The sequence below is a fragment of the Polyodon spathula genome, chromosome 1 (genome assembly GCF_017654505.1).
Source record: "Polyodon spathula isolate WHYD16114869_AA chromosome 1, ASM1765450v1, whole genome shotgun sequence".
Lineage (NCBI taxonomy): Eukaryota > Metazoa > Chordata > Actinopteri > Acipenseriformes > Polyodontidae > Polyodon > Polyodon spathula.
This window is the reverse complement of record NC_054534.1, coordinates 97,702,911-97,824,806: the sequence shown is the minus strand read 5'-3', so window position 1 is coordinate 97,824,806 and position 121,896 is coordinate 97,702,911. Positions and strand designations below refer to the sequence as shown.

Here is a 121,896-nt window from a genome sequence, read left to right as displayed (position 1 = left end):
CCTGTGCAGTACCTTACACTTTTCTCTATTAAAAGTTCTGAATCTTGTCTAGATCATTTTGAATGACCTTTGCTGCTACTCCTCCTACTTTTGTGTCGTCTGCAAATTTAACAAGTTTGCTTACTATACCAGAATCTAAATCATTAATGTAGATTAGGAAAAGTGCTCTCGGCTACTCTGGTTTTCATACCTGTTTCTGTGAAACAGTAATAACAGTTTTTTATGTTTAAAAAGCATTTTAATCATGTGCAGAAACGGTACCTTTTGGAAATAAGTATTTCAGGAGCCAGGTGGCTCTTTTTAAAAAGCTTGCTCGTGCCCACATAATCACAAAGAGGTGTTCCACGTGCTACTTGACTTCTGTGACATCAATCCTTTGAAATGGCAGATTTGAGCAGTGTATCGAATCTGTAAGATCACTTCAGTTCAGTAAGCCAGGGAAAAGTTTGCGAAATCGTCTGGAAAGCATTAGTGAGAGAGGTGCTCGTCGTATAAAGTAACCTGAATCCATTTCTGGGAAGAATTGTAAACAGGAGCAAATATTTAACAAAACGGGCAAAAGTCATGAAACAAGAAATTAAAATTCAAATCACGTTTGCATTTTTATGTTGGTCGGTTGTCATTTCCAGTACGGTAAGTTCTTTGCAGTTTAAGTTAAAAGATTTCATAGATGTTGTTGGCTTTGTTTTTGGCATCCTTACGGATTTCTTTTCAGTTTCTGAATACATTTTGATGCATTACACAACATTGGATAAGTAATTCGAGTAGCTTTTTTTGCAGCTGCAAATTATATTAGTAACTCACAGTACTGCAGCGTGTAGTTCATTTCCCAGAAATAACAGAGACGAATTGACCAAGCGTTTGTTCTGTTTCAACTTTTTGAATCAGGGTGCTGCTCAATAATGTTTAATTTTCAGGGAAGATGTAGTAAATCTAATCTAAAACTGGTGTACATATTTCACATACAGTACAAATGTATCTTTATGTGTGGCTCTGCAAATGATAAACCATGTAATATGTGTGCTGTTTCATTTGTTTGGGTACTTTAATATGTTCATCTTGGTTGTATGTGTGGGCGCAGTTTTACACATGTCTTTAAATCTGTTTTCAGGACATGGTTCCTCCGGGCTACAAAGTCACAGTTTTACATGGTAATCATCGAAAGCATTATGCAGGTAGGAAGCAGTTTACATCGAACCTGTTCACCTTTGCATCCTATATTACTTTTTATATATAAAAGGTAATTGGAGTTTTTTTTTTTTGTCTGAAATTGGTGATGTTTACCAGGAAAAGTATTTTGAGTTGCAACATCTAATTTTCAGAAGCCTCCAGGGTGAATATAATGGATTAGCTTCTCAGTGTGGTCACCATCATTTGTTATGCCTTCTCATTACAGCATAGTGGGAAACCGGGTGAAGAGTGTTTCACTAGGCCAGGGCGCCATAGCTCAGTTTTATTTCTCTTTTATACACTTAGTGCTAACAGAAGATGGGAAAGAATGCAAGTTCCCGTTTCGATACGGTGGGAGTGTTTATCACAGCTGCATTTCAAATGTCTTCTCACAGAAACGATGGTAAAACCACTTTTTTTGTTTTGTACAGAGCAAATCTGCACCATAAGTTGCATTGAAAAGCTGAAATGTCCAGAAATATCATAAATGTCATTTTGAAAGTGGCATGGTGAAATAATAATAATAATAATAAGTATAAGTCAGTACAAGTTTGAAAGATTTCAGGCATGCAACTGAATGCAAGAAAAAAAAAATATTCTCAATGAGCACAATAAAATCTAGGGCACACAATGGCTGCATAATGGAATAGTTAACTGATTTATGATCTGTAATGAGGTTTAATTGCTTTAATTTAACAAGGACCTGGTGAGGAAAGACCAGTTGCCAATTCCTGTAGGGCTACCGATGGAAGCCACAGACGCACTAATTTGACACAATGTGTCTCCAATGTGTTCAGATTGTTCTGGATTGGACACAGAAGCATGTGTCAGCCGTGACGTGCAACAGGAAGATGCAGCTGTTAAATAATACAGAACATAAAGGATGCTGGGTAAACTCTGTGTACCAGGCCCCGTGTTTGCAGATAATGTAATAATCTAGTTTTATCAGTCTTCTGTTTATCATTTTTTATTATTTTATTTATTCCTTGTAGGTGTGCTACTACACATAACTTTGACCGAGATCGCCAGTGGGGTTATTGTGGCGCTGTAGCTGAAAACATACATGGTAAAAACTTTTTTTTTTTTTTTTTAAGTACACATTTAGGACATGGCTTCATGTCTTCATAAAGGGAAATTACACAGAGAAGTACATACTGCTTCAATGCTAGCTGTAGTCAGTGTTGGTTTCATATTTATTGACGTATGTCATGTGTCACTGCTGCTGTCTTCCTTGGTCAGTCACATAGACCAGATATTAGTTTTCTTCTGTTATATTTGCCATTCCCTAAAGGCGTCATTGTACCTATAAAACTATAATAAGTAGATACATGTTTTGTCCAATAGTTTCTTAGGTGTTGAAGGCATTGGCCCAAATTTCTATTTGACTTAGAGTAAGTAGTGGGGTTTTGAAAATAGTGTAACACATCCCCATGTGTTGCTACAACTGTTAAAATAATGTACCTGTAATTTTTCTTTTCATTGCTAACATCCTGACAACTTTCTACACTTAGAACTTTAAAGTCTATTCCAAAGCTGTTTTCCAAATGTCCGCTCAAGTGCACTGATAGTGTCAGGATTATTGCCCACATTGTAAAATAGGGAACACAGCAATAACGATCTGTGATTTGGTATGAACAGAAAAGCCAGAGCTCTTGTTTTATATTTATTTTTTTGTTGTTTTTTTGCTCTTCCTTCAGTGGTTTAGAGGACAGATCTCAAACTCCAGTGTATTACAGCGGAGATTTTGAAAATAGCTTTGAAACAGACTTAAAGTTCTAAGTGTAAAAAGTTGTCGATGTTAACAATGAAAAGAAAAATTATTTAAACAGTTGTAGCAACACATAATGTTATATTTTTCAGAACTGCTACTTACTCTTTAAGGCTATTGAACGTTGTTTCTTTAGTCAGTTTTAAAAAACATATACATATCCTGTTCTCCATATTTTAAATCAAGTCTATAATAGTTGTATGATTTTGGAATTCGATTTTATGTGCGTTAATGACAATGACCAATGGTATTCACTTGAGGAGACCCCACACATTCATGCAATATGACCATGGAGTTGTTATCCAAATGCAACATGAGTTTTTTAAAGACTCACATTGGCTGTAGCATTGCATAAAGAATAATATGATCAGTTAGACTGCATGGAAAATATATGTGCTGTGGCACATTTCAAAGCATTTCTTTCAAAACTCTTAAAGAAATAACTTGAAAGTGTTTAACAGACATTGAATTATATTTATTCTAATGCCTGGTGTTTTTCTCCATTCTAAAAATGGTTAATTAAGTTTAATCACTTCTTGAGAATGGATGATGCACAACATCATTTATCTTTTACGTGTGTTCAAATCAATTGCCACTCATTATGTTCCAAGGTCTGAACTTTTATATTCCACCTGTCAAAAAAGGCCTTTGGAAGGTATTCTTTTGCAAGTATTGTCTCATCAAGCAGAAACAATCTTCTCTCTGAAATAAGGGCAAGCACTAGTGAGTTTGAAGTGTGTGTTACTCCAACAAACCTGGGATTGTTTTAAATTGTGCTTTTAAATGCTAACATGTGTTAATAAAGATTGAGGCTTTATTCTGTATTGTTTTATCTCGCAGACATGAAAGCAAAATTAATTATATAGCTTTACACCCTAGATTTCTGTGAAAAGAACCCATGTCGAAATGGTGGCTTCTGCACCAGCATCCCACATTTAAACTCATTTAAATGCATCTGCAAAGAAGAATTTACTGGAAAGACCTGTAACCAGGGTAAGCTGGGATCTTTCGTTCATTCTATTTTTTATTTTTTTTTCAATTGATGTCACGTAACAAACAAAAGTTACAAACCTGCCTTTTCACACTGAGGTGTGTTATTACTATTTGTGTGTGCTCATTATATTCAGGGAAAGATTTATTTTTTAATTCTTCAATTAAAAAATACTTATGTTCTGTTATTTTTCCCCCCCCCATGTCTTTTGGGAAACCGCAGTTATCTAGTAAAAAGGTTTCATTTAGTTGAATAGGCTGATGTCCTACTAAATGATCAGATAGGTAAATTACTAGCATGTGTGCCCTCATTCATGATGTGGACTTTTCTGCAGTGACCACATGGTGAACATTGCAACTGCCTTGAATTTTCATCTTCTCCAAACTTTCATGGACTCCTTAGCCCCTGTAGAACTTTAAGAATGCACTTGTGTATAATCTGATGAACTGTTGAATTATGTACATTTTACAAATCTGTACGTGATTATGAGGAACCTGAAGACAAGCTAGAGATATTTTCCAGGGGTATTTAATTAAACTCATTAAAATTTTGCTCATCTGCTGCCTGTTTCGATTTTAGTGAAATGCTATGACCAGACGCATCTCAGGTACTACAACATTGGAGAAACTTGGGGGAGAATACACACTGGCAAAGTGGAGCAATGCACCTGCACCAACAGCCTGATTGTGTGCCAGGCTGTAAAATATACAGGTACGTTTCAGGAAGGAAAATACATTTTATTGTCGAATTAAACAGTTGGGGGTTTTTTTCCGTTTGTGTTACAGCAGCTTTGCATAAGTGTCTGATTAATGCTCTAGCAAGAACCCCCCCACCACCAAAACCCACCCATTATGTATCCCTTTTAAACAATAAAGCATTCTGTTCTGGAATGCCCAGGAGAAACCCATTTTATAGATTCCCAGAATGCACCATGATTCTTATTATCAAATGGATTTACGCCATATTGAACATTCTACATGTAAAACCACACTTTAGTCTTTAGGATGGTCCATAATTCAAATGGGACATAGTGATGCCTTAGCATCAAATTAAGCGGTCCTGTCTAAAAATGTATACATTTTTTTAAAATTGGTTGTTTTTCAAATTCCCTAGCATGCATCACCAACCCTTGCCAACATGAAGGAACATGCAGACTGATTGTTTCCACCGGCGAGCCGGTCTGTTTCTGTAGACCAGGGTTCGCTGGACCACACTGCAGCCTTAGTAAGTACTCTTTTGTCAAATGAAAATGCCACAGAACACATTTCCAGTCTAATTCAAGTCCTCTAAAGCTCTCTCAAGTTGCTTGTGTCTCATTTTGAGTAGATCAACATGGATTTAATTGTTGACTCAAGTAAATGTTTTGAAAATATGCCCCATTGTGTCTTATTACTAGTTCACTGTTTGAACCCCCCCCCCCCCAAAAAAAAATGCTTACATTTTTTTTTCATATTTTGTAATGTCTCTGTTCTCGCTTAGCCCCGGAGGCAGACTGCTATCAAAACACTGGCACAGATTATAGAGGCGTTGCCCAGATCACTATCTCAGGCAGTACCTGCTTACCCTGGAATTCAGACATCCTGCACGAAGAGCTTCACGTGGAGAGTGTGAAAAAACGCCATATGCTGGGTTTAGGAGCACATGCATTCTGCAGGTTTGAGGACCCATATGGGCTAGTCTCTGAGATTATCAGGAATTAGCCAAAATATCAAATTGACTCTTGATTGACCCAAGTGTTCCCTAATGGGTTCCAGAAAATGGATATTTTTCATAGAACAATTGAAACTGCTAATAAAGCCAGTTGGATAGGATCTGATTTGTGTTACTACTTCAGGAACCCAGATGAAGATGAGATGCCCTGGTGTTACGTAATGAAGGAAACAGAGATTTCCTGGGAGTACTGCGACATTCAACCCTGTGTCAAAAGTCTTCAACGTAAGTACTGTAAGACAAGATTAGCTACGCTGGGTGCAGATCCCTGGTGACCAGGATTTAGTCTACTGTGTCCACTTTATATCAAGAAATAGCTTTACGTTTTTCAGTAGTAATGAGAACAAGTACTAAACTAATACAAAATACAATCACATTTCTTAACGAATTATGCAGTTAAACAACTTGATCTTGGCAGCACATACTCAATACCTCAAAGACTTTGCAAGTATACATAAACACAGTGCAAGCAATACAAAAACAGTAGTAGAGTAGTTTGGGTAACATAATATTTTCATTTTAGATAAATACAGAATAAGGACAATTACAGTTGAATCTTATACAGTAACGTAATGAAAATTAAGATTTTTTTTGAAAGTTTCCCTGCCTGATGATTGGTAGACATCATGGGACCTATGCTGAAGCAAGACCAGACTAAATTCCAGAGATGCATAAAACTATTAAGTGACTAATCATAACAATAATTATTTGGGGTCATGTGACTTTTTGGTTTCCTATTGCCTGGCGAAATACGAAGTGCACACGTGTATTCTCGGCTTCTCTCGGTCAAGTTCGATCATAAAAAAATGTAATCGCTCCTGCCTGGTCATACTAAATGTGATATCATTATATTGAGCAATGACCATTACCAGTTTTGGCTAGTTAAAATTAACCCTTTCACTGCCACATAGCTTTAAACTCTGGCAATATCAATGACACAGACCTAAACCACATGCTTTGACAAAGGGTGTTCATAGTTGATACACAGCTCTAGTCTATGGTTCACACCATTCAGTGTCACTTTGTTTAGAATCTCTGGATGTCAGTGATACAATCTCAAATTCACTTTTTACTTGCTGCTTACAGATCCTTCCATCTGATGACAAAAACTCCCATTTCAAGTTTCACTGGTCCTTCACTGCTAACTTAATATAGTTTCTGGAGGCGAAACATATTTAAGTGACATCATTTATTCATTCAGATGAATGTATGTGTGCATGTATGTATTAATTTGTTACATCCGTTGCAGTTTTCGTTTTACCAGATATGGTAATAGACAGGGATCCAATCATGTCAGCTGTTCCAAAGCCTAAGCCTGCCCGAGCCTGTGGGAAGAGACACAAGAAAAGAATTCCGAGGGGAAGGATCATCGGAGGGAGTTCGGCTTTGCCTGGCTTTCACCCCTGGCTGGCAGCCATATACATTGGCCCCACCTTCTGTTCAGGGACCCTGATCAGGCCTTGTTGGGTGGTCTCCGCAGCCCACTGCTTTGCCAGCAAGTAGGTATAAGGTTAACACAATGGTATTTTCTTACATTAGTAACAGTGGCTGTTGGTTTGCCATAACACTGTTTCTTTGTACAAATGTTTTAAATTTTTTGTTATTATTAGTTTATATAATAGAAATTATATAATTATACAAAGATATGTTGTACATGTCTTTCTCAAGGGAGCATTGTCCCTATAAATATACAGTTGTCTTTAAAATGCCCTTAAAAATTGAAAGAATGTCTCTGAGCATGACTGGGAAGTGTGTGTGTGTGTGTGTGTAACTGCTTGCATATGAAATGTTGTCACTTGTTAAAATACATGACATTTTTCTTGCCGATTCACAATGGAATTTCCTCTGTTATATGTATTGTATTTAGATTGCTTTGTTTAGCTCTTATTAAGTAACCAATAAATAATGAAACAGACGTGTTAACATGTTAGTAAGATAGTTGTTAGCAGTTAAAAAAAGAAGCCCATTAAAAAAACTAAAAAAAACTAAAAACGATTTAATCTCATGTACGTGAGTGTACCATTGACCTGCCCCCCCCTGCAACTTGTGGATGAAAGAGCACACAAAGCTGTTCCGTTGAAGTCCATTTCTAACGATACAGATAATAAATTTTTCAAATAAAATCTACTGGCAATAGTGTGACCAGGCTAATTCTGCATGATAATTAGTTTGAATGATAATAACAACCAGTACACAGAAGCCTCCTTGAATAAACCACAGTATTTATATTTTAAACCCTCAATTTTCTACCCTTTTCTAGCCCTCTGAAGTCCAGTGTTGGAATTGTTTTGGGTCAGCATTACTTCAACGACACAGGCGGGAATGCTATGTCATTTGAAATTGAAAAATATGTCTTTTATGATCAATATTCAGTATTTAATCCCACTCAGCATGATATTGGTAAGTGAATGTAATGGTTGTGCATTTTAAAAAGCAAGCAGATTCAAATGATCCTATTTTCATTTATGGTTTCCATACCTTTTTCATGTCTTCAGTCATTCTGAGTGGATCTTATTGCAATTAGTCTAATATTGTGTGTGTGTGTGTTTTTTTTTTTTTTTTTTTTTTTTTTTTTTTTTTTTAATAATTGTTTGATTGTGTTAATGTGCTTTGACTATCAGGAGCTGCTCTCCAGTTCTGTTTGCCTTCCATAGACATACATGTACAGTAAGTAATGCTTTATCCAAAAGTAGCATATAGGTAGATGATGCTGGCTCTTAGTTTTACTTATGAAGACACTGGTAGCATATTTGTATACAACATTTGTACTTGTGTTTATGTGTTCATTCTTACAGTTTACACATCTTTGTTCCCAATGGTTATCCTATCTATTTACCATAATTTACTGTGCTTTACCATACCTCTCTTTACAATGCTCCCCAATGCTTTTACCATGCTTTAATTATACTTTAATTTTGTTGCCATGGCTTTTACTTAGGGTACATTTGTGCTCATTTCAGAAAGTCCATATTTGATCACTACTGCTCACATGTGTACAAAAACAGGAATTTAAATTAACACACACTCTGTGGCCCTAATGAGGTCCTGATAGTGGGTTATTCGAAACCCTGCCAATGATCTCTGAGCCATTACACACTGCCCGACATTCACCTTTAAAAATGTGTGCTTTCAGTCATTTCTATCATGTTTTCTTTCATTGACAGCAACTAAAGTCATCATAGAACCCACTAAAACCCCACACTAAAGAACAAGATTGTCATAGTAATGTCCACTGGCTTCTTCTCCCCCACACATGCATCATTACAGATTAGTCATCATATTCAATTGATTCAGTTTTGCTTTTGCTTAAGTACATGCAATGACTTTAAAAGCATATGGAAATGGTGAGAGACGTGCTTTTCTGTGTTGGAAGCGTCTCTAGTCAGGAATTTGCAAAGCCAGTTCTGTTGACAGGTGCTGTAGTTGACACAGAAGACTATAACTCATTGTAATGTCTGGTCATATGTTTTAGGTTGTGTCAGTGTTGGCTGTGTTTGTACTGGTCTTCTGGTGTTACAGTACTGTGGTGGTGGTGTTGTTGTGTTGTTTTTTTTTTTTTAATTCTCATTACTTATTGTTGTTTCCTTCAGTGGTTAGGCTGATTGCTCTAATTTTCCCCAGGTGGATGCACATTAAATACACCTCTACGTGTAAAATTAAGGTGTATGTACAATATTGGGAAACTGTTTGAAACATGTTTCATAAACAAAAAATACATTATATGTCTAGAGAACCACTTATCCTACCATAATGACATTTGGTAAGGACATTCTTCAGCCAAAAATAGCGAGAGTATCAGAATCTCTGATTATATATGGAGACAATTGCCTTTTTGTACCTATTTTAAAAGGACACAAAGTGGACCTTTTATGATCTGTATAATACTACTTGATAAGTATTTACCCATGACTGCTGTAGTGCATTTAGCATTACATCAGCAACTCTGCAGTACTAGGTACACATTAGACACATGCATCCATTCAGGAGACACACATTCTCTTAATGGTACCATTACGAGTTCCATCACACTTTACCAATTGGGGGTGGAGCCAACAACACCCAGTGAAATAAGCATGCCAATCAAAACTCATGTCAGCATTGAAGACATCGAAAAAGACTTCTAGTCAAAATGTTTGCCATTTAATCGATCTATTGTTTCCTAATTTACATATACATATGCATTGCTTGCCTTTTTCTTATTTAACAATATATAGAGACGGCTTATCCAGCTGTGATAAAACTTGGCTAGGACATTCTTTAACAAAAGTTTGGAGTTACGGAATCATTTTGAATGTGTCAGTTAGTCTGTCTTCACATACATATGTCACACTGTCATTTTGACCTCTATAGAAAATGATTTTTCTTCCATGTGTATGGCACACTTACATCTTTACACGTACCAGACAACAATAATACTGTATTGTTATTTATTTAACCAGGAGATTTACCCATTGAAACCAAGGCCTCATTTACAACGGTGTCCTGGAAAACAACAAAAACCCAAACAATTTTAATGTACAAACAACCATAGAAACATGCACGGTTCAAACTCAATCATTAGGGGCTAAGAATATAAGTCATATTTATTTGTTAATGTGGACTGAAGGAGACGCATTGGCAAGAGGTTCTAAGCAATTCCCAAATACAAGTTCGAATCCTTGGAACAGTCAAATTACCAGAATCCTGAGAGTGTAAACTCTAGCCAATGCTAGTCGTTTCTACCAGCACACTCAAATAAGGAGGTACCAAACCTTTGAAATTTTTAAACACAAAACCATACCAATGAAAAAGACCAGTTCATACCTAAGAGCCAGCCTAATGTTATGTACACGTGACAGTGTTGTGTCAAAGAGGAAAGTTCTACAACAAATCTGCGAAATGAAAATGTAATCGCTCCTGCCTGGTCATACTAAATGTGATATCATTATATTGAGCAATGACCATTACCAGTTTTGGCTAGTTAAAATTAACCCTTTCACTGCCACATAGCTTTAAACTCTGGCAATATCAATGACACAGACCTAAACCACATGCTTTGACAAAGGGTGTTCATAGTTGATACACAGCTCTAGTCTATGGTTCACACCATTCAGTGTCACTTTGTTTAGAACAAATCTGCGAAATGAATGACACAGTACATGTAATTTATGCAGAGACTGCTTACAAACAAACTGATATATACAGTATAATAACCATAATCTAAAACAAGGAGCAGTCAATAACTTGAACCTGCTAGACAGAGACAAAGCCTTTTTATTTTCCTAAAAAGAAAACCTAATATAGGTCCCAATTTTAAAATCAATTTGTCAATGTGGCAAGATGCGCATCATTCCATATACCTAGATTGTTATAAAAATAAATGTTCTCTAGCAACTGTCTGTGTAGTGTAACAGTAACCCAGGACATATGTCTTGTCTTCCTCCTATAGGAACAGTTTTGCAGTTTTGTTTTGTTTTGCAGTTCTGATTAAGCTGAAGAAGAAAAACAAGGATTGTGCTAGACGGTCCCAATTTATACAACCTTTGTGCTTGCCAGAAAACAACCTTACCTTTCCAGACCATCACTACTGTCACATTGCCGGCTGGGGACACACTGATGAGCAGAAAGGTGATTATAAAGTTGTGAAGCGTTGTATAAGGCTCATTCTAGTAACACTGGCTATTTAACTTGACTTTTAAACAGAACTGGACAGTTAACTATCAAACACCAGAAATGTAACGTTATTTGCATTCAGCCTTGGAAATAATAGATTGATCTTAACTCGCAACTCAGCATCACATTCACGCAGCAGAAAGGTTCATACTGCAGGGTCTGTTCTCAAACCACTCCTGTATGTAATTTACTCCTGTTTTTTAACTGAGAAAATCCATGAGACCATTATAAAAAGTAGAATGAAACCACATATGCATACTGAAGAGAGTTTAAAGGAGGTGCTGACCAAGGTTTTAAAATATATTTCCATACATCAAATTAGTACAGGCCCTATTAGCACGGCGTCTGTTTTATTCAGTAAAAAGCTTTTGTTTCTTTGCTTGTACTTGTATATTTCAGTTTGGAATATGCAGATATTTGAGAGATACACTCATTTTCTACTGTTGTCCTGGTACTACAGTACTTTATATTGGCATTCAAAATGTCTCCAGAGGTCTTGCCCCAAATAACAACATGTGACCAGAGGAAAGACGCCAGGGTCCAGCTTTATCTTAAGCAATATATATGAAATATTTGCATATCCCTTATTGAAATTGAAGAACCAAAAGATTCTTAATAATAATAATAATAACAAGAATAATGTACTACAGAAAGCCACTATACATGCAGTATGTCTGCTGGACACCTTTTTGAAATTAATGACCTGATGTTGACACAAGAACACAAGTGTGATGTGTTTTTTATTTATTTATTTATTATTACACTACAGACAGGCCTTTCCTGATTTGACCACAAAGTGAACAATCTTGGTGTTATGCTATACCTAACCACTGTGCTATAATGACTTTGACGAGAAGTATTATAAATGGAGGAAACATATGTAGTAATACTAATGTGATCTTTGTCCTAATAGGGAGCTATGGAATCTAGTGTTGGGGGTTGGGAAATTTACCATATTTTTTTTTTCTTCTTTTGATTAGGGATAAATTATGAAAATCATTTACAGGAAACAGTAGTTCCCCTCGTGCCTTTTGAACAGTGCAGTAGCCCAGAAGTGTATGGCACAGAAGTCACTTCAACTATGTTGTGTGCAGGATACCTTACAGACTGTAGGAGAGACGCTTGCCAGGTAACGTCTTCATATGGATCAAGTCAAAGGGAAATAATTATTTATTGTAGAAATATCACAATTGTGTATTAGTGGTATTCAGCATCACATTTTTCTTGAAATAAAAATACATAAACAAAGAAATTGTCCTAATGAAAATGTTTTTGGGTTATTACTAGTTATTTACTCATGAATTATGAAGCTTAATGCTGCACAGTAGTCCTACATTATAGCGGGATATTTTACCTGCTATTTAGCTGTGCTATAATTGTACTGTAACTGCAATTTATTATCATTCATACTGTAGAACAGTCTAATTGCTAAGTTACATGTTGCGCATTCAAGCAGGGGTGCCATGGTTACTAAGGAGATGTTAACACACTTTATAAAATGGGTATCTTAAATACTCTATCATGATTGGTCAAAACAGGTCACATGGGGGTTGATATTACAGCATCAGTATCACTGACTATGAGTGAGTGGGCTGCAAGAAATTAGACAAAAAAGGTTGACACACGTTTCAGTTAAACACTGATGTTTACCATGTATTTTTGTTGTTTATGTCATCTAACTAGCAATTTGAGTTAAGTAGGTGACGCAGTTATGTTGTGTATGCAAAAGCAAATGTTTCCCTTTGTTGGACATGCAGGGAGATTCAGGAGGCCCTCTGGCCTGTGAACGGGATGGCATCTCATACCTGTATGGCATCATCAGCTGGGGAGATGGCTGTGGCAGAACAAACAAGCCTGGAGTCTACACAAAGGTTTCCAGCTACGTGGACTGGATCAACAGCATCATAAAACCAAAAGCACAACCCTGAATCACCTTGACCAGGTTTTGCAGTAATTGCTGTGTAAACTTTTGCTACCCATAGCTACAGAAAAGAAAAATAAGGAAAAGTATAGAGAGGTATTCATTGCAGGAGTACTTTATTGCTTTTCCTAAAGGGTAAAGTTGACACATAATAAAGAGAATGCTGAGTGGAATTCACTGGTAAAGAAAAAGCTGCTGTGTTCAGTATCTAAACATGTATGAACAATTTATGCTACATTTTTTGTATTCAATAATAGTGCATTATGAAATTATATGAGTGCATTTTTACTTAACTGTATGTCAATTCATTGTGACTTGATGCTAAATAAAGATTTAAATTGAATAATGTTCAATATGTTTACAACAGAGGGAATTCAATAGACCATGCATTAATACGTTCAAAAGTATATTCGAATACTTAACAATGATTAAAAGTTATTTGCCAGAAAGCATCATTTAATCACAAGGAGTTCCTATATCATAGAACACTACAGTGATCATTGTGTAAGGGTTGTGGTCACAGTTTAAAAAGTTAATATTTCATACTTTCTGTTATGTATTATATGTTGAACTCTCAGTGCTTTATCAATCATTGATGTGCTTTCGTTTACTTTGTCATTAAAGTGGAAAAATGCTTGCATTCCCTAAGATCAACTTTCACCGTGAATAGCCATTATAATTCACTTTGTTGCAATGGCGACTGTCATTGCATCTGCTTATGTGTGACTTTTTCCTTTGTTAAAAAAAAAAAAAAAAAGTTACATCAATATGTAATAGTCTTTGGACATTCTCTTTGAAATGTTACGTGCATTCAGAGGAGGTGTAAGAGAAACTGGAGAGCAGTCCTACACAGAGATTACTTCTCAACGAGATAATCTATCAAGATTATGAATGAGTTTCTTTTACCCCACTGACATTGTAAGGAAAGTAACCTCTACCTGGCACAATATTCCCTTTCATATATAACGTGGTGCTATTAGAGTAGTCCATCAAACACTCTTGTTCTTGACACTGCAATCATTAAATGTCTAACAGTTAAACAGGAGTTCTTCATCCAAGCTTTCCATGGGCACAACATATGCATGTTATTCACTCATTTTTAGCGGATTCTTCATTGTTTACTGTTCATAATATAAAGACCATCGTCCATTCGTAAGCTTATTTAAATGTATACTCTCTATATTTATGAAAATCAAAGTCTCCCTTCTCATTACAGCACCATTATCAATGCCCCCTTGTGACACAGTCTATGTGGGTGTATGTCACACTTCAGAGTTTGCATTTGTATCTACAGAACAGCTCAGCTAATTGTGATGAAACTTGCTAAGGACCTTCTTTAACACAAGATACTGGGTTTATCTTAATGTGGCTCTGACTGTTTGTCACACTTATAAGCGTAGGCAGAGATTTGGGAAAGGGATCACGAGGGCTTGCCCCTCCAATTGATCCCTCCTCCCAAGCTTCAAACCTCAAATAAATTCACCTAGCTGTTGCTGAAACAGTCCGAGTTGCAACTTCATCCTCCACCTCCCAAACCTTGCAGGGGTCCCCTTGATGGTGGGGGTGGCAAAATGTAAGTCAGCAAGTGTGGCAGTATATAAAGTTGCTTTATCATAACAATTTCTGTGACCTCTGGTGAGAGATTACATGGTTTCAAATTAAGTAGGCACCACATTGCATGTTTTTATAGCTAAGTAGGCTGCTAATGTATCACATTACTTTGTTTTATAACTAAGTGGGCAGATGCCTCTACCATGCATAACTATATAAATCATTTTCAAGGATACATCATAGTAAGTTTGTTAAATGCCAGTATAAATTGAAAAGTTCAAATTGTTTTTTAAACATTATTTATAGGACCATTATGTGAACAATTATCTTTTGTATTCCTGTTGAAAATTCTCAGCTTTCATATATTTTGTTTCTGTATAATATGTTTTAAAAAATGTATCCCTTTTGTTTACATGTGCTGTGATCTTCTTAGCCCTATACTGTGATGCAAAGGGACCTAAAATGCATTTAGCAAAGTATGGCCGGCCAACATCTAAATAGAGAATACCTTATGATCTTAAGTTTATATGTAGAATATGTTACTTTGGAATGAGACCTGAAAGTTGCAAGTGTTATAATCAATTGCATTTCAGTGATGCCCAGTTGACCATTGTACTAAAAGTGCAACAAGAAGTAAATTGATTTAACAGCAAACAACATTTTTTTTTTCAAATGATACAATCTAGTTCCTTTATTTTTAATGGTTTACAGAATGGCCTTGAGGGTATAAATCACACACTCACTGTTAAGCTTGAGCTCACTTGAGCTCATTTGTGCTCTTTGGCAGCATCAAGTTTATCTAAAAAACATCACTGAACTAAATCTCATCTCTTGTGTAAAATGATGGTCTGTGTTTCCTAGAAATACCATTAGCTCCACATGTCGGATTGTTAACAAAGGAAAATAACACTGTTGGAATACTCGTGTTTTTGCTTTATTTATTTTTTTATTTTTTTTATAGTGAGCGCTGGGTTATTTCTCTGTTGAAGACTGGGGGGAAATACAATAATATATTAGATGTTAAAAAAGTGACAAAGATATAAGTTGCAATGGAGTAACACTGCCATGACTAAAACTGGTCTGAGTTATAGTAAATGCACAATAACATGTGTGTGTGGGGGGGGGGGGGGTCGTGTCACTTGTTTCAACATCTTAAAAACACTTAAACTGCAACGGTGTAACAACTGTGTAAACACTGTAACACTTCACATTGTGGGGGGTAGACGGGACAGACCCATTTAATTTCGGGGTGTGTGTCTGTCTGGGTGGAAGCCGTGTCACGTTTCCTATGAGTGCTGAAATCTAATAAAGCTATGGCATTTTGAAAGTGACCCTGTAGTCAGGAACAGGACAGAGCCGGGAGAGCAGCTGTTTGGAATCATGACTGAAGATGACGGATTCGGTTGTCGTGGAGGGACAAGTCAAATTGAGAGATGGAAAAAAGGTTAAGAAATATCCATTAATATTGCTACTTTTTTTCATAATTTGGCACTTTATAAATTGGTGCGGCTTAGTGTCAAAGTTTTTTTTTTTTTTTTTTTTTTTTTTAACCGTTTTTCTTTCACTTGCAGTGGAAGAGTAGGTGGGTCGCGCTCAGAAAACCCTCCCCAGTAGCAGGTATGTTATTAACTAGTATGTCACAAGTTAATTCTAGATGTATTATGAATCTAATTAAAGCAAACAGAAATTTGGAAAGCATAAGAAAATACAGCGTGTGCAATCATTTTCATCATGCATTTTTAGTTTTTGCTGTGAATGAAAAATAAATTAGCACCGCAATTTGATGTGGAAAGTCCCTCCTTTTTTATAATATAGTTAGATTTAATTTCTACAATGTTCCTGTGACTCTCAAAACGTAAAAAAATGATTGTTTCATGAGAGGAGAGCTAGTATGCAGGCTACTGTCCATCACTGTACATCTTAAATTTCATCCTAATCCCCATTCAGAACTTTTAATACCGCAAGACGAGTGCATAGTTATAATTAAAGGGGCCCTAAAATGTAACTTGTCGTTTGAAGTTAATTAAAAAAAAAAAAACGAGAATTATGATGACCGGTTCAGTCGGTGAAAACATTCAGTGTCGAATAAGTAAGCTGTTATTGAGGAAGCACAAGACTGTCAACTAGTTAGAGAGTGGATCTATTGGCTAAGATTGTAAACATGATATGATCCATGGTCGTGTAAGAAATTCGAGAAGCAGGATAATTCTCTAGAGAATAGGATGAATCAGCAAAATACCTTGTAAAGTTTGTGTGAAAAAATAGTTTTATTAAATGTGATACATCTATCATCTGGGGGGGGGGTGGGTGGTTCTGAACAACGACATCCTCCAAATTTCACGATTGGGTGAGTGGGGAACCACATATTTTCAAATTTTACCCAAACAGATAGTAATGTTAAACGTGATTATCCTAATTGATTCTTTAACAAAAGACAGTGCTAATAAAACGGTCACTGTCAAGCGTATTTTTGGATACTCTTCTCTGATACTTCATGGCAGCGTGTTTCCAGCTTTACAGAGGACTAAGATCCAGTTTACAATACCGAATAACTGCTAGTCAATTAGGGCATATTTTTTTCTTTTTTTTTTCTTTTCATTTATTTATTTTTTTTTTTTTTTTTTTTAACTTAAAGCACACATTAAGGCATAACTTAAGTAAGCTAATAAATCTAAAAAAAATGCTAATTTATATTTTGATACATTGGTGCGGTAATAAACTTTGGTTTAAAAAGTAAACCGATATTTAAATATGTTATGCTTTTGTTTTACAAAGTAAAACTGGCATGAAAGCTGATGCCCATGTCAAGTTTTCAGAGACGTGCCAGGAGGTTACATAAACCATGCAACAAATACATATACCCTTACATAATCCAATACCAAGTGTTACTGAATTAAAGACAGTAAGGCTAGAATAAATAAGAATGCCTGAAATGCTTTGATGTCAATGTATTTCAGTGTGTAAATATTGGCAAAAAAATGCCTTCATCCCAGTTGCTTCTGACAGTCTTGTTTTTTTTTTTTTTAACAAGGCTTCAGCTGCATGCATGGGCTACACATTACTTGAAAGGTCCTGTTTTTGCAGCTGTTTGGATTCACAGGTCCCTGTTCTGTGAAAGACTAGTGTTTTGTCAGTTGCTCTTTGTGGTGCATTCAAGTTGTCTTTTTCTTTAAACAAAAATATGAGACACCTTGGGCCAACGGTGTTCTTATAACAGCAAAACTTGTCCCTTTAAAGACAGGATAACCAAAAGTATATATAAAACATGTTATAGCTATCTTAAAAGTCTAAAATTAGAACTGTGAAGCCGTAATATAGTTGGACTAGGAAGGTAAGCTTTCAGTCTGAACTTAAAAATTGCCACTGTTTCCCTATTGTCCTTAAGTGACATGAACAGGAAATGTCATGTTTCTGGGAGTATATTGCTGGTAACTGGTGTAAAATTGAGCCAAATTAGAGTTTACTTACTGAAGGACAGGTGTTAACTGCTCTGAGACCATTGTTTTGATCAAAATTCTAAAGGTATTATTATTATTATTATTATTTATTATTATTATTATTATTATTATTATTATTATTATTTATTATTATATTATTATTATTATTAATGTATTCTAACAAACACAACAAATGCAGCATATTCCTGCAAAGGTTACAACTTTATTTTTGAGTGTGATCTAAGGCTGTGTCTGAACGTACATAATCACAAGCTTTTTGAGGGATTAAAACTGTGTACCTGGAGCAGCATAAAGTATGGTTTTAACATGGGATGTTATAATGTAGAAATGTGGGGCGCAATGTTACTGCAGTTTATACAGTGTTTATGAGGTACACCTCAGGTGCTAAAAAGTATTAGGAATGTCTTTACACTAAAAAACAAACAAACAAAAATGTTCAGTGATTGATCAACTTGTAAAAAAATAAATAAATTGAAGATTGTAATGCATTAGAGGGAGCACTCTGGAATAAAGTGACCCACTTAATTAAAATGTTTATTACACTGGTGAAAAAAACTGGGATAGAATAGTGCTTGACTTTGATACAGTGGATTAACTCTACTATAACAAGAGCCTCTTCATAAAGCATAATAAATAGAGACAGCGCTTCCCTGAGTTAGTTCAATATCAACTGTGTTCCTTTCAGATTGTTTGTTATTGCTAGTGTACAAAGACAAGTCAGACAAGACCAAAGGACACAAGGAGAGGAGCAACGTGACTTTAGAGGATATCTGTGGCTTGGACCCTGGACTCTCCTATGAGGGGATGAGTCACACGATGGCAATCATCTGTTTGACACAGGCAGTAATGCTGGGATTCGAAAACAAGGAGGCGATGTACGCCTGGGACATTCGCATCCGATACAGTCTGGGAGAAGGTAACCTTGAGCGGAATTTACATAAATTCTGTGCTTACAAACTTAACGCACAAGGCTTAAAACTGATCAGTCACTGCCTTGTTAATTTTACAAAAGCCATTCGTTACATAGCGTTTATTTTATCCTTAATAAGGGTTTTAATTAACTAATTAACACATTTTCAAAACCAGCAGTAATAAAGTAAATGGTACAAAAACAAATCCTCCATTTGGTTCCTCATGCTCAGAAAAGGTGATTTTTTTTTTTTAAAAATTTTGAATATTAAGTGCAAATTACAGTGTGTGTATTGAAACATTCATTGGTTCTGAATAACTGCTGTTATTAACTCCACTTGCCAATAATTTTGTTGCCAGCCTGCCAAACCTTTTGATTCCTGGTTTCATAAAGTTCATAATGTACACTGTACATCATCCACACATTATTTGATGACAAGTTCACAGCTGGCAGACATTGGTGATTTATTTATTTAATTAAAACACCAGGAGGTTCTGTGTACCTTAGGCACAGTGCTTCTGCAAGTACCAATTAGAGTTAGGTTTTGTAACACTGTCAGCAGAAATGTCATTTCAATTTTACAAATATGTTGCACCTGGGAGCATAAAGCTGTGGCATTTACTTTTGGGTTGATTGATTTTATGTGTGTCTCACTTGTGTTACTGACCATTTTGTCTCTGTTAAGAGGTGATGAATAAAATGCATGGGCTTTTTTTTACAGCACTGTCCCATTCCGTTTAGTTTTGCTTTGTTCAAGCAAGCTCAGGCTTTATTTTTTTTACTTGTTTGTGACTGAACTGGGCCTAATCTGAGCAGGGGACACAGGGGACTGTGTATATGCAGTTTCTACAAGACAACATGCCAGAAACACATGCAGGGCCGGATTAGCCATAGGCAAACTAGGCTTGTGCCTAGGGCCCGAACTCAAGGGGGAAGGGGGGGCCAAAACGCTTATGTTTTTTTTTGTTTTTTTTTTCTTTTTTTTTGTTACATGTACAGATTTGACTGGAAAACTCCGCTCACTGACATTCGAACCGAGGCATGTATCTCAAAATCAAACTGTTCTGACAGGTGTTACGCAGATTTCTGTAACCTTCCCCCACAAAATTCTGTATCCTCACATTTTCCATGCTTGAGCAGATGCAGTTTTTAAAAGATCGCTGGACGTGCACTTGCGATATTACTGTGCCCGAGCCCCGTTGTGTTCTCAAGCACTGCCATTGGGTTCTGCTGCAGCTTGCAACAAATATTGGAAACAAGACAAAACTAATCTAGTGATAAAATAAAATGGCACATTTAACATCACTGATTTTCTAGATATACATATGTTCAGCCTCCTGTGTTGCTCAATACAAGAAACCCTTTATTAAAGTAACCTTATACAAATATATATATATACACACGCATAACTGATTTAATGTCTAGTAGACTAATAGTGTTACTGGGAAGATGAGACTCATCTTTACACCTCATTTAAATGTCCCTTCTGCTTTCTGCTAGTCCACAGATTTCATGTAGCAGTGTTACCTGGCACCAAGCTGGAGAGTGGACCTGCTACGCTGCATTTATGTAATGACCTCTTGGTTCTTGTAAGAGACATCCCTCCAACAATTATTGGACAGTGGAAACTCTCAGACCTCAGGCGATATGGAGCAGTTCCCAATGGATTTGTCTTTGAAGGCGGGACAAGATGTGGCTATTGTAAGTATGAGTATTTCTTTAAAAAAACATCTACTGCGTCCATTGTTTATGTGTCTATGCTGACAACCTTTGAACGAGTTGCTGGTTCTTTTAGACATTTTTTGTTACAACCAGATATATCAATGACAATAATAAATAGATTTAGAAGTCCGATAACACCACATGTTATACTGCAGCCTTAGCAGATGTGTTGCGGTGATGGTGTGTATGAACATAGAAGCATACTGCTGATCAAGTGAAGTCAATTGATAGCGTGCCTTTACTAGATGATTCAAGGTGGGTAACACAAAATGAATCACCAAGGTTACATATGCAGAACTGACCTGTTTTCTGTTTGTTTTATTTGAAAATGAATGATGTTGGTAAGCTGAGCTTTTTTGTGCTTCAACTTCAGCGGTTAACTCTTTAATAGTCTGAACTGCCAAGTAAAACATGTGGCTAATGTTTGTAACGCACATTACAGACAAAGCACCCTTTTTATTTCTGTGGTAAATAGGCTTCTCTATGACAAGAACTGTTAATTTTAATATAAATGTTTGATGAGTTGTTACTTGGTAGATACTTGCTTTTCCATGATAATGAATTCATGAGGAACCGGATAAAAAAAACATATTAATACATTTTATAATTGCTTAGTCAGTTATTTATTATCTGATTATCTGTGCAAAAACAAGACCGTAATTATGTCCATAATTATTTGTGCAGTTAACTGTTTGAGGTGATACAACATGCCGTCTTGGAGTTAACTTTTTGTTGGAATGTCACAGCTTGTGCCTTTAGTAAAGATCCTGCTAGCTCCATGCAGCCTCTGATGTCATTATAGTTCATTTTTTCTTAGTTGATCGAGCAACACATACAAAAAGTTTATAATATGATGAAAATATAAAGCACACAGAGTCACCTCACGCCCGATATGTATGAGGGCATAGCTCAGTGTCCATTAGAGGCTTGTTTAGTTTCACTTCAGATACTTCCTGCAAAGGTTTCCATTATTGTGCCCATTTTAAAGGGGGGGGGGGTTGTGGTAATACCAGGCCACTTGGAACTGGTCTGAGATTATTTCAGATAGCCTCTTAACAGTCTCATGGTCGAAATGACTTGATCCCATTACAAATCAACTGAGACACCAAACCCCAAACTGGTGTGATGTGTGGAGGTGTTTGCAGCTAGAGCTAAAGCTCAGTTAATACAGTTGGTACGGTTACAGAACCACGTAAACAATCACAGAACAGATTCCAGCAGAGATGACACCTATTGCATAATATTCACAAGCACAGTTTCTGTTGTGCTAAAAATAGTACCACATAATACCCAAAGCTATCTTCAAAATGACCGTGTGTGTGTGTGTGTGTGTATATTTGTGTGTGTGTGTGTGTGTGATATATAATTAGTTCCCTTTGAATTCAAAGATGACCGCCAACCAATACTTTTGGGATATGCCTGTCTTAGTAGGTATTCGCGGAGCATTTTATGTCAGAGCTGCCGATAGGCCCCCCTGTGGAGTGACGTCCTCGGTCCCGCCTGCTGAGGAAATAAGTAGTTGCTCTGCGGAGCTCACTTCCTCTCACCTCTGGTAAGGTACGCTTTTGTGTCACTAACCTGAGTGTGTTTTTGAAAGAGCTCCTCTGAGTCAACTGTAGTTCCCTTGCATTCGTGCTGAGAGCTGGCTCCATTTGAGAGCTGAATCAGCGGCTCTATTTGAGTGCCTTTATTCTTTCTCACAGCCTGCTTCGCTTCTGTCACAAGCTGTCTTTTCTTGGCTGTCTGTCATATGAGTGTGACTGCCTGTGCAGTATTGATGTGTGTGTGTGTTGAATTTCAACCTACATCTTTAGGAAGAGCACCATTCCTCCGCCGCTGAGCAGCAACAGCCAGTCAGCCGCATGTCCTCCACCGGAGCTGTGTTCTAACGTGCCCTGCTGTCGATTAGACCTCTTCGGCTGCCTCGACCCACACACTTCCGTGTGTCGGGCTTCAAAAAAAAAAAAAAAAAAGTGTGTTCTCCCTTCTCCTCTTTTTTCTCTTAATTGTGCTCTCACCCGCTGTGGCTTTGGCCTGTGTGTCTCCCCTGGTGCAAGTTGCACACTTACCAGGTGTGTGACCACACGCGGTTGGCACCACTGTATTAGCTGCCCCCCATTGCTTCCGTACCTCGGTGCATGCTCAGCCCTTGGTACTTTGGTGCCTCGGTGCACACAGTGCTCGGTGCACATGCTCCTGCCGTGGGTTCGGCCTGTGTGTCTACCCTGGTGCATGCTGCATGCTGACCATGTGTGTGACCACATGCGGTTAGGTAGGCACAGCTGCATTAGCTGCCCCCCAGTGCTTTGGTGCACGCTCAGCCCTTGGCACTTCGGTGCCTCGATGTGCATGGTGCTCGGTGCACACGCTCCCGCCACTGGTTCGGCCTGTGTGTCTCCCCTGGTGCGGGCTGCACGCTGACCAGGTGGCTGACTACACGCAGTTGGGTAGGCACCGTTGCATTAGCTGCCCCCCGATGCTTTGGTACCTTGGTGCACGCTCAACCCTTGGTACTTCGTTGCCTCGGTTGTCGGTGCACATAGTGCCTCAGAGCACGCGGCACGGGGATCGGTGCCCTCGATGCCCTCTGCCTTTAGAGGTTGCTGCACTCTGCTGTAGGCTACGTGCTGCCCCGGTTGTGTGACTGCACGCAGTCCAAGCTAGACACCCCTGTCCAGTTGCTGTGATTGAGCCTGTGTGAAACAGCTCTCCAGCTTGCCACCATAGATGACCACTGACACCAACAGAAATGGCAGCTGCTGCACATCAAAAGGCAGACATACTCAGTTCGGACTATTTATAAATATTTGGTTAGTTGACACTGAGATATAACCCATTTTGTGCTCTAGCACCAAAAAAACTTGCCATGTCTCCTTCTCTCTCTCTCTCTCTCATTTTCTGGCGTTCCCCTGCAATTTATTGCTGGAAGCCGGCTTGCCACTTCCCTGGAATCAGAAACTCTGCTTCTGTGAACTCAGCTATAAATGCTGAACAACTGCGCTTTGTTTAATCTTTTTCTTTTTAATTGCCTACATCGCTTTGCAATTCTAGTCTGCTTTTCCAACCTTACAGAGCTCGCTGGTTTGTGTTTACCTCTGCTATTGCAGTAAAAGAAAGAAAAAGAGACACTTGATCCTCCACCAGGCCCTGGCTGTGCCATGCCCCGCTTTTGCGTTGACTCCACTGGATTGTTCCGGCCCGTCCTCTTGGTGCGCTTAAAAATTCAGTTTGCCCGCATTGCCGTGGTGACTGTTCTATTTACCCTCACAACTGTTACATGTGTGCTTTTCTTTTACTGCCTTGTAGTTAAAAAAATAAATAAGAGAAGCGTGATTCCTCCACTGGGACCCAGCTCTGCTGCACCCTGCTGTTGACTTGAATCTGACGGCTTGTTTCGGCCCGCCCACTTGGCACGCTAGGTTAAAAAAAAAAAAAAAGAAAGAAAAATCTGTTACCTGCGTTGCCGTGGTGACTGTTCTTTTTACCCTCACAGCTTTGCTGTTTTGTGTGTGTGTGTGTGTAAAAAAAAAAAAAAAAAAACTTGATTCCTCCACCAGATGCCCTGCTGTTGAGTTGAATCCGCTGGCTCGGTAACCACAATAATCATACAATTTTACAGCCCACCCATCTGGCATGGTGACTGTTGTTCTCCCATAGCTCAATTGCTGTGTGTGTGAGCCTCTATTTTTTATATTCCTATTACTGCCTTTGCAGTTAAAAGAAAAAAATAAAAAGCAGTACACTTTTTCTTCCTGTCTAACACACCACAACTCCTTGAGCCTGTGCTCCACTCCGGTATATGCTACAGGCTGCCCCGTTGTGTGACTGCACGCTGTCCAGAACCAGGTTATTGTGGTGCTACACCTTGGTTCAGCACTGTGTGCTTCCCTGTACTGCTCTCCTGATTGCCTACCGTATCCACTCAAGCCTGCGTATCCACCCTAGTGTATGCTGTGCACCCCGCTTTGTGTGTTGGTTAGGTGCCTCTCGTGCCTTGGTGCCTCGGCACCCGCGGTGCTTAGACGCTCCGTGCCTCTGTGCTTAGCTCCCCAGCATGTCAATAACACTTGCACTCGGTGCCCCGATTCCTCGGTCTATCAGTCTGGAAAGGGTTACAAAGCCATCTCTAAGGCTCTGGGGCTCCACCAAACCACAGTCGGAGCCATATTGTCCAAATGGAGAAAGTTTGAGACAGTAGTGAATCGTCCTGCCAAAATCTGTCCAAGAGCAAGGCTTAAATCGTCCAGGAAGTCACAAAGAACCCTAGAATAACGTCCAGGGTTCTGCAGGCCTCTCTTGCCTCAGCCAAGGTCAGTGTTCATGACTCCACCATCAGAAAGACACTGGGCAAAAACGGGATTCATGGCAGAGTAGCAAGGCGGAAACCACTGCTCACTAAGAAGAACATGAATGTTCATCTCAAGTTTGCCAAAAAACACCTGGATGATCCTCAAGAGTGCTGGAACAATGTTCTATGGACAGATGAGTCAGAAGTGGAACTTTTTGGCCAAGATGGGCCCTGTTGTGTCTGGTGAAAACCAAACATTGCATTCCACAGTAAGAACCTCATAGCAACGGTCAAGCATGGTGGTGGTAGTGTCATGATTTGGGGATGCTTTGCTGCATCAGGACCTGGAAGACTTACCATTATTGAAGGAACTATGAATTCTGCTCTGTATCAGAGAATTCTACAGGAGAATGTCAAGCCATCTGTCAGTGAGCTGGAGCTGAAGCGCAGCTGGGTCATGCAGCAAGACAATGATCCGAAACACACAAGCAGCTCTACATCAGAATGGTTGAAGAACAAGAAATTTTAAAGTTTTGGAATGGCCTAGTCAAAGCCCAGACCTAAACCCCATTGAGATGTTGTGGCAGGACCTGAAACGAGCAGTTTATGCTCAAACCGAAAAATGTCACTGAGTTGAAGCAGTTCTGCATGAAAGTGGCACAAAATTCCTCCACGGCGCTGTGAGAGACTGGTAAAAGAAATAAGTATCAACATTTTGTGTTATTTGTTCACTCACGGTCCCTTTTATCTAATATTAGATTTTGGTTGAAGATCTGATAACATTTGGTGTCAAAAATATACAAAATTGCAGAAAATCAGACAGGGGCAAATACTTTTGCACGGTACTTTGTGTGTGCGTGTATGTGTGTATATGTGTGTGGGTATATATAATATGTGTGTGTGTGTGTGTATATGTGTGTGTGTATATATATATATATATATACTATAATATATAAATATTATATATATATCTATATATATATTATATATATAATATTCAATATATATATTAATGAAATACCTACATGCAGTTCTTCAGTAACACATTTCATAATTCTATAAATACTGATTGTGTGCTTCAATAATAACATCTAGTGTTGTTATATTCTTGTGATGTTGCTAATATCAATATGTGCCTGAAGCTAGGCCCATAAACAAACCGAAGTAACACAAGCATTTATTGTGGCAGCACTGCTGTTATGAGTAACATGTTGTTGACCTCACTGTTTATGCACTTAATGAACAAGCCTTGGGCCTCTCATAAGTGAGTATTTTAGTTTGCACAGGCCTTTGTTGTCGGTCAGATGAAAATAAACTATTTCCACCCACCCCCAACAGCCAATAACTGTTCACTGTAGAGCTGGACGTAAATAGAAACATAAATCCTAAGTCTATGGGATGTCTGGGAGTTGCATATGGGAAGCTGTATTCTGTACTTTTAGAAGTTTGATGTCAGGAGTTAAAATCAATGGAAAATGTAAGACTGGCCTTTTTTAAATGTATATGTTTAATACAGTCAAACCGAAACATAGTCACACACATTTGTGGGTTGACAACTTTTATTAAGAATGTATTCATGTTGTAACTTCTCGATGCAATCTGAAAGTGCCAAAATGAACGCATTGTTAAATTGTAATGGTGAGAAGTAAGTCCATCTCAAATATAACCATTGTGCTATTGATGTAAAGCTTGACCAGAGTTTTAATTGTTCTCTGAAGTAAATACAGTTAAACATGCACGTAAATCCTAATTATAATTTTCCAAGTTTCTCTAATGCAAAGTTTGCATGATGACACAAAAAAGCAATGAAGACAGAGGCACATTTCCTAAACAGGGACATCATCAACTGAAGGAACAGGTCACAAAATAAATTGGATTCAACAATGACAGTATTTATTTCACAATTAAAACAGAGATCTAATAAACGAGATTCAATTTGGTTCCAATTTCCTTCACCATGAAAATAACCCTTAAGGGGGAGTATAATGCCATGACATTGAGTGTTTGGCCATATTCAGGTGAGATTAATGTCTGCACACTGCATACCCTGCAGGGGATCGTCACCATGGTTCCCAGATAATTGGCTTTCTTAATACCTATCATTTGTTTTGGGTTACAGTGCGGGAGGGAGGGTGGTGGGGTGGTCCAAACCCCCCCCCCCCCAATAACCCTGGTAAGGCAACAGCAGTGCCCAGTGCAGTTGTTCCTTGTCACCAAAGAAGTGGCCCTATTCATAGATGACTGTACTTCACACTTAGACCTTATGGCAAGCAATACTAAACTCCACCATCATTTCCATTGTCAGCCAGTCAGAATTTTGCACAGCCAGTGGCAGCCAAACATAATATGTTTTTTTTCCAGATGCATGCTCCAAACCTGCAGTTAATGGCTGCTTTGCAAAACCATTGTATGCCTCAAATAGTGACACTATAGCAGACCTGGAATACCTCGTAAAGCTGTCAAGCAATATATCATTATGATTACAAAGTATGCCAGACGTAACATTCTATGCTGGTACCTAAATGTTTACTTCATATGTTAACTACATATTCCCCAATAACATTAATGCCAAGCCCAATAGTTCATATTTAACTATAATGGCAACAGTAATAGTTATATTTATTTAATAAAAAAAAAAAACCAAAAAAAAAAAACAGTTCACCAGGAAAAAAAAAAAAAACCTTGAGATACAAAGATGCAATATCTTGTTCACAATGAAGCCTTTGAGTGTTTTGCTTGTGATCTGTTTGTCTCAGTATCCAAAAGAAAAATCAAATAATAATCTCTATGTGCCAACAGTTGCTAATGAGGGGGATTTATCTCTTCACTCTTGAGTCGGCCAGACCTTTTGCAGATAAGTCTTTTTGGTAAACAGCTGCTTGCTATTGCAGTCTTTCATTCCAAGTGTTCCTCAGCTTCCAGATATTTGTGAGCTGAACTCAGCTGGAAACCAAGGTTATTCACGCGTGTAGCAGGTGGAGTAACAAAAAGAATCAAAAGGCTGCTTGTTTTCCTTGTAACAGTGTTTTACTGTCTGTTCCTTTTTATAAATAAGTTTGGTTAACACATGTACAGGCAACTACAGCAAGAAATGGCATCTGCCACAGGTTCCTAACAGTGTATTAACAAAGTGACTGAAGAAAAGGACTCTGTGCATTTTCCTGAATCTACTTACTCACCATCCATTTAAGTTACTTCAGTATCAAAGCAAAAAAGAAAAAAAAATAGCTGAAGTAAGCAACACTAGAACACTTTAACTGACAAAAGTGCCTTCCTGTTTATTTTTAGTTTTTTTTTTTTTTTTAGGGAACTACCAGACTAAAACTACCAGATAGATACAAGCAGCTAATTTTAGTCTATGTGCATTCGAAAAAGCTTGTCTTATGTGTGAATGAAGGCACTGCTGGAGGTGCATGTTCGAGGTGCTTATTCCTGTGTCCTTGGCATACAAGTGGCTGTTGTTGGCTGTGTCACCCTGACTGCAGCACAGTTCCGTTTTGTTGTGTCTATGTCTATATACATTTGTAGTTAAAAGTTTACATACCCTAATGGAAATGTATAATTTCTAGAAATTTCTTGAAAACAAAGAATTTTAGAAACAATCTTTTTTAGCGTTTTGCTTTTGTGGATGAGGAAAAAAGTTACTAGAAATAGTCTACAATTATTTATTATTTAATTAATTATGATAGAATTGTCTACAAGGTGCTAGAAATTTCAATATGATAATGCAGAACATAATTCTAGAAAAGTCTGGATTGTAGATGAATACTCTTAGAGAGTATAAAAGGGTTAGGCATAGGGTGATTGCTGTTATTGCCAAGTCAATATGGGGAAAAAGTAAAGAGTTTTCTGAATACCTTAGGCAGAACATTATTTATAAGAACAAGTAGAAGAATTGTGAGGAAGGGTAATAACAATCCGAGATTGACTGCCAAAGATATTCAATGTGAAATTGGCTGCCAAGTGGGACTGGGGTTTCCATTTCAACCATAGGTCGAGTATTGTAAAGGTCTCAATGGTCGCAGGCCAAGGAAAAAGCCACTTCAGAATGGTTAAAGAAGGATAAAATCAAGGTTCTGGAATGGCCTAGTCAAAGTCCTCATCTAAATCCAATTGAGAATCTTTGGTATGAGTTGAAGAAAGCTGTGCACAAGAGAAATCCTTTGAATTTGAATGAACTGGAACAATTTTGCATTGAAGAATGGTAAAAAAAAAAAAATCACTAAAGAATCCTGGCAAAAGCTTATTGACAAATATCCTAATTGTTTAAAACAGGTTATTATTGTTAAAGGTTCCTCAACTAGATATTAATTACATTTTCCTTGTCCGGGTATGAATACTTTTGAATTAGAATTTTTGGTGTTTTGCAAAACAATTGCTGAGATAAATAATTGTAGACATCTATTTCTTGTAACTTTTATTCCTCATCCACAAAAGCAAAACTTTTGCTACAGAACAATTTTCCTGTAATTCTTTGTTTTTGAGAAATTTCTAGAAATGATCAATTTCCATTGGGGTATGTAAACTTTTGACTAAATATAAATATCTGTATATTTTTTCAAATGTTTATGTTAGTTATTTACATAGTTTTGGTTTTACAGTTTCTTATATAAATAATATACCTGTATATACACTGATCTGTTTTCAAATGTTTTTTATTACATTTTGTATTGTTTTTTGCAGTTGCGCTTGATATAATATGTCTGTATATAAACCCATTTCTGTTCAAATGTTAATTTATTTGCAGTGTTTCAGTTGTGCAGATGATATCTGATTGTTTGTCCTTTCGTTATAATATTGATGTTGTTTTTAACACTGTGGTCAAATTGACCGCTCATGGTAGTTCTAGGTATGCGTATAACTCTGGTAGGTGTTAAGAGTTAATTTTAGAACAGATTAATGTGATACTAGTTCAATAGAAAATATACTGTTGGATTAAATAATTAAAATATTGTAGTTTAGTGATAAGACGAGTATTTGAACAAACACCGCTTGAAATGTATTGTGGCAAAGTTGACCATTTACATATTTGTTCATATGACAGAAATTTTAAATAACTGCAACATAAAAGATGTTGTGCAAAGGAAATGCATAGTTCATATCTTAAATAAGTAACACCCATTCTTCTGTACAGAAAAGTATATTTCTCCTTTGTTTAATTTTATGGGGTACGGCTCATTTTACTCCTGTACTGTTGAATTATACTTTTGTTTTCCAGTTAATTAAAAATGAAAGATTATTTGAATATTCCTTTACATTTTATGTCAAATCGCTGCTAATTGTTTCAGAGCATTACTTGGCAATATACAGAGCAAATGCATTTGACAGACCACCTCCTCAAAAAATATACTTACATCTATCAAAGAACATATTGGGAGGATAGAAGGTTTCACCATCTGTAGATGACCCCAGCATGCTCTGCTTGCCTGACCAAAACACTGAGAGTTTATTGGTGTGTTATAAAAATGTTTCTTCTGAAATGCATTTCTCATATGACAAAATAAGAGGCTTTATTTCTGTTTTTCTTGCAGGGGCTGGTGTTTTCTTTCTCGCCTGCGCCGAAGGGGAGCAGATCAGCTTTCTGTTTGACTGTATCGTTCGAGGCATCTCCCCAACCAGAGGCCCCTTTGGACTACGGCCAGTCCTGCCAGGTTAATATAGGAAGTATAGAGTAACAGCGCAAAGCAGAAAGTTGCCATGTCAACACTTACTTCTCTGAGCAGAATTCCAGCCTGCCGGCACGAGGTGCAGAGGAAAGTGCAAAGTGGTTTTCATTCTGGGACCTCACTCAGACTATTTCTCAGTTAAATTAATGCAGTTTTCCATTCATAAATCTTGTGCTAGTCCATTCCAGATCGGGGTTGTTTATCTGTGGTGCTGCCTGTCTCATTAATAAACTACCCTCGCGTCCTCAGACAAGTCTTATGGGGCCATATTATCTTTCTGTAAACACACACTAGCTAAAAAAAAAAGATGAGTGAAAAAAAGACCAGACATTTTACATCTGTCTAGTGCCAAGACATAACAGGGAACACATTTACAAGCACGTTAATAAAGCAGAGTCGGTTGATGGCAGTCATGGACTGTATTTTTTCCTCTGCCTTTTAAAGATGAATGTTATTAATATTAGTAATCTATTTCTGTTTTCTTGTAAAATGAGTAGAATGGGTCCAATCTGTATGTGTACTGCTAAATAAAGCAAACATTCAGCCCATTTGTGTCTTCATGCAGAACACATAAACAGTTTGTTACCCTTGGCTAGGTCATTGATGTTACATGGAATGCTTAACTGTTCCTAAGGTGTGGGTATGATGGTCTTGCTAATGACTGTATTGAGTAATGTTAATAATAGAATGCCCTTGAAACATTTTTTCATCTCCCCAATCAAAACTAGTTTAGATTTTATGTTGTTCTTATACAGTATATAGTAAAGGACTGTTTGGCACCAATATTTTATGATTTAAAAAAAAATTTTTTTTTTAAAGTAAGTATTCTTTAACGTAACAACCATGGCTTTGCATAAGGATTCCAGAGGTGTGACACATGACTAGCATACGCTGCGTTAGAATCCATGAATGTAATCTTTGACCAGACTTTACAATAGTGTCACTTTATAAAAAAAATGGTTTGAAGTTTGTCTGTGTACATAAATATGGTTATTGTAGATCTGATGTAAAAGGAAACATGAGCAGATAATTATTATAATCTCTCACACGTAATACAATTTAAATTGCTGACACTTTGTGGCAAAGTGGCTGGTAAGGGGAACAGGTGTAGCAGTGATGCGATGCAGGAATGACAGGCAGACAATAGTATCTAGTGAAAAAGATGCTTTAATTATAATCCAGGTCTGGTGACCGTAAAATAATAAATCCCCGGCTATACACAACAATGTGTAAAGCGCGGGGATAACAAAAACAGGGCACAGTCCTGAACAAAACACAAGACGCGGTCACCAGTCCTGGGTGCGTGAAGACGTGCAGGTGCTCGGTGCAGACACAGCTTGTGTGGTGTGTAGTGGTGCTCCGGATCGTGCTGACCCTGGCGACAGCTCCGGAGGTGTGCTTAACTGTCTAGTGCTGAATACAAAAACCGACAGTTACACGGACAGACACAATAACACAAAACACGAACATAATTCACTCTGAGAGCTCCTCTCTTAGTCCTTCTCTCTCCAAGCATTAACCCAAACAAAGGAAAAGATCAGCATTACCCTGGCCCCTATATGTAATCCCGCATGACATCTAGGTAAACGGTTGCAGCTGCCTTATTACTTGTAGCTGCCCCTCGTTTACCTTTCAAGTCAATACGGTCTTACAACAGAGTCTCGCTTCTTTCCAGGCTGACCTGCTTCCCGGTCCCAGAAACGAACTGTCAGGCCAGCCCTTCCAGATACTTCTCCTCTCGTTCTTTAGCGCCCTCACAGGTCGGGAGGAAGATTTATCACCAGAACTCATTGTATTTCCGTCACACACTTGTTTACCCCAAGAAACATATATGGTTATTCATAAGTCATTCGTTACTCATTTTTTAAACTGAGACATTCATGGCAGCAAAAGGGCTATAATTAGCAGATGGTGAGCAACACTTTAGGTGGCACTATGCATAGTGAACAAAATTGCTTGCTCTTTCGAGGTACGTTATCCAAACTGGTGGAAGGGTTGCTGCATAGATCCATTTGATCACACATCCCAAAGAGAGATGCTGGGGTGAAATTCAATTTGACACTTAAAAAAAAAAAAAATAGTAATAATAAAAAATAAGAAGAAGTTGTTGAAGTTAAAGTTGCACCAAGTAGTTTCTGCCAGTATGTGAAACCAAATCCTGGAAGCCATAAATTCAAGTTGAAATGCAAACCTAACACTGAAGACACAGCATGACTTACTTATGTAAATAGATGAATGAACAGCTCAGTAGCATCACTATGAACTGAAACTGGGTGGACTACATAAAAAAAAAAAAAAGATCAAAAAACAAGGATTGAATGGAAAGCCTCTGCTTTAGCTCAACAACTCAATCTCAGGAGAAAAGGCTGGGGCATATGTCTTTAAGGCTGCAATGAAGGGCATGTTTAAAAAAAAAAAAAATCCATGGGCTTTTTTTTTGTAGTGGTGATGACTTGCAAAAAGATTTAACATTGTAACATGTAGAGCAATGTAGGAAGTTTCAAAGAGCCCTCTGCAGTTTCTAAAAAAATAAAGTTGGAAAACAGATAATGCATATTAATAAAAAAGAAATCCTGCAGATGAAAGACTAAAGCTGCTGTGTCCAATGCGGAGATGATATCTGACGCATACCCGGCTCTTACAGGAGCAGCTTTGATAGAAGTGCTCAAGTAATTCGGGCTATGAGAGATATATCCCATTAGGTATTGGTTACATTTCTATTTCAGGGAACCAGGGTTATGATAATAACCTAACCTTCTAACCACTGAGAACCTGCTGCTTTCCTAATAAATAGTGTAGTGAAGCCCTCGCAAAACTCTTACTGCATTCAGAAAACACTGTACTAGACCCTATACCTTTAAGTTACTGAAATTATAATTATAAATCAGTTTTCCCATTGTGTTGTGATTTATTCTTATGCTAAAAAACAATGAGAAAATGATTGGGTCAGGGCTTGGTTAGTCAGTTTAAACATATTGTATATTTGTATGTGGAAATATTTCTAAAACCTTGATTGGACAACTTGGCACTAGCAAATGCTAGCAAAGTGATGCATTTTTAATTTTTTTTTTTTAATTTTAAAATGGTGTCTTGCCTCAGAGTGACAGAAATACAAAATGTTTTCTGACAGCTGTCTTTTTTTGCATACCCCTGATCAGGTGGTTTGGATTATGGTCTATTAAACTGTCACGTAGAACAAGCATATAGATCATGGTACTGCACCCTGTTAACAGTGTACAGTAATTTCATAAGGGACGATAAGACTTGAAAAGTGCCCTGTTCTTACGCCTGGCACTATGCTCTACAGTTCACGCTATCTTTTTGGTGTGAGTTCAAGATTAAAGTCATGTTTTAATTTGGTTTAAATCATTAGGCACTCACAATGACTTTAATAAGCCATTTGAAGTTACCCCATCATTCCACATCACTGGAAGTCATCAAATGTAAAAATTACTGTTCTAATTTGCTGCTGTTAACTTTTATAAAGGAAACATATTTTAGTGGTAATATAGTCTGACCCATATTATTATTTAATATATTCTATATTTCTTACCTTCTAGTTTCATTTTGTTTGTGTAAACTACAGCACGTTGCTGTCTGCATTCATGTTTATATCTGCGCAGTTTACCCTGCTATGCTTTGTGAGAAATTTGTTCAAAGTCATCCCCCTTTCTTTTTTTCTCACTGACAAGATGAAATTCTAAAGGTGTAAGTCCAGGTCTTTTTCAGGTAGCTGGTGAAATGATCTGGTTTCTTCCACTGAATGCAAAGTACGACATTGTGTTCTTTCCAGTACTTGTTACCAGTGAGAAATATGGTGGCTGTTGTTGACACTAAGCCGAGCAGCGCAGGCAGTGATGATGTAGGTAGGAGTCTGATAAAAACTGTACTAGCATGTACATACCTTTGAATATGTAGGTTTTGATCACTGATACCTAAATCTGTACAACTAGCACGGTACCATAATATGATATAGGATTATATTAGATATATATATATTATCTATAAATAATATATATATATATTATATAAATATCTTATATTCTTTGTAATATATATATTTATAAGTTTAGAAATATTATTTTCAGGCTTTTAAAGAAAGAATATACAATTGTAAAATAAATCACAGAATCTCTTTGTAAATAAGAGAATGTGTTACCTTGCGATATCCTTCAAGAAATTCTGTCATATACAGTATATAGTAAAGGACTGTTTGGCACCAATATTTTATGATTTTTTTTTTTAATTTTTTTTTTTAAAGTAAGTATCCTTTAACGTAACAACCATGGCTTTGCATAAGGATTCCAGAGGTGTGACACATGACTAGCATACGCTGCGTTAGAATCCATGAATGTAATCTTTGACCAGACTTTACAATAGTGTCACTTTATAAAAAAAATGGTTTGAAGTTTGTCTGTGTACATAAATATGGTTATTGTAGATCTGATGTAAAAGGAAACATGAACAGATAATTATTATAATCGCTCACACGTAATACAATTTAAATTGCTGACACTTTGTGGCAAAGTGGCTGGTAAGGGGAACAGGTGTAGCAGTGATGCGATGCAGGAATGACAGGCAGACAATAGTATCTAGTGAAAAAGATGCTTTAATTATAATCCAGGTCTGGTGACAGTAAAATAATAAATCCCCGGCTATACACAACAATGTGTAAAGCGCGGGGATAACAAAAACAGGGCACAGTCCCGAACAAAACACAAGACGCGGTCACCAGTCCTGGGTGAGTGCAGAAGTGCAGGTGCTCGGTGCAGACACAGGTTGTGTGGTGTGTAGTGGTGCTCCGGATCGTGCTGACCCTGGCGACAGCTCCGGAGGTGTGCTTAACTGTCTAGTGCTGAATACTAGCATGTACATACGTTTGAATGTGACTGATACCAGGATATATATTTTTTCTAGTTTAGGGGATTGTTGCCACCACTACTACTATATATATATATATATATATATATATATATATATATATATATATATATATATATATATAATATGTGTTACCTTGCGATATCCTTCAAGAAATTCTCTCATAGAAACAGCAGAAATTTAACAATGCTTTTCCTTGCCAATTGGTTCAAGGGTGCCCCTTTTGTTCCTTTTTTTGTATATTTGCTACATATCACAAGCTTGAATTCAGTATACGTTACACTTTGTTTTGGAATTGAATTTTGATAAATCTTTGGCTTCAGATCCTAACGCAAACCCTGCAAACATGGAGGACAGAGTCACCCATGAAGCACTGGAGCTGGAGAAGCGCCTTAGCCTTCTGTCTCACTCGAGTCGGCAGAGTAGCACAGGTAGGCAATACCAACCAAATACATACTGCACCAATTCTAAAAGTGACAGGCAATTACATAAAAAAAAAAAAAAAACCTACAATTGTTAAATGTTGGTGTTTGGGAATTTTCTAACTGTGAAATGTAAGGGACAGGCAGGTAATGTATACAGTTGCTTGCTTCTGTTGACACACTTGTGATTTTGTTTTTAGCATCTACTTCAAGTTATGGTGTGTCTGTGGCACTGGGAGACGACAGAAGCCTGTCCAGCTCCTCATCTGACACCAGTCACTTGGACGTGAGCACTGGGAGCCGGCTGACAATGTGGCCGGAACCTTCCCTGGGAGGTGCCTCCGTGGAGAATCATGGACTTTCAGCAGTGAAAAGCATGCATCCCGGGGAGGAGAAAATGTACGCTGAGGTCATGCGTGGTTCTAAGCCGCCCTCTAAGCCTCCCCGACCCAGGAAACTGCAAGAAATCGGCCGCCAGAGTTCTTCAGACAGTGGGATTGCCACTGGAAGTCACTCCTCTTACTCTGGTAGCTTCTCTTCCTATGCCGGCAGTCTGGATATCTGTCAGGGCGATGAGTTTGGATCCTTGTTTAGCCTTCCACTGAACTTTGCTTCAGATCAGAACTTGTGCACTTGCCAGCCCAGTGAGCATCCGAGGGCTGTGGGCTCCGATTATCAGATTCCCAGCTCTCTGAGGCATCTGTACGACACGCCTAGGAGTTTATTACAGACAGCTGCAGCCAGGGAAGCGCAATGCAAGAGTTGGGATTCCACACTACTAAAGGACCAGGGCACCTCAACTCTACTTCAAAGTGTTGCAGACACCTACGAAAGCACCAGAGACTCAGATGAGACGTATGCGGATTACGTTCCAAGGTGGTCAGTTGCAAAGCAACAAGGACAGTTGCTTGAATCCAAAAGCAGCGAGGTGGCGCCATCTGCTGGTGTCTCCACAGACCCTTGTGAAATACACAGCCCCCACCTGGGAGTTGCAAGAGCTCTGTTTACTGCATGTCCAGTCTGCGGAGGACTAAAGGTACAGTTATTATGCTGTTATTTATTTGTATTAGTGCTGAGACAGATATCCAAATATTCAAACAAGTATTTTTTTACATGTATTCGGGCACACAAGTCAGATGTTAGTTTTCGCTACAAATGACAAAAATACCTTGCACTTATTTACCGCCTCACCAGAATTTGCGCGACAGTTTAAAAAAATTCCAAATGAAAAAGAACTCAGTGTGATATGTGAGATTATTTATATATATATATATATATATATATATATAAAATACACAAAACACGGGACAACACAGCAGCTCTTGACGCAAAGTAAAGTAAACAGACAGACTCTAGACAGCAAAAAGTAAACAAACCAAATTATGTGCACGCATGCATGGTGATCTCTATGGAAAGCCATCTGAGAAAAAAAAGCGCTGTGCTGCTTTAGAGTGAGCCAGAATCTCATGGGACAGAAAAAAGGCAAGCACGATATATATTATCAAGGCTCGAAGTTAACGTGTATTTGGTAGCATTTTGCTACCCAAAACTCTTAATTTGCTACTAGTTTTTTTTATGCAGTAGCATTTTTCTGATACCTTACGCTGCAGTGTATTACTGACCCTGAGTGAACACATACATAAATACCGGTATTAGTTTTTGATAACACATACTTTATTAGTGTCTTTCATAAAGCAGAAAACCATTGCTAACACAGCTTCCCGATAGATGACTGAGGTTTGTACCACCCCATGCAGATATGCGCGAGGCCCATAATGCAAATTGTATTGGACAGTGGAGTACAAATACCTACAGTACTAGAACAACGTGGATACAATTTAGTGGTAGTTTATTTTATAGACCAAAAGTAAAATTAAATAACAGTTAAAAACATTACAATTTTATAAGATAACAGTCCATGACCTAACAGGATATTAAGTTTATCCAGTGTCTATAAAATGCTAATTTAATCTGTCATGGAGATGACAGGAAATAGCTAGCTATAACATTGCCATGATCCAAGTAACGTCTTCATTGTTTTATCAGTACGAATAATAGCCAAAATACAATCTTGAGGTGGATTAATTTATCTGTTTTTTTATTATATCTTAGATTATCACTATTAATATTTTATATTAGAATATCACTACCTTGCATACTTTAGTGACTAAAATAATCTTATAGTTGAATATCACTACCTTGCATACTTTTCCTGTTTAACATTAAAACGTGTTTTACACACAAATATATCTATATATATATATATATATATATATATATATATATATATATATATATATATATATATATATATATATATATATATATATAAATTAGCTCAAAGAGCCAGCTGCCCAATCCAGGGCTCATAATGGAACGTGAAACAAGCAGTGTGATTGGTTGAGAAAGGTTCCAGTTGTGGTATATTGGATGGATACGGGCGGTTGGAGCCTTGTCACATGTTCTAATCCACTGCACTGCCTCACAGAATTTAAACTAAGTATTGGTAGCCATCTTGCTTTTACAGTTACAGAGGTACAGCTGTCGCTATGAAACTGAGTGACCAATTACCTGCAAAAAATCCCAAAGTAGTAAGAAGACCTGCCGATTTGAATGAATATCAATTTAATGAACTACAAGATTGCAAAACAGAAAAAAATACCAAAAAAACCCCCAAAAAACGCTGTCTTTATCCTCACTTACCCTGACTTTGTCACTTCAAATAATGTATTTTTAGAGGTTTGTAAATGCTAAAGAAAAACACAAAAAGACACGTGTGCACATTATCCACCCCTCTCTGACACAGATCTTAAACAAACTATTGAAATTCGAGATTCTAAAAAATTAGATTTTTTTTTTTTTCTTCAAATCCACTGTTTTACCAGGATTATTATACCTTTAGGGCGTCTATATACGAAGAATACACAGACTTCCTGAGGCATCCGTATATTCTACATATATGGACGCCCATTTGGGCCTTATTGCACATATATATATATATATATATACACACACACACACACTCATACACACACACAGAACTAACTAATGTCATTGTTTAATAAAAGTAACCCAGTGTTTTTTTTTTTTTTAAACCTTGGAATTATCACTTATTCTGTTAACTCTTCTTAGTTCATTTCTTCAAAATTGTACAGCATTTGAAAATGCAGTGAAAAGGCAGGGTGCGAAACGGACAAACCATGTTATGGACAAACCAGTTAGTATAACACGTTGCATGAATCTTTTAATTGTACGGGTGCCATGGTGGAATAAGCTTTCATTTTTTAAATTGCTGTCTTTATAGATGTGTATGATTTGTTAGTTACCGAAATCTTAGTCAACAACGGAAGACATGAGGGGATCATTTCGTCCCGCTTAATTTGCACCGATGAAGCATAACCTGGTAAACCGTACTGATGGTATATGAGATGCTTAGGTGTCAGATATGGTTGTATTCTTGTAGAACTGAAGGATAAAACTAAATACATGTCAACAAGGAATTGCATTAGTTCCATTACTTAGTTGAGCACAAGGTTGTTTCAACAAATATTTAATGATTTAAATTTAGGCCTAATATGTGATAGTTTGGGTTATTCAGTATTTAAAACAGCAGGTAGGTATAGTATATAATTATATATTATATAATATATATATATATATATATATATATATATATATATATATAATTATTAGTCGAATAAACCACTACAGAATAAGACAATCTTGCTACCTACTTTCCAGGCAGGTAGCAAATCCTCACTGCTGCCCTAAAAACTGAACTTCTAGCCCCGGTACTGTATTTTTTTTTTTGGTGCGACATTCTGATATGTGGAATGTAATAAACGAGAAGCAAAACGGCAAGCTTTTCTCACCTTCATTTTACTACGCCATTTCCACATTTATTTTATTTGAAGTGTTTAAAGTTTAGATTTCAGTTTTTGTTTGCTTATTCAGTTACAAAAAGGCACAAGTAAACCTCATATTATTAGTTAATGAAAACATGTCGATGGCCACTGTTTACTGTGAAGCAATGGCAAGGAATGAAAAATAAAATGCTGTGCCGGCTTTATGTACTATTTATTTTGAGAATAAAAAAAAAAACAACATTTAACTTGAACAGCTATTTGGCATGCTTTTGTTTTGTAGATAATTCACAATGGTAAAGTAAGGCCTACACAATGTATTCTTTACTCCTGGGATATTTTTCTATTTTAACGTGTTGCATGTTGTAAGGTCTGTAAAATAAAGGCACACACACGGGCCACGGCCACGCCCCCTGACCCTGCTGCTATGCTGCCGGCGTTCAGAGCAATATAATGGCTTTTATTACTTTTTGAAAAACAAATGAATATCCGAACAGACATTTAAATTATGAGCTAATATCCGAACATGAAAATCCTGTGTTCATCCCAGCACTAATTTATATGTGTCATATTTTCATAGGTAACTTGGAATGCTAATTTCACAAACACAAAAATATACAATTAGACATACCCCGCAGACTTGAATGGTTAAAATAATTTTCAGATTTCTTTGAGAATGTTCTCTTAAAAGAAATCAAATTAAGGAGATGTGAAAGTCACATTTTATATTTAATACCTTTTTTCTTTTCTTTTTTTGTTGCCGGGATTACTTTAGCAATCATTCTCCACTTAAGGTTTGAAAACCAATACTTAAAAACGTAGTTCCCTTTTCACTCTCAGAAGTTCCTGTGAGAGTTTAAGTCTGTTTACATTTTCATTTTGCTGCAAATTGCTTCATCTTCTGATACCCCCAAGACATGCAACCCTAGACACTTCAATCCTTCTCTTAAGTTTGTGTACAGTGATACCATGTTCGAGGTTAACTGCAGCAAACAGAAACTTGATTGAAAGACCAATTTGCTTTTCGAAGGAGATGACACAGCTCACTGCTTCAAGTCAAGATAGTGAAGTATTTGAAATTCTAATTATTTACCACAGTTAGTCAAAAACTCCCAGGGCATTTACACTATTAGAGTTGCTTTTCGAGTAGCTGCTTCTGTGTCAATATACTTGAAACAGAGAAGGTGACCCATAACAAATGCTGGCTTTTCGCCTTTGTTGCTCTAATCAAAAGAAAGCTTCCAGTATGATAATCAAACAACATCAAAGAGTCATTCACAGTCTTGAGGCTATATTTTTATTAGTTCAGTAGCATAGTAGTCAGTTCATTCTGTGATTTACACTAAAGAATTCATCAACCACATTTTGACCTCTCTAACTTTTGACCCCATTACCTGATCAGAACAAAAATGTAAATTTGAACTTGTTTGCCTGAAGTAACCCCAAGAACCAAGTTTAGTGTCAGAGATGGTAGGGTGTAACCTGTTGGGTGATGAGCCAGGTACTCGTTTTAGAATCTGTAAAGCAACACAATCACCACAGAAGATTGTGTAGGAGGACCTGGCTTTCAGTCCATGTGGAGTCCCATAAAGACGTCATGAAAAAAAATAGCATCCTTTTATATAGGCCACTACAGAGCATGATCTTGTCATAAAAGACAACTTGCTTGTTTTGTTTGTCTTCATTATGCTTTTTGTTTACATTAGTCTGGGTTTAGTGGTTTTCTTCAGGCAGGTCTTTGCTGTAGAAGCTGGAAACACTAACCTGCAGTAATATTGTGTATGTGTCTGCAGTTATTTATATTTATTCTGTAGTGAACATGTTCTTCTTAACTGCTGTGAACTGTGCGAGTGGTGTGGTGAATAAAACAATGTCCAAATAGTTCTTTTCCCCAAAAATGTCTGTGTTTTTTTAATGAATGAACACAAAGAACCACCCCTTTTACCAGCAATGGTATCGGGGGGAACACGGCTGATTTGCAGTCCCAAATAATAAACACAACACTCCACAATAATCCTGTGCACCAAAGTGTGCTCTTAATCTGCTGGGTGTACTCCTCCTCTGCAACAAAAAACAAACAACACGTAACAAAAGAAAACGCAATACTCCGGCCGGTGGTTACGTTCTCAGCGTAAGGCAGCGTACCGACGTAGCTGCTTCCCCTTTGTATCCATACACCTCCCTGCAAACATCCCGTCACCATAGTTTCTCCAATAGAGGGCCGTCCTGCAGCTGCTTGCAATGGAGTCATTCTGGGTACTTGCAACTACGCGTCCCTCCTAATATGGTTACCTTCTGGTTTCCACCTACCATCAAGGCGGTCCATCTAGGAGGCAGCATACCACTGTCCTTACACAGCGCCCTTTCTGATCTGGAGGGAGATTTGCAACATCGATTCTTTCTCGCTCTATCACACTGCCTAACAAAGATGTACTTACTGCTTTTGAAATTAGCTTAGAATAAGCTTTTTGTTTAAGGCAGTGTGACCAGTAGCACTAGTAACTAACAACTTGTTTTATGTTCAAAACAGGAAATGTTCATATTCCAGAATTATTTTTCAGTGCATTATGATTGTTTTGTATGTGAAAGTTTATTTTAACAAATAGCAATAAATTAAAGCATGATTCTACACTATTTCAAATCACTGTTGTGATTGCAAGCAATATAAATGCAATTAAACATAATACACAACACAAAGGTAATAAGGACTGTACAGTATAATGATTTTTATTGCATGATACTTTGCATGTAAAAATGAATCATACTGAATGTGATGTTTTGTCTCTTATCAAGGGCACAACACTGCTAAATCCAGGAGTCTTGTCCATACCGGCTGTACCAGGTAAGTGTGTGTTCACAATAAGAACTTCCCAATAAAACATTGGACCGACTGCATGCACAGGTTCCCTATATATAGATTTGCCCACTTTGCACTGAGCAGTGAAACCTGACATATTTTATATGGTTTTCATTAATTCCTTTCATAGGCTTTAAACTCTATTTGGTATTCTGTGGTTTATATACAGTTTGTGCTCGGCATACACAAACCACTTTTTACTAATTTTATTTTTATTTTGCAAATGAGGTTTGCTAAGAAACTTTTTACAGGCAGGCAAGAGTAACCTCTACACTTAAAGTATGGTCTCGATAAATATACACAGAGAGTGGTAATTATTATCTATTTGTAGAAAAAGGAGAATGTGGCAAAATTTCAACTTTTGTTATTTATAAACCTTATAGACAGTTGTAATAAAGCATTGTGAGAAGTGTTATAACAATACCAATCTGAGGATTACCTACAGTATCTCCTTTTTATTTATCATGTTTAAAAACCTTGCACAGATTCTAGATACCTAATTTTGATAAGTGTTTCTTTAAGACAAACAGAGGCATATTCATGCTTTCCCTTGAATAATATTGCAACATAAAAGCAATTTTGTAATTGGAGAGTGCATAAAGATTCCAGAGGTTTAAAAATGTGGCTGTTTGTATATCATAAAGCAGGATCTAAACGTGACATATCAGATAAAAACTGTGGCAAGACTTTGCACTGCTCTATGGAGTGTGCCGGCGCCCAGGAGAATGAAAAAAACAGCAACGACAATTTAGAAAACACAGGTGGACCAGAAAGAACTTGTGAAGACTGCATTTATGAAGTCATTTGGGAAGCCAAAAGCTCACACAAGATGGAGCCAGAAAGTGACAGAGACATGGAACAGAACACTACGTACAAGGACCATTGCAAGGGCTATGTAGATACAGGAACAACTCCTGACAAGTTAAAAAATGTCTTGAACAAAAACCAGGAGAGAGATTGTAACCATTTCAGTATCAGCAATTATTGCACACTTGGCATCCCTGTTAACTCAAATCCAAACACTTGTGGACAGAACCTATATGAACCCATGACATCGGCCCGAAGAAATGTACTCTTATCCAAAACAGATATTACAAAAACTAACAGACACTTAACTTATCCAAAAAAGGAGCAGTTGCCGTTTATGCACAATGATATTGAAAATGAGAGTAACTCCTTTACTGAAGAGGCCAGTGAACTAGATTTTGATGCACCTGAAGTAAATTCATCATCAGCCAGCCCTAGACAAAATGCTGCAAGTTTACAGAAACCATTTCACATTCTGAAAGTAATGGACCCTACAGATTCAAGATTAGGCAAGAAAGATCTGAATGCAATACTGGTTACCAAAGTACTAATGAATTCATTTGGAACACATCCATATTCACATCCCCCTGAAGGTGACGACCCAAAGCAGGAGATCAGTAGTGACACAGAGACTGAAGAAGGTAAGAACTATCTCCCTAAATGCCTCAACTGGCTACTTCCTCCTTATGTGTCCCTCGACTTTCTGCTCTTCTCAGACTAATACCTCCTGCTCTTGGTTTCAACTCTTTCTTTTGGTTTTCCGAGTTTCTTCTCAATATCAATGTCCACCTCTTTGAACTCTCCCCACTTTAATAAAAACAACTGACCTTTCCTACTGCTATGTGTGTCATCTTTATTTCTCCTGTTTTTCTCCTATTGTGTTATATCTTATATGTGTTTTATAGTGTATGTTATCCACACTATTGCGTAACACCATGCCAAATGAAATGTGAAAATCTATGACGAGAATATGAATGTTTTTATCTGGGCAGCTGGTAAGTGTCCCAGACATGCTCTTCTAAACATCACACATTCATTGTTTCTGTCTAGCTTGTACTGTAAAATGTTTTTTATAATGTATGACATTTACAGAAAATTGCCTTTTTTATTAATAAAGGATGGTGGATCTAAATACGGCTGTCATATATACTTATGTCCAGACTTGCATGCCTGTTGCAGGTGTTTGGATTGAGTAACTTTGCTACACGAGGGTCCAGAAACAATTTACACTGTGGCAGTATGAGATTCCCAACTGTTTTGAAATTGTGCCACATGTTTTGGAGCTGGCGAAAATAATTGGAGCCGTGCTGTAATTCAAGGGGCAATGTTCTTATTGGCTACCCAATACTATATGGATTAAGCCCACCTTTCTCCCCCTCCAACCCACCGCCTCTGGTTAACATAAAGGGAATTTCCCTTCCCCCCCCCACAACCACCAGAAGGGTGTTGGTGGTCTTCTGACCGATGATGTCCAAGTTCTCACCTAAATTGAGGATGGCTCCTGCTGGTCCAGAAGGCAATATCTGGTGCCAAACCTACTGCATTTCATACTACATCAAGCAATGCTGTGCCTTGATCTTTGAATGACTATTTTAATACAGAGTCAAGAACTGTAGGCCTGTTGATGTTTTTAAACTACTGCTGCCAATTAAGCACAAGAACACTATTACGTAACAAACAATGTATTATGAAACTTCTTTGGGGTTTATAAATTACTCAGATAATGTGTGTAACTAGAGAACGAGGTTAACAGACATTTGACTTCCATACGCATAACATCCCAGCTCAAATCCTCTTGGTTACTGAGGGCAGAATTGGATTTATACCATTTATATTCTACTCAGCTGTTCCCTCTTCCCATGTTAAACACCAGATACTAGACAGCTGTTTCATCAGCAGTGTAAACTTTAAAAAACAATTGGTTATATGTCAGTACAATAGACTTTATATGTTTGGGTCCTCATTTCTAAGTTTTCATTTAAAAGCAATGTAATGATGTGTACACCACCAAACTATTGCTGCTGTTGACATGTGACATGTGACATGTAGGTATTAAAAATACGTAATTTTTGTGGGTGTTTCTGTTTAGGGTTCTCACTGTATTATTGCATATTTCTTTGTGCCACAATAGATAAGAAACCAAACAGTAAAGAGAAACAAAAAACAGATCCGACCTATGAGATAATGGAGGGACGGGGAGCAGAAAAGTCAACAGAGGTAGGATTGCATTACTTCATTATTACTTCACCACTAGAATGATTTGGATTTAAGCAATAATGTCCAACCCAGCAGACAATTAGTAAATGTGTTTTGTTATATTTTGGACAGGATTGCTTTAGACTGCTTGAAATCAAAATCAGTGTTTTAAAGTGAGTTTTTCAGTTTTAGTTTTGGAGGGCATCAACATGATTGGTTGACACAATCCACTTGGTTTGCATTCAAGTTCTGAACTCATTTCTATCTGTATACCAGTCTCAAATAAATATCAACAAAAGAGTCAGAACCTGTGTAATCTAGCAAATAACTACTGAGGGGAAGTAATATTAAAACTTTACAATGCATTAGTAAGACCTCATATAGAATAGAGTGTTCAATTCTGGTCACCTCGCTACATTGCTGCTCTAGAAACAATTGTGACTGTTTAAAACATGATTTCAAAACTTCTTAACAAACTGATGCAATTGTAAGTGTCGCAATTGTCTGCAGCTTTCGCACATCTCATTATAATAGTGGAGAACCCCGATTTGCATTATCTCCACCCCCTATTTGTGAATGTATACAGGAACGCCCAGAATTACATATTCATCTACGCTTGCAAACAGAAACTGCTGCTGCAAAGCATTCCCTAAAAAGTCGCAAACAGCAGTGCACATGTTTAGTACATTTCACCCAAGACTTCCGACTTGTTTGCAGCTGGTTTGCAACTATTGTGACATGCACAAGACTTTAGTAAACCTACCCCCGAGACCCCATGTTGCTTTTTGTACATGTTTTATACTGCTGGTATTACACGCATGGTTATGGGTAATTTGACAAGTCTCTGCAGAGTACTGGTTCTAAACATCTAAGAGTTTGGGGGGGGGGGGGTGTCTTCTTGTTATTATACTTAACTGGTTAAATAGTTAGTTAGATAGAGTGCAATAAATAGTAAAACAAATATATACAAATCTAATATTAGAGCAACAAAACCATTTAGAATGACTGCAAATGACATAAAAAGGCAGGGAAAGGGAAAACAAACATTTTAATTGAATTTGTAGTTTTTATGTATTTTAATAAAAAATGTGCTTGTTAACCTTGTCTCATTTCTGTGTTGCAGTCAGATGGAAAAAGTGGTTATGAATTAATGGCAAGCTCTGGACAACAGAAGATCTTGCATGAAACAGAAGGTACAGTATTCACAAGCTGAACCTGATTTATAAACCTGTTCTGTGAGGATGAAAGGCTTGCTCTTTTTTCTGTCATGTTATATTGTATTTTCTATTACACACAAAAGGAAACAAATTATATTGTATGGTTTAATTGTTACAAGTAGCATTTTATATCATGTAATTTGATTTTATATGACATGAAATTGACAATCATGATACACCTGAATGATTTTATAGGTATCATTAATTATCTTTTTTTTTATTTTTTTATTCACTTGTAGGAGCTACTTCTTCAGTGGGTTCCTCTGGCATGTTGAGGACACACAGAGAGCACAGTTCACTTGCAGGTATGCATTTAATGTGATGATGGGCATGTATCTCACTTGTGTTTGTATACAATACAATTGTTTTTTATATAACCCCTTTCATAACAGTTATCACAAAGCACTGAACAATTAAGAATAACACCACCTTTATTTTTGTATAGCGCCTTTCATAGTGGATCACAAAGTGCTTTACAGTGGTAGGCTGTGAACTGTGCATTATATGCAGAGTCCCTTACAATAGGACATTGATTTAACATCTCATCCACTTGATGGAAGTAATGTTAAAAAAGCTGCATTTTAACCTACTTTTAAAAATCAAAAGCAAGTCAGCCAAGTGAGTTCTCAGGGAGCGAATTCCAGACTGGGAGCGTGACTAGAACAAGCTGTTCCACCCGTAGAGACAGGGCAGGAAGAAGGGAGAGAGAGTAGACCTGCGTTAGAGGAATGAAAAAAGAACAACAGAGTGTACCGCTTCACCAGCTCACAAGATGTGATCACGGCCAAGTTCCCTACAAGCCTTATAGGTCAGAAGTATTTATTTGCTTAACATGCTGCAGTGTAACAATGTGTGAAAGGGTGGCTTTGCAGGGGTGAAGTCAGAACCAGGAACAGAAACCAAAATACGCTTGCTGGTGGTGAAAACTGAGCCGTGGCGCTCAGTTTATTAATTAAATAATAATACAACAAAAGATTTAAACAAAACAAAACAAAGTACCCTTGTGAAATACTACCTTTGGCCTGAGTCCAGGAGGCACTGGTGATCCCATGCTGGACACCACGTGTGGCAGGAAATGGCTTTGCGGTGACTCAGACCAGAAGAAAGCACACACAGGTCAGATAGCTGCAGTTTCAACAAAAAGATACGGCATGCAGCGTTTATTAAATAGCAAAAATAAATAAAATATTTAAACAAAAATAACGCTGCTCACAGAGCACAGAAATAAGAGCCAAACAAAAACAAATCACGAACACAAATAATAACTATTAAGGTCCGGCTGGGCAGTAGCCTTCACGGATCCTTTAAGCGTTTTTAGTTTTGTTTTCTCGTCTCTCTCCACTCTTGTTCTGCCTCTTGAACACCCCACCTGGAACTGAGAGTGCTGCCAGTATTTATGCAGGTGACCGTCTCCAGATTAGCAATAAATTAATCTCTTAATTAATTTGGGAGATGGCCACCTTCTGCACGAGTTTTTTTAATGTGGATAGGGCTTCCCATCCACGCTGCAAAACATATATAAAACGCATGGCGCTTTGCCGTCATACACAAATACAATACAATAAAACAAACAAATACAATAAATAAATCATAATACATAAATAAAGCAGTGTGGAGGGGGAGACCCCGTTCTAAAAATAAACAAACAAAATACATTTAAGCAGGACTTTCCTACTGACCCCGCTACAGAGTGGAACACTCTGCCACATATGCCCCACCTTGTGCGCAACACACCTGGCCTCAATAGCCACCTCCCCCCTCAGTCCCAAAGTCCCGGTCGTAGTCCTGGCCCAGGAACAGGGGCAGTAACTGGCCAAAGGTGGTGGCCACGGCGGGAGGTCCTCCTTCCACCCCAACAGCTGTAGCCGCCCAGCTGTCTGTGGGGGTGGTCTCCTGACCTTCCTCCTTGTCTGTAGCTGGCAGCTCCCCCTTGTGGGGCTCCAGCCGCCAAATTCCCTGCAGTGAAATTACTGCGGGGCGAGGTAGTCTCCTGACCCATCGCCCCTTCTTCATAGCCGGCAGCTCCCCCTTGTTGGGCTCCGGCCATGGTATTTCCTGCGGAAAAGCAGGGCTGACACTAACCCCAGGCAAAGCAGTTCCGGCGACCCCAGGCGACGGCAGCAGCAGTGGACCCTCGGGAGGCGGACTCAGGCCATAGAGGTGGCAGCGGGAGCTCCACTTCTCCCTCGTACCCTGTAACCGGTAGCTCCCCAGGCGATGCGAAGCAGCAGGGAACCCCAGGCGATGCAGAGCAGTGGGCAACCCCAGGCGATGCAGAGCAGCAGACATCCTCTTCTGGTGGAGGTGGGAGCTGCAAACAATCCTCCAATGGCGGTGGAGGTGGAACCAGTAGGTAGGAATTCATCCTCTGGTGGAGGTGGGAGCTGCAAACAGTCCTCCCATGGCGGTGGAGGCGGAACCAGCAGGAATTCATCCTCTGCTGTTGAAGGTGGGGGCTGCATGTAGTCTCCTGGCGAAGGAGGTGGGAGCAGCGTGTAGTCTTCCTTATTTGCAGGAGACTGGTGCGGCTCTCCCTCACTTACAGGGGACTGGTGCTTCTCCCTCTCCTCCTCTTCCGGGAGAATGGGGCAGTTGACCATGAAGTGGTCCCACTCCCCATAGGCAGCGCACCAGTTCATGGCCCCAAGAGCGCTGAGGTAAGCTTCCCAGCTGCCCTTTGGTCGTCCTTCCTCCTCCTCTCCGGGGCAGGGGCAGTTGACGACTGAGTGGCCCACCTTCCCGCAGGAAGGGCACCAACTCGAGGCCTCGACTAGGTGAAAGTAGCCATCCTAGCGACCACTTTTTTAGGCTTCCCTTTCTTGGGCTGTGGACGCTCAGTCTCTTCCCTCTTGGGCTGTGGACGCACTGGCTTCTTCGCCTTCTTGGCACCGCTCCTCTGCCCCTCCTTCCCTTCTTCGGGACCGGCAGTTCCATCTCTTGCCATGGAAGGGGTTGGTCGGATGATTTGTGCCCGACCTCGCCGACGGCAAAACATCACTCCTCCCGTTTGAGGTAGGTGAGGCAGGTTTCCTGATCCACCTGCGGCGATAGTACGGCCTTCAGGTGGATCCACTCCTCTGCGGTCTCCACCTCCCCTCGATCAAAGGCCTGCACAAAAAGGGGGTCTTCATATGGGCACACATCAGGGAGGAGAGGCAGACAGGCGAGGCACCATGTAGCCCCTCCTTCTTTTAACTCCCTTTGATGCTCATGCCACCTCTCCATGTACTAATTGTAATTCCCAGTGGTCACATATTACATTTTACCTGCACATGAAGTGTTGTGCAATCCTCGTGCCTAAATACAAATACACATTTTGAACACTTGTGCTCGTAACCCATATTTATATCCCGTGTATTTTATATATAAACACCAACATTAACACACTACATACAACATAAAACACTTAATAAATATAAAGGGGTGGGACACTCCGCCACACAATGCCAAGACAGGGCTGATGTGTTAGGAGGCGGGCAGCAAAGTTTTGGAGAAGCTGAGTTTGTGAAATGGTAGAATGGGCAAGGCCTACAAGGGAGAGTAACAATAATCAATGCTGGAAGAGAGTGTGAATCTGGATCTCTGCTTACTTTTGAGAGAGCGTGGGTCAAATTCTAGAAATATTCCTGAGATGAAAGTAGGAGGTTTTTGTCAAAAGAGAGCTCAGGATCAAAGATAATTCCAAGATTCCTTGCTGCAAAATTCAAGTTGATTGTCATCAAAGGACAATGAAAAAGAGGAGGATTTTCTCAACTGATGCCTGGATCCAATCAGCATAACTTTTTGCATTAATTTAGCTGGAGAAAGTTGTTACCAGGGCTTAATATCACTGTGACAGGGAGAGAGCAAAGGAGGCTGTTTGTCAGACGGATTAATATATCTGAGTGTAGTCGGCATATAAATGAAAACCCACATTATGCTTCTGTATTACCTGCCTAAGAGGGAGCATGTAAATACTGAAAAGAAGGGGAATAGCAGAGGTCACTGGCAGACAACCTGAAGAATAGCCACCCATTGTAACAAATCGTTTGCCAAGGTGATCTCATACAGTACATGCTGTTTGGAGTTCACATTCAGGCTCAGTTGGTGTGGTCCATTCTACCCCTTAAGCCAGGCTTACACAGAAACAAAAGGAGAGGCACCGGGGGCCAACCCAATACTAAGCAGTCCATATCAAGTTCTTGTTCTAGTCTGACAACAGCAACCACAATTGAAGATTGTCTTCAAACTGAGGTTTTAAAAATGTTCTGTCAGATTTAGAAATGGTATGTAAATAATGTGCATTTCAGATACAGACATTAGCTGTAGGCTAATACTTAAATATTATACAACATATTGCACATACATCATGATCCATTATAGTTAAAAGGTCCAGAGATGAGACGAGTCCATTATTTCCTGGCACTGCACATTATCTCTCTTCTTACAAACACATTTTCGGTAACAATTCTAATGCATATTGCAGTAATGGCAACTTTACTTGTTTATGCTTTCAGCTGGTTTCGCTTTAGAGATCAGGGCTGCTGGTGAGGCTTCAATTTTCAGGCTGTGCATCACACAGCAGTTGGCAGTATCTTAATTAAATATCCATTTGTTTAAAGGGTTTAATTGGACAGACCCCTTGAGACATACTGTTGTAACTAATGGTGTCAAAGACAAATGGAGATAGAGGATATACTTTTACATTAGTGCCCTGTGATATTATATAGTAAACCTCTGCATCTTTTACCTGAAAAAAGTCTGTCCCAAGCTTCTTATTATTCAGTACTGTATTTTTAGCACAAGCCTCATCGACCACTCAGTACACACTCGGTACACAGCTGTATTCTATGAGTCTCTCATACTGGTATTGCCCAATAAACGTAAGCATTTTACTTTTATTTTAACCTCCCATACAGTATATACTACTTCCACTTTACTTCCATTTTTTTGTCACATTTTACTTTACATACAAACAATTCAAACAAAGATGTATTTCCCCTTACACTGAACTGGACCTATTTTAAACATTTATAACAAGCAAAGATTTCCTTTGAGAGCTGCAGATTATTACAAATTGCTGCTTCTAGTTGGATAAGTCCCCTAATGAGGCAATCTATTTAAATGTATTCTAGATCCAAGGAGAACCTATGAGTTAATGGCCTCTGCGGTTGAATCCCCAAAGAGATGTGAATTTGGTCTTCTCGGAGAGTGTGGTATGTAAATAGTTGCATATACTCATTTGTCAAATTTCAGAGGATCATGTAGTGGTTCTCATTTTATTTAGGTTGTGATTTGTATAATTGTTTACTAACTACAAAAGGTTTCCTTTATGTCATGTACATTTCCCTAATATTTAATCCATTACCTGTTTAAATATCTCATTATCTGTGTTCGCACAATTCTGAAAAGACTCCTCAGGGCTGTGATTGTGGGGAAGTGAGGTGGGGCAGCATGTCTGCACTGTGCACTGGAGAAGCATGTCTGCACTGTGCACTGGAGAAGCATGTCTGCACTGTGCACTGGAGAAGCATTTTTGCACTGTGCACTGGGGAAGCGTGATTGTGAGGTGGGGGAGCATGTCTGCACTTTGCACTGGAGAAGCATGTTTGCACTGTGCACTGGAGAAGCATTTTTGCAGTGTGCACTGGAGAAGCGTTTTTGCACTGTGCACTGGGGAAGCGTGATTGTGAGGTGGGGGAGCATGTCTGCACTTTGCACTGGAGAAGCATGTTTGCACTGTGCACTGGAGAAGCATTTTTGCACTGTGCACTGGAGAAGCATGTTTGTGAGGTGGGGAAGCATGTCTGCACTTTGCACTGGAGAAGCATGTTTGCAGTGTGCACTGGAGAAGCATGTTTGCACTGTGCACTGGAGAAGCATGTTTGTGAGGTGGGGGAGCATGTCTGCACTTTGCACTGGAGAAGCATTTTTGCAGTGTGCACTGGAGAAGCATTTTTGCACTGTGCACTGGAGAAGCATGTTTGTGAGGTGGGGGAGCATGTCTGCACTTTGCACTGGAGAAGCGTTTTTGCACTGTGCACTGGAGAAGCATGTTTGTGAGGTGGGGGAGCATGTCTGCACTTTGCACTGGAGAAGCGTTTTTGCAGTGTGCACTGGAGAAGCGTTTTTGCACTGTGCACTGGAGAAGCATGTTTGTGAGGTGGGGGAGCATGTCTGCACTGTGCACTAGTACCTTTTGATACACTTCTCGAGCTTACTAACCCACAATCAGACTTGAGAAGTCTTTTCAAAAGTATTTTATTCTGCAATAATTAGTAAGTATGGCAAATTACAATTGATGCAGAACTAGCAATAAATATATACTCAAACGTAGCACACCTGCTATGCATAACAGGTGCCATGTGTATAATGTGTATGACTGAGCTGTTACGTAGCTTGTATTATGCAGACCTGATGTATACTACCCTAAGCTATTGCCTAAGTACTGTGCACCTCCTATATTACAAGCCTAAATAAAATGTAGATGATATACAGCATCTCTGTTCCGGTTGTTTCTTTCCCCATTCCCCTTTAAATTATGTGCCAAAAAATGAATTCTGGGTATTTTGTTGTCATTTATGCATTGCTAGGGGCCATGTTTGCGTACCCAGTGGATCTGCCTGTGCCTGACAGGCCCCGTGGTGATGGAGTTACCTATGTTAATATTCCTGTTAGCCCAACGTCAAAGAAACAGCTTCATTACATGGAATTAGAGCGACAGGAACCTGGCTCTGGAATTGGAGGTAACACAATACATCTCCATAAACATAGTAAGAATAATTACTTAATCATAACTGTTGCATAACTGTGTGTGTGTGTGTATGCTTGCAGTGCATCTTTATACAGGAGCCAGACAATGCCTGTGTTCACCAGCGTCCTCCACTGGCTTTTACAATTAGATTTTTATGAGGTTTGTGAGATCTGAATATTTATTCAGTATAGCCATATTTCACGACCCTGGATTATGAGCAGTTTGCTTGGGAACATTACATTATTTGAACACATAGTAACCCCCACCCACACACACATCTGTTTGCTCATTTAAAGGAGGCCTTGTCTGACTCATTTAAAAACAAAAACTATCCTCAAAACTTCCAATATGCATAAATCATTTAGAAAAATAAGGCTTTACTACTATGTTCCTACCCCTTTATGCCTTGTCCTCAATACTGGAACTGTTAGCAACCTCTTTCCAAATCCTATTTCTGCCTAGGCACTTAGTCTTCATTCTTCAGTAAATTTCAGTACCAGAGCCGCCTTCTGCAACAAGAAACTTGATGACAGACAACAATTCCATAAATATGCACTCATTTTCATGCCTGCAAATTCAGCACTACTTCATTTTTCAGGTATTGCAAATCAGAGATAACTTTATGCTGTAAGCTGAATGTGTCCCTGCAGGATCATAAGCATCAGAGATTTCATGTTTACCTTATTTTGTTCACTTTTTTACTGAAACACCCATATACCTTTCTAAATATTCATGGGACAGACAGCAGGTAATTCCACAAACAGCTGTGTGTGGTATTTGAAAGACCACTGAATCCCAATGAGTGGTTCATATGAAGAATTTGTGCATGCAGTTACTGTTCTGGTGTTGAGCTATATAGCTTCCATTTAAGAAGTTTAGCATGAATAATTCAAAACTGCCTAACAGTGGTCAGTAAGCTGGCTATTGTAATTCACTGTCTTTGCAACACACGGTGGAGCAATGACAGTGTTGAAAATGAGAAGTTACCAATGGTTTAAAACCTGATATAACAACAGTCTCAAATGTACCCTCAGTTTACAGCAGATATGTTTCTTTTATAGAAGTAGTGCTTTTGGCACTTGGAGTTGTATGCATGCATCTTCTACTTCTTCACTATTTCTCAATGGGCATCTCCACCGTGTGGCAATATAGGAAACAAATATAGGACATGGGATACTAGCACAAGCCCATAGAGTGGTGTCAGATCAAGACTATGCTTAAAATAGGACTTAACTTTTCAAGACCTTTCTAAAACCCCAGCAAATGATAACGGAGCGATTGAAAAGTAAAAATGTACTTTATTGAAAGACATTTTGCAGTACTTAAAAAAAATATTACTTTTGCAAAAGCAAAAAATATTGGATAAAAGGACATTTCTCCTTTAAACAATGGCACTTTTGAGACTGCTGTTATGAGAAAACCAGTTTTAAAGGATTTGAAGACTTCCCCGAAAATTGAGCAATACAGCCCTGACTCAGCGGCAATAGTATTGGTTGTCACCGAGATCATTCAGATAGATATGAGTAAAGTGAAATGGACATCGAACAGAGTCAAACGTATGGATTGCTTTATTTTACAGAAGGAGGCTCCACTAAATACGCTCAGATTGATATCACTGCGACAGAGACAGCTCACAAAGTGGGAACCCAGCATGCCCAAGGCAGAGAGGAGAGACTGCAGGAGCTGGAGCAGAAAAGGAGAGGGGCCCTGCAGTGATCTGTTAGTGAAACCACCATTTCATGAACCGTACCTTACCAAAGACCAGGGTTTCACCTGAATCACAACGCCAGGGCAATCTAGAGAATACAATGACTGTAGAGGTGCACCATGGCAGTTCCATTCCAGCAATGCCATTTCTGAACCCACTGAAGGACTATTGCAGCATAGCACTGCCAAACAGTTTTGCAATTAAAAAATAAATTAATACAGAAACTGTTGTGACCTGCATATTGAACTTTTTTTTTTTTTGGTGCTGAAATCGGTTTTAAAAACAATACAGTACCAACAAAAGTACTGTAAGAGCATGTTTATACATTAATTCAGTAGCCTTTGAGTAAAAAAAAAACAAACAAAAAAACCAAAAAAAAAACCACACGTTAGTACTGTACTCCCCCCCCCCCCCCCCCCCCCCCCCCCCCCCCCCCCCCCCCCCCCCCCCCCCCCCCCCCCCCCCCCCCCCCCCCCCCCCCCCCCCCCCCCCCCCCCCCCCCCCCCCCCCCCCCCCCCCCCCCCCCCCCCCCCCCCCCCCCCCCCCCCCCCCCCCCCCCCCCCCCCCCCCCCCCCCCCCCCCCCCCCCCCCCCCCCCCCCCCCCCCCCCCCCCCCCCCCCCCCCCCCCCCCCCCCCCCCCCCCCCCCCCCCCCCCCCCCCCCCCCCCCCCCCCCCCCCCCCCCCCCCCCCCCCCCCCCCCCCCCCAATGCTTATTTACATAGGACACAGAAACAAACAATGCATGAAAGGGCAGAATTGTGAAATAAGTCATTTTTAACACTTCTCTATTAAGTAAGCAAAACAGGCAAAAAAGTTCCCTCTTTGAAATACTCACCAGACCATCTTGATTGTACAAAGAATCTTTCCTGTTCCTTCTGCGGTTTACATTTTCTGCTTCATGTAAGATTAAGAACATAAGAAAGTTTACAAACGAGAGGAGGCCATTCGGCCCATCTTGCTTGTTTGGTTGTTAGTAGCTTATTGATCCCAGAATCTCATCAAGCAGCTTCTTGAAGGATCCCAGGGTGTCAGCTTCAACAACATTACTGGGGAGTTGATTCCAGACCCTCACGATTCTCTGTGTAAAAAAGTGCCTCCTATTTTCTGTTCTGAATGCCCCTTTGTCTAATCTCCATTTGTGACCCCTGGTCCTTGTTTATTTTTTCAGGCTGAAAAAGTTCCTTGGGTCAACATTGTCAATACCTTTTAGAATTTTGAATGCTTCTATTAGGTCGCCGCGTAGTCTTCTTTGTTCAAGACTGAACAGATTCAATTCTTTTAGCCTGTCTGCATATGACATGCCTTTTAAGCCCGGAATAATTCTGGTTGCTCTTCTTTGAATTCTTTCTAGAGCAGCAATAACCTTTTTTGTAGCGAGGTGACCAGAACTGAACACAATATTCAAGATGAGGTCTTACTAATGCATTGTACAGTTTTAACATTACTTCCCTTGATTTAAATTCAACACTTTTCACAATGTATCCGAGCATCTTGTTGGCTTTTTTTATAGCTTCCCCACATTGTCTAGATGAAGACATTTCTGAGTCAACAAAAACTCCTACGTCTATTTCATAGAGTCCATCTTTAATTTCAGTATCTCCCATATGATATTTATAATGCACATTTTTATTTCCTGTGTGCAGTACCTTACACTTTTCTCTATTAAATGTAATTTGCCATGTGTCTGCCCAGTTCTGAATCTTGTCTAGATCATTTTGAATGACCTTTGCTGCTGCAACAGTGTTTGCCACTCCTATTTTTGTGTTGTCTGCAAATTTAACAAGTTTGCTTACTATACCAGAATCTAAATCATTAATGTAGATTAGGAATAGCAGAGGACCTAATACTGATCCCTGTGGTACTCCACTGGTTACCTCGCTCCATTCTGAGGTTTTTCCTCTAATCAGTACTTTCTGTTTTCTACATGTTAACCACTCCTTAATCCATGTACATGTGTTTCCTTGAATCCCTACTGCGTTCAGTTTGAGAATTAATCTTTTATTGCACGATGACAAACCAGTCTGTGCCTTCAGATGGTACACATATGCAAATTAGTTACTGTACCACGCTCTGTTGAAGAAAGGTATCATTAAAGGTTTGTCAAATGTACAGGTGTAGGTAGTAAAGAGACTGCTTTTAGTAAATATGAAATTATTTTGTATTTAAAGTGTCAAATGTTTGATCCTTTAGTTTATATGTTTCATAATTATTTATTTTGGTTATAAGTAGGATGTATAATTAGTTTTTTTTTTTTTTTTAAAGCCATTAATATAATTGTTTTGTTTGTGTCTATAAACTTGTGGCTATTCTACATGTTCTGAAAATATTTTTTCTGCAGAAGCATTCTATCAATTTACATTTTGTTATTTGTTGCCTTGAATTAACGTTTGTTTAGGAATATTTATATTCAGAAATGTACTGCTTAAGAAATGTTAGTGTTGAGATGCATTGTTTTATGTGAATATTTTTTTTTGTGGTGGTGTGTTCTAACAGTTAGATTTTCTCAAATACTCAGTAAAATACAGTACCAGCATAGGTAGTAGGGCTGGATATCAAAATGGCTTTATCTGCATTTAGACTGTCATAACAAGTACTCAACTTCAAAAAGCCTGTAAATAAATTCTCAGTTTTAGACAACCAGCAATGCTAAGGACTGCATTATAAAAAATATATTGTACAGAATTCATGTAAATCAAGTAACTAGCACAGCTTGTCAGAGTAATTTGTATTTTTCACTGTATTCTACCTTTTGATCTTTGTACCTCTTTAATAAATACAAATCAAATGCGTTTTAGGCCACTGTGTGCTTTGCTTCCACAATATCTTGGGAGATATACCCGTGACACAGTTGCATAGCTACCCAAGATATTTCATGTCAATCTGCTGGAACTATCTGGCAGCTCTATATAAATTGCTTACAACAGCTATTTCTAAAACAGTTTTTGCTGCAGCAGTTTCTATACATAAAGGTGGCAGCGATGAACTTCTGACCATATTGCCAGTAGCCGCAGGGTGAGGTTAAGAACAAAACCCTCAGGGATGTAGTGGGCATGAACACTTATTGTTAACGTCACTATACGCTGACAGCAGAGGCTGCTAAAATCAATAACGAAGCAAAATCATTTTTTTGTTATTTCAGTTTAGAACCTTAACTGTTACTTATTATCTAACACTTCAATTTTTATTTTGCAATTTAAAAAACTTGTTTTTATTTAAGATAACAATAACTACAATTTTCAGTGGAAATTAACCCCAGCCATGCAGTCTATTTTCTTTAAAGATTTATTCCTAGTAAAGGTATGTAACAAATTCTGAACCGCAATATGAAAATGTTTGTTTTTCATGGACAGGTAAGTTAGTTATATAATTCATGCCTGATCAATTTAACTTGGGGGGGGGGGAATAGAATCAAATGTTGTATTTTCAAACCTTTTATTAAACATTGGAATGGAGACTACATTATCAATTCAAATCAAATTCTAGAACATGTACAATATTTATCTGTAATTTAAACACTTCTCAGTTGATCTGAACAATGTGAGATGTAAATACTGCTGCCATTTAAACCATTAATAGAAACCCAATCTGGCATTATGCATACTTTTACAGCTCAAAACACCAGACACTAATCTTGGTACACAACTGTAATATATGGCAGTGGTATTTATGCAGATTAACAGGAAATCTGAATGATGAGTTTTCCTTGCATTAAAAGAATGTTGCTCATAAAATATAGGAACAATTAGGCTTACAGCCAATCGTTTAAATCTACTACTGAATGTTGGAAGATGGAACATTACAATTCAAATACCTAATACATTATTGCATAAAAAAAAAAAAAAACTTTCATTGGCAACGTAACAAACACATCGGCCTTTTAAAAAAAATCACATCCAGCAGGATCAAAGATGTTTGGACATTTGTGGTACACATGACTGGATGGTCCTTTAATTTGCTTTTATTACAAGATAAAAGCAAACTTGTGAACACTACTCAAAGCTCATTGTGCTGAAGTGCTTCCCTTGCAAGGCGACTTGTCAGGTCCTGCATGTGTTTCTTCATCTGAAATACACACAACAGGTCATTCAGGCATCAGTCAGCAAAACAACAGAAGATTGAACTGGTTAATACCTTATAGACTACAAATTGGTAGGTTGTGAGTTTGACACCCCAGTTACAAGAAGGAAACTGAACAAACTACACAATGTGATTAGAGTGAGCCACATGCCCGTCTAGTGGACATCTCAACTTCCCTATGACGAAACCCATTGGCAATACAAGCTCACAGAAACTGAACTGTTGTAATCTTGTTTTGTTTGACATTCCCAAGTGTGTCTGCAGAAAATGGTTAGGATAGACAATTTTGTCATCTTTAAAAAAAGTATGCAGTGACATTACAAAAGATCTCTCATCTTGTGGATAACAATGTACCAAGAAAGCCATGAACAGCCTTTATGCACTGTATATCGTTTACAGTATCTGAATATAGGACATTTTTAAAGAGATGTCAAATACTTGTAATCTGGTAAAAACATGATTGAGGTTACTTTAATTTAGTACCAGTTAGTTTTAAATGAAAATAGCTACTGATATTTTCAGAAGACGTCTATAAAATTATATAATATCTTTGCAACACACTTTATATAAAGTACATTTCTTACACATTATTAAAAAGGGAATAGCAATATTGAAAAAAAAAAAAAAAGGGAAACATAAAAACGCATACCTTATACCCCATTTCTCTAGTCTTCTCAGCTAGCTTGGTGTATTTTTCTTTGTTTCTAACCATGTGCTCCTTATCTCCCAAAGCCTCCACATGTTTGAGTTTCTGGTGTGAAAGCTCTAGCTGTTCCTGGTAATGCTTGTGCTTTTCCACCTTTGTCTCAAAGTGCCTCAGCTCCTCCTGGTAAGCAGACCACATAACTGACATGTTATTATTGTGTTCTGCTGAAAAGCAATCCATTATAATGCTTTGCACAGGACACAGACTGTACAAGATGAAAGTCTGAATTCTGTAGGTCTGGTGACAAAGTATACCATGACCTGTTGAGAAAAGATAGTCCTGTTGAAACGGCTTGCTCACGTTGTATTACTTGAACCTAGAATCACTTTGCAACATCTTTTGGCATTCCCTGTACTGTGGTATAGCCACTGTTTTCAGTAAACCCTAACCTGGAGCCTGGATAGGGTGGGACTTCAAATAACATCATTGTATTAATGCAGGATTACTAATAAACTTACTTTAAATGATTCAAGCTCATCATCTGTGAAGTTACCCTCTTTTGCCATATCCCAAAGTTCAGCAACTCTGGGTTCTTTAAATTCTGAAAATTAAGGAAACAAAATGATTTAATACACAGAAAACAGTATCATTGTAGGAATCTGGGTTGTGAAATGGTGAACACCTTCATACACACACAAAATCTACAAATGGGGCATTCAGGTGGACCAACAGGGGTTGCTCATCCTCTTATTTCACTTAATTATTTTTGGTTATAAAGCCCTTAACATGCTTTGAAATTATAATATTCATTGGTCTAGATTAACAGTTATCAAACGTTATTTAACTGGGACCCCCTTCGAAGTGACATTTTATAGCATTATTAATACATGTAGCTTTTAAAGAAAACTATTAAAATCAGACAGACAGTTATCCACAAAATATTTTCTTTAAATAGCATTACTATGCTTCTGATGAGGTGGTTTCACAGCCACTGGTCTAGATCAAACCACCCACAGAAAAAGGCAATCAAAATTGGCACCTTCAGACAAAGGGGCAGTACACAGCTCTCCTTTTACCTGATCACAACACCTAAATCAAGAACTAAAATTACAAGTAGTTAATGTATCAGTCACCACAAATAGAGGAAACCTTTAAGGTTTAAGACAAAAAAAAGTTTCACTTTGTCACCCTCCTAATAAAAACATATTAAAACGTAAAAAATACCACAGTACCGTGTCAGAGAAACTAAAGAGACAGAGCAATCAAAAAGACATTTAATAATCTTACCACTGTCAACATCAAAACCATGATGGCTGATCTTGCGCAAGCGTTCAAAGCCTTGGTTGATGTTCCTGAGCTTTTCTTTAAGCTCAGAGTGCTTCTCATGCAGAACATGTTCTTTAATCTCCATTTCAGACGGGCTGATCACATTCTTGAAAACGTCTAAAGCAACACAAATAAACAGATATCAGAATTACCTTCTGAAAAGCTGCACTGTGAAAAAGTAGGAACTGATGTTTTTGTGAACAAAAACAAAAGCATTCCTGGTTGCATAAAGTAAAACGAAAATGTGAAAGAGTTTAAAAACAATGCAGCACTGAAACAGTTAAGGTTCACAGGACACAACCTGTAATGGAGAATCATAGAATCCAACTGTGTACCAACTATAAGACACTACAAGAATATCAGAGCATGTGGTCTGTATCATTAATATGGCCAGAGTTTAAAGCAATGTGGCAGTGAGGAAGTTCATTTTTAGTCAGGAAAGGGCTACACTTTTCTAGTACGACCCCAACATTCAAACTTGACTTAAAGAATAACAAAATACTTGTGTATCGAGTATAAAATCAGCTATCAGTCTCAAGAGAGCTTGAAAATCAATAGCATGCTTAATTATGACTTTACTAAATCTCATCCATATAAGGACATATGACACATCTTTCAAATCAAAATGAATTAGTAACATTTTGATGGATAAAGGAGAGCAATAAAAATTACAAAATACAAAAAAAAACTTGGCAAACAATAAATAATTGTCTTCTCTGTATATATTTTTTTAATTCTTCAAGGTCACCTTCAGTCCTGCTCACAGTTTCCATTACGATATTATATTCTTGTACTTTATCTTTGTGATGCTGAAATTCTCTGTTCAGATTCTGAAGCTCCTCCTCAGAGAACTTCCCTGATGTTTTTGCCTGTTAACGATTAAGTGAAATACGACAGAGTTAATGAAAGGGCTGGTGGGTCAAATACAATTAAGTGTTTGCAGAGATGGCAATTCCAAGGTTAATTAGCGTGACTGATCCCATCAATGATAACACCAACCCAGGAATCATTACCAGTTTATGCAAACCAGGAGTGGACAAAGAACACCGCTCATGTTTCGGTCTTAGGTCCAGCTGCGTCCTACATTATTTAATTAAAACAATTCAAGAATCTGATTTAAGAGCCATTGAACCTGGAAATGAATTAGTCCTGCAGGACTGGCATGGCATATAATTGACTTGTTATTGCTTATTTTGTTTAATAATGTTTATACATTCAACTGCTTCATTTTGGTATGTTAACTCATTTATTTTTCATTTTACCAAGTAATAATACAACACAGTGTATTTCAAATCTGTTTCAGCAGAAGCAAAAAGCAAAAAAAAACAAAAAAAAAACATATGGCTGTAAATTAACAGTTCAATCCGAGAGGTAAAAAGTTACCAGATTGTATCAGCCACATTATATCTTTGGATTTACTGAGCATTTGTCCAACTTCCTTAGATTTCCAACCCCAGTAATCCTACATTTGTGAACTGTTGGCTATACATTTCAGGGGAGGTTAGCTTTAACGTAACCTTAGGATACCAATCTATTGAGGAAACCAAGAGGAGATCTGTACAGTCATCCATTAACATCCTGAAGCTGCCTCTGTCCCCTCCTGAAACTGTGCGACTACAAACCTGGCCTGCTCCACAGTACTTTATGTGCAGCACTGCTTCACAACAGTATAGTAATGTTTAATATTATATATATATATATATATATATATATATATATATATATATATATATATATATATATATATATATATATATATATATATATATATATATATATATACACACACACATACACACACTATGACCCTGTTCACACTACTGGGCTGGCCCAGGGCAGCTGCATATTTAGGTCTGAATCCCCATTCACATTTGCGGTTTAAGGCGCCTTTGTGCATTCACATATGTGACTGAAAAGCAGGCCTGAAATGTGGTGAATCGATTAAAATAATAATAATAATAATAATAATAAAAAATGGAACAATAGCCTGCACTCAGAATGGAACAGCTACCAGGATATACAATAATCCTTGATTTGTAGCAGATGTTTCTTATTAATATTTTTTTTTCAATGTAGCACAGTAGCAATTTTATGGTATATTAAAAAAATACATATATTTATATTATATATTATATATATATATATATATATATATATATATATATATATATATATATATATATATATATATATTATATATATATATATATATATATATATATATATATATATATATACACACACACACACACACACACACACACACACACACACACATATATATAATTTGACTATTTCGACAGTATTATGGTGCATCAACAGCCTTTATATTTGTGGATGAGAACAGTATTTTGTGTGTAAAAGCAAGCAGCTAAAAGAAATGATCTGTATTTTAATGTAAAGACACACACTTCTGTAGCTGTGTATATCGTTGTGTGCAAAATAAACAATGGTGGCTGAATATGCCAAGTCGCCGCATTATTGATCATTATAAACATCCACAATCCTGCAGGTTTTATATTTATCGCTTATTCACTAAATAACAGGAAGAAAGGGTATTTGTGACAAATTAAGCTTAATTTTGAATGCACTGCAGCTCATTTTGCGAAATGAATTGAACGTTAACCTGCTAGATTTGTTTTTATTTAATATTTTTATAATTCAAGTTGTATTATGTAGAAATAATTACCATTTAATATTGATCCACTACCCTCATTGCTAGCACTGCATTCATCTTTCAATTTACCTTTCGCGCGCATGGGAGTATGAGAATACTGAGCTACTTAAACAAACTGGTCACGTGATACAAAAAGGCAGCCCTAAGTCTGCCTTGCGTTCATATATATGGAAAGGCCGGCCCTGATGCTGCAATTGCAGGCTCTGGGCCACATCGAAATGGTGACCTAAATCTAGGCCGGCCCTGGGCTGCCTTTTCTTTTTTGGAGAGTTCACATAGCTTAAAATCACAAGTGTGAACGGGGTCTAAGATATGCGACAGGAGACAACACCACTCCAAGCTTTGTTTAAATCACTACAGAAAAAAACAAGATTCCACAATCGCAGAAAAAACAAAACAAAACAGAAAAAGCTTTAAAATTTTACTGGAGAAGACTACTGAAAATTCCAATAATGTACTCCAGATAATGATGCAGCAACAGGGCTGTGCGTGAGTTCAAAGTGAGTGGAGTGGCAGAACTGTGTCTCAGCAACGCAGTAAAGTTTGTGAGTCTGGCATTGACAAAAAAAATGTATAAAAAAAACATTTTAAAAATTGCAAGTGGCTTTACAGCAAAATACTACGCAGATCAAGAAGCAACCCAGATCTGAATGAATTTAACTAAGTTGTCTGATAATAGAACTTAATGTTTTCAACACATTATTGATCACTAACATCCACAAGCCTGCAGGTTTTATACACTGTTGCATATACTAAATATACAGAATACAATAATCATATAAAAAACAAAAAAGCTGCAAAATTGTGCAAGTCCTTTGCAGAAATCAGATATTCCTCTTTTCCGATTTAAAGAAACTGCAGAAGATTTCTGGTGGATTATTTAGTTTGGATAACTAACAGCATGGAATCACCCACCAGAAAATAAGAAGTTACACCAAGGTCCTGCTGTTTACAGGACAGGAAAATGAACAATTGTTCAATCACATAGGAATTATTTACAAACCTTGCTCCAGAGTTTGTCTAGTCTAGGATCCTCAAACATATCAGTATCTCTGTTGTCGTGGTCCTTTAAGAAATTGCTTTCTAAATTCCTTGTATCCTTCTTCCCATCAAGCCCATATTTGGTCAAAATAACTAAAATAAAAAAAAATAATAATAATAACTTGAAATTAACAATAAATTAAACATATCAAGTTTATTTACAGCAGAGTATAAAAAAATAATTAAACTCACTGAACATTACTGTTCAAAAATGGCAATTCAAGAAATATTTTTTCAATTTTGGTGAATGTACCTTTAAAATTTGAGTGGTTTTTTTTGTGCCTTTAGGTAGTTTAAATAATTGTAAATTAAGGTTTGGGCTCTTAGCATAAATACAAATTGGTGATAATATACTTAGAGTTAAGAAAGTGAGGTTGAAGGCATCCATCTTTACTATTGTGATTATAATACGACAACTTTATAAACCGTCGACGTGTACTCACCATTAAAATTGCGTCTCAGTTTTGCTTCTTTTTCACCGTCCTCATCCATACCCTCTGCCTTCAGTTTTTTCCAGTGGAGCTCGTCCTTCTCTTGAATTTTCAGATCACTGTGCAGCTCAGCCTGCTTTACAGGGGCCAACTGAAGCTGTCAAGGAAACAAGTTATATTCAAACAATACATTTTTAAATGCTCAGTACCATTTCACCCCTGTGCAAATTTACCATGTAGTCCATCCAGTTTAAGATCTGTGGTCACCTACTCGCCAATTACATTTTGCCAAAGATCCCTTATGCTCACATTCAGTAATTGCCTTCCATACAGTACATGTGCTTGTTTGTGGTGCTAGCCTGGGGGTGGAACAGGTGTTTCCCTTCTCACCCACTCAGACCATTGCTTACTAAATATCTTGGAATCCCTTGATATGTAATTGTCCGCTCTTCAAACATATGTATGTGATGTCCTTTCAAACGTCTGTTTATTGTGGAATTTAGTGACATTTGTTATTTGCCTATGTTATCCTCTCACTTAATCACTTAGTTTAGAAGAAAAAGCCAATTGCAGAGAAGATGCTGGTAATATACAGCCTACTGTAACATGTGTTCCTTTATGAGAAGCTGAACAACCGTTTCTAAAAAAAAAAAAAAAACACATTTCAAGCGTTATGTTTCGCAGCAAGACAAAGATGACCTTCAGGCCACCCTAATGACCACCAAAGTTAAATCTGCCAGAGCACAGTAAAGCTAATGGCTAAGAAAGATTCGAGTCAGGCAGACAAAGTGCTAAGTTGCAACTTAAAACTGCTGGCTTCTTATTAAACTGTAACAGACTGTTGTAAATCTGGTTTGCACCCAATGATCTTTACACTCTAGACTATTTAAGGATTTCATACCTGCACTATTCCATAAAAATGGCAAGATTTATTTATTTATTTTTTTATATGGTTTGGGCTTTAAAAAGGTTAATACTGTACTACTGTAATTCAATACTAGTGTACAAAGGTTAATGTTTACTTTATACATTTGAACAATAATACACATGGACGTGTAAAATGAACTAATACATCAGCTTTACATTACTGTACTTTCTGCATGCTAATACTAAAAAGGAAGTAAAACACGTAATGACCCGCCAATCAAGATGAAGGTATGCTATGCATGCAAAGTGCAAGGAAGCCTTCCAAGATATTGTTTGTTAATGCTGACGGGTAAACACCCAGACAAGACAGATGTTCTCCGTTTCACTGGATTGTTTTACATAGTTCAATCAGTAACTTAAAAAAAAAACAAGGAGGAGGGGGGAGGGGGGTATGAGGAGGAGTACATCAGGAAAAAAACAGGTTAATTCGACAAACTAATACATGCACACTTGATGCAGAGGCTCTCTGAAGTGCGAATATATGGATTCAGAGAGTGTCCTGCTATAGGACAAGCTTTCAGTTTGTATGGCTATATATTAAACAAAGGGTGTATAATTAAATCGGGTTTACATTGTGCAGGACAGTCCTAAAATTGACCTTGTCTTGTTGTACCCTACAATGCAGGCCAGGTACAACTAAATACAATAAGACATCGTAACCCAGTTTATGTAGTACTATATTCAGCTGTGTTGTTTTGGGGCGACATGTACATACAACGAAATTACTCTTCCCTACTTTTCGCGTCTGCTTGAACAAAACAAAACAATACCAGAAATTCAAAGAAGACAATGACACCAAACTGCATGCAGAGATAAAGCAATACAAAACGGCTACCCGTTTGATTAAATTAGCAGTAAAATAAACGAGTAAACATTCAAACCATTTTCAGATTACATACTGCTTGAAATAAATAGATGACTCACCCGGAGTGCTTTCTCCCAAACCTGGTTCAATTTGGCAATCCTGAAATCAACGCTCCTATTATCATCACCACTGTCTTTTTTAGGTTCGTTTACATTCCTGGAATATTTGTTACCTATAACGCCAAGGTTCAAATAATAGCAAAACACCAACGTAAAAACAAAAGCCTTCATTGTTATGCGCTTCAAAACAAAACAAAACAAAAAACAGCACAAACTCTGATTTGATTACGGTCTCTGTTCAGCTGAATTTCGAGGTTCGATGCAGTGAGCTAAACTCGACCGGAAGACCATTGAATTCTGGGATTGGGAGTTTTTGTAGTCACCCGTCTAATATTTAAATTGCGCAACAAAAATAAATAATTGACTACAATTCCTACAATGCTCTGTCTTTTACGGTTTCCTGGTAACGGAGCCTGTCAAATGCTTTGAAATGGAGCATCCACGCGGAATTAGTACTGATGTCATAACATCTGGGGAAAAAAGGAGTTAATAAGTGAATGCCAACACTCGGTAAAGAAACATGTACTGTACTGTCTGCAATTAAAAAATGTCACGTGCAAGAATCAATCAGTTACTACCAGCAGCACTACTAAAAAGTAACTTAAGTACACGTTGCAGTCTTGAAAACAAAAGATTGTTGCAGTTAAAAAAAAATATATATATATTATGAGCACTAAATTTAGTTGCCATAGTTACTCAATCCTACCAACATCCATAAGGGCAATAATAATAATAATATTAAACATTCCAGTGAAAAAAAACAAAACAAAAAAAAAAAAGGTTTTTTTTGTAATTGTAGTAGCCAGCAGTGCATAGGTCACTTTCTGATAGGGACAACTAATTAATGATTTACGAGATTATTCCTAAAATGGCAAAGAAACATACTCAAACTGGAAAAGCGCCTGTTGTGAAAAAACAAAACAAACAAACAAACAAAAAAAAAAAACATAAGAAAGACCAGGGAGCAGACGACAAACCTTTGCGTAAAATAGTGACAAAGGAAAGGGGCGTCTTTGGAGCAATGGGGCAATAGACAGGATTTACAATCAAGAAACGGCGCCAAGCAAGAACGGCACGAAGAATATATGGTTAAAATAATTTGTCAGACAACCCACGAACTTGATTGATTCTGTGCAGGTATCAAAAAGAAAAACATGCATTTATAATAATAGTCATGGACACCCTGAAATCGACTCAATCCAGTTTTTTTTTTTTTTTTAAATACGTTTAAACCCTCAGGAATAAGAATCAAGAGGCCTGCTCTGCCGGAACTCTTGCAAAATACGGAAAAAAAAACCCCAGAAAAAATAAATACATTTATAAACTGTTATTTTTCAGGCAAATAAGTTTTCGTTGATTTCAACGTTGTTTTAAATCGCAGTTATACATGGTTTTCAAGATATGAGTCACTAAATACATGAAATTACATATACTTGTATACTAATAGAACACTTTTTGGGCCGTTTCCAATGTTTACCGATTTTTTCACAAATGTTATTGGAGCTCTTTATAACTTCATAAATTCTTCCTTTAAACACTAAATCTGTGCTTGTTTTGAATAGCAAGCATTTGTAAAGGCATTTTCAACTAGAAATGGTAGTTTTTGTGAACAAAAACAAAACATACCCCATAGCATAATCCAAAAGATGACACATTGTACAATGTAGACAAATCTAAATGTAAAACTAAATTGCCAAAATGATTTAATAGATCAATTAAAAAAAATATTCAGCGAAAAAAGGCACTTTACAGAGCATTAAAAAAGGACCAAAAAGAAAGTACGCAGAAAGAGTACACAGAACTGCAAACGCAAGTCAAAAAGGAAGTTAGAAAGTCCAAGAGAAATAGAAATGAACATTGCTAAGGGAGCTAAAACCAATTCCAAAATGTTTTTCCAATATTACAACAGCAAGCGAACATTCAAAGAGGAGATTAAATGTTTAAGAGATACAAATGGCAAAATCGTAGATGAAGAAAAAAAATAGCAAATATATTAAATGATTACTTTTCACAAGTTTTTACAAAGGAAGATACTGACAACATGCCCCACATGTCATCCAGTTCCTATCCAGTTTTAAATAACTTTAGCATAACTGAGGCAGAAGTGTTAAAGGGACTAGGAGCTCTTAAAATAAACAAATCCCCTGGGCCGGATGAGATCTTCCCAGTAATACTCAAAGAAATGAAAGAAGTAATTTACAAACCGCTAACCAAGATCATGCAGCAGTCTCTTGACACAGGGGTGGTACCGACAGACTGGAAAATTGCAAACGTAATACCGATCCACAAAAAGGGAAACAAAACTGAACCAGGTAACTACAGACCAGTAAGCCTGACTTCTATTATATGCAAACTTATGGAAACTATAATAAGATCCAAAATGGAAAATTACCTATATGGTAACAGGGTCCTGGGAGACAGTCAACATGGTTTTAGGAAAGGGAGATCGTGTCTAACTAATTTGCTTGATTTTTTTGAGGATGCAACATCGATAATGGATAATTGCAAAGCATATGACATGGTTTATTTAGATTTCCAGAAAGCTTTTGACAAAGTCCCGCACAAAAGATTAATTCTCAAACTGAACACAGTTGGGATTCAAGGAAACACATGTACATGGATTAGGGAGTGGTTAACATGTAGAAAACAGAAAGTACTGATTAGAGGAAAAACCTCAGAATGGAGTGTGGTAACCAGTGGTGTACCACAGGGATCAGTATTAGGTCCTCTGCTATTCCTAATCTACATTAATGATTTAGATTCTGGTATAGTAAGCAAACTTGTTAAATTTGCCGACGACACAAAAGTAGGAGGAGTGACAAACACTGTTGCAGCAGCAAAGGTCATTCAAAATGATCTAGACAAGATTCAGAACTGGGCAGACACATGGCAAATGACATTTAATAGAGAAAAGTGTAAGGTACTGCACGCAGGATATAAAAATGTACATTATAAATATCATATGGGAGATACTGAAATTGGAGAAGGAATCTATGAAAAAGACCTAGGAGTTTTTGTTGACTCAGAAATGTCTTCATCTAGACAATGTGGGGAAGCTATAAAAAAGGCTAACAAGATGCTTGGATACATTGTGAAAAGTGTTGAATTTAAATCAAGGGAAGTAAAGTTAAAACTGTACGATGCATTAGTAAGACCTCTTCTTGAATATTGTGTTCAGTTCTGGTCACCTCGCTACAAAAAGGATATTGCTGCTCTAGAAAGAGTGCAAAGAAGAGCAACCAGAATTATTCCGGGTTTAAAAGGCATGTCATGTACAGACAGGCTAAAATAATTGAATCTGTTCAGTCTTGAACAAAGAAGACTACGTGGCAACCTAATTCAAGCATTCAAAATTCTAAAAGGTATTGACAATGTCGACCCAAGGGACTTTTTCGACCTGAAAAAAGAAACAAGGGTCACAAATGGAGATTAGACAAAGGGGCATTCAGAACAGAAAACACAAGGCACTTTTTTACACAGAGAATCGTGATGGTCTGGAATCAACTCCCCAGTAATGTTGTTGAAGCTGACACCCTGGGATCCTTCAAGAAGCTGCTTGATGAGATTCTGGGATCAATAAGCTACTAACAACCAAACGAGCAAGATGGGCCGAATGGCCTCCTCTCATTTGTAAACTTTCATATGTTCTTACCTTGTTACATGCTGGTTACGTCAATACCATAAACACCAATGTGTTGCAGTGCTGCAGTGTCCTACATGCCAAGTCAATTGAACTGTAGGGTGGAATTTAAGAGTGCTTAAACTGAACATTCTACCCGACAGTTTATGAAACCGTGGTGATTAAAAGCACTGCTTGGTTGTACTTTCTTTAGCAGGTTAGTGGCCTAAGATTTTTGTTACTATATTACATTCTAGCATTACAAGTTTATTTTATAACTGGATGCCTTGACTGTACTTTTGCTCCTTATTATATCTGAATTGTGTTGCAACTAAGTATACTGTTATTATCTCTAACTTGGGATGTACAGTGGTGGGGCCTTTCCATATGTCCTGCAGTACATTCATGTGCATGTCACATTTACATATTTAATCATATCTTAAGAAATGGCCATTGAATTAGAATGAAACTTGGTATGGACATTCCTTAGCAACAAGCTATTCAGGTGGTTATGAATTAATGAAGACATTATTTTCCGAAAGTAAAATGTAATCAAACTTGTTTTATGTACATAAATTGTTACTCCAATCATTGTGAATGCACTGTAGCTCTTAGAGAACTATGTTTTTTTTTTTTTTTTTTTTTTTATAGCAGTGTCTGATTAGCTGAGTTATTAAAAGCTCTTACAAGCATACTGTAATCTCAAACAAAGTTAAGACATTAAGGCAGTATGTGAAGCCCTCTAATGCAGCCAGTGTGTTGATACTGCAGAGTGGCTAGCAGCTGACCCCATTATTTTTTTTTCTACACATGTAAGAGTAAGTGAGGGAGGAGAATGGAACCAGCAATTTCTATTAATCAGAAGAGATCTAGGCCTCATACAGACTATTCGAAATGTCTGAAAAGAGTTTGCTACAGAGATTTAGCATAGTAGGATATCTGTTTCCTGCTCTGTGCTCTCCCTCTGGCAGTGGAGGCAGAGGCAGCTCCTGCAGCTCTCCTCCTGGTGGTGGAGGTGGGACCAGTAGGCACTCTTCCTCTGCTGGTGGCGGTGGGAACAGCAAACAATTCTCTCAAGGTGCTGGAGCCGGAAACAGTGACCAGTCTCCCTTGGGTGATGGAGGTAGAGGCAGTTTCATCTCCTCTCCTCCAGGTGGTGGGGTTGGAAACAACAGGCCATCTCCCTCAGTCGGACTCAAGTCCGACCCGACCAGTTGTCTCCCTCCCAGGAGCTGGCTCTGCCTCCACCGCCTCCACCACTGTATAAGAACATAAGAAAGTTTACAAACGAGAGGAGGCCATTCAGCCCATCTTGCTCGTTTGGTTGTTAGTAGCCTATTGATCCCAGAATCTCATCAAGCAGCTTCTTGAAGGATCCCAAGGTGTCAGCTTCAACAACATTACAGGGGAGTTGATTCCAGACCCTCACGATTCTGTGTGTAAAAAAGTGCCTCCTGTTTTCTGTTCTGAATGCCCCTTTGTCTAATCTCCATTTGTGACCCTTGTTTCTTTTTTCAGGTCGAAAAAGTCCCTTGGGTCGACATTGTCAATACCTTTTAGAATTTTGAATGCTTGAATTAGGTTGCCACGTAGTCTTCTTTGTTCAAGACTGAATAGATTCAATTATTTTAGCCTGTCTGTATATGACATGCCTTTTAAACCTGGAATAATTCTGGTTGCTCTTCTTTGCACTCTTTCTAGAGCAGCAATATCCATTTTGTAGCGAGGTGACCAGAACTGAACACAGTATTCAAGAAGAGGTCTTACTAATGCATCATACAGTTTTAACTTTACTTCCCGTGATTTAAATTCAACAGTTTTCACATTGTATCTGAGCATCTTGTTGGCCTTTTTTTTATAGCTTCCCTGCATTGTCTAGATGATGGAATTTCTGAGTCAACAAAAACTCCTAGGTCTTTTTCATATCCCCTTTTTCATATCCCCTGCTCTGTGCAATTCAAAACCGAGAAGATAATGTGTCTTTCTGATGTAAATGTACAGGAGGAATTCATGGCTAAACATCCAGTCTAGCATTTTAAATGTAGAAATAACTACACAAACTGAAAGACTAGAGCAGAAGAGACAGAAATATTTGAAATTTTCCACCATATCCATATCAAGATCTGTTATGAACACGCTTTTGGACACCATCTCCTATCCATCTAAAAGAAAACGGCTCTGTTTGTGACAGAAAATATGACAAATCAGGTAACTGGCATCTTATAAACATTTTTCAAAAGGAACATAAACATGTAATTAGGAAGAAAGCGATTATACTATGCTGACCAGAATTCAGGGCTTTGGAGACACGTATCGACATGACAGCACACAATTTTAAAGATCATCAATCCTGCCTAAACACCTACCTCAACACCAGAATGAAATCCAGAGATAGGTATGAAATAGCTTATTCATAACTTAATTCTCAGATAGATGCCCCGCTTTTCAATGAAGGGAGTGTGTTTTATATATCAAGCTTATGCAATCAGTATCGCCATTCCTTAACAAATATGGAGTTGAAAATGCAGATGTCTATAGAACACCCTACTTAAAAATACGCCTTGAAAATCACTACAAAACCCTGTAGGGTATTGATTGTACCTCAGAAAGGTACTTCTAGTCTTCTCTGTTCCTCTCATCTAAATGTTGGTGAGCAAAACATAAAGGCTGGGAGACAGCAGACTTCTGATATTAATATGAACATATCTATAGATAAAGCATCTGAGGACGATACTTGTGTGTTTATTATTATTATTATTATTATTATTATTATTATTATTATTATTATTATTATCATTATCATTATCATTTATTTCTTAGCAGACGCCCTTACCCAGGGCGACTTACAGTTGTATACAAAAAAACACATATCAAGAATTCAATGATTTGCATATGGGCATGTGGAGGAGGACTGCCCAGAACAGGAGACAGATGATGAGGAGTCTGAAGTCCCATTGTGTCCAGTGCCCAAGTGGGTGGAGCACGAGCATCCACAGCCCAAGAGGACCATTGGGACAGCTACTTCTGCCTTGTTGAGGCTGTGAGTTGGCACAATTCCTGCGGTGAGAGGGGGGCCACTCCGTCATCAACCGCCCCCAGCCTGGAGAGGAGGAGGGATGACCGGAGGGCAGGTGGGAGGTCTACATTGGCGCTCTCAAGGCCCAGAACCTGTGCCCTGCCTGCGCAGAGTGGGGCCACTTTATGGTCAGCTGCCCCACCCACCAGAAGGAGGAGGAGAGGGAGCACCAGTTCACAGCAGCAGAGGGAGACAACTGCAGCCTGCAGTCACTGCTGTCTCTGATTTGCCTGGGGTCGCTGCCAGCTCTGCTTTGCCTAGGGTTGCTGCCAGCTCTGCTTTGCTTGGGCTCATCGGCTCTGCTTCACCAGGGGACGTCTGCACGCCTCCACCAGGGGATGCTGCCTGCATGCTACTGCTCGAGGTTGCCAGTTTGCCACGGCCAGGATTGCCGCTGTTGAACCCTTTGAGGTCCCTGTTCTTGGCCCGGGACTTAGAGCGAGACTTTTGGGATTTTAGGGGAGGAGGTGGTCATTGAGGCCATGTGTGCTGTGCATACTTTTGTGTTACATGTTGCATGTGGTGTGTTAATGTTGGTATATATCTATTGATGCACGAGATATAAATGGGTCTGTGTAACATGAATGATTTAAAATATATAGTTGTAGTTAGACATGGGGATTGTACAATCACTTCACGTGCAGATAAACTGTGTAATAGTATGTGAGCACGGGATTGCACAAAATAGTTCACGTGCTGGGATTGAAGTGAATAATTGATTAATAACACTATGTAACACAATTTTTGTTCCTGGGTAGTAAATGTTATTTCCTAATTGCTTATGCCTCAAAAGTATAGAAAATGGCTATTATTCCCCACAAACTTTGCTTTTGTGACCAGGACAGTGATATTTCAAAATATCACTATTTCCAATCAGAAATGGGCAAATGTGTGTCTTTTCGTTCACATAAAGTCAGAAAAAAACAACATATGAATCCAAATTAACATGTATTTATACTAAAGTAATACAAAGATGACTACAAAAGATTTAGAAGTGAGTAGTTTTTCGAGATTTACAATTATACTGTATTTACAGTATGCCATTAATCTTCTACAAAGTTCTAGAATATTTTTTTCACTTGGGGTAGGATGTGTAGATAAATGAAAAAATATTTAAATGCGTTTTAATTCCAGGCTATAAGATTACAAAAGATGAAAAATTTGAAAGGGGGTGTAGACTTTCTATAGGCACTGTATGTATGTATGTGTGTGTGTGTGTGTGTGTGTATATATATATATATATATATATATATATATTATATAGATATATATATATATTATATATATATAATGTGCTTTAACGGAATTAATACTAATTGGCCTTAGTTGTCCGACAAGATCTAATTTTAGAAATTACCCTTTTTAGAAGTGTCGATCTTTATCTGTATAAAATAATCAATACCTGTACAGATATGTGAGGAAAGTGAGGAAAAATATTCCACAATTTGAGAAAGGCCTCACTGATGACGATGTGTTTGGCTTTACTCATAAGTGGAATATTTTAGAATTTCTCATTTAGAAGCATCATATATTATGTTATATAAGAAGAGAAAGAAAATCCATTGAGAATAAGAGCATTCTCAGTGATGTAGCAATGAAATATCTTACCAGGGCAATCAAACATCAAAGACTTTAAAAACTGTATCTTTGATTCCATACATTTGAGCACAGAAGAATTCATATGTGAACTATTTTTTTCTTGTTTTGTTCCCTAGCAACAGTTCTAGGTGTTTAATAAAATGGAAGATTGCTTTTCAGAAAACTTTTCATTGTGAACATCTGCCTCAGTGTACATATTGGTATTGTGTAATTTCATGAAACAATGCTTGTGTGGGACTTTCATTTCCACATTATAATCACATATCTCAAATCAACCAATCACAGTGCATTATCTGCCAAAATAAGTACCTTATATCCTGTGTACAGAACACAACACATAAGGGGATTAAAAAAAAAAATTAAAAAAAAAAAAACATTTTAAAGCTATTCCTGAGTACAATCTCCATCCGTGCAATTTATTACAAGTTAATACATTGTGTGTAGATTGTCTCTTATTGTATAAAGCTGAGGGAACACTAACCTGGTTCCAAGAGACCGGGAAACCAAGTTTGAGGCAACTTTGCTGTATCAAACACCAAGTCTCCCCTGGTGTGCAATGCAGTGGCCTGAAACATAGTCTCCTGAAACCAAGATCCAAGCAACAAAGTGGCTTCTTGTTCCCTCAGCTTTAGAGACGCTATTTCACACCACTTCAGCACCCAGAACCGCTCCTCTCAACCAAAACTGCACAAGATGACATCTCTTATACAATAAGAGAGACTCTAAATATGCTGTATTATCTTACACTATACAAGCAAACAACAATATGACATTTCGGTCAGTCAGGAAAATGTATGTATTTTTTGATAATAGTTCAGGTATGGTGGTTTGTGGAATGACTTTGCCCGGTCACTTATTACTTGCTTTTTTTTTTCTTTCCCTCTAGTCAGATTTTGCTTCGAAGAGAAAAACCATACCCAAATTTAGAAGAGCAAAGTTTTGCAAGGAAAACAGAATAAAAAAAAAAAAAAAAAAAAAAAACTGTCACATGGATACTTACTGACATGGAGCAAAAATCTGTCAGAGCAATTCATCCCGAACAGGATCACAAATCAGTCTTCAAGGGCATTTGGGGAAGTGGTAAAGTTCAGAATGCCAGGCTCCAATCTGTGCATCTTTGTACCTGTACCAGAGGATGGGTTTATTAAAAGCAACTCACAAAAGAAGCCCATGCAGTACTGGAAAAAGCAGCAGCTGAACTACCGACTTACCTAGGACCATGGTGCCCTTAACGAAGCCACAAAGTCATTATTTTAGATTGCACTGCGTGCCAAGTTTCACAAGTTGATAGTACTGTAGGTATCAGTGGGGCACAGTTGCAAATAAAATTATAGCACTTACTTTTCTCATATGTCATTATGCATTTGCTTCACAGCTTATCACAGTTGTTTGCTGTAATACACTACAAATATGACCAGTAGTGTATAATGCATGTTTTTTTTTTTTTTTTTTTTTTTTTTTTACAATGTGAATGAAATAGATTGTATTTTTTAAAATGTATCTTATAAAAGAAATCTAAATGACGGTTCTGCTGGACCTACGTAGCCATGTATTTGGCGTGGTGTTTTTTTTTTCCAGTATCTTGCACTACTATAATTAGATCAACAGGACTGAGTTGTTATGATGAGTGATGTCATGGTGACGTTATCACCATTTCATCACTGTCAGCAAAGCCAGGTTTTCCATTGACATAGACCTTGTCGACCAAACAAGTCAATTCATATCCTTTTTCATACCGCTGTTTGGCCCTTACGTCATTTGACACCAAATTTCTTTAGGCTGGGACGGAGCACAAAAATATGAAACAGGTCAATATATATTATGCAGCTGATTGGGTTTTGTGACCATTCTGGTTAACTACTTGTAGCATTGGTGGTGGGAGTACGAGCTACCTCATCATCAAACATACAGAAGTTTAAACTTCCCTTATAAAAGTTCAAAGCGATACATTTGCATGGTAGGTGTGTGACAAAGTGGTTGATAATGTATAGATGTTTATGATTAAAGAACAGACAGACCATTGTAATCCAGGTGCAAAGGTTTATTTTGTCCAGTGCCTGATGGTGAAATAAACAGTAAATAATAATGAAAGTTAAGTAATACAGCAGCGTGTGTTACTTAAATTATAATCCACGGGTTTGGTCCGCAAATCATAGTCCCGTTTTTATTATACACCCACACAAAACACAAAACACATACACAAGTCCGTTGGTGCGTGAAGTAGTGCCAGGTTGCAAATACAGTTTATTGTGATACAGTGCAGTGCTGTTCCGGGTTTGTTCTGGCCTCTGGCGACAGCTCCGGAATCGTGTTTAGCCGTCTAGTAATATATAACACAAGACAATCACAGACAGACAAAACAAAACACTCATGAACGTTTTTATTCCTCACGGGGTCTCTCACAGTGCTTATAGTTCAAAATGCTTTTAAACCAAAAACGAGAGAACAGATACATCGCTTCAACCCCTATTTATACTGTCACTCATGACCCCTTGGTAAATGATTGCAGTCTCTCCTCCAATCCGCGGCTGCCACATTATTTACCTTCTGGGTCAATGAGTTAGTGTACCGAAGCGCCGTCTCTTTTCTACATGACCAACTTCCTTTTGACCCTAGGAACAAAGTATTAGGCCATGTAGTCCAGAGTATTCTGTTCCTGTTACTTAGCGCCCTCACAGGTTGGGACGGAGATTTACCACCAAGAGCGTGAGATGTGTGGACTATCTTGTCGAGAGTGCTTGAAAACCGGCTTCTGTGTCATTTCATTCAGAGACGTTCTCTCTGCTCTGCCGGTTGCGCTATTTTGTAACTTCGGGGATCTACCGTGAAATATTCTGTATAGATAAGTACTAAACCTAAATTATTACTAATCGCTTACCCTCCACGCTCCGTGTTAGGGAATTGTGTACTGTGTGTGTGATTTTTATGTACGGGTAATGATTTTAAGGTTGTTGCAAAAACAGTGTTGTTTATTTGAAAACTTTTAATTTTACCGTGATTGTATTACTATTGTGCAATTAGCCTTCTGTAAATAAATGTAGCAGGATAGTCTGGTCAGTTTAAAGTACGAGTCGCTTGTTGGTAGTTGAGTATTTTCAGTAGAAATGCACTTCATATATTTGTCTTTTGTGAGATGGTATATTTGAGAATTGTTTTATTTCTTTCACTAGACGTTTGTGTTAAACTGCACATTTGATATTTATTTTTCTTTGATGTATTGTGTTGTACACACAGCTAAGGGCTGGGTCTTTTGAGCAGCTGTTACACTGTCATTATTGCTGTTATATCGAAACCATTCATTATATTGGCACCATTGCTGCTACATCTAAATTACTGCTGCCGTCTCTAAATGTGTTAATTGGAAAGAATCACTGTTGAATTGCCTTTTGTATTAGTAAACTTTGTAAACTTTTTAAAAATTGTTTTCTGATCATGTGTTTGGGAGTAATGCTAGTATCAGCCCAAGTCCTTGCTCAATTAAATTAACCTTAATCAGGATTTTCTTTTTCTTCCTATTATAATTGGGAGTGGCATAGCATTAAATACATTTTTAATTAAATGATAGGAGTTAAAACCTGTTACATTCACACCAAACACAGCAGGGAAGCGGTAGGGGAAAGTCAGTGGGAGGTCTGTTACGTCATGTAAAGTGACTTATGGCTGTATATAAAGTGAGTTTTGTTTGGCTTGGGTATAGGCAAAGAGAGTGTGAGTTAAAAGCATCATTATACATTGATATTATTGAGCATTATCATATACACATGATTAAAAAATGCAACTACTGCCATCCCATCATATCAAACTTTTTTTTTTTTTTTTTTTTTTGGGGGGGGGGGGGGGGGGGCTGTAAAAGGGCAACAATTAGTGGTACTGTGCATCTGACAACACAATACCTGGAACAATGAACAGCAAACAAAAAAGATAATTGCGATCGCCCTGCTCTACTGAAGAAAGAAAAAAATGTAAAAACGCTGTGGGTCCATGACATCCTCAAGAAAAAGGGACGGCGAATATTATCGGCTGATACAGGAAGGCCGTTTTGAAGGCAGATTTCACACCTACTTAATGTTGTATTATACACTCTGGAAAATCTGAAATCTGACCCATGAGCTTTTCCTTCATTTTATTTGCGTTTTTTTTTTTTCTTCCTTGGCTGCTGGTAGTTTACGTCACAGTGTGGCGCGGTGAAAGTTGAAAATATTTTATCTCCTGTGTGCCACTCTGCGGTGGCGCGACCCTCTGCCGCTGCGCGTGACAGCCTTCATTGAAAACAATTGCGTTTGCCGCACAGCAATGCCGCGCCACGTCCCGTGTGAACGTCCCTTAAGTTGTTAATGCAGTGTTAAATGTTTACCACACGAGGGCAATATTATTCATAGTCACAGCTCACATAGCTGAGATACTCGGATTCAATTTGGCCTTTGGAGGCTGAACAATCTGTATTTTACATCCCATGCAGAATGCACCACATTCAGAAAGTATCTGACAGGGTAATTGAGACTGTGGAAGTCTAATGTTATCTGAGCACCACATCAGTTCATAAATCACACTGCTACAAAACTAAGCTGGAAAATTAAAGAACAGTTATTAAAAATGTAACCCAGTGATTCATAAGAACATAAGGTATCCAAGAACGAGGAAAGGCTATTCAACCACCTATGCTCTCTCGCTTTGGTGCCAGAGTGATCCGTTGGCACTCAAGAGAGGATAAACAAACCCCCTAACCAGGTTAGGTTAGTAAGGGAAATAAAACCTCTGGCTAGATGAACCGCCCATCCTCCAGACAACTAGCTAAAGGTTTTATTGTTGACACAGAGAAGATTATACAGTATTGTTCATGACAGCATCCAGTCTATTCCTGAAGGATCCAAGTCTCTGCTTCAACCCCCACCCCCCCCCCACCCCCAGACTAATTTTCATACACTTAAATTTAATTATAGCTTTGCTGGACTAATTACATCTTAAGCACAACTATTGTAAAAAATAAAACATACAAGACATTTGGGTTTAAAATGTTAAGTATTAAAGCTATACCACTAAATACACCCCCAGGGGCCGGTTCATCTTCCATGGCCGCGGCCATATTGATTTTGCTGCATTTTCTCAACCCTGGTGAATCCGCTGCTTCTGCTGTGATACATTTAGTTTAGCAACAGTTCGCTGAGACTCCTGGTGAATTTAACAACCATTTGGTGATTCTGCTTTACATCGGTGCAGGCAGTGGTTAATAAAACAACGCGCCCTGTTTCAGGTATTGGACCATGTCAGTAGAGAGCTGTGAAGTGAGTGTTTTACACTGTTACTGTGGTGCTGTAACAGACTTGCGTCAATGCAGTAAACAAACATTTTCACACCAAATCTTTATAAAATAACAAAAGTTGCAACATCGAAGGCACAAGGACCTATTGTCCGATAAATATATATATTTGTTTTTTCGTGTTTGTGGATCAGATGCACAAGACCATAGCTGTTAATCTGGTTGCCAATTACTGAGCAGAAGTGGTAAACTTTTATAATGGTAATCGTTGTAGACTTCTCTTCCAGGTACATTGGGACATTGCATTTGTTACAGAAAGTATTAGTAAATGGTATTATATTGTTGAAGGGGAGGGGGGCAGGGGGATGTGCATCATGTCAAAACACAATATTGACAAAGCACTACTGTTCCTCCTTATCAGACAAGACCATTATCCACAAATGTCATATGTGAGGAACTTTTAAACTAATATCTATAATTAATTTCCAGGAAAAGTAAATCTTATATATCCAGGCAATTATAAATACTTACAGTAGCTAAAAAGAAAAGTTAAAAAAAAAAAAAACAACCATAAAAATGCAAAAAACAAGATTGCATAAAGAAAGACATTTAGAAGTGCATCTGTATCTTAAAGTTAAAAAAATATAGCTTGAATATTTAGCTTGAATGTGTCTCCACAGTAACAATACTGTTCTTGGGAAGCTGGAAATTCTAGAAACAAATAGCTATTTAAATGCACCAGCCCTGTTTGCTTTAATTTAAAGAAAACACTGTTTTTTTAATCTATTTTTTATTATCCTTTAAATAACATTAACATGCATACCATATATTTCAGCCGTGAAATACATTGGTTTAGTTATTTCATTTCAAAACATGTCATCTTCTATTAGGTGAAAGACGGTTCTCTGTTTAATTGCCTTTACTTTCACGAAATCTGTTACACATGTACTTCCTGGGTCATTTCATGTCAGCAGTGTCTTCGGGATCAAGCATCCTAATGCCTGAAAAGTAATCAGTCATTAGGGGAAGCAGCTGGTTGGTTACTAAGGTGACTCTGAAGGGCTGGGGGAGAATTTCACTGTCCGGGTGAAATGATGATGAAAGTGCAAGACTATCAGAAAGCAAAGCTTGCAATGAGAGATTTTTTTTAACCTAGTTTAATTTCAGATGACATGCCTTTTAAACCCAGAATAATTCTGGTCACTCTTCTTTGCACTCTTTCTAGAGCAGCAATATCCTTTTTGTAGCGAAGTAACCAGAACTGAACACAATATTCAAGAAGAGGTCTTACTAATGCATTGTACGGTTTTAACATTACTTCCCTTTATTTAAATTCAACACTTTTCATTATGTATCCAAGCATTTTGTTGGCCTTTTTATAGCTTCCCCACATTGGCTAGATGAAGACATTTCTGAAACATTTTATGTAGGAGATTTATCATGCTGGATAATGCAGCATTTTGTCTTACTGTTTTGATGGACTACAGTTAGAACACATCACAATTTGTCAAAGTACCAGGCATTACTGGCTCATATTGATCATTAACCTTTACAGAAATGTTATAATAAACATACTCTGTGCAATCATTATTTATCTGTAGCTTTGAAATCCAGCTATTCAGTATAGTGGAAAAACCAGCAGATTTAAATGTCCTGAGATTCAGAGATGTGTGCTATTAAATAAGTGTAACATATTTTTGACAAGTGTGACAATACACCTATACAGCTTTGTTGACCAAGTTTCCTTGGTCCTTGGGATTTGCATTTAGATTTTGTCTCAGTAAAGTGATGATTTTTGCATTTGAGGATAGAAACTGATGCATTTTGGGGACAGTACAATGTTTATTCAGCACTAAACCACTGTAGCATGCATGTCCCAGGCGTGGCAATAGGATTCAGGTCAGGGGATCTCATTGGTAAATCTGTCCTCTCAATTGCTTGCTATTCAAAACAAGCAGTGGGTGAACATTGTCATTAACCACAAGGAAATTTGGCCTGACTGCACCAGCATAGGGTCTCTATAGGTTGGAGGATCTCATTTTAGTGCCTGACGGCAGGGAGGGCGCTCTTCTGAATGGTTTGGAGTATCTCATTTTAGTGCCTGACGGCAGGGAGGGCGCTCTTCTGAATGGTTTGGAGGATCTCATTTTAATGCCTGATGGCAGGGAGGGTGCTCTTCTGAATGGTTTGGAGGATCTCATTTTAATGCCTGACGGCAGGGAGGGTGCTCTTCTGAATGGTTTGGAGGATCTCATTTTAATGCCTGACGGCAGGGAGGGCGCTCTTCTGAATGGTTTGGAGGATCTCATTTTAGTGCCTAACGGCAGGGAGGGTGCTCTTCTGAATGGTTTGGAGGATCTCATTTTAGTGCCTGACGGCAGCGAGGGCGATCTTCTGAATGGTTTGGAGGATGTCATTTTAGTGCCTGACGGCAGGGAGGGTGCTCTTCTGAATGGTTTGGAGGATCTCATTTTAGTGCCTGATGGCAGGGAGGGCGCTCTTCTGAATGGTTTGGAGGCCCACTCTTCCCTGTATGCTGATTCCAGCCCACACCATGACTGATCCTCCTCCATATCTATCGTGTTCAGTAATATCCTGCGGCATGAAAAATTGTGTTCTGAGCCATTTCCAAGATACTGTAAGCAAAAGATATTATCTCTATCTAACAAATGGAAGTATTGTGTTTATAACTGAGAATGAATCAAAAAATCACTTTTTCTTTGCAGTAAACTTTACTATTGCAGTAAAGCCTCGGGGATAGCACAGCATAAAAACAAACACTCAAATAATTGCTGTCTAGCAATCCTTTCTTTGTATCACAGTGGTTTCAATTGACATTGTTGTTTTGCTCCTTTTAATTACATTTGCACAGAACCATGATTTTCCGGGAGATATAAGAGACATTAATTGTGAATGAACGTCTGGTGAGGTTTAATTCTTGAAATAACAGAGATGTGTTTTTTTTTTTTAAATCCTCATTTTAAAGCTAGAGCAATTAAGAGAACAGTGATTGAGCGAACACTGATTGAGAAATATTAAACAATTAACTTCTTAGTGAGCGTTTCAGTTCAGTCTAATTTTGACTTTAGTAATCTTAGGACGTTTCAAGGTGAAATGATTGTACTGCCAAATCACTTTTCTCAATTATTTATATAACTTTCGAGGTCTTGTCGTACACTACGGTATTTATCATTTGATGACCGTGTAGGAAAACTATGGCACAAAAGTTTATACTTTACAATCAATCGGAAAGGCTAAAGTCAAAGCCTTTTTTTACTTACCTAATCAAAAATTTTATGGATTTTTTACATAATAAAATCTCCTGTATAATGTTTCCCACTGCTGATGGGATTTTTGAGCTGGAAAAAAAAACACAAAACAAAAAAAAAATAAACATGTAACAACCCATGATCAAGGTCCACAGAAAGAGTATAAGGGCTATTGACGTAAGATGGCACATGTAACGCCCATATCGATCCACAAAAAGGGAAACAAAACTGAACCAGGTAACTACAGACCAGTAAGCCTGACTTCTATTATATGCATACTTATGGAAACTATAATAAGATCCAAAATGGAAAATTACCTATATGGTAACAGGGTACTGGGAGACAGTCAACATGGTTTTAGGAAAGGGAGATCGTGCCTAACTAACTTGCTTGATTTTTTTGAGGATGCAACATCAATAATGGATAATTGCAAAGCATATGACATGGATTATTTAGATTTCCAGAAAGCTTTTGACAAAGTGCCGCACAAAAGATTAATTCTCAAACTGAACGCAGTTGGGATTCAAGGAAACGCATGTACATGGATTAGGGAGTGGTTAACATGTAGAAAACAGAAAGTACTGATTAGAGGAAAAACCTCAGAATGGAGTGTGGTAACCAGTGGTGTACCACAGGGATCAGTATTAGGTCCTCTGCTATTCCTAATCTACATTAATGATTTAGATTCTGGTATAGTAAGCAAACTTGTTAAATTTGCAGACGACACAAAAGTAGGAGGAGTGGCAAACACTGTTGCAGCAGCAAAGGTCATTCAAAATGATCTAGACAAGATTCAGAACTGGGCAGACACATGGCAAATGACATTTAATAGAGAAAAGTGTAAGGTACTGCACGCAGGAAATAAAAATGTACATTATAAATATCATATGGGAGATATTGAAATTGGAGAAGGAATCTATGAAAAAGACCTAGGAGTTTTTGTTGACTCAGAAATGTCTTCATCTAGACAATGTGGGGAAGCTATAAAAAAGGCTAACAAGGTGCTCGGATACATTGTGAAAAGTGTTGAATTTAAATCAAGGGAAGTAATGTTAAAACTGTACAATGCACTAGTAAGACCTCATCTTGAATATTGTGTTCAGTTCTGGTCACCTCGCTATAAAAAGGATATTGCTGCTCTAGAAAGAGTGCAAAGAAGAGCGACCAGAATTATTCCGGGCTTAAAAGGCATGTCATATGCAGACAGGCTAAAAGAATTGAATCTGTTCAGTCTTGAACAAAGAAGACTACGTGGCGACCTAATTCAAGCATTCAAAATTCTAAAAGGTATTGACAGTGTCGACCCAAGGGACTTTTTCAGCCTGAAAAAAGAAACAAGGACCAGGGGTCACAAATGGAGTTTAGAAAAAGGGGCATTCAGAACAGAAAATAGGAGACACTTTTTTACACAGAGAATTGTGAGGGTCTGGAATCAATCCCCAGTAATGTTGTTGAAGCTGACACCCTGGGATCCTTCAAGAAGCTGCTTGATGAGATTTTGGGATCAATAAGCTACTAACAACCAAACGAGCAAGATGGGCCGAATGGCCTCCTCTCATTTGTAAACTTTCTTATGTTCTTATATTATTATGCTAAAGTCTAAATGGGGTTAGGATGAAGGCCTATAGTAGATCTTTTTAATTTGTAGACTTAACTTTGGGGACCACGCAAGCTTCACATCAGGCCCCATTCATACATTTTTAAGGTGTATTTTAAAGAATGTTTTGTAAAACACCAGCTTTTGAATTCCATTTTGATTAATTAAATGAAGCTTGCAGTTCATGAGACTTTTTAGGGAAGAGATGAATTGAGAATATATATGATTGCAGGATAATTGGGATTTTTCTGTCAATTTTGAAAATAGTCAACCTCAAAGAGGCATGATAATGCAATAATTAGCTTGTTCTAAAAAGGCTGGTTAATTATAATTAACTTTAATACATATGGCTTACAATACCTGGTACATGAGCTTTAAATAGGTTTAACTGGGTCACTCTTTGTCAAATATTTTCAAATAGATAGCTCTGGAAAAGCCAGAGGTGGATCTGGAATAAAATAAAAGAAACACTTTCCAAAATGGATTACAGTCTCTGTTTGTTTCATTCCTGCACTGCATCACCTGTATCCTCTCAGCTACTTTGTCACAGCATCTCAAGAAACAAAGGTCGGTTACATTTTGGTGAAGTTGATAGTTCAGTATATGCTCAGCTGGCTGATGCTTATTTATTCAAGTCTGAAAATGGCTGTTTCTGCCGGGAACACTTGAAAATTTGTGAAGAATGTCCACGCATCCCAAAAATGGTACAAACCTGTACTCCAAAAGAGCAACATGAGATACTTCACTATAACTCTAGTAGGCCAACTTAACTTTGATTCTGGATGTGGTTTCTCCACTACTACTACCCACAAAAACATTCAGAAATGATGTGAAAGCATAATTTCTGTTTCCTTTCTGCTATCCATTCAACTGTTGACATTCAGATTAAAGACGCGTTGGTTTATCTAATCGACAGAAAGACAGTTAAAACTGAAGAGCAGCTCCTGAACTCTATCAAAGCACCTCAACACCAGATCTGAGAAAAACAGCCACTCAGAGTAACTGCAAGCATCCTGCACTGGTAAGTCAGTAAAAAGAATGATATGAAAATTTCATTTGAACCTAGTATTAAAAATTAGCATAATGGTCAGAAAAAAACAAATAGGTTAAAAACAAACAAACAAAAAAAAACTCTTTAACTGAAAACGTACTTTTAGTACGTTTCTAAGTCTATATTTAACAGAGGGCACACTTTACTAATATAGTGCTTTCATAATGTCTGCCTCACTTTACAGCCACTCAAAGATATTCTGTAGGACTTACTTATTCTGACTGAATCATTGCGCCCACATTTATATACATGTTTTTCGATTTAGCTGCAGCAGTCCTATGGTATGGAATAGTCTGGTCAAGAGTATCCAGGATATGACTGAGCATCGGATACATAACAAATTGTGGCAAAGTGATGAGTGACTACAGGTGAGTGCAGTGCAGAGCAGATTAATCACGCAGACAATTGCTTTCAGGTGCAAGGGTGTTTTATTTCATGAATAATATTGTACTGAAGGCAAACACCAGTAAATAATAAATGTTGGAGTGATACAGCAGCGTGCATCATTCACTTGTAATTGTAATCCCCGGGAGGCCAGGTTTTACACACACCCACACTAAACACAAACACAAGGCAGTGAAGTGATATTACGTGGTTGTGGTGTTATTTACTGTTCGTTGTGAAATGCTGTGGTGAAAGTGATGTCCGGGTTGATGCTGGCTTGTACTCCAGCTCCGGATCGTGTTACTGGGAGTCTAAAGAGACAAACTACAGTTACAGCAGACACTAACAAACACTCACAAGTTTCAGTATTACACGGTATTCCTTCAAGGTCAAATCCAACCATTTGCAATGGAACAGATTACTTTGCTGTGCCCCAATTTTATACCCTCGCTCACGACCCCTTGGTTAATGAGCACATCTGCTCCTCCAATCTGCGGATGCCATGCTTTTTTCCAGTTTGGGTCATTGAGTTTGGGTACCGTAGCTCTGCCCCTTTTCTAGCTGTCCGACTTCCACCTACCCCAGAAATAAAGTATCATGCCTTTTAGTCCAGGGTATTCTTCTCCCTTTATCTAGTACCCTCTCCGGTCGGGAGGGAGATCTAACACCCAGCGTCGTTCAATTTCTGTCACACAAATGTATCACCTAAACAAAGAATAATGACTAAGATTACATTTGTTTTAATGAGTAGGTTCCAAGAATTATCGAACTGTAAATGTTTCTGATCCCAGATTGATTGTATGATGAGATTGTCTTTTAGAGTGATGCTATTTGTAGTGATGTGAAATTACTGCTGTCTGTTTCTGGTCATCTTGCCAGGACACACTTGTAAAGGAGGTCTCGGCCTCAATGGGTTTTTTCCTGGCTAAAGAATGAATACATTAAAAAAAAAAAAAAAAATGTAATGTATGACCCCAGTTCCATCCTCAGTACTGTAACCATGGCAACACGCCTATGTTCCAGACATTCTGATAATAGTGGGAAGCTGTTTATTTATATACAGTATTTGAATTTTAAATTTGCAATGTCGTCATGTTGTGAACTTTCAATCTCGTCAATTCTCGACATTTGTTACATTGCTAAAAATAAAACCATGTTAATGTGGATAAAGAGAGACATAACAACAGCATAATCCCTTTAATCTTGGCAATTTGAATTTCATAAGTCAATTTAAAATGGAGATGCAGACATTTTCTGGTGTTCTTTTTATCAGGATTTTGCTTTAGCGCGAATTGAATACACTTAAAAAAGTTTGAAGTCCATATTCTCTGTGTTCAGTATATATAGCCCAGCTTTATTAAACTGAATACAGAATAAAACAGGAGCTGTTTCTAGTATCCTGGTAGAGATACATTTTTTACTGAACTGTTCTCTTTTAGATGATAGAAACATTGAAATAAGCACTAAGGAGTGTACAAAAATCATATGTGCAATGATCTGTTCAAACTAGCACTTTCATGAGTGCAAAGTAACACTAGGCTGTACTTTATTCCATAAATTGAGGACAAACTTGAATTCAACTTAGTCTTCTTATGAAATATGCAGATAAGGAAACTGAGCATTATGCCCAGTTGAAAAACATTATTCTGTTAAAGGGTTTCACAAACAAATCTTGTTATTAGAAACTAAAAGCACTTCCTAGATGTTTTATATGAGGTCATTATGTTTTGAGAGAACTCTGAGAAAATGACTGCATTTTGAAATAAAAAATTGGAAAGCATTGCAGAAACACTATATCATGTATGTAGTACTGCATTAGAACTACTGCCAAGTTGTTGCCCGTTACATGGGGAAGTCAAGCTAAACCAACTGGGAACACACACCTGGCCTATATGCCAGTCAAGGCAGATTAGACATTGAAATAACTGTCTCAGTCAATGGGCATCAGCCTTAATTCTCAGAACACAAAGACATACATTTAATAATCTTTGTGCATCATAGGTGGAGTCTTGTCAAAAGGCAATAACTCAGCTGGAATAATTACATCTTAATTTAATTTTAAAATGTAAATATTCATTGTCAAGACATTAGACGTGTTCTCAGTAATTAAAATTATAAAAGTATTTGTTACAAGACGTGAACAAGAATTTGTTACAAGACGTGAACAAGAATGTTAACAGCCGCATTGGCTTTGGCGCTCCGGGGTTGGTGGGAAATCCTCACCGCTCTGCTGCAACCCTTACAGGCCAGAGCCCCTGAGCTGTGTGGGGAATCGCTGTGGTGAAAAACGGGGGCAAAAGTAATTGGAGATTAAAAAAAACAAAACAAAAAAACAAAACAAGCTGTACTTTTGACATGGAATAATATGTTTTTACCCCAAAATTAAGAAACAAAGTGTTGAGAGCTGTCTGCTTGCTCGCAGCTGCTTATTCACATTGTGTTCTGGTATAATTTATAAATATCTCTTGATATATAAATCTCTTGAACCTCATTCATAGGGATATTTGTTTCACAAGACCAGCATATGTTTTGGAAAAAAATAAAAATAATACTGTTGGTTCCACGAAGTTCTTCAAAGAGACAAATGTGGGACTTGATATAAGCTTGCTGAAAGACTTACAAAAAGATGTTCTGAAATCTTATAAACCCAGTTTAAGAATGTGAACGATATCAGTCTCGCACTGATAGAAATGTGAACGATATCAATCTCACACTGACAGAAATGTGAACGATATCAATCTCATACTGACAGAAACATTAATATACCGTCCCATATTTTATTATTAATTAGGCCATTTTAGTTTTGAAAGTGAATTTCTCTCTATAAAGCAAAACTACATTTAAATCCAAATTGCCCAAAAGGTTCTACCAAAATAGCGTGGCAAATAGGTGAGACTTTTACTTGCATGTAAACCAAGCAATTGTTACCTAATCTTACTGTATATGGAAACTACTGGGAAATTACAGGAAACCTGCCTTGTGAACACAACATGTAATTCCACAGTTATAACACTGATAGTTACCATGTAAGAGCAAAAACCATTAGTAGTTACCTAGTTATTACATAGCCATATATGACACATGTCTTTGTTCATTCATCATACACACTATGAGACATGGATTGCTTTTGGTTATAATGTAATAAACTTGATTTTTCTACAAATAATTTAAATGGTTACATTCACACTTCCATGTTCTTGCTGTTGCATTTAGATCCAAACAGCTGTCATCTCAACTCTTGGTCACTGAACAATATTACACCAGTAACAAATGATACCTAAGGATAGTTTGCGATAATGATGAACCCAGTGTTCCTGCACTGGTTTACAAGGCCTTCGTATACTCATGTTTTCACCATGACAATGCTTAACTACACTCTGTTATGCTTTTTCCATGGCATACATTATTTCGCTGAGATTTTAGAGACAATTTTGATATTTTATTTTGATTGGTTTTAAAAGGGTATTTTTCATTTACCTCTATCATCATACAAATGTAATGTAATCAGATGCTTTGCATAGGTTTTGCTGTGACCTTTAAATATCGGTTGCCTTGAGCGTAAAGGCCTGCAACATACTATAGTAAACACTGGCTATATATGATTGTGTCACAGAGAAAATGTGCATTTCTTGTTTCCAAAGGCAACGTTGAAATTATTTTAAGTCTTGTCATTGGAATAACTGTGAATACAGTATTTTTTCCCATGGAATGGATTCAAAATGCCTTTCAAAAAGTCAAGTTTTGTCCTCAAAATACTACTTGGCAAAGTTTGGATGATATCTGTTAAATACCAAAGTTTATACAGTACAGTATAACATTTAGAAATACTAAAAAACAAACAAATTCAGTGACAACTGTTTAGACTTTAATATTAGTTTATTTTAGTATTTCTGAATTCGCACTATACTATCATCCATAATAGTTCTACTGCTTTTTCATCTATAACCAGAGGCATAGTGTATGTTGAGACAGCTGCCTTGATAAAACCGTCTAGGTACATTTAAAAAAAAAAAAAAAAAAAACATATATAAAGATTTATTTTTCAAAAAAAATACTGCATATATTTTCTCTATCAGGGGCGTAGTTTCAGAAACATTCGTGGTGGGGAGGTAAAGTTGTGTCGACATTGAACATTCTCTGTCCCAAATAGCATCATGAATGAGAAAAAAAAACAAAAAACAAAAAAACAGGCAATAATTGGACCAGTTTACTTGTTTTCAGCTCTTAAACTGTTGCTGATTTTAAGCCAGCTATAACATTTTAGAAGTAACTTGAACTCTGCAACTGTTTAAAAGCTGAAAACAATTAAAAATTAAGCAAATTAGTTCAATTAAGGATTTAGTTAAGTGATTGAGAGCTCGGTTGGAATGAAAACCAGATGACACAGCAGGGGGACCCGAGAGCTGGTTTTGAGAACCCCTGTTTTAGAGCGGCCATTCGAACATATCTCACCAAATTTAATAAATACTTACAAGCTTGAGTTAAGTTTAATACATTTCCCCTGTTTTTCAATAAAATGGGGTAGCATTTCACTTTCATCTAGGCAAATTTGTCAGCACCAGCCTGTATTTGTAAGTCTAGTGTTTTTGCTTGTCATGTTAGCTTGCAATAACCAAAAGATCGCTCAATCGTTCATCCCCATAGCATTTACGCAGGTATATTTTAGAACCTTTTAGGCCTTTATAGAACCTTTCATTTGCCTAACTAATACCAACATTTGCATATGGTGAAAATATGTTAGAAAAAGAAATCCATACATTTTCATGTATGAGATTGCCATAATTTCTTTCCATGTAAATACATATGTATAACTGTAAATTTCAACCAGAGTGTATCTAATAATGTATTGCAGTGGTTCCCAACCCCTGCTCATTTATAATATATATACATTTATATAAATAACTTGAAATATACAACTCTTTAAGAGCTATAAACAAGCCCAGCAGTGTCAGCACCAGTCTGACCAGTGCAGCAGTGTCAGCACCAATCTGACCAGTGCAGCAGTATCAGCACCAGTCTGACCAGTGCAGCAGTATCAGCACCAGTCTGACCAGTGCAGCAGTATCAGCACCAGTCTGACCAGTGCAGCAGTGTCAGCACCAGTCTGACCAGTGCAGCAGTGTCAGCACCAGTCTGACCAGTGCAGCAGTGTCAGCACCAGTCTGACCAGTCCAGCAGTGTCAGCACCAGTCTGACCAGTCCAGCAGTGTCAGATCTAATCTGACCATTCCCAGCACTGGTAGCACCAGTCTTATCAGTCCCAGTATTAGCAGCAACAGTCTTACCAGTATGACGTCAACCGAGGCGAGTCACTGGTAAAAAGAGTTAGCAACGTTGTAGCAAGGCAGGAGCCTTGCACACAAAGAGTTGGTTTTGTGTATATATTGTAAATGTGTGTAATTATTATATTTAATTAATTAAGTATCTGTCGCTCCTGGGAGAACCTGTCTGCTGTGTGTGATTTCCAGCTGTGGATAATCAGCAGATAGGTGTGTTCCAGCACAGTGTCAAGTATAAAGAGGTCCTGTTTGTTCACATCTTTCGCCTAGACAACGGGCTGAAGATCGTCCACGCTACCCGGGCATAGAGACCAAAATATTTTGCTGAAATCCTGCTTATTAAGTTGCTGAAAACCCTAATGCAACAGTTGGGGAAAAAAAAAGAAGCAATGTGACAGAGAGCGAATTAATCCGAGTCAACAATCTCCCTCCCGACCTGTGAGGGCGCTGTGCAACAGGAACAGTGTGCTCAGGACTGAATGGAGTGACAGTTCATTCTAGTGTCAGTTGGAAGCCGGACTTCCAGGAAGAGGGGGTGGAGCCACAATACCAGAAGTCATCACCCTAATGCGGTAGGCGAGGTGTCAGTCATGGATTGCAGGATACGTGATTGCACTCGCTACCATAGGGGGCGGGACTGAAGGTATATCAGGGGATGTGGCCAAGTAATCTGTTCCTCTGTTATGGTTACGGACTCATCGTGAGGAGTAAAAACAAACCATGAGTGTTTAGTGTTGCACTGTCTGTCTGTTAACTGTTCATGTTTGTCATTTGTAGATGGCCAAATATCTGGGAGTGGTCGCTGATAAGCCAGCATCAAACCCGAGCTGCACTGCACCACTGTTTCCTGTATTCACAACACCACTTGCACCCGGAGCACTCACTGTTGGACTGGTGACCGTGTAGGTGTTTTAAAGTGTATGTTTGTTATTATTATTTTGGGACTGAACCCCGTGGTTTTGACTGGCTTTATACACATCGTTGTGTATAGTCAGTCATATTAAGCAATTCTTGTACTTTAAGGGTTAAATGTTTCAAAACAAAACACTGATTGTTGATAACCTACCACCTCCTGGTACCTGTAGGGTAAGTCACATGGTTTGATTGCAGCAAGACCATTGGCATGAGTTTTAACACAATAAGTGATTAGGTACAAGGAAGCAGCTTTTCATCTTTAGTATTGTGTTTGAAATATCTGTATATTCCAAATTAGAGTATGAAATCTTAGCACATAATCAAAAGATAGAAGAAATTCCATATTTTTAAAAGCTTAGTGATCGTTTAACTCTTTAACTACCAAACCCAGTGACAGAACCCACTTGTATAAATGTATGGAATTAAACACATTGCTTACCTCACTGTCTGTATCAAAACCAATCCTTATTTCACCTGATTTTATTTCAATTCATTTTTTAAAACATTTTCCCTCTGATATAAAAAACAATAACTAACGTAATAAATTAACCCCCCAAAGCTACCAATCACATGACCAAAATATGTGTGCTCTGTGATTCTGCCTAACAACCTTTCATAGATAAAATTCTCCCTGCCAGACTCAAGTGATTTCAATATAACATTATTTAATAGTTAATCAATACACTGACTGACTCAAAAAATTACTAAATGGCTTAAATTGGCTACATACCTCCCAGATGTCTGTGTAAATGTACAGTAGGTTTGTAATAACAGCAACATGAACAGCAGATTAAGGGGTTGTTCAAAATGTTCGCAAATGTTATTTTGTTTTGTTTTTCAGTGTACGGTGAGGCTCCAAGAAGTACACCAGATGACCACTTCTTTTTAACTGAGATTGTGAACAATAACCGATTCATCTATATGACCCAAATGTGCTTTTATTGTCCAAAAAGAAAGTGTTGAAGTGGGCCCTGCTAACCGCAGGATGCTTAACCTAAGAATCTAAGGAGCACACAGACAATACAGAATAGCATTTTGTTGCCATTAAAGGAGAAGGATAATCAATAAATGATGATTTAACATTATAATTAAACCACTAAGAAACAGAAGGCTTCGCCAATACATTATGACAGTAATGGTATTGAATAGCCTAAAATAAGGACTAGCCACTCAAAAGTAAATAGACTTTATAGATGACCGTGTGTTCACTGCTATTTCGGGAGCTCAGTGAATCAAAACTATGCACCACACTGGAGGTCCTATGAGGACACGTAAATATTGTGAACGATTTAAAGTCAATTACTTTAACACCAGTAACGAATGGTTCTTCATATTGAGGTTAAGGGAATGTGTAAGATCGATAAGGTACAATCTGGAGCATTCCCCAGATACATTACAAATCATGATTTCCATTACATGAGAGTAGGTGTGTGGCAAAGTGGTTCATAGTGTGCAGGTGCAGGTGATTAAACAGACAGACAGTTGTAATCCAGGTGAAAAGGTTTGTTTTATTTATTTTTATGTCCAGTGCCGGATGGCGAAACAAACAGTAATTAACAATGCTGGCAAGTAATACAGCAGAGTGTGTTACTTACATTTATAATCCCTGGGCTGGTCCCAAAATAATAGTCCCATTATTGTATCCCCACATTAAAGACAAAACACATACACAAGTCAGTTTAGTGCGTGAATTAGTGATTGTAGGACAATACAGTTTACAGTGATACAAGTGAAAGTGCTGTCCCGGGTTTGTGCTGACCTCTGGCAACAGCTTTGGAAAGTGTTAGATGTCTAGTGATTTACAAACACAGATGATTATTAACAGACACAAACAAAACACACATGAATATTCTCAAAACACATGTTTATTTCAACAGTGGTTACTCCGTCTCTCACGGTCCTTCAGGTTCAAGTTCACAAACCAAGCGAAGGAACAGATTATAATTCTCTGCCCCCCTTATATGCTGACATCAGTATGACAACTGTCTGGACTGAGCTGATTAGGGTACTTCTCTGGGGTCTTCAAGTGGGCACCTTCCATCCTTGGTGTTTCATCGATTAGCCCACAAGACCTTAAGAGAGCTTGACAGCGATTCTGGATTCCCAGCATCACCCCCCTCCATCCCCACTCAGCTAAGCACAGCTTACTTAATTTTTTCAATTTTTTCATCTCAACCAGTTGCTGCTCCTCTCTGCTGCTTCAGATAAGTTCTTCATTATGCGTCGCAGCACTTGACCACTGAATCCGATGTTGGGTTGTAGAGTGTGCCACAAATCCTCGACAACCCACCTCCACTGGGTAAACCTGGACTCTCCATCCTCGCTGCCCCGCTTCAGCAGCTAGTTGAGGAAATCAAAGTTTCTTCCTTTCATACGCCTCATCCACAGCATCCTCCCATGCACTGTTAAATCTACCAGGTGAATGAGGCGTGCTGATTATAAGAATGTGTGTTCAAAATGTGGTGAATACTTTTGGGGAGGCCTTATAATACAAGGAGTTGTGGACCCAGACCCCTGATGTAATGTATAATTGACTAATGTGTTTAAAAAGCTTTAACCCTCTCTTAATTTAACCAGGGGACAAAACATTGAGAACATTGGTCGCAAGATCAAAAACAGCCGTGAAGTCATGCTCTAGAAGACCCTTATTGATATGGCGAATGAGATCTGCTCCAGGTGAAAGGTTGTGTGCAACAATAATGTTACACAATCCATTTTCTTTGTTTTATTTAATTTGGTTTGAGGAGCTCACAAAACACTAATATAGCACCCACCTATCAGTCACATATTACTTCTGAGCCGACTCGGGGTCTTCATTGACACGTCATCAAAAACCAGAGACACAGACTTTGCAGCTTCATGCAATAATATTCAATGTATATACGTTATGACCAGCTGAAACACACAGACACACCTGGATGGAGCAGGGGCATCTAAGATGGAGAGCAGACAAGCTGGGTGTCGTTCACGTCGATCACCGCCTTGTTGATCTTACAGCGATTCGGAAAGATCCAACTAGTTTGTTTTCCTGTTATCTGAGTCTATCTATCTATCTGTCTATCTATTAATTTTTAAATTAGGCCACCTGTTAGAGTTTGTGAGTGGAAGTTCCCAGAGTCTCCGGCCTCTGCTCTGGGAGTCAGATCAGTGCAGGTGGTCAGTGGGTCTTTACAGCGTGTCTGAGCTGCCCTGTCATGTGAGGGTGGGAGGTGTTGAGGGGGGGTTTCACAGAGGTCAGCATTCCAGTCAGAGGCCCCAGTGTTAGCGCTGCAGGTTTAGCTGACTGCAGAGCAGTGCAGTGACGTTCTAGGGAGACCGCTTCACTTTAGAGACAAGGGCAGCTTTCAATTCAGTGCAGTTGAGAAGAAAGACATCTATAGGACCTGGGTGAAGATGTGACTGTACTTGTATAGTCTTTTTAATCATTTATTTGAACCCTTTGCACTTATTTTATGAAGATTTTAATACATAATTTCTGTAAACTGTATTTGTAAATAATTTGTTACAATAAAGGTATTTTGCAAAAAAAATCTATCTATCTATCTATCTATCTATCTATCTTTGGAAAACAAGTGAGAACTGCTAGATTTTACTAGTAAAATTATAGCAAGGCTTCAACAGGAAAGACATCCAAGTTTCTTAAATTAAATATAAGGTGGCTGTGCTTGCCGCTCGATTTTCCACAACAGACAGTCAGTACGTTCACCAGCAACATTCTCATACACTTGTCCTTGAGCTCAAGAATGCAAACTGCAACAGAAAGGCTAACATCATTACCAGCACTGCTAAGTTACCATGGTAATGCAATAATCGTCTCTTAGTATCACATCACTGTAATAACACTGGTATGTAAAAACATAATTTTGTTAAAATTATTTTTAGCATTTTAGGTAAGAACTATACGGTGGCTCATGGAGGACATGAAAATAATAAATATTAAATAAACAACAGCAGTTTGAAGCAAGGGCAAAAGTAAAGACATATTTTCAGAGAAGAAAAAAAAAAACTAATCATATGAAACTAAGAAGAAATAACTTTAAATGTGTATAATGGATTCCCTAGCCTTATAGTGGCTTTTAAAATAACAAAAAAAAGAACAACTGTGAGTACTTACACGCAGTTTGAGGTTTTTTTTGTGATAAAAATATTGTTCAAATGATTCTTTCCTCTCTGAAATAAAATCCAGTAAATTTGCTTCAAAAAAGGACCCTGTTTGGCAGATAACTGCGCTAACACCACAGCACTAACTGCGTACAGCGTGGATTATGCTAAGAAGCTTTGACATTGTCTTTAAATTGTTTATCCATACATATTGCTCATCTGCCACCTGGAGCTTTATCACACTGTGCGTTATACAAAGTCTGTGTTTATTATTTGAAAAAAAGTAAAATAGAATAATTTATTTCAATTGAATCTATATTTGCTAGGTCTCAGACAGTCAAAACAACATAATTGTACATATTAAAAAGATATTTATAGATTTATACCAGGGCACGTTCACTGAGGACAAATCATATTTTCCAGACCCCCTCTTGGCAGGCAAGGTGAATATGATATTAGAAGATAAAGCAAAATAATAATAAAAAATAAAATAAAAAAATAACTTTGTTGGAATAACTGTTACATTATTCAAAAAGACTATATAACATTAATATGAATTCAGTAGTATATTTAAAAAAGAGACACATTTACACCTGCATTCCCCCTGAGAGATATAGACCCTGTAGAACTTCTACTTTCTAATTTCTATCTAAATCCAGCATAAAATATATGCATGATATGAATGGCATAAAGCTACAACACTGTACTGTGCAGTAGGGGTGGGACAAAGTCAGTGCTGCATTGTTTTGATTTAGGTTGCTAAAATCTAGTTTTCAGCATTGGAGGTACAATACCAGAAATGGACAACAAAGCAAAAAAGCAAAGTATATTTCGGCTGATGATTGTGTCAAGATATTTGCCAAAGAAATTGTACATGCAGATGGAGGTAATTGTTTTGCACATCTTGTAATGTGTCTTTGGAGAAAATAAGATTGATCGCTATTTAGCTTCAATCACACATTAAACGAAAGGCTACTATAGAGGCTACTGAACAGAACATAAAAATAAACAGCTTTCAGAAAAGAAACTGGAAAGTCAGCGCAGACAAAAAGTATTCCTGCCGGTTATACTGAAGTTAAATCAGTACTACAGTTACGATCTAGCACAGCCACCTCGCTTCAAACAACCTGCTACTTTTTAAATGCAGCTAGAATTGTAGACCCGAACAGACACGATTTCTTTGTTTCGAATTGGTAAAAATTAAATAAATTATTGGATAGAACAAATGAACATGACAATGAATGTGCTGCATATATTGCATTTATTAAAGTATGCTAGATGATACAAATATTCAATACAGATTTGTGTCTCTTTTTATAAACAGTAATATCTACTAATTACACCCCTATTTATTTATTTATTTATTTTTTTGATTGCTGTTTTTTTATTTTATTTTCTAGTATTATATACTGATCCCACTGGTGCCTCTGCATCTGTGCCCAATTTTTTCTCTTGTTTGTTTTCATTATTGACAATGTAATAATGAGAGTCGATTGAATGATGTATTAAGGATTACTGTTTATAAGAGCAAACAAAAAAATGACATAAACAAAAAACACAAATTCATTTTTTAAGTGTAGTGTATGAGGATGTAAACATTCTGGGTTATAAAATAAAGGGCAGGGGCTTGTCATTTATAGAATTCAGGATTTTTAAATGAAAAACAAAGTATAACTTACTTACAAGTCATTTGGTCTTATTCCCGTGTATTTTCCTACCTTAACCCTAACCTTAATCATTTTAACTGTTATTAATAGATAATTACGTGGTAATTACCAGACGCTATCATTTATTGTCAATTACTCACGGTCACTTTATAGAAAGTATGGCCAACATCTCTTGCATTCTTTTGTGCAATAGGAGAGTTATTCTGCACACGAGACATGTAAAATGCATTAATTTTTGTCCTAAAAGAATTCATCCTGCATGACGGTTGATTGAATCCAACAATTCCGTAAGTCATTAATTAAGCAATAGCACCTGTCAATGAAGGCTGCACAGTGTAGTAGTTGACCGACTAGAGTTATGTGTCCCCCACACAGTAGAGCTTTCATCGAGTGAGCACTATCACTATTAGAAAACAATTTTCTCATTATTTTCTTTGAAAAAAAAAACACTTTCAAACCTAGATTTACCTTGAACTGGTACTAATTTGTCCGATTCCCTTCCCCTGAGAAAAGTTTTAGGAAAATAGTCATGAAAATGTTCATAAAGAATCACCCACATAATTAGAGAAAAAAAAAAATCATTATATTAAACAAATAACTTGTTTTACTTGTCAGAGCTGCTTATAGTTTATCTGGACAGTGTCAGGTATCTGAATGGAGAAATATTAATGAATTGGCTGTGTCTCAGTTTGTTGGTGTTGAAAGATGCTGAACACCAGTGGAGCTGACAGGCTGTGCGAAGTATTGATTGTCTGGATTAGGTGGACAATAAAATACAGTTGGAACAATTTTACCTTTGTTTAATATTTGCTGTCCAATAGATGTGAACTGATCTTTCAATACAGCAAGTCAAAATGAAAAAGTCAGCACTTTGATTCACAGCTGACGCTGTGACAGTCCAGTGGGCGTCTACTGTCTATTAGAAGCCCACTGGGGCTGGAACCTGATTGGCTGATGATACTGAATTGTTTTCTAATGTACTGTGCAGGCTGAACCTGCTTTGGTTCAGACTTCAGTGTATAATCAGAGGAACAAGAAAGGATGCAGATCAATCCTTTCCATACTGGAAGGAAGTGAAACATAACCAAATGCCCAAGAAGATGAATCGTGGTGGATGTAAAGTCTTGACGGCACTGCAATCAGCATTCATATTCTTATACTAACATTCTGAACTGCACATGCAGTAACTTATGAGGGTAATTTAATAACATGCTGCATGTCATTCAATAACTCAGGCAGTCAGTTATCTGTAGTATGAAAAAATGAGGTTACCAAGCAATGATGCATTGCACTACTATATTTGTAAACAACTCCACACTGAGGATTGTGCTGATTTATGATAGAAATTAAATATTGTTGACATTTGATGAACATAAGCTTCAGCCAAAACAATCATGTTACCAACTAAGTTGAGTTAAAGGTCATTTTAGCATTTTCCTTAATGACCTGCATAAGAGACAACTCAAAAATGAAATGGTAATGGGATAAAAGCAATGAAATGTAACTCAAAAACACGATCAACACCAAACTGCATTTCTCCTCAACATAGCTTTCCCTCCCCTCTGAAATGTCCATCGTGTAGCATTTTTCTATTTTTGTATTGTAATGAGATCTTTACTATAATAGAAAACTATGTTATCAGTATTACTTAGTTCAGTTTTGTGGTGTGGGGTATTGTATTACATTAAATCACTATCATTTTATATCCAGCTCTGCCTTTACCTGACATATCCTTACATCAAAGTACAACAAAATACAAAAAGGTTTGTACTACTGTTGCCTAGAGTACTCTGGATCAATTAAAATGAGTATGCTAGTTGGCAATGTTTGATTTAAAATTCACCAAAATCTATACCAGTACATCTTTATGCACAAAAAGAGTCGTTATTCACTAAAACTGGAAAGAAATCCATTCTGGCATTTCGGAGAAATTGTGTACTGTAGAAAATGTAATTAAGATGGCCGTCATGATTCCAAAATCTAATCAGTACAACTTAACCCTCAGATTGCTGCACAGCCACTTCTATGCTGGTTTTTTTTTTGTCATGTTAAGGTATTGCTCCACGTTTGCTTTCTGTCTGCTTTGCAATTTTGAATTTATGCATTATTTTTTGTATCTTTGGCCTTTGAATGTTCGGTTAGTTGTTGGTACCTCACATGTGTCCTAATGATTTTGCCGACATGTAATTGCTGCAGACATGGCTAGTAAGTGCATATCATCTGTAATTGTGTACACATGGACTCCCTGTAAATGTGAAGTTAAGTAGAGTTTTCTAATTAAGCATGGAGACAGTTCCAGAAGTATGTTTTTTTTTTTTATTCTACATGTTTGCTTATATGCAATGTGCAATTACTTATAGTGGTGTTAGTGGCTGGAATGTGTGCTATGAACCTGCAGTTGAAACTGGTGTAACAGGATAGTACTGTGGGCCCAGGTGTTACCGGCAGGGAAGGAGACTCAGACACAGGGAATACTAGGGTTAAGTGTCACGGGTAGGATGACAGTGGTAACCAAACAGTAAATTGTAACAAAATACTTCCAATTGTAGTGCTGGCTACTCCACCTTGTGTTTTATAAGGGCAAGGACCTTTGTGGCCAAATATAAATATTAATAGTCCTGCACAGGTAATCCTTGATCCCCAGGGGTCCATAAACACACACAAAGAACAGTTTAAAATTAATAAAACAAACTTTATTAATTCCACACGGTAAAAATGATTTAAAAAAAATATATATAAACACACAAGGAATACTTCTACACAATAAAAACACTACAAATGTACAATGGTGTTCCCCCTGCCGTGGGTAAATACACAAAAAGTCCACAGTTAGCTACTAAAGAAAAAGATGGAGCATCAAGCTTTACAGTCGCCACCGCCCGGAACAGACATCCTCCAGGAGGCGCTGGACCCGTCAGACAAAGTTTCCTGCTCCACCGTCAAACCTGGAGGGGAGATCCCAGGAAACCTGGGAAAGGACACAGACCGGCTTTCAGGGACAAGGAGTACAGGTAAATAAATCACAAACACTCTAGTACAGCCCAGCTGTTTACTTCCTGCCAGCCTGTCTTTGACCCCTGTGTGTCTCCACCTCTCTCTCGTAGCCTAGAGGAGTCTACGTTGCTGCTGCCCTCCTGGATACTGTAACCGATAAGTACTTCCAACATTGGCTGGCCCAGCAGTGCCTTGAAACAATGCACATGGAACAACTCAATGGAGGGCAAGTATTTGTTTGTAAGTTTCCCTTCTGAAGCTAAATAACCAAAAACAGACTTTTTAAAGAATAAACAAACTCTACTCCTCTTCGTGTTCTTCCCAGGTAGACCTTTCCAGGTTTTGGCCAGCACTCCCAAACTTCCTTCTTCTGGGGCTCAAGCAGCCTCTGCTTAAAGAATGGATTTACTGCACGCCCAGGCCAGTAACTCAAACGTGCAGCCTTCCAACAATAGCTGTATCACTGCCTCTCTTCCTCTCCTTCCAGGTAGCATCCCCCTCAGGCTGACCCACCTGACTCAAGTGCAAAATGAAGGAAAAAAAAAACACTTCAGAAAAACTAGAAAAAGTACACAGGCTCACCCCAGCACAAGCCATAATGTAAGCCAAGGGAAAGCACATTTTAATAAAATAAATAACCCACATTAAAACGAAAATACTGTAGTCATGAGACTGTTCTTTCTTACTGATAGCTATACACAGTACAGAGTCCACATGAGTTGTGGTTAAAAAATAGTGTGAGCCAATAAGTGGAAAAAAAAGTGATCAAAATAAGTCCCAATACAAAAAAAAAAAAAAAACCCTGTCTCACACTTCCAACAAAGAAAGACCCACTAATTCCTGGTTCCCTGGCCGCCCCTTTTATACTCCCCTTCCTAACCACTTTCCCCATCACCAGTCTTGCTCTGTGCTCAGGGCGGGACTTCCTTGTCTCAGCCTTGGTGAATGTGCAGTGGCAGAAACAAATAGTGCAACAAAGAAAAAACAAACAAGCGAGAGTTTCAGTGCAGCAGATTCACTGGTGCAGGAAACACACAGTGAAGCAATATACAAAAAAAAAAAAAAAAAAAGGAAATCCAAAACACACAGTGAAACAAAATAAACAAGGTTGGTCACCTGTGACATAAGCACTGATGCACATTTTTAATAATCAAAGCAACAATCAGAAACAGAAATCAAAAGGCACAGGGCCAAAACAAAAGGTTTAACAAAATACAGAAATGTAGACTGGGCATTCACCTTCACTACTAACAAAACACAAAATGCAGATACACAGAACCAACACTCACCAACTCCTCTCTCATAATGCAGCCCTCAGCTCTCCTGTTATGTGACGTGTCTGCTCACAATTAACACCAATTAAAGAGCAGCCACACACTCACACGTTTTTGGCAGGGACAGGAATTAACCCCATCCCTGCAAATCACCACCAAAACACAACCAAAACACGAATTATTTACAGGAAGAGCTCTCGCTCTGCCACAACAGGATATAAACAAGAAGAGATCTAAATACAACTGCTCTTACGTGTTATATTAACCCATTGGTGGTTTCTGGCTGCTTAATAACATTGCTACATATACAATACTAAAACACTATGAAATGAGCTAAGCAAAAAAAAGCGGGTTTAGAAATTGTAGAGATTTATACATCATTAAAATGTAACCCAACAAAAAATATCAAAACGATACTGTTCAACAACCAACAAATAAAGCACCTACACATCATTCTACTGTGAACGGCACTCAGTAACTGTGAACACAAACACAAATGGGTAGAGGCAGAATATTTCTCTTTGATAACTCATTGTGCCCGAAACCGTAAGGAGGAGAAGCACTTACCAGTGGAGCATGAGATAAGCATGCTTGGAACATGTCACTGTCCTCTTGCTCCTCCTACTGACTCATAGCTAAATTAAATTGCAAAAGCAAGAGTGCCCATTAGATCACAGTGATACATAAAATTAGCCTTAACTGGTCAAGAAAACACACTGATATACTGAAACCAATTGTGTTTTAAGGCAATCCAATTCAACCCATAAGGTAAAATCTGTCAGGATTGAATAGTTTTTTAATCAATGTCCTAGAAATGCCAATTAATCCACCTTTAATGAATTTACCAATTGAACAGGGTGAGGTTTATATTTTCCAATTCAATTTCCCATTACCAGTTTGCACAGCGCAGCAGAGGGCGGCAGTTGGCATCACATACTATTATTTGTTTTTCATTGATCGCACTTCTGTAGCTCTAAGCAAAAAACAAAACAAAAACAACCCTGACTTTAGACGGTATTCTTTCAGAAGCCAACTTTCATGGTTCAATTATTCAGTTATGGTTCAAGAATCTACTATACATCATTTTCTACACTATTAAAAAGGTCTCCATGCATTACTCATAAATATCCCCTTTACTTGCTTGTTAAATTGAGAGGAACAGTAGTTCTTGTGCCAAGTTATCAGCAGGAACTGCCAGAGACTCTCTATACAACAAGGATAGTTGTTTTCAGGGTATTGGCGCAGCAAAAGTAAATCAACCAAAAGCACCATTTCACTTTGAATTTGTAGTTGCCAACACTCTTAGGTAAAATGTAGAAAAAAAAAGTCAATACCTGTCATACAGTAAGATAAATAAGTCGCCAAAGTAAGGTAAACATGTCATCCTTTTTCTTTCTCCTGTTTTTTTTTTTTTTTTTTTTTTTTTTACAGATTTACAGATTTTGCAGACCCCAGGCACTTTTATTCATGCATCTGTATATTACAGGACATCCGAGATTAATGACAAGTAATTTGTTTTGTCAACATGGAAATATACTAGGGAACATATACTTACTGTTACATCTGATCTATTTCTGTTTTGAAATGGAACATTTGCCTGCATTAAAAAAAAGAGTCTGGCATGAGTGGGATTTGAAACTATATCCTTCAGTTTGCAAGCATGTTAATAACTGTCATTGCTACACATTTAGTTGAGAAAACCAGCAGTATTTTGAAAGATGAAGTCAGCCAGCTGAGAATTTTCAAAAGTATATTTTGGAGAGTTTCCCCCCCCCCCCAAGTCATCATCTCATCATGATTCTAATCTTGATCTTCTCCTTGTCCTGACTTTACTGTTGTGCCAAGTCCTCGTCATTGGTGTCTAGGCTATCTCACTTTTCTATTGTTAATACCACCTATATTTCTAAACTTGTTGGTAAAACGAGACCAACTACTTGCCTTTGGGATTGCGTGTAACAAGCAGGCTGCAAAAACTGCATCTGAGACAGTATCCTGAAGGAAAACAAACAATAACATCAAAACGTCTGATATACAAAGAAATTATAGGAAATCAGAATTAAAGGTAAGCACTATGTTTGGTATGCTAAAATGAACACATTTAACACAAAACAGTTTCGTAGCGTGCGGCACTGCAGTAGTTTTGTACGCATTTAATATAACGTAAAAAGACCGCTGCAGTAGTTCTGGTATAAATGACTCCTTGGTATCTGGTTCTCTTCCATCAGTGTTGAAGATTGCTGCTATTATGCTAGTTTTAAAAAAAGCCTGGTCTTGACCCTGATATACTAAACAACCACTGGCCTATTTCTAATCTACCTTTCTTATCTGAGATACTTGAAAGAGTAGTTTCATCTCAGCTTAAAAATTATTTGCTGACTAATGAGTTACTTGAACCTTTTCAATCTGGCTTTAGAGCTGGGCATAGCAGTGAAACAGCCTTGGTCAAAGTAGCCAATTGCCTGTTTACGACTGCAGACACACAGGCTCTTAACATTCTTCTTTATTAGACGTAAGTGCAGCCTTTGACAGTCAACCACAATATTTTGATTGAACGTATGGATAAATTACTTGGTCTTACTGACACCGTTCTTGGCTGGTTTAAGTCCTATTTGTCCAATAGACAACATTTTGTAACTCTTAAAAGCTTTAAATGAGATATTTCTCCAATCATTCAGGGTGTCCCACAGGGCTCTGTCTTAGGTCCCCTGCTTTTCTGTATTTAAATGTTACCACTTGGTCAGATTATCAGACATTCTGGCCTCAGGTATCATTTTTATGCTGATGATACACAGTTATATGTATGCATGAAACTAGACACAAGCACTGCTACTTCTGTATTAATCAGCTGTTTGTGTGATATAAATATTTGAATGCAACTGAGTTTTCTTAAATTAAATTGTGACAAATCAGAAATTATTTTAATCGGCTCCCAGTCCCTTGTTCACAGAAATGGTAAATTTAATCTGGATAGTGATACTGTAAGTGTATGTGCTTCCACTGTAGTACATAACCTGGGCTTTATCTATGATTCCACTCTGACCTTTGAAGCTCATATTAATAAAAATGTCATCAGGGTGTCTTTCTACCATCTCCGTAATATTGCATGGATAAGGCCCCTTTATCTCACTCTGATGCTGAAACATTGATTCATGCTTTTATTAGGCTTGATTATTGTAATATGTTTCTATCTGGTGTCTGCATGAGAACTTTAACAAGTTGCAATATGTGTAGAATTCTGCTGCTCATGTTCGAACCCAGAATATCTGCGCGACTTGCTTGGTGTATACTCTCCTGTTCGTACTCTCTGGTTTTCCAAATCTGGTTATCTTTGAACACCTAAAACTAAGCTTCGGTCCATGGGAGAGAGAGCCTTCTGCGGTGCTGTTCCCCGTCTCTGGAATGCATTGCCCAGCTTTATAAGAGACTCAGAGACTTTTGAGATTTTTAAAACCTGTCTGAAAACACACATTTTTAAACTGGCCTTCAAGGGTCTGTGTTAATGTTTTTCTTTATTTTGTTGAATGTATTTTTATCTCTATTTTATTTTGCCTTTTTGTCTTGTGTCTTGTCCTGCCTCAGCTATGTTAATGCTTTGGGTTTGGAAAAGTGCACTATAAATTAAATGTATTATTATTATTATTATTATTATTATTATTATTATTATTATTATGCTGAAGCATCTCATCTCCCAGAAAAAGCCACAGCTCCTCTCGCAACAAAAAAAGTAAATACATTAGGAATGATAACCATGTAATAGGCCTAATATTTATTTAAGTTATAAAACGAATGCTGAATAAGATGTTTGTGTTATAAAGTGCCAGCGCAGCTTTTCTTCACTTCAGATACTGTATCAAAAGGGAGAAACAGAAGTGGAAGTGAGACTGAGAAGTTGTTTACAGTTTGTTACAGATTGCCCTGCACAATGGGGAATTATTTGTATATGGGAATGGGGTTATTATGTGTATTTTTTGGAGTTAATTTGTTTGATTGAATTATTGTTCACAGACGGGCGCTCAATTGAGACTTGCTGCCTGCTAGGCTTGTTTGAGGGGAAGGGCAGCAAGTGATTCGCTGTGCTGGTCCTCAATCAGCAGGTAGGCGGGTCTTGACCGAGTGTGTGTCGGCATAAAAATATCCGGCGGCGATAGCTCATGGCGATTGCAACGCTGCTCTGCACGAACGACAGCTACGAAACCCTGAAACTGCAAGCGGTGCTTGTGAAGGCAATACCCAGCCAAGGCCCTATGAAGCAGCAGGAGTTGTCATATGAATACCGGCTCATAAGTAGGTTATTTAGGGGATAGTGATCCCATGTGATGTATAGCAAGGGTTACGTAGTGTAGCCGGTTCCTGGAGTGGGATGCCTCGTTTATGAGGCTTGCACTCGCCCTGTGTACAGCTTGGTGTATGTGTCCTCTGTGTGGTGCCATGGCTGGTAACGTCACAGACCACCTTTATTTTTTTTTGTGAATAAAACCTGCGCTTGTGCCGTCGTTTCAACTCCACCCCCAGCTGTCAGATAGTCTAAATAAAAAATTATAAAATGTACAAAAATGATGAATACATTATATAACGAATAATTATGTTACAATTAATTATAGGATAGGTACATGGAAATGTTAGGAGGTGCCACTTTTATGTGACCTTTATATAGCTATTTCGACATGCCGTCATTGGAGTATAAGAATCTGTATTCCAGAACATAACATTCCATGCAGTCACCCATTTATTTCTTGTATCTGTCTGGTCCTTAGTAATAGGGACATGGTTAAATGTCAGGCCCAGGTTCACTTACTGTCATTTAGGTTGCATTCAGCTTTAAAGTTAAAGAGGCGCTTAGGTCCTCTGTGTGGCCTGTATAGATGCGTTTATCTATGAAGATCCCTGCGGAGGTGCTAGTTCATGCATTGGAGGTTTGTTAAAAACTGTGTAGCAAGCAAATAATTGTTAAATAATTAACATTAACAGTCTTTATTAAAATACAAGATTAAATGAAAAGCTTAATCCAGTTTTAATATGGCTCTTGCTTCATATAGTATGCCAACATGCTTCCATCTGCGTCAGTTGCATCTCAATATATTGAGGATAACTAATGAAATACCCATTGCTGAATTCAAAGCACTTTAATTAGTGCAACCTGTTCTTCTGCCTTCTGCAGTGACCTTGATCCCTATATTTGCATCATACATGTTTTAATACTGGTACGGTTGTCTCTGGCTAATGCTCCTCGCCTGACACAATATGCCAAGACAATAGTAATCAATAAATAAAAATGTATTTATTACTTATGTCATGACACACGTGCATCAACATATTGAATTAACAGAATAAGTAAGAGTAAAGCAATAGGCAAGCATATGTTAATAACCTATAATAATAAAAAAAAATGAACTGACAAACTGCAGTTAATGAACTAACTGACAAATGTAATTAACGATGCAGCAGTGGCTCTAAAAGTAATTATGAATACGAGAATTCATTTTAACACGGATTCTTAACACAACACCCCGACACACGTTAAATGCAGCAGCACCTCTAGATTACTCTTGCGATGACAAGTTAATTTTGAAATGATTGAATAAATCATTTTGAGTTTACCAGGTACTGTAGTTTAGAGACTTCACAGATGCGTTGAGCCTGTGTGAAGAGCTATGCCTGTTCCATAGAATCATGCCTCCCCTGAACTATGCATGTGTTTGTACTTTTTTTAATCTATTATAGCGCCTCCTATAAAAGAGTGCCTCCCCTACAATATCTTACTGCAGTGGTTGGAAAATGACTGTATCAAGGGCTGAGCGAGACCGGAACTTTGTTTTAATATGACAGCAAGGGGGCTGTCATGGGGGATTTCCTGTATGGCCTTGTGGCAAAGTGGTTGGTAAGGGGAACAGGTGTAGCGGTGATGCGATGCAGGAGTGATGAACAGACAACAGTGATTCAGTGAACAAGTGTTTATTTGTGCTGTTTCCAGGTCTGGCGACCGTCAAATAATAAATCCGACTGTAAACAGCAATGTGTAAAGCGCGGGGATGGCGAACACAGTACAGTCTCACACACAAACAAAGGCACAGTCTAGTGGTGCGAAAAAGACAGACAATTATAAACAAACAAAGACAACACACAACACGTAATACGCTCTGAGACCTCCTCTCTCAGTCCTTCTCTCCTCACGTCACCCAAACAAAGGAAAAGATCAGCGTTACCCTGGCCCCTATATGTAATCCCGCATGATATCTAGGTAAACGGTTGCAGCTGCCTTATTACTAGCAGCTGCCTCTTGTTTACCTTTCAAATCAATACGGTCTTACAACAGAGTCGCGCTTCTTTCCAGGCTGACCCACTTCCCTGACCCGGAAACGAACTGTCAGGCCAGCCCTTCCAGATACTTCTCCTCTCGTTCTTTAGCGCCCTCACAGGTCGGGAGGAAGATTCATCACCAGAACTCATGTTTCCGTCACATATCCCACCGCTCAGAGTGGAGCCGAAGGAACACTCGGCTAAATCTACCTTCCCCATTACTCCCCCCTCCTGGGAAAAATAATCCGCATTTTGGTGGTCTTTCCCCGCACGGTGTACCATGTGGTACATGAAGGGCTGCAATGCCAGATACCACCGAGTTATCTGGGCATTGCTGTCCTTCATTGTGCTTAACCACTTGAGTGGGGCGTGGTCTGTGACCAGATCAAATGAGTGTCCCAGCAGGTAGTATCGTAAAGAGTGAGTAGCCCATTTAATGGCCAAACACTCTTTTTCGACTACGGAGTAGTTACGTTCCCGAGGTAACATTTTTTTACTGAGGTACAATATCGGGTGTTCTACTCCAGCTACTTTTTGGGACAAGACTGCACCCAAACCTACATCCAATGTGTCGGTGTGGAGGATGAATCTCTTGGTGAAATCTGGAGTAATAAGAGTGGGGGCCTGGCAAAGTGTACGCTTAATAGTATCAAACGCTCCCTGACACTCAGCTGACCATTTAATTAAATTTGGAGCACTCTTTTTGGTGAGGTCGACTAACGGGTTAACCACTGTGGCGTACTCGGGGATGAAGCGGCGGTAATAACCGGCTAAGCCCAGTAGTGACCTCACCTGAGTCTTGGTTTTGGGGATCGCTGCATCAACCAAAGCCTGGATTTTGGTGACTACAGGTCTCACCCTTCCATTCCCCATTAAAAATCCCAAATATTGAGTCTCTGTTTTGGCAAACGCACATTTCCTCAAGTTAGCTGTCAGCCGGGCTGCCCTTAGAGACTGAAGAACGGCTGCAACCCTAGCCAAATGCTCTCGCCAGGTGGAGCTGTATATCACCACGTCATCAATATACGCTGCTGCATATTCATGATGTGGGCGTAAAACCTGGTCCATCAGTCTCTGAAAGGCAGCGGGCGCACCATGTAGCCCAAATGGCATGGTTTTAAAGTGGAACAGCCCTTCTGGTGTTGAAAATGCGGTTTTCTCTCTGGAGCTGCGGGTTAAAGGGATTTGCCAGTATCCTTTCGTCAGGTCCAGAGTGGAAATAAACCTCGCTTTTCCCAGTCTGTCTAAAAGTTCGTCGACCCGAGGCATGGGATATGCATCGAACTTAGCAATAGCGTTCACCTTTCTGAAATCCACGCAGAAGCGGTTGGTGCCGTCTTTCTTAGCCACTATGACGATCGGACTGCACCACTCGCTCCTGGAAGGTTCAATCACCCCAAGCTCGAGCATATCCCATACCTCTTTGCGAACGCCACTTCGTCGACTTTCCGGGATCCGGTACGGTCTCTCTCGCACTGTGACACCTGGGGAGAGATAATGTCATATTCAACTAAGTTTTTTCTGCCGGGCACATCAGAAAAAACATCGCTGAACTCCTCAATACGTTTCCGCAGCTCTCTTTGCTGATCCGGAACCAATTGTTCCCCCATTGAAATCGCTCTGGTGCTCGGGGTCTCTGGACAGGGGCCTAAATCATCCTCCATATTGCCTGGGGCGATAAATAAGACCTCCCTTGCCTGCCAGGGCTTTAACAAATTAACATGGTAAATTTCACGTTCATTCCGGCGATCGGGCTGTCTAATTTCATAATTTACTTTCCCTATAGCCCGAATCACCTCATATAGCCCCTGCCATTTAGCACACAGTTTTGATTCAGATGAGGGAAGTAGCAGCATTACCTTGTCCCCTGGTCGAAAGGTTCAAATCCGTGCATTTTTGTTGTAATGCTGCTGTTGTCGGTGCTGAGCCGATCTGAGGTTGTCTTGGGCCAAACGACCGACCAAATCCAGGCGATCTCGTAGTAGGAGCACATACTTCACTACATTTTTAGACGAGCCTTTGTGCTCCTCCCACCCCTCTCTCAGCAGGTCGAGAATGCCGCGAGGCTGCCGGCCGTACAGGAGCTCAAAGGGGGAGAACCCCGTTGAACTCTGTGGCACTTCTCTCACTGCAAAAAGGAGGTAGGGAAGAAGCGATGCCCAATGTTTCTGCTCCTGTGTTACGAATCGCCTCAGCATCGACTTTAAAGTCTGATTAAAGCGTTCAACCAAACCGTCCGATTGTGGATGATAAACGGACATCCTGATGGGACGTATTTTCAATATTTTGTACACCTGCTGTAACGTATTGGACAAAAAATTGGTTCCGTGATCAGTCAAAATCTCCTTGGGGATCCCTACTCTAGCCATAATCTGCGCTAACTCGGTGGCTATTGCAGCTGCACTAGTGGACCTCAATGGAACTGCCTCCGGGTATCGCATTGCGTAATCGACCACTACTAATATATGCGTGTACCCGGAGTCAGAATGTAGCAAAGGGTCCATTATGTCCATTGCAATGCGCTCAAAAGGAGTGGAAATAATGGGCAGTGGGACCAAAGGGGCGGGGCGCACTCGACCCGACACTACTCGCTGGCAGTCTGGGCATGTGGCTACATATTTCGACACATCAGTATGAAGACCGAGCCAATAGAATCGAGCCAATATCCGTTCCCTCGTCTTCTCGGCTCCGAGGTGCCCCGCAAAAGGGATATCATGCGCCAGCCTCATGACCTCGGTCCGACAAGACGCGGGAACCAATAATTGTGTTACAGGCTGTCCCGTGCCCGCGGCTAGGTTTACCCTATACAGTAATCGCCCCTTGATACTGAAATGTGGATATACTAGCGCCCCAGTGCCATCAACATCCTTACCGTCAATGGACCGGACCTGCCCCCAAGCGTGCACTAGTGACGGGTCGTTATGTTGGCCCCATACTATGTCCGCGCTTGAGTACCACAAGTCCGGTACATCGAGAGGGGCTGGACTAGCCTCTGCCCTAGTCGGTCCAGTAACCTCACTCTCTCGGTCACACTGCGTTCCCATTCCCTTTGACTGGCGTTTGTTACCATTACAGCACTCTCCCACCAGACCCCAGCCGTGTCTCAAAGACGCTCCCTCCCATTTCACGATCTGTCTCTCCTTATTTGTTTTTCTAGGATGGAAAAGAGGGGAAAACATTTCAGGATGAAAAGGGAACACATCACCAATTCGTTCTCTTTTTTTTTGCCACGTTTACATGTGTGGCTGAGACTGCCATTATTTGCATTAATTGTTTAAAGTTTGGCCAGTCTCAGCCCAGAATAACTGGGTGTGGCAACCTTTCCGCCACCCTGACTATGAGGTGACGTTTTATCGGTCCTACCGATAAGTATACTTTTAATGTGGGGTATGTCGCCGTGTCTCCATGGATACAGGAGATGGCCACCTGACCTTGTGGCCACCAAGACACACCGCCCAAGAGAGCTGTCCTAATCAAGGTTTGCTCACACCCTGTGTCCACTAAGGCTTGGGTTTTCACATTTCCCAAAACAACGTCAATCAGACAGGGCCCCTCCCGACCTTTTTCCCCGTGCTTACCCGTTTCAGATGCCCAATTGCACGCTGCCACGTCACACTCCATGGCAGCGGGGCAGGACCTGGCACGGTGTCCCAGCTGGTTATATCTGAAACAGAGAGGGGGGACAGAGTGCGCATAGGTTACATATCTGTCCTGCTGCTGGTAGGGCAACGGGGCAGGGGCAACACCTCTACCCCAGCTGGGGGCAAACCTCGGTCTCCATGGGGGGGAGGCAAGGGGGCCCAACGGGGTAGGCGGTCTGGGAGGTCTGGGTGCCGGGAATGAGGGTGGTGGTGGTGTTGGAGGAGAGGGAGGGAGAGGTTGGTGACTGTGAAGGGCAGGGTCTGACAATATCCCGACCCGGGCCGACGTCAGGGAGTCCTCAAAGTTTTCGACCAGTTCGACAGCCTCCTCCAGGGTGTCGGGGTTGTGGCGCCGACCACATGGCAGAACTGTTCTACCACAATGGCTTCCCCCATCTGCTGCACGGTCTTTTTGCTGGGGGGTCAGCCAATGGACCATGTGGTCGCACAACCGCTCTGCGACCACCCTGGGGCGTGTCTCCGGGGCTCTCCGGAATTCCCGGAACCGCGTCCGATGAGTCTCCACTGTAATGTTGAGGTGGCGGAGAAAAGCCTGCTTGACAAGGTCATAATCGGTGGCTTACTGGTCGCTCAGGGCTTGGTAAGCTGCCTGAGCCTCCCCAATCAGACAGGGTCCCACCTGGCTCGCCCAGAACTCCCGCGGCCATCCTGCCGCGGTGGCCAGTCGCTCAAACGCCACCAAGAATGCCTCCGGGTCATCCTCCGCCGTCATTTTCATTTTCTGACACCACGTGTGGCAAAGTGGTTGGTAAGGGGAACAGGTGTAGCGGTGATGCGATGCAGGAGTGATGAACAGACAACAGTGATTCAGTGAACAAGTGTTTATTTGTGCTGTTTCCAGGTCTGGCTTCCGTCAAATAATAAATCCACGGCCGTACACAACAATGTGTAAAGCGCGGGGATGGCGAACACAGTACAGTCTCACACACAAACAAAGGCACGGTCACCAGTCCTGGGTGATATTCAAACGTGTAGGTGCTCTGTGCTGCCTTATTACTTGCAGCTGCTTCTTGTTTACCTTTCAAATCAATACGGTCTTACAACAGAGTCGCGCTTCTTTCCAGGCTGACCCACTTCCCTGACCCGGAAAAAAACTGTCGGGCCAGCCCTTCCAGATACTTCTCCTCCCGTTCTTTAGCGCCCTCACAGGTCGGGAGGAAGATCCATCACCAGAACTCATGTTTCCGTCACAGGCCTTCATATACTTCTTGCGAGTAAGCAAAAAATTGCAATAGTGTTGTGACTTGCACTTTCCTCCTGCGATCAGCTTTAGAACACCAGGTGTGATAGACAATACGTAGGCAGTCCTGCAAAGATTCTTGTGTCAGTCTGTTTTGTGCATCTGTTTTTAATATTGCATTAACTGTGGAATAAGCCGCTTCAGATGTGTAAGTAGATCCAAACACGTAGAGCACAAACAGAGCCAGCTTCTTCTTGGTCACGTAGTTCTCTGGACATATATAGGCAGACCTGAAAGATTCCAGATTTGCTGTGTTAATGAATTCAGTTTTCAGAAATAGTGATGCTTGCAAAGTTATTAGGTTCTAGTTTGAAGAGCTGCTTTGTCGATTGTGTGTCGTTTAACAGGACCATTCTTTTACAAAGCAAATATCCATCCTATTTTTGCTCAGTTGTTGCTTGAAAAACTGTAATGTCTTAAAAATAACTTATCACTTTCTTCACAATAAAATTTGAGACCTACAGTGTTCCTGAAGCTCCTGCAGTTTGGCACTTGACAGTATAATACAATTGAGAATTAAAAATAAACAAAACACAGCCAAATCCACTTCCTTGGCTGAAGACAGTGTCATTTTTGTATTATTATTTTGTGATTTTGTTGAAGTGATGTCTGTTGCCATGAGAGCCATTAGTTGCCTGACAGGTTTGAAAGTTGGTCTCTTGTGATCCCTTTTCCTGCGTGAAAAGGGTTATGATCAGGGGTTCACATAACTGGTACACAGGTACTTGTGCGAACCAATAAAGAACAATGCAGACTTCCATATTGTTCTTTAAGACGCAAAGTACATTTTTAACAGGAAAGCATTTTTCATAAAGGCCTTTCCCTGGAGACTCAGGGTCTCCAGGCTCTGTCAACAATCTTTGGGAGAGTTCCAGTTTAACTACAGACCTTCCCTGCTAGTGCTATCATTGGCTGCTTCAAGTGTTTATTACAAAATTGAGAGTGATAACTTGAAACAACCAATGTTAGCAGGGATCTGTATTTAACCATCCATTCAGAGAAGAGTGATGATTACGAGGAGTGGCATTAAGGAAACTCGCTGATGTTTCGCTTCCCAAACTGAATTGGGGTGACGAGAGGTGTTGATGTTTGAAAGCTGTTACATTTAAAATGTAACTTAAAAAAAATACATTTACTTAACCATTTTACTTAAAATAATATGTATTCACTTTTATGCTGTATGAATGGGTTTTTTTAAGAATCATTTAGACACCTCTGAGTTAACTGTTACACCGTTTCTAAATAAAAAATGTTAATCTAAATGTAGCACTTTATAGTGTTTATTAGTTATGGATGATAGTTCTAGATGGCAGATTACAGTATTTAATTTGTAGCTGTCTGGGTTTAATGAGGTTAAATCTAGTCAACACATTAGCACCTCTGTGATGCATCAGATATAAAATAGGATATGTTTTAATTGAATATATTTCTCAACTTAACTCATGGGATTCATGAAACCTTATTGCTCACAAAGACATCACATCTTATAATATACTAGAAACTGAAACTATTTAAGCTTGCCTGAGGACAAATGGTTGAATAATAATGTTTAAATATATTTTCTAGAATGAAGCCAAAGTCTCATTAAAAAAAAGAAAATGAACTAGCAATATAATGGAGCCTTTAGGGAACTGGCCCAATTTATTTCTTTTTATCACTTGTTATTATTAATTTTCTTTACATCGTAGGTCAATCCTAACTCAAAACCTGGGTTTGCTGTATCCTAATCTTAAGATTTTGTTTGTGTTAAAATCCTGTGTTATTGTCTAGTTCAATACTATCTTTATAAACCATGTGGACAGAAGGGAACTGGAAAGAAGCACTGGATGGCAGTATATCAGCTGAAATCTTCTATGTTCTCATGGGTCAGTTTATAAATAAAATAAGATTGTATTGTAAATTTTACAGAACACTATGTGAAGAGCTGATTATATTTTTGATCCATATCATTATTTTACATATTATTTTCTTGTGCCAAGCCAACTATAATAATTGAAATGCTGCATTAACAAAACACACACACACACACAATAGGACAGAACAAAACTGCAGCTTCTATTCTGCTACTGTCCATTTGGGGACACAATGGGCCTTGCTGGCAAAGTCTGACCTCATTGCATATTCATGGCTGGTTGCTCGGATCTCGATTCACACTAATCTTATACTACTTAATGTTAGATAAGGTAGTCCACAATTAGTGCAAATCCGGTATTGTAAAACCAGCCACTAAAGTTTTTAAAAGTCTCCTTTGAATGCATCCATTTTACTAGAACTGCAACCAGACCACTCTTTAATCAGTAAACAAGATGGCTTGGCAACCCATTATATATACCCACCCCTCTCTGCATGAAAGTATACCTCCTTCCACTCCAAGTGTGTCACCTGGTCGCGGCCTCTGTGCTAATTTTCTGTTTTTTCTTGCAGTTAATGGATCTTGCAAGGGCATAGGTGATGCATGTACACGTTTAAAAACTGATGTGCAGATCTTAAGATGCTATATGTATAGTAATAGAGTACCAATAACTTCAAACAAGTATGCAGTTGTTGGGCTACAAATTGTTATTCAAGTACACTATGGTATGTAATATTTATTATTTTCATTGCTGGTATTTGTTAGTGCATATTCTCACTACATTTAAATGTGTGGATTCAAGTTGATTGACTGTTTGGATTGACAGTGGAAACCTCTTTTAAGGCACCCTTCCTTTCAGACATTACGATGACCTGCATTTAACTGCAGACAACAGTGACTGTAACAAACACAGTCAGGTTGAGAGCTTGTATCCCAGTCAAGGCCATTCAGTAAAATACATACAGAAGAGGATGGTAAATATTAGAATCTTTACAGGGGCAGCAGCAGGAGTGTTGATATAATGTTGCACACTAACTCTAGAAACAAAGCACTTTTTCAACAAGTGGGCAGTACTGGGAGGAAGTCATGTCACCACGTTATAGTGGTCCGTGGTAGCCAGGCACCTGGTGAGCTCAAACAGACAAGTGCAGGGCTGGCACTTGTTCTCCAGGATCCGGTATCTTGCTTAATACATGACTGAATTAATAGGTATAAAGATGACACTGGCCTTGTGGTGGGATCAGAGGACCCCTGTCTCACTTTCAGTTGTTTGGAGTTGCTGCAATGCGATATCCTAACTGGACATGTAATAAATTAACCTCTCTTTTTTTGTCCCAATTTTACTAACCCATGAAAACTTTCAATTAAAAAAAAAAAAAAAAAATATATATATATATATATATATATATATATATATATATATATATATATATATATATATATATATATATGAAGCTAGGAAAACACCAAAAAAGGCAACAATTTACACTGATGTTCTGGGACTTAAAATATTTCTACACTGCTTTATATATATACTTTGATATGAAGCTTTTCTTTCAAACACCCAAGTTTACATGCCACACACGATTCCTTATTCTGCTTCATTAAGCATCACAGCTAGATTAAAGCTCATGTTAGATGCTGAAGGATACAAAGCTTTATAATCTGAATACTCTCCCTGCTAATAGCCACACAAATTACAGTACTTCTTCACACCATATTGTATTGTTCTTCCCTAAAGCAATATCAATCCAAGTATTACATTTGCATTATTACTGTTACAGTCCCAGTCGTAGAATACATCTATTAAAAATATATGAAGGCATACACAATAAAAATACATCTTACAAGCCACTAATGTAAGGTGGAGTGACCTCTGTTATCAGTGCACTGAAGAAAGAATGCTCATAGAGCAGTCTGAATGAGAAAAAAAAGACTGAGATATCCTTAGTGTCTTTGTGGAGAGAAATAGCAATATGTACTGTACTCTATGAAGTCTTACCTTTGTTTTCTCTGTTTCCTGGAATCTCAACTCAAGATTACACACCCTGTATCCTGAAAGACAATGAGTACCCCTTTTTAAAAACAAGATCTAGATTAAGCATTTGTCCTTGTCAAAGCCTTACCTTATTGTCTTTGCCCCGTGATACTACTCTGAGCTGTAGCATTGCTGTAAAAGGATGTCTTTTAAAATGAACCCTGCCCATGTGAAATGACTTTCATAACAAAACTAGACAAAGCAACACATAATTTAATTTAAGACTACATTGATTGGGAATACTGCAAAAATGTGAATGTTATCGCAGGATTACAGTACATTTGCAAATTTTATCAGCAGCTGAGATCCAACATCTTGGTTTGCATATCTTTATTAAGAATTTATGAAAGCAATGTCATTCAATTTTTCAGGCTTATGTAAATAACTGTGTCTTTATAATATCAATGTCATAGAAATGTAATGGACCAGGCTGTGCACAAAGAAATCGACAAACCATAGAAAAGAAAAATTAAGAGTAGATCTAGTCAAAACAATTGCAATGCATTTTTCAAGTGAGAGGCTGCTGATGCTGGTGAGAGATTAAAGAAAGTTCAGATTGATTGTCTACATTGACATTTCATTGTATGTACTTTGTACACTGACAAAATTGAAGGATTAGAGAGGTTTGTAAATTTGTATTTCCTTTGTTTACTTTAAATAGTCTGGAGTCTTGTCAAGCAAGTAAATATACAGTATTATTTAGTCTAAATGGTGTATTGTAATAAAAAATAAAGATTTTACATCAGAATTAACTTTACGTATATTTTTTAAAGTTGAATGGACTTTTATTTCATTTTAGAAAACAAAATACCAATTAGGAAGAATGCTAGGAAACACGGCCATGCAGTTACATTGTAAAGGAGTGAGCAATGATTTCTATTATTACAAGGTAACTTGTTTCTTTACATGTAATTGACCTTGTGAACTACATTTTGTTATTTTGTGTAATAAAGGCCATTACCATGCAACTTTAAAACTTTTTCTACACGTACCATGCAAGTGCATAAGCTTCTGGTAAATACTAAACACTCAGTTATTACCATGTTATTACATGTTATGCCACGTTTAATTTTAACCACTTCAACACCACGATGGACGCACTTTTATGTCAAATGAAAACCCACTTACAGTACCATGCCAGGTTTCCCATTCTCAGTCTAGCGTTTCAGGTTCCATTCTCTAAGGCAGTGCTAGTACTGTGGAATGTGCAATGGAAGTCAGGGGAGGGTCAGGTGACATTTGTATCCAATTGCGTGCCATATAGCGATTCCAATATATTTTATATAGTGTGTTTTAAATTTTTTTTATTATTATTATTATTATTATTATTATTATTTTTTACTTGTTTAGTTGTTGTTTATATAGTTTTTAGTGAAAGCTAAACATGGCAACATAAGTAGTCTTTCTATAATGAGCAACAGGAGTGAAGTTGGTTCGAAGGATTTCGATACCAGCGACAGTGATGCTGACTTATCACTCAGCGATGATAAAGAGATGTGGAGCCAAGAACAACACAAACTGTACAAACAAAAGCATGCAGCTACTTTACAGGTAAGCCAGCTGCAAACGGGAAGCTGTTTGGTTTGAAATGGCAGTGCTGTGACGAAATACAATCAAAACACAACGCTGGGTGCAGGCAATGAAGCAGGTGTCTGCAGCAGACAGATCGATCACAGTGCCTGTGCAAAGTAGCTGTGTGCACACATTTGTGACTATCCCTCCAACACAAGGGAAGCAGAGACTCTGCAACAAAGGTGCACAGTCTGCTACAAAAATTAAAACAAAGAAGACACAAGAAAACATGGGTGTGTAGTTCATTTATTTATTTATTTGTTTAGCAATTATAGCAATTACAGGTTTGAAAACATTACTATTATTTTCAAAATCTAGTACCTGGGTTGGGGTTTCGTTTTTACATCTGGAGTTGAAGTGGTTACACATGTTAAATAAAAGCAGGATTCATTAATAAGTCAACCCTAGAAGAACACCAGCTGTGTTAGTGAAAAGTTAAAGAGTGGAAGAATTGACATCATAGATCTCAGAGTCTTCACTGACAGTGGACTGTTTGGCTAAATGAAGAAAATGATTGCCTTTGGTAATGTAAGTGATCTACACTGGGCAGTTGTTTTCCCCAGCTTCGCTGCAGGTATTATAACCTACTGTTGATAATTTCTGTAAAACTGATTTGTAAAGATATCCCAATAGCCGCCCACCCCCCTTCTTTCCACATAAGCAGTGGACTGCGCCTTAGGCTGTTTTCCCATAAGACTGTATCCTTGTTGCTTTGCTCACCCTTACCAACATGGCGTCGCCCGGCCCCCAGTTCCTGCCCTAGGAACCCAAACGCAGGTAGGTTTAACCCAGCAGCAGGCGCGCTGCTTCTAAACAAATACATTCAATCAATTCTAGCATTTTACTTAATCTGAAATACTATCTAGATTCTTTTTAATTAAAATAGTTCACTATTTGAAAATCCAGACCACAGTTTATATAATTATTTTATTTGTTTCTCTCTTACTTTTAAGTTTTTAACAACTCGACAACACATTTCTTAGGAAATGTGCACCTCCCCTTTGAAAAGTCATCTGCCTTCAATGCAGCAAACCACATAACCTTGTTTTTTTTCCTTTGGATAACCTGATCTACCCAACCGTCTGCACTAACAATCAATCACCCACAACAGGTAAGTTACATTTTGTTTTCCTTAACATCACTTTCATTTCCTCATAACTAAGTTTCTACCTTCTAAACAATATGGCTCAAATAATGTCCCGATGCTTGTGACGCCACCTAATCCATTGCAGTAGCTATAGTTTATAAAATACGGTAAAAAACATGGTCTGCATTTATTATTCTACAGTATAACAATATTGTTTTGCAACCCAGTCTGTGTTTGGTAACATTAGTTCAAGGGCTGGCCCAGACACATTGATTTTAGATAGTTATTGCACTGCTGGTACTTGTGTTAAATTACACTGTTACATTAGCCTCTTCGATCTGTAGAATAGGCACATCTCTTTTGATTTCCAAATAAGATGCAAAGCTTTTGTGAACTGTAGTCTGAAAGACAAATCACATTTTTATTCTTCCCAGTTTGTCAGTCATAACAAAGTTTTGAGTGATTTGAACCTCAATGTCTCACAGCCCCTACATACAAAACTCATCTCTCATCTCAAGTATTATGT

The 121,896-nt window shown here is 38.4% G+C and overlaps 3 protein-coding genes across 7 annotated transcripts; 2 read left to right on the top strand and 1 right to left on the bottom strand.

Annotated features, from left to right (window-relative positions):
- The first annotated feature begins 425 nt into the window (after positions 1–425).
- LOC121325010 (hepatocyte growth factor activator-like) lies at positions 426–13,822 on the top strand. Of its 2 annotated transcripts, none has more exons than XM_041267306.1 (14): positions 426–633; positions 1,112–1,175; positions 1,477–1,573; positions 2,163–2,236; positions 3,818–3,931; positions 4,509–4,640; positions 5,043–5,153; positions 5,409–5,583; positions 5,764–5,864; positions 6,904–7,138; positions 7,900–8,039; positions 11,100–11,246; positions 12,272–12,420; positions 13,049–13,822. In XM_041267306.1, the coding sequence occupies exons 1-14, from the start codon at positions 565–567 to the stop codon at positions 13,217–13,219; spliced, it is 1,779 nt and encodes a 592-aa protein (XP_041123240.1). In that variant the 5' UTR covers positions 426–564; the 3' UTR covers positions 13,220–13,822. The 2 variants fall into 2 exon arrangements, with proteins under 2 accessions (XP_041123240.1, XP_041123231.1); XM_041267297.1 differs by having other exon boundaries at positions 6,889–7,138; positions 13,049–13,820.
- A 2,292-nt stretch (positions 13,823–16,114) lies between these two features.
- On the top strand, positions 16,115–55,886 carry dok7b (docking protein 7b). Of its 4 annotated transcripts, none has more exons than XM_041267269.1 (15): positions 16,115–16,207; positions 16,335–16,380; positions 18,907–19,137; positions 20,632–20,832; positions 30,673–30,792; positions 36,012–36,119; positions 36,311–37,146; positions 42,767–42,815; positions 43,478–44,278; positions 45,769–45,854; positions 46,957–47,026; positions 47,290–47,355; positions 52,165–52,245; positions 53,623–53,802; positions 55,363–55,886. In XM_041267269.1, the coding sequence occupies exons 1-15, from the start codon at positions 16,154–16,156 to the stop codon at positions 55,497–55,499; spliced, it is 3,066 nt and encodes a 1,021-aa protein (XP_041123203.1). In that variant the 5' UTR covers positions 16,115–16,153; the 3' UTR covers positions 55,500–55,886. The 4 variants fall into 4 exon arrangements, with proteins under 4 accessions (XP_041123203.1, XP_041123212.1, XP_041123192.1 ...); XM_041267278.1 differs by having other exon boundaries at positions 43,475–44,278; positions 53,623–53,775; XM_041267258.1 differs by having other exon boundaries at positions 43,475–44,278.
- A 3,023-nt stretch (positions 55,887–58,909) lies between these two features.
- lrpap1 (low density lipoprotein receptor-related protein associated protein 1) lies at positions 58,910–67,819 on the bottom strand. The gene is made up of 8 exons (XM_041267246.1): positions 67,541–67,819; positions 65,702–65,846; positions 65,221–65,351; positions 62,289–62,409; positions 61,502–61,657; positions 60,733–60,815; positions 60,218–60,394; positions 58,910–59,553 (listed from the first exon to the last, which is right to left on the bottom strand). The coding sequence occupies exons 1-8, from the start codon at positions 67,709–67,711 to the stop codon at positions 59,485–59,487; spliced, it is 1,053 nt and encodes a 350-aa protein (XP_041123180.1). The 5' UTR covers positions 67,712–67,819; the 3' UTR covers positions 58,910–59,484.
- Between the last annotated feature and the right edge of the window lie 54,077 nt (positions 67,820–121,896).

Coding starts and splice junctions, on each gene's coding strand:
- LOC121325010 (XM_041267297.1), top strand. CDS start 565: ATGAAACAAGAAATTAAAATTCAAATCACGTTTGCATTTTTATGTTGG. Junction 1,176..1,476: donor TCATCGAAAGCATTATGCAG/GTAGGAAGCAGT, acceptor TTATACACTTAG/TGCTAACAGAAGATGGGAAA. Junction 12,421..13,048: donor GTAGGAGAGACGCTTGCCAG/GTAACGTCTTCA, acceptor TTGGACATGCAG/GGAGATTCAGGAGGCCCTCT.
- dok7b (XM_041267258.1), top strand. CDS start 16,154: ATGACGGATTCGGTTGTCGTGGAGGGACAAGTCAAATTGAGAGATGGA. Junction 36,120..36,310: donor GAGTCGGCAGAGTAGCACAG/GTAGGCAATACC, acceptor TTTTGTTTTTAG/CATCTACTTCAAGTTATGGT. Junction 37,147..42,766: donor CAGTCTGCGGAGGACTAAAG/GTACAGTTATTA, acceptor TCTCTTATCAAG/GGCACAACACTGCTAAATCC.
- lrpap1 (XM_041267246.1), bottom strand. CDS start 67,711: ATGAAGGCTTTTGTTTTTACGTTGGTGTTTTGCTATTATTTGAACCTT. Junction 65,352..65,701: donor ACTGAGACGCAATTTTAATG/GTGAGTACACGT, acceptor TTTTTATTTTAG/TTATTTTGACCAAATATGGG. Junction 62,410..65,220: donor TAGACAAACTCTGGAGCAAG/GTTTGTAAATAA, acceptor AATCGTTAACAG/GCAAAAACATCAGGGAAGTT.